The following is a 144,179-nucleotide window of genomic DNA, read 5'->3' as shown; positions in this document are numbered from 1 at the left end:
TATTCTTTAGGTTCTGTTAACTCTAAATCATATTGCGACAAAGTAGTTTCATCGACAAAGTCACTCGTGTCCGGATAATATCGGTCATTGAAAAACACTGTCTCTTCTATTGTGTCATGCATTGTTCGAACAGGTGCTCTGTAAACATCAGGTTCTGTGACACGTGGCGCACGGGCAATGTACGACTCGGCACTTTTTAGAATTCTGTCAGATATTTTAGCACGTGGACTTTTCTTATAAACTTCATCTAAATCAACAAAAGTTTGCTTTGATTGACCATCTGGTACACCGTAAAAATCTTGAGGTTTTGCTAAATTTTCAAATCGCGAATCTTTATCCATTTTAAGCGTGAATTTTTATTATGTTTATTGAAACAGGCTTTAACAAAACAGCTGACTGAAAAATACGTGGGCGTGAAATACACAAGTGGTTTTACCAACAACCCAAAAATCACTCAAAAAGCCAAATACAGCGGGCTCAAATCCTGGTCACGGCACCATTTTTGTAATAGGACGGGTTGGGTCAGAATCACACTCTGAAATATGTTTACCGTTTCCTATGTATTATAATTTATTTCCCAGGTTCTTTATGATTTGAGATTCTGCTTGGTCTTAATTTTAAGTTAAAGAATATATATTTTTCACCTTTTGACACCGTTCAACACACTGTAATGAAAAACACCAGCTTCAACAAACAACAATATTTATTTACGACTTTATAGAAAATACCAAAAACAAAATAATTATAACAATGGTAAATTCCTGCCGAGTATAAACCAAAAAAATGTTACTATCAAAAATTCCTATCAAAAATCCCTATGAACACCACCATCAAAATCATCAACAAAAATCACCCCCCATCCTAGCGTACGGGAACGCTAGCCCACCTAGCCGGGGGAACGGCCTAGGTTTAATACAAAAATCCCTTTTAATAAGAACCTAACACTTAACTTTTAGTTTAAGGGCCAAAAATAATTCAACAGGAGCAAATGACGACGACAAAATGATCAAATTATTCTCCTAACGAGTGCAACCTGTTAAATACCTAATAAACCATGTTAGAGAAGTGAGAAACTTACAGCAAATCAATGCTTAACAAGTCCCCAAGAAACTACGAATTTCGGGGCTTTATATAGCAACCACGACAATAGAAAAATATAACGTTAAATCTAGTGAATAGACTGTAAGGGTATGACCTTTGACTGTATTTAGCACCACCCGAAAAAGGTTACTTCCGGTATATTAACCAATCGAAAAGTATAAACAAAACTGGACATTTCCTATGATGATCGAACACGTGTGAAGGATTATTATCGATCTATATGGCAAAACAAACCTATTTATAGTAACCACGGAAGTAAGTATATTAACTAAAAACTTCCAACTATTATTAGAAACAAAAGTAGGGGCAAATAGGGAATACATAACGTGACTTGAACCCATTCCTGCTACATATATATTCATTCTGCTCTTATGTTACACAGGTATATGAAATATCACGTTCTAATAAACATATTTTATTTATCTGATCTTTGCTGTATGTAGGTCGTAATTTTTGTGATCGGCTTTGGCCGATCACAGTTGTGTCCATATGAGGCATCAGGCAAATTTTACTATCTGCGCACGTTATGTTTCGAACGTCCGGCAGACTGGGACAAGTACTTTTCAGCCTCATTGTTTGCGTACGGTGATGCTCCGCAAGAGAGTCTGGGATTCTCACCGTTCGAGTTGGTCTATGGGCATGAAGTGAGAAGACCTATGAAGATATTACGGGAGTTATGGACTAAAGAGGTTGAAGATCCCGAGGCAAGAACTACATGTATGTGGATCCAACATCTTTGACACGTCCATTTCGATCTGTTCACAGCTTCTCTTGTACTTTCTTACACTTTTCTCGGACCTATGACCAGTGCTTCGCATGGTGTTTTGTTCAGATACTCCATTCATGTGCAACAGAATAGCGCACGTGCATTTTCCCACTATGCTTACTGAAGTTTCCTTTTAATCTACTCAGATATGGTTTTTATAAACGACTTCATTTTATTTACTGGGACAACCACCTGCTGTCCGAAACGAATCTGCTCTTTAACTGTAAGAGGTAATGAGACAAAGTTACAACTCAGATGAGCACAATTCAAACTTTTTTCTCAACAAAAGGTTGTAGAGAGGACACCAATGAACCTCTTCATATTTTTTTTTCCAGATTTTTAAATCTTCAAAATAAGTTTGTAGCTGCGCAGTTCGACAGTTGTTTTAAGTTGTATAAATGGCATTGTCCTGTTCTTGTATGCACACTTTTCAAACAAAATGACATGTAGGACTTTATTTTTATTGCTTTTATATCTTTTGGAAACAGTTTTGGTCAGTTTCGGACAGATACAAGCCAGTTCAAGACATGTTTACATTCTTATCCTCAAATGTAGAAGATGGCCGCACATCCCCTTAAGGGCGCTGGGTAGTTGAAATATTGCCCATCAAATCTGCTTTAAACTTGTGAATATGATATATCATCTGTGCTCCCATTACTCCAATCTAATTAAAATTAGGCTTGTAATTCCGCTTGTCTACGATACGCTATACATAGCGTATCGTAGAAGAGCGGAATTACAAGTCTAATTTTAATTAGATGGCCATTACTCTGACTGATGCACAAAAGGGACCGCTAATAAGTAGTATCCCATCCATGTTTTAATGATGTTCTCGGCGCCATGCACTGCTTTTGCAGATAGTTGGTCTGCTCGAGCATCTTTTTTAAGCTTTCAAATTTGTCAAACTCATTGTGTTAATAGGTTTTTATATACAAATAAGGTATCCTACGTGCAAGAAAGTTCAATAACGGTTCCTTTTTTGTAAACGAGGCTGTGAAGAACTGTGATATTATTTGTTTTAGATAACAACTTCTTCTTGATTTCTAAAATCCTTAATAGACGTGTTTTAACTGTTGTATATATAAAATTGTCTTCACTGTTAATTATTGGATTTTTTAAAAACACATAGCCGATTAAAAAACTATTCAACTTATTAAACTTTGCAGCCTTTAGGTCACAGATGCAAACATTATCTTACTGTTTTCATGAATTTCCCGATAAAGATAATACAAATTTGATTTTTTATCACGGCCTTGTCCGTGACAATTACAAACCAGCTGTATTACCTTGTGCTGCCTATGTAACATAGGATAATAGGTCAGATTTCATTTGAAATTAAGTAGTTATATAAAAAGTAAGTGGGATCTTTATCAACTCTATCTTCAAACACATTCGTATCAATATTCTTCTTACTTTTTTTTTTTTTTTTTTTATATTTTTCCATTTATCTCCAGAAAACTACATGTAGATATTTACATTTATAAAGAGTGTACTCGCTCAACTAAAAAGCCGAATGTTAAGGAAATACACATACAACAATGTCAATATCAACTATTCAGGAGGTAATAACAGGCCTGTAATAATTAACAAAATTATTAAGTTTTAAGTTGTAGTTCTGTAGTTGACCAAGGATAAAAAATACATTCGGTTTTTTTACATTGATTCTTTTTAATTTAGTTGATTCATGAACTTATTTAACAGGGCCTATTCGCAACTTTGCAGTCATACTGTAATGTATAACACTGCATCCTGGTTCTTTTTTAATTAATGCATACACTAGATTTTTAAGTTACATGTATTTATGAGGCTGTAATATAAATGCTATGTTGTTTAATGAATTCTGTAATTAGTTCTTTTTTTTCAAATTTCTGACGACTTGTAGTTACCGGTTCCAATTTCTTCATAGATGTTGCTTTCTGTATGATATATGCCCTTTTTAAAGCGCTAAGCATAGCTCAGCGCTTTATTGTCGTTAGACTTCTATTTCCGGTGCAAGGAATAACTGCCCTCTATGAGCAGAAATATACATCATTTAAACTGGTAAGAGGTATAGGGAACCAGTTATCTGGGTGACGGAAATGGCCGAGTAGATACGATTGGTTTGCGGGGCTTACGTACATCAGCACGGGATGCTACGCAGTGATGAAAAATATAGTGCGTATTCAGAAGCTAAAATATAGAAAAATAAAATCGATTCTTTGCAAGAAAATGTCAAAAACTGTGATAAATTACTGTTCAAAAGATATAATTCGTGATTTTAACATATCTTTTTTCAGGCAAGTATCCATATACAAATTGTGTTCAGCTTTAATTCACATCATCTTAAGAATGTAACTTATATTTAAAGAAATATTTAAAGAAATCTGGCCTTCGATACTTTAAATTGATATTCATTAAACATAAACCAAAATAAGGCTCATTTCCGTCTACGCTTGCACACAGTAAATTTTCTTAGAACTAAGCTAGGTTAGCGCTTTTCAGTACTTTCAGTACTTTGATTATGTTATGTAGAACTGTCAGTTATAACGGTATATTGAATGACAAACATTTGTTGCATAAAACAACTAGACAACAACTGTTGAACTTCACTTGCGTTTTCAAATTTTTAATTGGTCACGTAATAAAATTGGTGCTCAGTAGATGTGATTACATAACAATCAACATCATACTCAAATTTAAAACTTACATTTGTATTTTAGACATTTTGAAATAGAAATTGGATTAACAACAACAAAAGAAATTTAACAATAGAAAGCAAAAGTCAAGCTTAACACGGGTATGTAGTCAACTGAATATTTTAATACAAGTTAGCATACCACTCCGTATAATAATTTATGAATTATATAAGGAACTATTTGACTTTGGTGAACGATACCAAAAATAATTCAAATGAAATCACACAGTTCAAATGCAAAAGTAAAATCGATCATAAGGAAAGTAAATTGGCAAAAGAAGAGTTAATTGCTTTGTTAAGAGGAAATGTATACGTCATTGCATTTTGTTTATTGTAAAAATTGGGCAACAGCACAGTTGTATGGACTGGGATTTTTCCATCTGTGACATTGCTTTTCCAAAAAAAAAAAAATCAGCTGTTTTTGGTCAATTATCATTGCTTTTGTCATCTCAAGCGATTGATGATTTAACTTAAAATACCCAAGAAAGCTGAATCATTCTTTAAATACAGTTTAACACAACTTCAGTATATCAAAATATTTTATTTCTTGTTAATTTTTTCTTGTAAAACAGACACAATAGCATTTTACATTACTATTTCATGAAAATAGCCATTTACAATAATAGCCAGTCTTTAATATCGAGCCATGACTCAAGAACATTGTCAAAAATGTCATAGTAAAGGAATATTCAAATAATTAACTAAACAATCCTTGCTTTTTCTAATTTAAACGATAAGCAATAAATATTAAGTTAAAAAAACGTTGGAAAACCGTATTGATTACATGCATAATTGTTAATGTTTGATGGTAAGACCATTAAATAAAAAAAAATGTCTCTCATTGTTACTGGGCCACATCCCCTACATGAGTAGTTTATCCCAACTTTCGCCAATTTTATCACATGTAAAAGAATTAATTATGAACTCACGTTGGAACTAAAACCTAGCTTTCAGGTGATGGGTTGTTGTTAAATAAGAATGTAGAAAAGACAAAAGTTTGTGTTATTATTAAACAGGACTCCTAACTCTGGGAATCTCCACTGGACTAACAGGTTCAGACACCGACACACTGAAAATTTTGGGGAAAGACAACTCATTAACGTTAACGTTTATTTCAGGCGGAAATTCAAGTTGCGCTCTTTTACGGTCGCCCTTTTTTACTCTCTGAAGCAAATCTCTAAAATGGACGCTCTCTCCTTTTAGGCCCTCTTGTTGAAGCTTTTCACAGAACAGTCGCGATTTCTGTGTGCTTTCGGAACGTTTCTTTTCTAATTCCATCGATTCTGATAAGAGCATTTTCACAGCCTCAAATGGCTGAGATATGGCCAATTCTGCAGCAGTTGCTTGCTGTTGTATTTCTTGAATCAGACGTTCACGAGCACTGTGGACAATCTGCAGAAGAGTTTTCTCTTTGTTTGTCACCTCCTGAAATCTCTTAGCCATCTGCATATCGGGTTCGATATCACATTCTTCTATAACTTCGTACATTTCAAGTGCATTAGACAAATTGTCCTGTACCTCTTCAACAACATCTTCCAGAGGTATAAATGTATGTTTTTTGTGGTCGGAATGTTCGCATTCAGAACATACAGGTGTGTCGCACTTTGAACAAAATTTTCGTAATTTTTCATCGTGAGAAATGCATTTTGACTCACATAGTTTTCGGAGCTCTGGCCTGTGTTGGGGGTCTACTCTTACATCGTCAAGCGTCACCACCTTGTGACGCTTGGTGACGGTGGTGCCGCAGTGACGCCTGGCACACGCCAGACACAGCCAATCACCGCAGGTCAAACACCGAGATGACGCCTCTTCCCAGTCACCCTGGTCTTCACAGAAAGTACAATAAAAACTGCAGTTGGAGTTGGTGATCTCCTCCACTCTTCCTATGTTCATTACAAAGATGTTGGTCGTCAGGGAGTCAATAGAATCATTGGACAAACATGTGTGAGTTCCGCAAAGTTCGCAAATAACGACATCTTTTTTTGTAGCTTGTTCCTGTTTAATAACAAGACATTCTTTACAGAAAGAGTGCAGGCAGTCTAAAATACGCGGATCCGTCAACCTTCCTCCGCATATCCCACAATTCAATAGAAATTCTCGCTCCGTTCTGTTTAACGCCTCCGCCATGTTCTGAAAAAGTGATGAGAGTATATGAAGTAAAATTTATATTGAATGCAAATTCGAATTTCCATGAGTAGTCTTTTTTATTATACCCACATTTCCAATAATATGTACGTTTGCACTCTTTCACTGCCAAATACATTTCATAAAAATACGATAATTTAAATTTCCGTTTATTTCAATAAAGTTAATTAAATATGCAGCGAAAATAAACAGGTCAATGGATGCCCAGGCTAAACATTAACTTAAATGAAAAAAAATCAAAGATATTTGATGGATAAAAAGGATTTTCTATCTCGGTTTAAGATATTGCTAAAAATAAAAATTTTCAATGCAAAATTAAAAGTTATAAGAGTATCAGGAAAATAATGAAATTATGCAAGGTGTTTGTGTCATAATTAAAATCTTTATAAGCAACCTATTTTGATCTTTATCAAATATTCGAGGTAAAAGGGGGGTACCTGAGTGAATGAAATTAAACGACCCCCGATCCTAAGCAATGTTCGATAACTCTAAATCATCCGGATTTTTTTTATTCGTCCCATAAATCTGCCTTTTATATCTAGACAAATTTAATTTGACTTGAAGTGTCAATATTACGCAAATCCATGCAACAAACTGTTTGGCTTAGTGGGTCCCATGGCTCTATTAGTGACCTACTACCTAGAGGTAAAGGGGTTCGAGCCATCGATGCACCGGTACGATCTTTTTTTTCGAATTTGATATCAAGTTGTATACGTCATTTATTCCATTATATTCATCGTGGCCAAAAAATTGCAACAACTTTGTAAAATGCATGGATACCATCCAAAAATTTCTTTTTATTTTAATTCATTTAGCATGAAGGATAAATAAAATTTTCAGGATGAAAAAAATACGTTGGTGCTGAGGATCGGAGAACCTAAAAAGCTTATCTCTGATAGGTACTATGTGTATATACATTTCTGTTTAAAATCGCCACAAGTGAAGTAAAAGTGAAACTAGGATCAGTGTATGAAAGTTTCAGTTTAAAAATTTTTCTGTACACACTTTTGAGGATATTTGTCGTCAAATGAGTTTTTAATATGACTTTATGTAAACAAAGTTTTTATTATGTGGTTCATGGGGACGCTATAGCATTAAGCAAGCATTATGGGGAAAGTTATCTTCTTGGCTGAATAAAATAGAACAAAAACATAGTCTCGTTCGCCTATTAAACAAAATTGTGAGCTCTGTACTTTGCATGTTATTTAAACTTTGGTTGACAATTATTTTAACATTTTAAACATTTAAAATGTAAATAATATGAAATTAAAAACAAGTGAAAAGCTGTCAATGTGACAGCAAACCGGGTTTTCTTTTGAACTGTATCCATAAACCATGTCAACCCGTATCCAGTGAAATGGAGTACCCTATATGCAACATTTTGCCAAAAAATGACTAAGTTCAAAAGCTAGTATTTTTTAAAATAAATTATCGGAAATCAAAATCCTAGCAATATGCACATCTCTGATATATGTTCAATTGATCTGCAAAAGAACAACTTCCTATCTTGAGAACTGTAGGAGGAGTTATCCGTACAATGACGGTACCCTATATGCAATATTTTGCCAAAAAATGACTAAGTTCAAAAGCTAGTATTTTTTTCATCAATAATCAGAAATCAAAATTCTAGCAATATGCACACCTCTAATATATCTACAATTAATCTGCAAAAGAACAACTTCCTATCTTGAGAACTGTAGGAGGAGTTATCCGTACAATTAGGGTACCCAATATGCAACATTTTGCCAAAAAATGACTAAGTTCAAAAGCAAGTATTTTTTCGATAAATTATCGGAAATCAAAATCTTAGCAATATGCACACCTCTGATATATGTACAATTGATCTGCAAAAGAAGGAGGAGGAATTATCCGTACAATGAGGGTAACCTTTTGGCAGCCGCCCGCCCGCCCGCCATTTTAATAACCGGATTTTTCCGTTGGAAAATCCGGTTAAAAAAAAAAAAACTTTCAGCCCAACGTGACGTATTAGATCGAATTTACAGACATTAAGACAACGTACACGTTTGTATGGAACGCCGGGACTGTCTTATATGGGGATTTAACATTATGCGCAGTGTTCTCCTCATTATATTTGGTACATATAGTATATTCATTATATGAGGTCTTTTTTACATTTTATCGTGTGCATTTTCCATTATATATAGTACTTCTTTCATTATATGATGTAGTTATTTCACTATATTATGTAAATCTATCATTATATGAGGTGCTTCCAACATTATATGAGGTGCTTCCAACATTATATGAGGTGCTTCCAACATTATATGAGGTGCTTCTAACATTATATGCGGTCGTTCTAACATTATATGCGGTGAACACAACATTATATTATGTACTTCTCACATTACATACAGTATATTCATTATTATATGTAGTATTTCTGTTATTATGATGATGATGAACATTAAATATTATGTCCGGTCCTGTCAGCATTCCGTGCGGTAGATTTTGCATTTCGTTGTGATGTAGACTCAGTATTATTATCATGATGATCTTTCGGAAGCTTATTTTCGGAATCTCTCTGGAATATAAACGCAGAGTTTTTAGTATGACGAATCATTTGATAAAGTCGGTTTAGGTACGACTCGGTTTGGGTACGACTTCACTGTAAATCTATCATTGGAGATCATTCAGGTTTATGATTAAATTTCATATTGACAATTTACAATTTGGCACAATTCAGTGGCGTCGGAAGCAAATTGAAAGTGGGGGGGGGGGGGGGGGGGGGGCTAGATAAATCATCAGAAATCTTGACAATAATTCCCAAGATCAATAAAATCTGGCTCCAATTTTCGATATCACTATTAATATCTTAATCTTTTTAAGGTAAATTTAGGAACAATTTTACTTGATGCGAAAAAAAGTTGGGGGGGGGGGGGGGGGGGCTGAACCTTCCATGATGCTATATTCCTAATGGTTAGGTCTAACTTTGCAAAAAAAAAAATTGGGGCTAGCCCCCCCCCCCACCCCACCCCCGGTTCCGACGCCTATGCAATTGAAGTAACAATAGTTCCACTTATTTATTGAAACGACAGCAGGATACAATATGCCGGGGGAGAGGGGGCATCTCGTGTGAAAACAGAAATTTATGTACATTTATATTCTATTTTCATCACAGGGGAGTTGTACTTTTTTGGTTTACTTAAAAAATAAAATTAAATGCAAGTAGAGGTGTGAAGCTGAACTCTCGTACTTGTGTGCATGAGCTCTAAACCGGACACGTGGACATAAAATCCATCAAAAATAGTTTTACTAAATATAAATTATCAAAATAAAAAAATGTAATAGCGGGAACCGATGATTTTTCAAGCTTGAATGGCGTGCATTGAGAGAAGAATGGAAGGGAGAGGGGTGTCTTAAAATTTCAGAAACTGTTCATTCATCTTCATTAAATGCATATGTAAAGTTTACTATCTGGGATAAATATAATCTAAATTACAAATTTTAAGTAAACGATATTTATTAATTTTGCGGTACTTCAAGAAAAGATTTGTCACAAGGAATACATCTGTGAAATATGAAAGCAATTGCCCCACCAACTCAAAAGTTAAGGCCAAGATCTATATTTTTGCGGACAAACAGGGCAAAAACTATATACTTCCGAATCTTCGATTTGGACAGGGGCATAAAAAAGCTTAAACTTAAAAAAATTTAAAATGTCTCTGTGCTAACTAACCGTACGAATCGTGTACCTTTGGCAAGCGAACATGTATATCACGGGAAAGCCCAACAATGAATATTGTATTAAGTATTCAGGAACAGATCGAATATTTATTTCCACCCACCTCTTTTCAAAAACCAAGAAATACGAATTCCTTTAACGCTAAATCGGTATTTCTAAGAGAATAATTTAAAATTTTGGCAAGGTCCTAGAAATATGGATAAAAAACTTAACTTTAAATTATGAATTGTGATTTGTGTAGTATTGAAATTATTTTTTTAAAACTTATCAGGTGAAAAACTTAAATAGACAATGTGAAGATCTATTTTCACGCCTTATAATTTGGAAAGATATACTGTAATCCTCATCAAGTATTTAAGAATGTTTAAGCAGGGCTAGACAAATAGCATTGCCCGGCAATGGGTACATCCATCTATAAATTGAGCCATTTTAAGGTCCCGTAAAATATCATTCATTTTTTTTTCATAGCACGACTTCCGAAAAAAAGCTTCCGAAAGATCATCATCATTAAGATGAAAGCACAGCATATAATACTGTGTCTACATCACAACGAAATGCATAAACTACCGCACGGAATGCCAACACTCTTCATCATCATAATAACAGAAATACTACATATAATAATGAATATACTGTATGTAATGTGAAAAGTACATAATATAATGTTGTGTTCACCGCATATAATGTTAGAACGACCGCATATAATGTTAGAAGCACCTCATATAATGTTGGAAGCACCTCATATAATGTTGGAAGCACCTCATATAATGATGGATATACATAATATAGTGAAATAACTACATCATATAATGAAAGAAGTACTATATGTAATGGAAAATGCACACGATATAATGTAAAAAAGACCTCACATAATGAATATACTACCAAATATAATGAGATCACCGCGCATAATGTTAAATCCCCATATAAGACAGTCCCGGCGTTCCATACGTTTATGTAATGCAAAATACTTGTATAACAATAGGGTGGTTACAAATACAACTTACGCATTTCTAAATACTTTGTACACTGCTTACAAAGTACATGTACAGTGTACTTAATTTTTATCCAATATTGATTATGAGGTTTTATGTTGTAAGGAACAGTAATGTCCAGCCTCAATTAATGCAAAGGTAATAATTATATATCAACAGATTTGTAGGACTTGGACCAGATTTTTCCGTAGAGCTACTCTTTTAATTTTGGTTATGGCATATATCACGCACCGTACTTATGATTCCTCACGTCATCAAATTATTTTGTTATAAGTTTTTTAAAGAAAGTATTTGTATTTTCAATACAATTTGCAATTTATGATGATAAATATTTAGGTCATACGACTCTCTCTCTCTCTCTCTCGCTCTCTGATAGTGATACACAAACACATACGAGATATATCAGATTTAGAGAGGTTACATCCCATATTACCTTAAATTCTTGCCAAGCAAACAAAAGTAATCAATTATATATTAAAACAAAAATTGATTAATTGAGTCGCATAACAATAAATAAACTTATTGACTGAAAGACAACAAAACAAATTTAAGCTATTAGGCCTACATTATGTACAATTACATTCTTTGATTATCGTCCGCACTCCATGTATGACTCCCTGTGAATATGTAATATACTTACAGTTAGAAAGTTTTACATACAATCAATCTCAAGTTGTTTGTTTGCCATTCCCCTTGTTTCCGAGTAAAATTAGATGTTTTACTTTCGTTTTAATCAAATTGAAGTATGGAAGCCTCTTAAAGACTTTTATTTTTTCCACTCGATATCGCATCAAACCACTGCCGGTGTAACGAAGAATATTGACCCGGGATTTTAAATTGAACGGGGTCATTTTTCAACGTTGAATTTTTATCCGGGGGTGGTTGTTCAACGAAAATTATGAAATACTGGTGTAAAGTGATAAAAACAGAAAATCGTATGAATTATACCTTGTCCAGCTTCTAGCATAAATTGGGCGAGGGATATAAAAACTGAACTGTATTATGTATGAGTTTAATTTTGTTCTTCAATGCCCATAATATACTAATGAAGAAACTTTGCATTGTAAAATTTAGTATAATTTTTCCATATCTTTTATTGTATTTATAAAATTTAAACAATCGATAATGGTAATGTTTTTGACAATATCGGATGCACGGACTTTTTCATGTTTAGTGAGCACCTGTTGTTTATTGAAGAATTTGTACGCACGAGTTTTACGTACGGGCCAATACTGGTTGGTATTTAAACTTTTTTTGTTAAGGAAATCACTTTAGTTTCAACAAAATTTACCCATATGTCATGCCACGACTCAACGAAAACCAACGTAAACGTGCTGTTGGGATGCTGCAAGCTGGAATGTCACAAAATACTGTAGCAAGACACTTTGGAGGTCATCGGAACACCATCCAGTCATTATGGAGACGTTTTCAACAATCTGGCAACACTCAGGATCGACCGCGCTCTGGGCGACCTCGTGTGACGTCACGTCAACAGGACAACCACATTAGACTTGTGCATCTGAGAAATCGCTTCCAGTCAGCAAGTTTGACTGCCCGTAGCATTCCAGGGCTTCGACCAATTAGTCCAAGAACTGTGCGTAATCGTCTGCGCGAGCAAAACATCAGACCAAGACGTCCAGCGGTGCGCCCAGTACTGCTTCAACGTCATAGTATCGCCAGACTAGCGTGATGCACACGACATCTTCGATTCAAAAAACAGAACTGGGCCAATATTCTGTTCACTGATGAATCCAGATTTCATTTGGATATCAGTGACAGCCGTTGTAGGGTGTATCGTCGCGTTGGGGAGCGTTACCAGGACGCTTGTGTTGTGCAACGTCGACAATTTGGTGGAGATAGCCTTATGATGTGGGGTGGAATATCAGCACGTGGCAGGACCCCTCTACAAATTGTCGATGGAAATCTCACCGGCGTACGCTATCGAGATGAAATTATTCAGCGTCATGTGAAACCCTTCATACAGAGACATCAAAATCACATCACTCTGCAGCAAGACAACGCAAGGCCACACGTTGCACGTGTAGTCAGGGACTTGTTTGTTCAACAGAATGTCGATGTTTTGTCTTGTCCAGCTGTTTCCCCCGATTTGTCGCCGATCGAGCACGTCTGGGATGAAATGGAAAGACGTTTACGCCGTTTACCAAATCAGCCAGTGACATTGGCTGATTTAGGCCAGGCTTTAACCAACATCTGGAACAACATCCCTCAAGCATTTCTGAACACTTTAGTGGCATCAATGAGGCGTCGCTGTCAAGCATGCGTGAACGCAAATGGTGGTCACACGCGTTATTAATTTTGTTAATTCAATTTCAAATAACAGTGACTTTCGATTGTGCTGAACTTGACGTTATTTGACGTTGATATTAATGTGTTATGAGATGTTGTTACGAATACATGCGTTAACAGTATTACAAAAAATAAAATTTGTTCATTGTAATTTTTAAATGTTTTTTTCATATATTAAATATTTTTTTCCGCTAGTATATATTAATCAAAGGAAAAATACACAAGCGAATACTATTTCAAATCACTAATTTAAGTACATGTACATTTCAATAAATCCAGATGTAAATCTACTCTGCTTGTTCTCGGTATACATATATTCATTCTGCTCTTATGTTACACAGGTATAGCAATGAAATATCACATTGATCTAATAAACATATTTTACTTATCTGATCTCTGCTGTATGTATGTCGTAATTTTTGTGATCGGCTTCGGCCGATCACAGTTGTGTCCATATGAGGCATCAAGCAAATTTTACTATCTGCACACGTTGTGTTCCGAACGTCCGGCAGACTGGGACAAGTACCTTTCAGCCTCATTGTTTGCGTACCGTGATGCTCCACAAGAGAGTCTGGGATTCTCACCGTTCGAGTTGGTCTATGGGCATGAAGTGAGAGGACCTATGAAGATATTACGGGAGTTATGGACTAAAGAGGTTGAAGATCCCGAGGCAAGAACTACATGTAGGTGGATCAAACATCTATGACACGTCCATTTCGATCTGTTCACTGCTTCCCTTGTACTTTCTTACACTTTTCTCGGACCTATGACCAGTGCTTTGCAAGGTTTTTTGTTCAGATACTCCATTCATGTGCAACAGAATAGCGCACGTACATTTTCCCACTATGATTACGGAAGTTTCCTTTTTATCTACTCGGATATGGTTTTTATAAACGACTTCAGTTTATTTACTGGGACAACCACCTGCTGTCCGAAACGAATCTGCTCCTTAACTGTAGGAGGTAATGAGACAAAGTTACAACTTAGATGAGCACAATTCAAACTTTTTTCTCAACAAATGGCTGTAGAGACACCAATGAACCCTTTTCATATTTTTTTCCAGATTTTTAAATCTTCAAAATAAGTCTGTAGCTGCGCAGTTCGACAGCTGTTTTAAGTGATTAAAATGGCATTATCCTGTTCTTGTATGCACACTTTTCAAACAAATTGACATTTAGGACTTCATTTTTATTGCTTTTATATCTTTTGGCAACTTGTTTGGCCAGTTTCGAGCAGATACAAGCCAGTTCAAGACATGTTTACATTCTTATCCTCAAATGTACAAGATGGCCGCACATCCCCTTAAGGGCGCTAGGTAGTTAAAATATTGTCCATCAAATCTGCTGTAAACTTGTGAATATGATATATCATCTGTGCTCCCATTACTCCAATCTAATTAAAATAAGACTTGTAATTCGTGTCCGCTCCTCTACGATACGCTATACATAGCGGAATTACAAGTCTAATTTTAATAAGATTGCCATTACTCCGACTGATGCACAAAAAGGGACCGCTTATTAGTTGTATCCCATCCATGTTTTAATGATGTTCTCGGTGCCATGCACTGCTTTTGCAGATAGTTGGTCTGCTCGAGCATCTTTTTTAAGCATTCAAATTTGTCAGACACATTGTGTTAATAGGTTTTTATATATTAATAATGTATTCTATGTACAAGAAAGTTCAATAACGGTTCCTTTTTTGTAGACGAGGCTGTGAAGAACTGTGATATTACTTTGTTTTAGATAACAACTTCTTCTTGCTTTTTAAAATCCTTAATAGACGTTTTTATATAAAATTGTCTTCACTGTTAATTATTGGATTTTTTAAAAACACATAGCCGATTAAAAAACTATTCATCTTATTAAACTTTGCAGCCTTTAGGTCACAGATGCAAACATTATCCTACTGTTTTCATGAATTTCCCGATAAAGATAATACAAATTCGATTTTTTATCACGGCCTTGCCCGCGACAATTACAAACCAGCCGTATTACTTTGTGGTGCCTATGTAACATAGGATAATAGGTCAGATTTCATTTGGAATTAAGTAATTAGTTAAAAAGTAAGTCGGATCTTTATCAACTCTATCTTCAGACACATTCGTATCAATTTTCTTCTTACTTTTTTATATTTTCCCATTTATCTCCAGAAAACTACATGTAGATTATAAATTTACATTCATAAAGAGTGTGCTCGCTCAACTAAAAAACCGAATGTTAAGGAAATACACATAGATCAATGTCAATATCAACTATTCAGGAAGTAATAACATGCCTGTAATGATGAAAATAATTATTAAGTTTTAAGCTGTAGTTCTGTAGTTGACCAAGGATAAGAAATACATTCGGTTTTTTACATTGATTCTTTTTGATTTAGTTGATTCATGAACTTATTTAACAGGGCCTATTCGCAACTTTGCAGGCATACTGTAATGTATAACACTGCATCCTGGTTCTTTTTAATTAATGCATACACTAGATTTTTAAGTTACATGTATTTATGATGCTGCAATTTAAATGCTATGATGTTTAATGAATTCTGTAATTAGTTCTTTTTTTCAAATTTCTGACGACTTGTAGTTACCGGTTTCAATTTCTTCATATATGTTGCTTTCTGTATGATATATGCCTTTTCTATGTTATGTGAACTGTCAGTTTTAACGGTACATTTGCATAAAACAAATAGACAACAACTGTTGAACTTCACTTGCGTTTTCAAATTTTTAATTGGTCACGTAATCAAATTGGTGCTCAGTAGATGTGATTACATAACAATCAACATCATACTCAAGTTTAAAATTTACATTTGTATTTTAGACATTTTGAAATAGAAATTGGATTAACAACAACAAAAGAAATATAACAATAGAAAGCAAAAGTCAAGCTCAACACGGGTATGTAGTCAACTGAATATTTTAATACAAGTTAGCATACCACTCCGTATAATAGTTTATGAATTATATTTGGAACTATTTGACTTTGGTGAACGATACCAAAAATGCCTCAAATGAAATCAAACAGTTGAAATGCAATAGTAAAATCTATCATAAGGAAAGAAAATTGGCTTAAAAAGAGTTAATTGCTTTGCTGAGAGGAAATGTATACGCCATTGCATTATCTTTATTGTAAAAATTGGGTTACAGCACAGTTGTATGGACTTGGATTTTTCCATGTGTGACATTGCTTTAAAAAAATCAGTTATTGTTGGTCAATTATTATTGCTTTTGTCATCTCAAGCGACTGATGATTTGACTTAAAATACTCAAGAAAGCTGAGTCATTTTTTAAATACAGTTTAACACAACTTCAATATATTAAGATATTTTATTTCGAAATTTTTTCTTGTAAAACAGACACAAATAACATTTTACATTACTATTTCATGAAGATAACCAATTACAATGATAGCCAGTCTTCAATATCGAGCCATGACTCAAGAACCAGAAAATGTTAGAGTAATGGAATACTAAAATGATAATTAACAAAACAATTCTTGCTCATTATAAATTAAAACGATAAGCAATTAATATTCAGTAAAAAAGTAAGTTTAAAAAACTGCATTGATTTCAGGCATAGTTGTTTATGTTTGATGGTGAGACCATTAAATGAAAACAATAAAGTGTATCTCATTGTTACTGGGCCACATCGCCCACATGAGAAGTTTCTTCCAACTTTAGCTGATTTTATCACATGTAAAAGAATTAATTATGAACTCACGTTGGAACTAAAACCTATCTTTCAGGTGATGCGTTGTGGTTAAATAAGAATGTAGAAAAGACAACAGTTTGTGTTATTAATAAAATATAACATAAAATACCAACTACAATGATGCACAACATATAAGTCGATGATATAGATTACGAATTTCTCAAATTGAAAGCTTTTGCATATACATTTTTCTCACTACTGCTGTAGACATATCAGGTTTACCTTTTGACCATGTTGTTAAACATTTTAATATGTCCCGATAGGTGACATTTTACCTCGATAACTTTTCAAAGCTTTGTTACAACTATAAGTTTCAGATAAAATAATGGAAAAATGACAATTCAGGTTTTACGTATCAATGTTGAATTCGAAGAGTATGATAATAAAAGTAGGTCACGGAGACCTGCATTTGAGTTAAACTGTCTTGAAGTTGTAAGAAGCACAAACAAGATTTGATGGCCCATAACCTAAAAGATATAAAATATATAAAATCTAAAATATATGAATAAGCAAAGTGACCAAAAGTTGGTCCTGGACAAGCGTCCTGAAAATCAAACTAAAACCTTGGATCCCCCCCCCCCCCCTTGTTTTTGGATTCGCACATAACTGTTTGTGATAGGACTGTGTTTTAATGCATGCCGTTAAACTGGTTATCATTTTTTAATCACTTGAGAGCTTATATTTGGTGTTGATACCGATTTTGCATGATGTACAATGTTAAAAACGGTAAATATTGTTGCAAAATATTCTTGCTATAATTTCATAATATATCTTTATCGAAGTTCGAACACTCGATATCATGTTTGTTTAATGTACATTTCAATTGTATATTTCGGAGGTTCTCTATCGATTGTTTGAAACATCAATTACCAAACAGTCAACATCAACAATATACGTTATCAAAAAACTTAATTAAAATTGGCATGAAATTGCACTCGCTTTCCGCAATGGAAGTAGAATGCATTAATCCTCTATCAATTATGTATATTGTGTATATATATATATATATATATATAAATACACATGTTGTTTTTAAATCTACTGAAGAGCCCGGTAGGGCGAAAGCGCTATAGATAAAAGTTGTTTGAGCATTGGACTTATTTTTTGTGTTCATATATATATATATATATATATATATATATATATATATATATATATATATATATATATATATATATATATATATATAAAGCACACACACACAAATCAAATATCATATACATATAGTATTTTTAAAACACTATGATTAAAAAATTGCTTGTGAACACGTTAGAATACAAATTATAAAAGCTCACGTTAATTGCACCGCCTTGCGAACAAATGTCTTAAAACTAATTTGTTCGTGATTCGGTTTAGTCAGTATCTGTAAGAACATTATTGGATATACGGTTACGATAATTATTTTCAAAAGGGTTCAAAAGAAGTAGAAATTGGGCTTAAAAAATCCATGTATCACCGTATTGAATCAATTGACCAATTTTTTGGTCCGTTGTCAATTAAACATGTACGTATAGCCAATACTTTGACGTCACTGGTATTTCAAGTCGTTTCTGAACGAATTTTGTGTACTTCCACACATCTAAAGACTAGGAACAATGTAGAGGGGTGTTATTAACATTAAAATGGTCAAACAAATTGACCAAGTTCGTTATCCTTCAACTTTTGAGACTGTTTTAAAATAGTGCACCGTATGGATTAACTGTTTAAAAATTGTTTGTGTTATTAACTTACAAATTGTCAAAAATTTTGTTCATTTTAATAATACTTGTACTTTTAAAGATACTTTGGAAATAGTACACTATGTAAGATTTTATATATTATATTTTTGGCCATACCCTATAAATTCGTGAAGAAATATAATATCTTAAAGTTTTGTACATTATCTTATATCTTTATACAGAGTTTTTTGTATCAAGAAGATTGACAACCACGACTATCCAGTCCTCCTAATCCTCTGGAGCTGTTTGTGCACCACTGACGTGATTTTATCTTATCTACACACAAAAGAACTGTCGCGTGTGAAAACATATGATATCGTCTACTCCGGGAGAGGGACACCAGTCACTCTGGGGGTCGTTTTGGACCCCTATACAGCCCGAGTCTTCATATGGCTGATCCGGACACCACAATGTAGATGGGAACAAGGTCCCGTCATCCATCTCATAAGTTTTGGTTCCAGTGCGCCGGGAGTATACGTGAATGTATTCTAAAACGGACAAAACTACCTATAATCAAAGTACTGAAGTACTGACGGGAGTTGATTTTATCGATTATTATTTATTTTAAAATCAGCGATATATGATTTTGCATGGCAAGTAGTATCAGTATTCGAAATATTTCTGAGAAATTGTATGGATCCAGGCAAGATTGAACTCTAGTTTTGCTAAACCAAACGCTCGACTGTCTCCGTTTATCTCCGACAAACAAGAGAGACTCACTGTTTTGTCAGATATTAACGGAGACAGCCGAGCGTCTGGTTGAACGAGATTAGTACATTGAAGTCTAGCATATGAATACATGCATACGACTTAAACAATCATCTTAACTGTTTGTACCATTTAAAATCTTACTATTTTAATGGTATTAATAAATAGGTTTTCTTGAAAAACAATGCTTCAGAATACATTGCATCGAATTTATCGATTATTTTCAGGAACTAAGTGTTGTCAGCGGTATTGATTTGTGCTTAGGTCCAAACACTGTTTCACTTTCGGTTTGTCCGAGCAAGTACATTAATACTAATAGCATTTTTTAAAAGTTTAAAATTATATATTGAACATGCTTTTTTTTAACTTACGAGTATCCAAAAGATCCATTAGGTCCAAGACTTGTGAAAAGTTATTGATGCCTAACATGACTTTCCCTGCTGATTCGCATAGACGTTTTGCCTCTTCGTAAGGAGAAGCGTGGGTCGGAATCCAAATGCAAGTCTGATACTCGGGGAACCATTCGTCTCGCCCGGTCACACAATCTGAAGACCGTCATCATACACAAACATTACACACATGAAAGTACTGAACAATATGTTTGCATTACTATGCAAAACTAGATTTATAAAATATAACCATACATCACGCATTACAGTATGGAAAATCAAAACTTTAAAAAGTCTTACATTCTGGCATCTTCTGATAAAACTGGTTTCGGTGAACGTAGGAGGTTCTTTTGAATCTTCTTCCGTCATACAAGTCACACTCTGATGTGTCTGAGTTATAACGGAAAAGTTGACATGGCGGTCTCATCTGGCATTCCAATGCGCACAGAGATATAGTACTTCCGTTGTAGGACCTCGAGGGTATTTCCGCTGTCCCTCCATCTAGAAGCCGGGGCACGATTTTCCAGACTTCAGACCCCAAGCACTCTGCAAAAGGATTTCTTTAGGTTATTTTTGATTGTCAGTGTTTTCTTTATATGTTGGGTTCATGTTCTGGGGTGTACTTAAACTATAAACTGCTTTCTTTAGTGAATTATGCGAATTGGCAGAAAAAATAATCGTTAGCTGATAGATGCATAAGAATAGGCACCAATTCAAATCCACGCTTACTTGTTGAAAATTGATTTTCCGTTAAATATCGTACACCTAATTATAAAAAATTATGTTTACAGTATTTCAAGCAGTCAGTGATATTTTTAGGTTTCGGCCAACTGATAAGCAAGTTAGAACTGAATCGTGTAGATTTCAGCCCTGTCAGTTTCTATAGTGCTACGAATCACAATCAACTTTCTTCAGGAATAAAATAAAAATTACTCGGTAGATGTAGATTTATAGATATAACTGGTAAATTTGCACTAAAAGTTCTCAGTTAGTTTCATTTAAAGGGTCAATATTTACAGAATTTGACCACATTCTAAAACCATTTCAGAATTTTCTTGAAGGTTTTTTTTTGTTAATTAGTCAGAAATTTTTCTACATCATGGGAACTACTTGGATATTCGTGGTATATAGATTTGCGCTTGTAGTTCTCATCGATGTTTACAGAGAAACCAGTTTTTTGTATTTTTGTCTCTCTTTTTTTCAATTTTTACTTGTCTAGTATGACATTTGAAACCATCCAATAAGTAGAAATTAATTGACAGGTAAATAGTAATGACATCAAAGAAAATAAATATTCGTACATATTAAACAATAAGCAATTAAATCTGGCTTCCGTAAATCATGACTCAAGAGGCATTTGAACTAAAATGCCGACTTAAGGCTATCCTGAGCTAAGATAATTGTTTCAGCTAATGATATACATGTATATTTTTATTACAATTTAACACATTCAATGGCATTGACATATATCAATACTTTAACTTTGATCATTGTCATCAGAATTTTGTTTCTAACAAGCAATGGATTTTGCTATATGCCTTTTAAAGATGAATATACGAGGGATATGCTAAGAATAATTTCTTTTTAATTTCTCGCTATTTAGATAAAACGTTGGACACTGATAATTACAAACATGTGAGTGCATTGTGAATGAAAAAGAATAAATTTTAACAAGTAAACTGGGAGAATAATAATGTTATTTAACTCATCCAGTAGTTACTATGACGCATCTATTATGCGATTTTAGTATACTCCTATCCATATTAAACCTTAAGAAAAATTATATTGACTAATTATCGTTAAATTACCCATATTTCCGGGGGCACCTGGCCTGCGGCAAGCACATAACAAGGGAGGACAAGTTATGATTAACGTAATCGAAAAAGTAATAGCTTTCCCTATTAAACAAAATTATTAAATGGAAGCATGCGTGTATCAATAAGAACATGTACATATATATCACTCGAATTTCAATTATTTTATTTATTCAGTTTTTTAGGAATGTACACATATTATATAAGTGCATGTACGCTTGAAAGCTGGGGATTAAATAGTCATTTTTAGCCGGGCTCTGCTGAAAGCAGAGTCTTGGCTGTAGGCAAGCAAATCGCCAATGTCACTATAAATAGCACAACTTCAAAAGTAAACAAAAAACCAAGAGCGTCAAAGTAAAAGCTTCCTCTATACCAAATAGTTACACAAAGAGCCACGTTTTGTCAAAAGTGTTGGCATTTTGTTTCTTTTTTTTTAATTTGGAGAGAATTGTCTATCTTTTTTAGTTTTCTTATCAATAACGTGTTTTAAAAACAAGACTATGCATTTTGGGCACATACAATGTACATGAATTTCCATGAACTACTTTGCTGCGCGCTGAAGAAATGGGGATTGAATATATAAAGCTTGTTGCAAAATTTAAGGAAGCAACTGATGAACTTTTTCTGCTAGACAGACATAATTTTGTTTATAGGCACTTACAGCATTTGGTCGCTCTCTGACGCTTTGCCGATATTAAAAGCACGAGAGAGAGAGAGAGAGAGAGAGAGAGAGAGATTTCAGTCTTTACTACACAAAATGCATAAAAACACACCAAAAGAGCACGGCTTTCAGTACTTCAGTTTTAAAATTGTATTCGTTATATTAGGATGCAAATTCAACTGATAGGAAATTTTAAAAATGTCCAACCATATGAAATATGAAATGGTACACAAACACGTATTGTTTTTGAATGTGTGTGGAGAAGCTTCATCAATATCATCTTGACAAGCAATTAATGAAGGGCGAATTCTCAAATTCATGAAAAAAAACACCCTGTAACTTCAATTTAATTAAAATTCCTTATTTGCAGTTTCATTTATTACATGCTCCTACGAAAGTGGAGTGGGGAATCCGTGATATTTCCCCCGATGCTACGTGCCTGTGATGTAAACACACGGTGTGCTATGGGGCATTGGCATGATCCCAACGGTCTCGTCCACTAATTGGCGCGCAAAAACTATGAATGAGACATTATGGCGCTAAGTTCTGCTTTACCATTCAAACAACGGCTGAGATGTTTGAATGACCTCGTCCATTGGCAGATATCTATGGGGAGGGGGTCAGATGAATTTTTTGACATTTGTTTTGTAACAGCTACATACATATATATTATAAATTGGATTGGATGTTTTGGAAGAAATCCATCGAATTAACAAACACACTGCTCTACACTCTATGACATATATAAATAATACTGTATTATTTATACATGTCATAGAGTGTAGAGCGGATACGATGCCCCTCTGATTAGTAATTGTTAAATGTAGTCATGACGTCAAGCAATAAGTACCATATATACCTCCTTAGATTTAGTTCACCTGAGGCATTGCTATTTTCCAATCACTTGATGTACATCGCCCGTCCATTCGTCTCTCTGTTAAGTTTTCACATTTTTGACTTTTTCTCTAGAACCACTGGTCCAAATTTAACTGAACTCTGTATTGAACATTCTTATAGGAAGTAGCTCATTATTTAAATAATTGGTTAAACAATTTCGAAAAGTAAGACTAACATAAAACAGTGGGAAAAAGGTATCCGTCTTTAAAATTCTTCTCTACAAGAAACACAGCAACCAGAAATGCCAATATTTACATCAAACTTCTATAGATCGCAAATTTCTGAATTTTTTAATAAACCAAATTCCCTGGACAGAGAGGGCCCTAAATAGGGTCCAAAGATCAACAGAGATATATATGACTAAAACAATGTTTTAATTATCTTTGAGAACTTCAATGCTACAACTTGTGCTATAATTATACAAACATCCGCACAATATGTAGGTTTAAATTGTTATAACCATGACCTCCTGAACATCACTGATGACCCGGTAGATGTATAAAAGTCAACAGTGAAATGTTTAAAGAAAAACATTTAAAAATCTGTTCCTCAAATGAAACAATGCTACAAGTTCCTTCCTAATTTGTTTTTGATATTTTAGAAGAGTTTCATTTCTAAAATTCTGGAAAGATAAAAGAGCTGTTTGTCAAGAGAGCAATGTGGATCATAGGCATTTTAAATTCAAATTTAATTCCTCCTTTCCGAGATATGTGAAACAAGACATCATCAAAACCATCTCAAAGACCCGCTTTATAAAGAACATCAGGACAAACAAAACATTGTACAAAAATTTGCTCTGACCTTAAACTGTGACCTTTGATCAATGAAACCCTTTAATTATCAAGGGCGTTTGGGTATAGTCAGGTGCGTTAATTAGAAAAACCTATGATTCAGAGTCTGACAAGACCTTGATATTTGACACGGAAACTTTAAATACGATCAATGAACACCTTTTACCTAAAGGCGATGTTTTCGAAAGTATACGTAAGCTGGATAAAGAAAGAAACTATCACACTATACAAAGCTGGTTATCAACAGGTTTAGATCTAGAGTGACCTGTAGATAGTTTATATTTTAAAAGACTTGGATAAAAACAGTGTTAGAAACTTATTCTAAAACTTTTTTTAATGCTTTATTTCCGATGCTGGGAACCTGAACTTAAGTGTGTCAGTATGATGAGCGGCAATAAAGGAAATGCGACACTTTTTTCATTGGTATTCATTAAGAACTAAGGTTCTTTAATGTAACTGAAAATGGATTCTTAATGCACAATTATAAAGTACTTTTGTTTTGTTGGATTTGCGTATTGCCTAAAAAGATATTCGCTATAAGGAGCATATTTTTGTTTTAAAAACGTATGAAAATACTTTATTGAGAGTAAATTCAGAACCTTTCCAAATAACATGTACAAATGAATAAAAGTTAACACTATTAATAAATATATGGACCTCCATTTTCACAACTAGGCAGAGATTAAATACAATATAACGTCAGTATTACATCTTTGATACCGATAGGTCTTTCAGCTCAAAATGATCTCAGTTCTCACTGTGTGTCCAATTAGGTCAGATCATTACAAATACGGCGACCTCGTTAAGGTCCTCGACATCATGTTTTTGAAATGAAAAAGCTTCTGACAACTGATGATGATAAATTAAACACATAGTACGTGACAAAAGTTTAGAAAAATATTTCAAAATTATACTCAATACTTTTAAATGCGTTTAAAATAAGCTTATGATTTGCAGAAAGTTTAAAACTTATCTACCTTGGTCTGTAAAAACCGCAAACATTTCTTTTTAAAAAATAATTATTAAATGTGGTATATTTAACTTTAAGATCATAATTATAAATATGTGCACACTATTATGAACTCTGAGAAATAAAGTATAAAAACAAATCTCACCTTGAAACAATAGCGACAACAGCAGAATCCATGCAAACAATTCCATGCTTGATCACGAAATATGTAGTGAGTAAATGCTGTGTCACGACGTTATAAGCTACTTATATGGATCCCGGATTTAAAGCAGGAGTTCGATTTTTAAGCAGAATATCTTTCATTCCCACTAACATGTTCTCCAATACAATTACATTACCATATCGATCATCATATCTCATCATCGAGGTTTTCGTCTCTTGTTTTTCCATTATATGTTAATATACTTTAATTAATGAATTGGAATTGCATAAATCTTATCGAGTAATAGATTTTTAGACCAATGTTCTTGAGACAATAGTTTTTGATTCGTACACATCAAATAGTTTTTATAAACCAATATAATCTGTATTTGTTGAGATTTTGCATGTTTAATCTTTTGACTAGTCTACATTTGATACAAGTAGAGATTCTTTTTATAAAGTGAAATTAGATTTTGGTAATTCTGCATGATTATGATATCAATTGTATAAAAATCATAATGTTCTCATATTTAAGTTTACATAGTCAATAGACTTTATTAAGATAGAAACCAACTGCAGACATTTCGGTAGGTTAATCGGTAGGAAAATTTTGTCATGAGTTGAATGCTTATTAAAAGTTTGGGGACCTTTAGTCAGACTGTAGGCTACTGCCCCGGCGGATGATCGTACTGTGCACAGTCTTTACAGAGAATATCGTCCAATATAGACGTCGGTTGTACTCATGATGTCGTCCACTGCACACATGAAGTCGTCCACTGTACACGTGATGTCTTCCATTGTACACAGGAAGTCGTACATTATACAGATGATGTCGGCTATTGTACAAATGCTGTCGTATACTTTCCACAAGATGTCGTCCACTGTACACGGGTAGTCGTCCTCTGTACAATTGAAGTAATGCACTGTACACGGGATGTCGTCAAATGTACAAAGGATGGTGTCCACAGTACAAAGTTAGTCGTCTACTGAACACGGGTAGTCGTCCCCTGTACAATTGATGTCATGCACTGCACACGGGATTTCGTCAACTGTACACGAGACGTCGTCCACTGTACACAGGAAGTCGTCCAATGTACACGGGATGTCTTCTACTGAGCATGGGATCTGATTCACTGAGCACAGGTATCGTCTAATGTACACGGGATGTTGTCCACGGTACACGGGATGTAGTCCACTGTACACAGAATCTCGTTCAATGTACACAGGATGTCGTTTACTGTTCACGGCTAGTTGTCAACTGTACACGTGATGTCCTCCACTGTACACAGGAAGTCGTCCAATGTACACATGATGTCGTCCACTGTAAACGGAATGTGGTATAATACAATACATGCGTTGAAAGGGAAAAAATAAAAAAATAAAATACATTTAGTAGAATTGACAATTAACATAGAGGGCATACAATATCAATTGTCAATAGATGTAAATTTCCCAAAGCAACTTAAAAGTGTTATTGGTCTACAGTTTGAAGGGTCAATATCACTACCTGTATTTTTATAAATTTGAATAATGTTTTCAAGTAATATGTCAAAAGGCTTGCATTTAAGTTAAACTATATGTAATAACATTTGAGTTTTGTGAATAATTTGAATGTTTTTCTTTGCAAAATTGGAACACCCCCCCCCCCCCCATGTGGCCTAACCTTACTCATGAAGATACACTATCTGAACTGACTTAAGTTTCAACTTTTCAAGGTAAATTGACTCTTAGAAGATGATTTTAAAGACCTTTTTCTCTACATTCCAATGTAAAAAAATTGCCCCTCCCCCAACTGTGGTCCCACCCTACCCTCGCGGATCATGCATAAATCAAACTTAAATCTACCCTAACTGAGGATGCTGTCACACCAGTTTAAGCTTTTCTGGCCGATCAGTTTCTGTAAAAAAAAAGAAGACTTTTAACATTTGTTCCCTAATACATGTAGAGTCCTATGTAAAAAATCGACCCCCAATTACGTCTCAGCATACCCCCGGGGGTCATGATTTTCAAATATTTAATGTACACACCTTAGGGTGCTTTCATATAAGTGTCACGACACCCTTTAGCTTGATCAGTAAAACGCAATATTTTTTTAAGTTTATATAAAATCAAATATGTTTATATATATAAAAAAATTTAAATGGTAGAGAGATCACGCTGACCAGGTCCCGGTATCGTTATCTTCCGTGGAATCCGCCTTCCAGCCACGGTTATTCCTGATATCCTCAGCGGCCAATAAGTGCATCCAAGTGCGTCCGCAGTGTACTGTACACTGTTGCCCCGACTATTGTACTGCCCCTATTTCAAAACGTCTATGGATACCCGGTCCTCAAAGCACCGTGCTTCAGACGTCACATCGACTCTGCCAAAGCCTAGGTTTCGGGAAGTCCTCTATGACCGTCGACAATACTCTATTGCTACATAGAGCTACACTGGGAAACCCCGGGGAAAAAACCTATCGTACAAAGTACAAAACTTAAAAAATTTAAAAAAATTAACTTTACAATTCGAACATGCTGACACTAGTTTAAACATTTTAGCTAAATATTATTTCCAGCATGGCATGATAAAATTGAATAAGATAAACTTACCCTGACTGTAGATTCAGTTACTACAAACTTAAAAACGGCATTTCAGGCTGAGCTAAATCTGGTACCTGGAAAACGCGCGCTACCCGAGCCAAACTCATCATTCCTTATAAAGCAACAGTGGTTGTATTCCCAGAACAATGGGGCTCTTTTTGCACGATAATGTATACAACTCTACCTGTACAACATCAAGGCTCAAAACGTGATAAAACATCAAACAAATTCAACATTGATTGTGATAATAAGTTTCAGCTTTCTTGGCCAAATCAGGCACGTAGCATCGTTTTTAAAAGGGGGGGGGGGCAGACTCATCCAAGAAATCTTGACAAGCCAAATAAAAAAAACCGAGAGAAATTTAAAGTTTCCCAAATCCTTATCCATGCGGGGGGGGGGGGGGGGGGCGTAGTATATAACTTCAATTTCACTCCTCATTTCTTATTTTCATATCAATTTTTTACATACTCCCAAAAAAAGTATGGGGGGGGGCAACTCCATGATAATTCAATTTTTTATATCTAAATTAAAAAAAAAATGTTGCTGCAAGAAAAAGTGGGGTGGCCAGGCCCCCCTGCGCCCCCCCCCCCGATGCTACGTTCCCACAAATGTTTCTTGATAAGATTATTTTTGAAAATTTCTCAATAATTTGTCGTAGTCATTAGTTTCCACAACTTGGTATCCCCTTTGCCTAAGGGTGCTTTGTGAATGCTTGCTTAAGGTTTGCTCATCGGTTCTGGAATAGATGTTGAAAATTTGAAAAGTTTACAGACAGACAGACCAATGACAGACAAAATATGATCAGAAAAGCTAACTTGAGCTTTCAGCTCAGGTGAGCTAAAAACGGAAAAATAAACCAAAATTGTGACCATGTTCTTTTAAATTGTAAAACATTTTTACCAAGTTCATAATTTTTGTATTCTTTTGTGATAGCCACTATATAAACTAATTATTTTCAAAAACTGTTTTATCTAGTTAGGGTATTGTGGATGTTTTAGTTACGATTTGATGTACATAAAATATTTGCAATAGCACTAAACGGGGTGTCACAAGAACCCCTGTACAAAATGCTAGCCAATTAATTTTGCAACACAGCACAAGGGAAACAGAGTACGTGGTCTAATTTCAAATATCTTTTAAAAAGTTACAACGCAAAAGATGAAGTAAGTACAAAGATAAGAAAGTTTTCTCAATTACAAAGCCCAATAACAATGTAAAAGTACAGTCATTGTTCCAAGCAACATACACACCAGATAACTCAGTCTCTAACGGGGGAAGTTGTTCTACAGTCTGTGATTGTATAGTCTGAATGTTTTAGGATTGCTGGAGAGTATGCTCTTTCTCACTGATAGTGGTTTGAGGACTGATCTTTTCTGATCAAGTCCGGGGAATAATATATATATATATACGTCCGAGGAAATGTCGTATCGTAGTTGACAGGTGAATGTCCCAGGATGGAAGGACATTCAATCATTACTCTGATAGTCCTATTATAGAGTTCCACGAAATCGATGACCATATCGGTACTGATAATGTTTATTGTCCAGTTATGATCTCCTTGGCATGACCTAAATGTCTTTGGTTATTATCAGTTGTTGGTATGTTATCATCAGGTTTGGGTACATTATCATCAGCTGTTAATTAATGTCCATACAGACAAGAGTAAAATAGATAAGCAAGGATAATAATACATTATATGTAACACAATCTGTTATTGCTAATTGTGTTACAATATTATCGTTTATTAAAATCTTTTTGCAACGGATGCCTTCCTGACATCTTACTTGTTTACGGCGAACGATTTTTAACATTCTTATTTAATCCATCTGCTGTAATGATGGCATCTTGTAACAGGCTACTTTAATTTAAACAAGCATTCCTTTTGAAGGAATGATCGTCATGTAATATCATTGGTCACCTCTGTTTAAGTAATACGAGAGCATTACGCTGCACGCAATAAACTATATACACCCTCGTTTTGTTTATTTTCGAAATATCAAGGCATGAATAAGCTTTACTTTTAGCATGCAATTTATACTTCCGATATACATTCTTACGCATATGTGAAGAAAAACGTGATTTGAATCATTATGTATGTAACTGTATAAATGTTTTAGTTTCAAAAATATGTAGAGTTCTGTCATTTTCCAAGAATACCGGTATTCAATTCTGTGGAGTTTATGCCAGTACATCAATGAGGTGAGTTTCTCCTTGTCTACACACACTGTCAGAAGAACTGTCGCGTGTGAGAACATATGATATCGTCAAGTCCGGGAGAGGAAGACCAGTTACTCTGGGGGTCGTTTTGGACCCCTAAACAGTCCGAGTCTTCCCTTGTCTGTCCCGGACACAAAAATGTGGATGGGATCAATGTTCTGTCGTCCATCTCATAAGTTTTGGTTCCAGTGCGACGAGAGTATACGTGAATGTATTCTAAAAAAGACAAAACCACTTATAAAAATTACTAATAGAATTTTTTTAACGTATAAAAATAGACACTGAACGTGTATTTTTTAAAACTTACTAGCATTCAAAAGATCCATCAGGTCCAAGACATGTGACAAGTTCTTGGTACCTAACATGATTTTCCCTGCTGATTCGCATAGACTTTTTGCCTCTTCGTAGGGAAAAACTTGGGATGGAATCCAAATGCAAGTCTGATATTCGCGGAACCATTCGTCGCGCCCTGTCACACAATCTGAGGACAAACACAAACATTACACACTCTAAAGGATTAAACAAAATATTTTCGCATTACTATGCATAACGATATATATATATATATATATATATATATATATATATATATATATATATATATATATATATATATATATATATATATATATATAACCGAATGTTATCACATAGGTGTAAACGAAACCGTCTGACGTGTCACATAATGGCAAACGGGATCTTATGGCAAAAAACGGTTTGCCACTATGTCCGATTCAGTTTTTTAAATCGCTCTAACTCGGCGAATCGCGAACTGACACCAGGTAAACTTTAGTCATGGTAAGAGAGTTCTTTCAGACGTTTAATTTAAGTTTTAAAATAATTATTTGATGCATAATAACTTAAAAACTGTAAAGTGTTTGAGGGAACCCATTCTGGGACTATATATATCCGGCCGAGCGATTCCGTCTGAGATGTCATTTACGGGCAAACGTCGGTTTTTTGAAGATTTCTTTTTAAAATTTGATACATATGTCAACAAAAAACTCAGAGCAACTTGCTTATATAATGGCTAATTTTTTTGCAGTATTGTGCTATGGATATGTATCTAATTTTAAAAAGATATCGCTGTTGATAGAAATTTCAGTGCTCATTTTCAGCTGTTTTGTTTTTGTATATAATTTTGAGCTTCTACGCATGCTTGACCCATTAAAGTTAACGAGATGGAAGAAGAAATGGCGATCGAAATGTTCGACTGAATATGGTTTTACTGATCTATACACGATTACGGCATGTTATAAGGATGTGTAAAGAAAATGAATACAAGTGAGTTGTGTTTTAGATCAACGGATTTGTGTTTCTGGAGATTTAGATTCGGTATCTGTGTATTAGAATACTAAACGGAACAAATAATTGTGTCGTTGAAGTAAGTAAACATGGTCATTGTTTGTTAAAATGAGAGAGGGGTATTGAAACGTTTCTAGAAAAAAGATATGGAAGCTTTCAATATGTTAATTGTACTCGCAGAAACTGGACTTTTCGAATCAAGCGGGATTCATATCATAGAGAGAAGTTAAAAGTGCCACTTTTTTATAGCTTTTTTATTTTTGTTTAATTCTCTAAAATGTTTTATCTCATCCCATGTACATTCTTAAATCCGAGACATATATACAATTAAACCAAAATCGTTCTTGTCCTATCACGTCTTTATTCTTTTAAATAATGTTCGTAAACATATTTGTAATTAGGTTCATTAAAACATCTTGTGCTCTTGAACGACATGATTTATCGAGATACACAGCTTTTATACAACCCATTTTTTTTCATGTAACTAGTATCAGTACAGATGTATTCAGTGTTTGATTTCTTGGCCGATTTCTTAAGCGAGAGCTTTGTTTACATTCTACGGATATGGGAAAGTTATCTTCTCTTTGTGAGTGTGTTGAAAATAAACATGTGGGGAACACATGCAATCAGGCAGGATTGATATTATCTTCGGTTTTGTTTACGATTGAGATCTAACGCACGAAAAGCATGGTAAATGAAACGTTAACTTGTGGTAGACAGTGTCTCAATTTGTCCTAAATTCTTCTGATGACCAAGTTCTTTTCATTTTAAATCCAGATAGCTTAATGTAAAGCAACCATAATTTTTTATGGGCTATCTAGGTTCAAATCCTAGTCTGGATTGTATGAATGAGAGACTTAACATCATTCGGCTTTTTGTTAAATCTTGATCTTGTTTTCATCACTCATAATCTCGCACAACTTTACTGCCTATTTCATTGGTTTGGGATTAAAGGCTCATTGATTTGTTCAAATCAATACTGGTAATGTTATATTTTTAAAAATTATATTAGTTCAGTGTTGAGATAAGTTTTGTTCATGATCAGTAGTAAAAATTAAATTCATTTAATCATTTTTTTATCTCTTACAATTACTGCAATCAGTAATTCATTACATAATTCGGCATGTCCATTGATTAAATATCTCTCTCATTCTCTCTCTCTCTCTCTCTCTCATTCTCTCTCTCTCTCTCTCTCTCTCTCTCTCTCTCTCTCTCTCTCTCTCTCTCTCTCTTTTGTTTACATATTCTACGCGACCTCAATGAGTTACCTTCTCTTTGACCTACGGAGAGAAAATAGGTCAGGTGTAGTGAAATGAGACAAAAAGGAACAAATTCTAATCATAATCTAATTATAATTTATAGATAATAAATAGAAATAAAACATCCCAATTCAAAATACTTAGATACTTCGAGGAATGCCTAAAATATATTTTTTTAAACAATGAAGTATGCAGAAGATGTTATTGCTTTTGTTGATGAATATAAATATTTAAGTGTTGTCCTAAAAAAATAATGGTAAATTGAAATATGCATATAAGAATTTAGCAGGTAGAGCAAGGAAAGAATATTTTATAATCATTATTTACAAAATTACTATTCTTTAGAGAAACTTATGTTGGAAAATAGATTTTACCAAAACAAAAGGGTCAAGATGGGCATGCCTAATATGTACATGTAGTAAGACCTTATCATGTATAATTTTTATATTTACTTTCCCAACGTGTGTGTGAGTGGTGTGGTGTGAGTGGATGGTATAGATGTATTTGTTTTGAAAATGAATAAACAAAAAAATTTATAATTATTTATGAATCATGGCATTATGCAAATTTTGACTTATGCCTCAAAAATTGGGATAAGTGATTTTAAAAAATATAACAAAAGATTTTGACATAACTCCAATTGAAAAAAAAAATCTAACTTTTACCTTGAATGACATTAAAGGGGTTCATAATAAAGCTTCTAATTTAGCAGTTAGAATAGAGCTTGGTGCACTCTCCATTATTTCCAGAGTATATATCATACATATATTATTTAAAATTTAAAATATTGTTTAAGATCAAGAGAACTTAAACTTGCTTTTATAACATGCATATTGCATTTCAAATTCTTTTATGACAATATATAATTGTAATAATTCCCTGACAGCTTGAACTCACTGAAACAAATTCTCAAAAAATAATTCTCTCATTCTCTTTCACTCTCTTTCGTCGGCTCTCTCTCTCTCTCCTCTCTCTCTCTCTCTCTCTCTCTCTCTCTCTCTCTCTCTCTCTCTCTCTCTCTCTCTCTCTCTTCTTTGTTTACATTCCACCGTCTGTACTACGTGACCCCAATGAGTTACCTCCTCTTTGACCATTTAGTATTTATTATAGTACATTTACATATTTTAGTGCACTTAAAATTGATTTTTTTTAGTGTACAGTCCAATAAATTCAAATGACATGCTGTTAAGGTGTAAATGGGGTTTGCATATCTAAAAGAAATGAAAATAATATAGATATGTCAATATTCTAACATTAACTGCTGAAATATAAGTAATGAGGAATCATTCTTTGAGTTTTAAAAAATCATAATTTTGGTCAGAGCGTGATCAAATCTATCATTAAGCTTTCGGTCTAATCGGATTTGACCATGCTCCTACCAAAGTATCACCAGTGACCTCATATAATACTCCAAGAATGATTCCTTATTCCTTAAAACATAAACAAATTCCAAACTTGGTAATTATGTAATATCTTTATTCAAAATACTTGCATATGTTAAATAATAACTTTAAAAAATATTAAAATATTCTTATTTTTATTGTTATCATTTTCTATAAAAAACGTTTAATTTTCCATATATAAAAAGTGTTCCGCTATACTACCAGTATGTCCACCTCTGCACTCTGCACTCTTATCAAAGAGTGTCACCGTGGCAGTGAAAGACCCCTTCCTATGTCGGTGAAGGAAGAATATGGCCCGGGTTGAAAATTGACCCGGGGTCATATTTCTGCGTTGAATGTTGATCCGGGGTGCTTTTTTTAAATGTTGAAATTGAGAACAAAAGTCGTTGAATTCATACCCGGGGTCATTTTTCAACAGTTTTATTTTTCTTTCTAACCTCTTGATCCGTTAATTCGTGGCCAAAGTCACATATAGTATTTAAACTGTCTGAAATGGCTCAGTAGTTATAGCACCTGTCATAAATTAACCTTATATATCTAGGGGTTAATTTTATGTTATGGGTTCGATACCACCAAAATTTAAGGCAGTATTTTATTCTTATCGTTTGTTAAATACTAGTATTTTAAAACTGAATATAGTTAGAAATTGTGCTTTTGCAAACTTGTATCATAATATATTTTAATAGATTTAATTAAAAAAAAAATAAATTCAAAATGGTATTTCATGACTCCGAATGGGCATTTGCGCTACCTTATCCCCCATCTTCTTTACTAGATATTATACCGTTAATTGTGAATTTACACCCACCAAGAAGATTTACAACTTGGCAATTTAAATTTACTGGGTAAGTTTCATATATTGCATGTGTAACCATGTTCACCAATAAACAAACTCGTTCTTATTAAAGAAACTATTTTATATGTGAAATTCACAAAACATAGCTAGTACATGTAATATACGCTAAAAGTTCACTAGGCCTGTATTTAATATAGTTACATGTACATACTAGTATGTGAAGAGTTAATCTGATAATTCGAGACCTAATTATTAAATGTTGGGGGGTTTTTTTTGGAAGATTTTTTCATATTTTTTAAACTAAAGATGTTTAAAATACATTATTAATCTAGAGAACAAATACAGGCACGGAGCATCAGGGTTAATCCCCCCCCCCCTTCACTTTTTGTCGCAGCAAATAAGATTTTTCTTAAGTTTACATACAAATATTGAATTACATTGTAACAAGGACTTGGCCCCCATTCTTTTGAGACCTTGTGAAAAATTAAAGAAAAAAGCTGAAATAGAAATTATAGGTGTACTACGCTACCCTCCTACCCTCCTACCCCCTGTCCCCTCATTCACGGATTTGGCTTTTCATGGTCTAGGGAAGCTGCCTTTGTTATTGCTTTTCATGATTACATACAAATATTGAATTACATTGTATCAAGGACTTGGCCCCCATTCTTTTGAGACCTTGTGAAAAATTAAAGAAAAAAGCTGAAATAGAAATTATAGGTGTACTACGCTACCCTCCTACCCTCCCCCCTGTCCCCTCATTCACGGATTTGGCTTTTCATGGTCTAGGGAAGCTGCCTTTGTTATTGCTTTTCATGATTTTTTGGATAAGTCTGTTCCCACTTTAAAAACGATGCTACATGCTTGAAATATATAAATTAATTTTTCGATGTTGTGTAAATATATTCACAGATAACACAGCACATTGATATTGACAAAAGATATTGGAAATGTAATCTAGAAGAATATTGTCACGTGGAATAATTAAAGGCTCACATCGTGAAAATTTGATCATATCATGAAACCGATTTTAAACTCAACCGCTAATAAACACAAATTAATTAATTATATCCTCAATAAAAAAAATTGCGAACTATGCATATGCAGAAAATTGTCTGTTGCTTCATAAAAAGTTCATCTGTCAAGTTTAAAACACTATTATTAAGTCGAATAAATCAAAATTAGATAAAAAAAAAATATGACAACTGTCCATTTATTATGCTGTCAGGCATTGTCGAAAAAGCACGGCCAGTCTCGCATACGCTTACTCAGTAGGGTTTATATAATTATACAATATTATAGGGAAACACCTTACATTTTCGCGCATAGTGTTTTCAGCTACACTATGCATAAATTTTAATTAATCATTTCTGTAGGGAAAATGTTACAAATATAAAATCTCTGAACAAGCATCTAATAAATGCAGAAACTGGCGATTACATCTTAATTCGCAAAATTCTAAAGTTGTTCACTTCAGGAAAAATAGATCGAAAAAAAGCAACTTGAACTTTCATTTAGGTGGAAATAATCTGGACTACGAGGCGTCTTACAAATATCTAGGAGTGACGTGGTTTTTAAGTGAACGCTGAAAACCTAGCCATGTCCGGAGGACGTGCCCTGGGATCCGTCATCTCAAATATCAACGCAATCAATTCAGTTGGATTCCGAACCTACGAAAAATTACATGTATTTAATAATTGTGTAGCCCCAGTCCTTGATTACAGCAGTGGGGTATGGGGTACAAGAAGCATCACTGCATTAAAATGGATTGTACAAAATCGAGTCCAATTTCCAATATTTTCTCGGTGTTCATCAGTTTACTCCGTTGCTAGCATCCAAGGGGAAAGCGGGTGGTTAAGCTGTAATTGCCGCCACAAAATGAACCTGTTGCGTCTTCGGAATCGTCTTATTTACATGGAAAATGATTGACCACCAATCGTGTGTTTCTCTGGGACCGTGAGCAAAACAATAGCTCCAACTGGAGCTCTCAAGTTAAAAATACCATGGAATCGTTAAACATAGAAAATACTTACACCAATTTTACTCCTTGTAACTTACATTATGCAGAGGAAAAGTTACGTACAAATTTTGAAACCGAATGGCACAGCGTATTGTAACAAAACTTCGTACATATATCCTTTTTAAATCCAGCTACACAGTCGAAGTTTAGATGTGGTGCACTCCCCGTAAGGATTGGAACAGAGGAGAACTGGTGTAGGACAGAATATGTAACTTTGGTGATCTTAACGAAATCGAAACTGAACAACATTTTTTATTACAAAATTCATTTTCTTGCTCCTAAAACATGTAAAAGGACTATATATGGTATGGGCCTAAAATGGCCCCCTAAAAGGAATATCATTATTTTACTCACTGTAATTCTTTGTTTTCTTTGTACAGATATATACGTGATGTTTAAACTTAATGTTCATTTTGATTCAAGTGCCCACAATTTTTTTTTTGGAAATATGGCATTGTAAAGACAACCTTTTCCCGCCATTTTTGCATTTCATATATAGTTCTTTATTCACATTGTAACAGTTCAAGAGTGACTTATAGGTCAGTTTAGCCGAGTGTATTGATGTTATATTTGCAATTATGTTATATACACATGTCACTATAATAAATTATTCACTACTGACTACGAATAAAAATAATCTTTAAGATGACTAATTGAATCTTTGAATTTGGTCCAAATTCTTAACCGTAGATGTGTGTGACCTTTTTAACCTGCAAAATAATTTTTTAAAAGTTAAAATTATTTACACAGCATTTTATCCGGTTACATCTTGAACTATATGCGTATGTGATGTGTTTGCAAAACTTGGTTGCTACTGTACATATTACCTGACGATTTTGAATGCTGGAGGTCATAAATGATTTTGACGACATGAATTGAAACTTGAATAGGTGTCCTACAATGACATAATTTAGAATATGTACCATACACTGTACATTGTTCAAACAAACGATGCATATTCTAAAATTTTAAATGCGTCGCATGTGTGACCGCTTAATCTGCGTGATAGCCCAGGGAAACAAGGAAGAGTCAACAATCTTAGAATGTGTTTCATTTCAGTACCTTATGGCTTCAGTCTATTAAATGTTGGTGAAACTATTAATATGAAGTGCAAGGAATGTTTCAAATCTCGAATATGGTGTGCTTGGAAAGGATAAAGTTTAAAACAGGACAGGGTCTCGCAGCTGAATACATACTGAATACTGAATACGACTGGTATTTACTAATCTATGTCTGCTTTATAAAGTAACTGTGGATATGAATAGCAGTTGTTTGGTGTTTTACCCGATTGTCCTTTCCGATAAATTCCATTTTATTTCATAAAATATACAACATGACTACTCAAAGTATGAAAATTATCAGGGCATCAATTACTTTTGATTTAATTACGTTTCTTTAACACATCTTTACGCACTTATATAATAAAATAATTATGTTAACATTAAGTACAACTTTGCTTCGGTTCTTATATCGCCATCATGTAAGTGAAAATATACCGTTAGATATCTTAATTTCAACATAGTCAAGTAATTTAAAAACAATCATGCCCCCAATCCATATCTATCAATTAAATTCGCCGTCCCAAAATGAAATACGTTTTGATGCCCCTGTTTAAACATACATATGTATCTATGTCCAGCCTCAACTACGTCGCATGAAATTGACAACGAGCCAATCTCAAAAAATCACCCCAAAACTGAAAAATGTTTTTTAACATTAGGAAATCCATGGTTACGGGTGCTGGTATTTGCTTGTGGCTCCATTTACAAGATTCTTTTACAAACTTGAACAATGCGCAAAATGTAATTAAAATCTATTTTATTAATTTAAAATAGCGCCGACTTTAAAATTCTACATTTTAGAAAACATTGACCAAGAGTTCCACGTACTTTGAAACAAATAAAAACAATGTTAGAACATATCAACATTACTATTTAGTGAAGGTCACAATAGAAATAGATTCAAAGTTGTTTTAGCGTCTATTTCGTGGATTTTTTAGACGGTACGTTTGAATTATGTTAGAATTTCTGCAACAATACATGTCCACGGTTTTTGCAAGAGTTTCTACTACATCACTTGAAATGATAGTGGTCAGTTCTGTTTCTGCATCGAAAGTTCTTTGGTGTACAATGCCATATATTTTAAGCGCAGTGAGTATAAAAGCCCCGGGAGTCCGTTTCAGAAAGATTTCGTAAGATGTTTCCTATAAGAAAGAACTTAAGATATGAGTAAGTTATAACTTAGGAAGTTCCTCTGATTGCAAAGCTGTTTCACAAAACTTTCTTAGCGGAACGCAGATAACTTATATTAAGATACATTGTAGGTCACTTGAAATCATAATCATACCGAACAAGTAAATTCTTTTCATTATGATACGAATGTAAACTTTTTAAGTGAATGTATTAGTTCATTGTTCACATAGAAATATCTTAGAAAAGTTAAATGTGTAAATAGAATGTAAATAGTGTAGCGTTTATGTAAATGAACTGAAATTTTGTATTATTCACATGCATACACGAGTCGATAAAAAACCGTACTAAACCCGTATAATCCTTGAAAACGATATTTTTTAAATTTTGATTATTCCTAAAAATAAAATAAACTCGTTAGTTGAAAAATCCAAATTTTATGATTTTACGATATTATACGGTATATTCCAAATGGAATACAATAGTTGCATACAGTGACAAGTAAGATTTGAAATAAAGAGATGTGGGATTTTTACGAAGTTGTGACCGCGTAGATTTTACGGTGCTAGGGAATTCTTCTGGATCTGCATCGGTCGTGTGCAGTACGAACGGGGTGGGGGAATGTTGGCGTAAAGGGTATAAGGTAAAAGGTTGAGGCGCGCTGTGGGCCGTAAGGTAAAAACGAATGGTAGGTTTGCCGTATTCCCAAGGGTCCACCAATATGCAATTCCAGAGAAGTAAAACCAAGTGATGAAGGATTCCGTATTTATTATCAATCGAATTTAAAAGATGAACAATAAAAAAACAAATAAGCGACACAGACGGAAGTGGCCGGTAATGCGTCAGGCCTCCGAACTGAAGATTGACAAATACAATTCAGTATATATAAGAATCTAAACAATGATTAAAAGTGACAATTTGATGACATCAAATGAATTGAGTGAAAGATTCACAGGTATTAGGTAATATGATTAACTCAATGAGTCTTTGATGGCCAGGCCATGAAAGGCATATAATTACGCAATGTTGTTTCAAGAGATTAGCAGTTCTTGGGAGAAACATCTGTCTGATTTGTAATAACAATTAAATAAAGAGTCTGCCAAGTGTCAATGGCTGATTCACTTTGTAAACATTAAATTCTAAGAATATATGACAAAATAAATGTTGTATTTGAAAAGTGAAGTCCGAAATAAAGATAATTATAGAACAGTCAATTTTGCACTGTGATAATATCCCCCCGCTCCGGTAAAACACGTCCTCGTGTTTGGAAAGAACTGTCAGCGGTAGAAATGTCCGTTCCGGTAGTGTCCGTTGTAACCGTTGCTATGGTTGGGGTATAACTGGTTTCGCAAGTCACAGATTTCTTTGCGATGTTGAGATATGACTTGTTTTAAATCAAAATTTGTTTGATGTAAATCTTCGATTTCTTCCATTTGATGTTGAATAGTTTGATCTTGGCGATAAATATCATCACGAAGGTCATCTATGATATGTTGTTGCTCGGATAAAGAATATTCTAAATCGGTATTTCGAATGTTCAAGTCAGAGATGTCTTCTTCTTGGTCCTGAGAAATATGAAGTTGGTGATGATTTTTCTGGATTAGCGCTTGAATTTCTTCGGATGCCATTTTGTTTATTTCTTTGGATGCGTCCAGTTTTGTCTGTAGCTGTCTTATTTCTTCTCGGGAATTCTCTTGAATCGCGTGCATTCTGAGTCTGGTCGAATTTAACTCCTTTTGCATTTTATTGAACTGGGTAATCAATCCTAAAAAGTTGTCCTGTGAATCTTTAAGAGATTGTTTTGTTTGGGCAAGTTCGTGTTTAAGAACAGCCGAATAGTCCATCAAATTACGAAGGGCCGAATTTCTGACGTTGTAGAACGGAAGTTCCTTCAGATGTTGTTTTTGTTGGGAATACTCTTGGATCCTGTATTTACCACGTACCTGGTTCGATGTTGATTTCTTTGCTCTGTGAAAGGTGCAGGTTCTGGCGAAGTGTCCAGGCATGCGACATCTGAAGCAAGAGTTGTTGAACCAGGGTCTATGTTGTTTGGAATTTTGGTGAAAGGTCCAAGACATCCAAGCTGGCCGAAATCGATAAGTGTCCATCGTAGTAGGGGAACTCGCTTGCTGGTTAGGTACGGGATCTAGCTACTGCAAGGTATATGCAGCAGCCCCGGGCGTTGTTATTACCCTTAGGATTCATCCACCAATTGTGACCGGGTAGTTTTACGGTGGTAGGGAAATTCTTCTGAATCTGCATCGGTCGTGTGCAGTACGAACCGGGTGAGGGAATGTTGGCGTAAAAGGAACAAATTATAAGGCTGAGGCGCGCTGTGGGCCGTAAGTTAAAAACGAAGGTTATGTCTGCCGTATTCCCAAGGGTCCACCAATATGCAATTCCAGAGAAGTAAAACCAAGTGATGAAGGATTCCGTATTTATTATCAATCGAATTTAAAAGATGAACAATAAAAAAACAAATAAGCGACACAGACGGAAGTGGCCGGTAATGCGTCAGGCCTCCGAACTGAAGATTGACAAATACAATTCAGTATATATAAGAATCTAAACAATGATTAAAAGTGACAATTTGATGACATCAAATGAATTGAGTGAAAGATTCACAGGTATTAGGTAATATGATTAACTCAATGAGTCTTTGATGGCCAGGCCATGAAAGGCATATAATTACGCAATGTTGTTTCAAGAGATTAGCAGTTCTTGGGAGAAACATCTGTCTGATTTGTAATAACAATTAAATAAAGAGTCTGCCAAGTGTCAATGGCTGATTCACTTTGTAAACATTAAATTCTAAGAATATATGACAAAATAAATGTTGTATTTGAAAAGTGAAGTCCGAAATAAAGATAATTATAGAACAGTCAATTTTGCACTGTGATAAAGTAATGGTTGACACAAGGGTGATGGTGTTTTTTTTTTTTTAAGAAGTAAATATACCTCGGCTGTTAAAAGAGTTCTACTGAACAACACCCCTGCCCCCACCACACACACACACACACACACACACACACACACACACACACACACAGAAAACACCTAAAAAATTTCACGAAAAAGAAAATCTTATTCCGTGGAGAGAAAGGAAAAAATATCCAGTCATTCAGTAATTAAGTATATTAAGTACGTATAAGTAATACGCCAGCATGTATAATTTAATTATCATTGGTGCTCTATACATATAGCTATACAATCTATTCATCTGCGCGTGCAACTATATAATCTAAAAAAATCTAAAAATTAATTGTTACTTTGCAAATTGTAATAACCAATTAATGTAAATATCTGAAGCCAAATAATTGAGTTTACAAATATATTAATGGAAACATATATATATTTGAGGTTTCAATGAAGAAGTAAAATGACAAAGGTCTTGTTGATACGTGTAGTCTTACTAGAATTTTTGTTTAATTTTATATCTAAGACATCGATTTACCTGTCTTAAAGTTAAGACATAACTTAAGAATTTCAAAAGATACGAAAGTAATAATGAAACAGATGAGTGATGATCTATGTAATGAGTAATGAACTATATAAAAAGTTCTTTCCTAAGGTTTCCAAAGAGTCCATAGTATGCTTTGTTAAACGGGGCCTAGGGTCAAACTGTCAAGATTTGGAGCTACGAGTTGTGGCCAGTTATATCTCGCCACAACTCTTCAAGTATCGTGTAGGACTCAAACAAAAATCTGTGCATGTCCGGAATAAATATCTCTTTATGTCGCCAGTGCTCGCCAAGCAGCGGCGAGAATTTTAAACGGTTTTGAATTCTTGTGCAGATTTTAGTCTCGGACAAATGTTGAAGACATTTTGAACTGATGTCGTCCCATCTTGTGTGCACGTCGACGATAATTCGTATTACCGGTATGTCGGCGCTTTTCGCCTTGTGAAAAAGTAGTTCGATCGATGGTTGCGTTGCGAGTTCGAGGACATTTATACGATCTCTGCTTTATGCCCCAATCACACATTCACGGATTTAATGCCGGATTAGCTAGGGAAGCGATCCGGAATCATTCGTGGCGATATGTATTGACCCGTGGCTTTTCCGTCTGTTATCGTATCCAAACGTAGCTGCGACAATTTTTGAACATGTTCAAAATTCCACTACGGGTGAAACCACCGTAGTACTTCCTTAGAAAAACTTACTAAACCGTTTTAGAACGTAGAAGTCCGTTTTAACTCCGTATAAATCCGTAGTAATTCGTATGTATCAATTTGTATCCATTCCGTAGTGCATCCGTACTAACTCCGTATCATTAGATTTTCCGGAGTTAACCGTAAATAAAATACCGTAGTGGAACCTAGGAGTTGATCTGTGAATGTGTGACTCGGGCATTAACGATTATTTGATTTTCCGGTGTCAACCGTGGAAAATAGTCCGTAGTAGAACCGTGGGGTTGATCCGTGAATGTGTGACTGGGGCATAACAGGGGTATATATACCGCCCATTTCCGACACTCTTCAGTAGACATAGTTGAAAGCGAGGGAACATACCGCCCAAGAAGAAAAAGAGGTGCAGCAGTATTTATCATTGTACCTCAATTTTATTAATTTATTATATCTGATTGGTCTAGAAAGTCACGTGACAGGGCGATTTCATAAGAATGAAAAAGCCGATATGAGCATATGATGCAAATATGATAAAATCAAAATTATTTAATCATTATGATTCTCCTTAAATTTATATCACAAAACCAACTTAACTATCTATGATTCGAAATTATGAAAGAAAAGTGAGACAGTAACATAGGAAATGAATCAATCACGACGTTATTGCTATTGGAAATTAAAGAATTAAAGTCAAACAATTTTTAGAAATCAATGTACTTTGTATAATCATATCTTGTTCGATAAAATAAAACGTTTATTGCATTAATGTTTAGGGAATTTCCCTCACCGCCATGCAATAAATGTATTTTGTTGAATTGTAGTCTGAAACAGTGATGCTTATACAGGGTATATTTACTAGTGGCAAAGATGGCATATTGAGGCTGATAAGTCGTGCAATGATAGGAAAACGTTGCAAAATTATATGAGACATGTTAAGCAACAGTCTCATGGTCGCAAAACGCACCCATATGCAGCAGCGATTCATCTTACGACCTTTAAAAATCGTGCATCACTCTTGCGAGTACACAAAACTTTGTAAAACGTTCGTATTAATGTTTGTGCGATGCACTGCGATGATTTGGATCGAATTCGGTCGCGTCTGAATAGTGTGCATGTCCACTATTTTGAGAAGACTTGATTCGAGCACTAAAACGCATGCAACGTATGTGAGAGCTCGTGAAACGTATGAAAGAGCTCGTGCGAATCTAAAAAATTCCGATCGCAAAATGTTATAAAGTGCTCGTGCGCCAATTGTGAAAGGGGCTTTAAGAAGATGTCAAAGGCAGTTGTCAAGGGAATTAACATTTTCGTCACATCAAAGTATTTCGAGTTTTTATATCCTGTTGTACAATCAAATATTGTTTTAATTAACTTTAATTCTTAACTTTTATTATAATACATTCATTTGACCTATTACAACAATTTTTTGGGATCTTTATCATTTGGAGTACCTAAATTTTAACTTTTATCATAACAGGACATTGTTAAAATTGAAGTGAAGGTTTCATTCAATACATCTTCAAATCAAACATTGTACTTCCACATCGTATATATTACGAAGTATTTTTTTAATCGGTAAACATTACTCTATTGTGATCGGCTTCGACCGATCACAGTTGTGTCCATACGAGGCATCCGGCAAATTTAACTATTTGCGCACGCATTGCGCCTTGCACTATTTTATTTGCTTTGCAATGACAAATTTATTTAAATTTTTAATTAGACGTATATTACTAAAACGGTAATCTTATCCGTTTACCCTGAAAATAAAACATTTATGAGTTACATACAAAATGATTCAAATCACGTTTTTTTTTTACATATGCGTAAGAATATTAGTATAATTCGCCTACTAAAAGTAAAGCTCATTCATGCCTTGCCATTTCTGAAATCAATAAAACGGTGCTATATATAGTTTACTGCATGTAGCGTAAATTATATAAACAGAACTGACCAATGATATTTCATGCCGATCATTCCTTTAAAAGGAATACTTGTTTAATCTATTAGATTTAGACTAACGTTGTTATGCAATTAAATCGTTTTAGTAATGATAAGAAAAAATTCTAATAGGATCATAATAACTATCTCTCATGTATCCTTCTATCCATCTGATAAATATATGCAAGTTTCATGTTCTTCTAGCACGGTGTGCTGATAAGACGCATGACCTCAAGGTACACTCAGTGAATCTCAGGGATATATCTCAATAAACGATACTAGTACTTAATCCTTCTGATCTTTTTTTTTTTTTTGTCTTTTTTAATCGATGGAGATGAATAAAGTGCACAACATGAATGAAATGCACAAAAATAAAAATCAGAGTTTATGGTTTCTGCTTTTTTGAATTTTCTTTTTTTTTAATTACTGTACTTTGTATATGGGGAATGTTTACATAGGCTATGTCTGACACCCAATTCATTTGAACTTTAAATCGATATGTTTTAATCAATAAATTACCTTCATAATACTGATCATATTTTTCCCTATCAATTAAAAGCAATGTTAATATCTAATAATACACGCAGTTTAATACTCTTATAAAAAAATTTGTTTCAATGAAAAAATGACAATAACAAACCGTCAACCATCTCAAAAATCCATTAAACGAAATACAAATTCAAAGCAGAGCAACACGGATCTCCAAAAAGATAGAGGTATGATCAGGTGCCTAGGAAGAGTATTAAGTTATGTGGAGGATAAGAACTTTCAATTTACCTATTGATTGTCAATTAGATTTATTTGATAAAGTTATTGTACCAGTTTTATTGTATGCATGTGAAGTTTGGGGTTATGAAAATATTGAGATAATTGAACGTGTCCATTAAAAAAATTTGGAACATATACTTAATCTGAAAAGTTGTACACCTAGTTACATGGTATATGATGAAACTAGACGATTTCCTCTGTATATAACCATTTTTTACTAGAATGATTTCACTCTGGGCCAATATTATCAGTAGCCGTGAAAACAAGTTAAGCAAAATCACATATATGTATGTACGTATACTATTTAATAAGGGACAAATATTAAATCCGTGGCTATGCTCTTTTGTTTTAGATAAATGCGGACATTCAAGTGAATAGAGTGATCATGAATCATACCATTATAACTCCAGTTGGGTTAAGACAACTATTAACCAATCAATCTCAATTTTTACAAAAATGGCATAACGATATTCGGGAATCGATTAAGGGTGTTATATATAGAATTTTTAAAACAAATTTTGAATGTGAACTCTACTTACTCTTGTTACCCAGTAAATTAAGAAAAATATTAGTTAAGTATAGAACTACAAATCATCATCTTACTGTTAAAATCGGAAGGTGGGATACTGTTGAAAGAAGTAAACGTTATTGTAATTTGTGTAATTGTAACAAAATTGGTGATGAATTTTATGTTATATTAGAATGCAAGGCATTAAATAAATTACGAAGTCAGTTTTTAGATACATAATACTGTTCTTTTCCTAACACTAAAAAGTTCTATGAAATCATGTCTTCAGTTGATTATATTACATTAAGAAAATTGGGTTTCTTTATTTCAAAAATTAATCGTACTGTTCGTTCACCCCACTTTCTTCCTTGATCTTTACAACTTTATTGTTTGTATATGTAAATATGTTTGTTCTTCTTATGTACCTCTTGTGTTGAGTGAAAAAATAATCTGAAACTGAAGCTGACCGGTCACACATTTTTACTTAACGAAAACATTTCTGGTACAATCAATAGATTTAAAGGTTTGTATACGATAACTGATTTGTCCAGCGATGCTGTTTACGTCTAAATCAATACTAATTCACAAGAACGGGTACTTTGTAATATGTTTACAATGCATAATCAAAATGAACTGCACAGCTTATGAGGATATGATTGCGATTTAAGTTGTCACACTATATGTGTGATACTATAATTTTGAACAATGCAAGTAATTAATAATTATATCATGACTTATAACTATATACTTTGCTCATTAAGATTAAAAATTAAGAAACGATATAGAAGAAGAATTAATTGTTGTCTAATTTACTGCTACAGTTAGGATTAGATTTGTATGGAACAGGGGAGAAATTTTCAGATGATATATATGGATTAGTTTCATAACATTTGCAAAATAAATTGCTTCGACACAGAAGTCGAACTATCCCAGTTTTGTCGATTCTGTCTTATTTAGCTGCAACAGTTTACAAGAATCTGAAGGAACTCCCTTTAAATTTTTTGTCAAGACTAGCCAGAATTTTAATGACGAATCCTGTGTATCAGGAGAAGAGGGTCTTAGGGGGTATCAAGGGGGGTTGTTTTTTATATTAAGCGAAATCTTATTTATATATTAATTTCCCTCGATAGTTAATTATTGAAAAACTTCGATATTTACACAGTTGCAAGGATACTATAATACGATATATATTTTCAGATTGTTAAAATTAATTTTTTTAGTTACCCCGTAAAAGTCAGCTTCCAGAATGCACATGCGCATTTTTTTTTTCTAGATGACTCCTTTCTGATTCAGGAAAAAAGCACACAAGGACGCCATTTTAACAAAGGATCTTTCTGAGAGATTTTTATAACCCCTATTTCGCATAATAATATCTAGAAAAGCTTTTTATATATATTTTTGCAACCATATACCTTTTATTTAGCTTTGTATTGCAAGTTTATAGTTCAGCTTCAACTGTATGCTCTTTTATTTTTATATTCTGTTTGCTTGTTTTTGTGAAAGTGATTGTAGGAGGGATTTTGTTTTCTTTCATTGGATATTTCAGTGTTACATTCACTCCAGGACTTCCAAAAGGTAATACGTTCAATCGATAAATCAATCTATCAATCGATAATTCTTCTATCTGTCTATCGATCGATCGATCGATCGATCGATCGATCGATCGATCTATCTATCTATCTATCTATCTATCTATCTATCTATCTATCTATCTATCTATCTATCATTCTATCTATCTATCCTCTCTTATGTTTCAGATGGCAATAAGCAGAAAGAGAGCTCAACAAGATGTAAGTTTAAAATTGATCTGATTTTCTTTATCATAATATCGAAGATGTTATTCCTAAATGATTATTCAGATGACACATTCTCTTCAATTTTTTATTGGTTGAATTAGATGATTCCATTTGCTACTGCAAAAGAAGAGGCGATGGAATTCATTCACCGGGGAGAGGACAAACCAGGGTGTGCCGAAAAAGACGTCGACTCAATAATTGGTGAGTGTGTGTGTATTTGTGTATATGTGTGTGAGAGAGAAAGAGAGAAAAAGAGAGAGAGAGAGAGAGAGAGAGAATATGTTTAATTAAGGTCATTGTTATCAGTTATCAGTTTTAATACAAAATGTTTGCATAGCAATGTTTGTGATAATTAGGTTTTGTTTGTATATATAAGCAAATATTCTATATTGAATGTTTTATATTTGAATAAGGATGCATATAAAGCGTATAGCCTCGTTTAATTAAATGAATGAAATTGCAACTCTATGAACAAGTACTTGTATTGATGTCAATTTCTGATCAAATGAATCATTAGAATGCAGTTAATAATTTTTTTTTTCAACAATGTGCAAATTATTTATGTTACTGGTTAATTTGACTAAAATGTAACTCTACATGTTGCTTTCTGGAGGCTGGAACAAAATTCTAAGATTTTATATATTTCTCAAATAAACCAGTATTGATTCGTCTAATTATTTAATTTTATCACAGGGGAATTTTTGAATGAGCAATTATTTTAGGCAAATTCATAGAAATTTGTTAAGACTTTTAACAGGTTTTTAATTTGTGGTGAAACTTTGTTATTTTGTTTTAAAATGTGTTGTTTTACCATGCTGCAAGAAATTTGCAAGTCTAACCTGAATTAGATCAGATAACCCGAACATTTGGCTCTACACTATGTGTCACATAAATTTGAAAAACTATTTACTAATGAATCAGTCGTGGGTTTATTTTCCGTGCAAGCAGATAATAAAACGCATCTGTTTTTAACCAAAACCTATTCTTGATTTTGAGGAACATGACACACTTTTTGAAGGGGTGGTGTAAGCGCATGTCTTAATTGGTATGAAGTCTCATAAGCACTACTGAGAGCACATGTAGAATTTTCACTCATTTTGATTACGCGCCAAGCTCTGTCCCAACCTCTGACATATCTTTTTTTTGGTCATGGTCAGCCACTATTAGAAATATTTCACTCAACGTCAGAATTTCCTTCGAGGTTGTTTTGAGTATCACATGTTGCACTTCGCTTGAAGTTAGTTTTCAATTATGCAAAAAGTCTTGAACTTGTAAATAATAAATATCACAGTGCATAAAAAAACTCAGTCCAATATATCACGTAAATATGAATAGAAAAGCAGCTTGTATATTAACATGAATCCTAACCGGTGAGGGAAACAAGCGAGCTAACGGGTTTTAATTTCTTGTTCCAAAGAAATAATGATTGTTGAATTCCCTGACATCTGTACTATCTGAAAAATCTAAAAAGCCAAAAGTACACGCTGTCAATTACAGTTCTGCTTCAAATGTAATTTGATCATTGTAAAAAAACAATAAACGTCTTTGCCTATTGAGGTTACAAAAAAACCCCAAACAACTTAATTGAGTTTTAATTTTGTATATTGCGATGCTGACTGTTTCATTTCTATCATTTTTATTATAATTTAATATGCAAGCGGGTTTTACAGATTTCCCTTGCATTAAATTTAAAGTTTTTCGATACCTCTATTTTTTTTTCTTCATTTTTGAGATTTTAGTTTGACTGTAGTTCCCGATCAAGACTGTATCAATTTTCTTAAGTATTTTTTTTCCTCAACAGAACTTGTTTCCATTTTGCTTATGTGAATCTTGAACCTTTTTTCTGAGTTTGATGTCTTTCAATTTCCTTGAATATGTTATTGTTTAACCTCACCTTCTCTCTCTCTCTCTCTCTCTCTCTCTCTCTCTCTCTCTCTCTCTCTCTCTCTCTCTCTCCGCTTAGAGAACGATATCTCAATGCTCAGGTTTGCAAGGTTTTAACACTTCCCAAATGTGCTCTAATTAATTTATTTTGTGCATCTCAGCATCTCTGGCGTAGTATATAATAACTTCAATTTCAATCCCAATTTCCTTATTTTCATATCAATTGTTTTCATACTCCCAAAAAAGTGCGGGGGGGGATCCATGATAATTCAAATTTTTATATGTAAATTTTAAAAACTTTGTTGTTCCGAGAAAAAGTCCCTGCCCCCCCCCCCCTCTTATGCTACGTGCCTGCGTTTTACCTGAAATCTTTGATTTGACTGTGGATCTATACATTATAGAGGTATATCTTTAGTATGGTTTAAAAACAAGAAAAAAGTTACTAGATAAAATAAATTGATTTGTATGGCTCTTTTTGGAGATGGGGATTTCTTGCCGCAGATCTCACTCCGGGCGAAGAACTGTTCTATATTTAGATACACGCGACTACCTCAGTAATCACTGTAATGTGCTGGTGGGATATAGCCTATACGCTGTGAAAATGCAGAGTGGTAACAGGTCGGCGAATTCTACTTGTCAATAATCAACGTCTCGTTTTCTCAACAGGTCAGTTTAAATTCTTGTCGTAATACGGTGAAGTCGCCAACATTCCGGGTTGGTTCATGTCATATAATCGTTTACAGTGATTGGGATAAGCAATTGGCTAAATTGTGACAATGTCACGTTCCAAGACAGTGTTAATCATTAACTTAATGTGACATTTCCAAAATCAATGCGCCAAATGGAAATTTCATGGGACATTGTAAAATGACAAGTTAAAATTTGACGAGTTTATAAAAGACTTCATTGCAATTGTTAAATTACTGAATGACACATTGAACAAAAAGCTACCAAAAATATTTTTAATTTAGCAATGAAGACCATAATCTAGTTTCAATTCTTTGTTTTTATTCTTCATTTCATCCAATTTGAGTTGAATTTTAGTTTGGTTGCACCAGGCAATCTTACCGTCAGCATCTCCATTCGCTATTTCAGCCACCTGTTCTGCTTTATCTGTTCCTTTATTTTCATCTGATTTTTTTATTAAGGTAAATGAAAATATCAGAAAAGTTTGTTCTTTTTCGGGATGGGGAATTTTTTTCAGTGGTATGATGCTTACATAAAGACCGCATGTTAAATATTAAATTGACAGTATTAACCAATCAAAAACACTTTACACTAACCAAAACAAAGTCATGATCACGCTTCGCTGTACAACATTTGACTTCTATTTTTTAAGTGTAAAATAACAGCGATCATTAAAGAATTGTAGCGAAAAAGATTCCAAGCATTTATAGGGGAAAGCTCAAAGTTGAAAAGTATTTACTGTAATAGTATAACTATAATATAATTTGCACCAGCAGGGCGCAACATATTAAAATTGATGTGCCATTATTTTATTTAATGCGACTATGGCACAGGGCGCGTGCTTATCCCAATCACTCGTTTAAATCAATCGCGAATATATATACATATATAGTCAAACCCTTATTGCAAGTCACTTGGCATGTAGTGAGACATATATTTACAAGAGAGAGAGAGAGAGAGAGAGTCCTGCTCAGGTGTCCTTTTATTGCTTTTAATTTTCTTTGTGAATATTTCATTACTGTCATTTATCAGTTTGTATAATTTAAAAATTATATGATTATCAAGTGGTTTAACATGCGAGTAACGTTACCTACATGTATTATTGCTGAAAAATACGGAAGTTTTCTCTATTACTCTCTTCATGTAAGCTGTTATGTAAACATTTCGATGCAGATATCTGCACTGTTTATTTATTTAATTTGAGTAAATTTTTTTTTTTTAAATTCTCATCAGTTTTGACTAACTTCTGACTAAAAGTAAATCCCTGTTCATTAATTTACAGGAAGTCGCCAGGAGTACCCATTATTGCTACTCATATCTTTACGTCATTTTTCAGTAACTAATCGGTGAAAAGGTCAAAATTTTAAAAGAATCTATCAATATAAGATAAAATGTAAGAATATAACATTATATAGATAGTGTCTGTTTGGGAGGGTAACTGTTGAAATTGACACCCCGAGACTACCATTGTCAACCGACGCGAAGCAGAGGTTGACAATGGTTTTCGAGGGGTGTCAATTTCAACAGTTACCCTCCCAAACAGACACTATTTATTTTATTATACTGGATGTCTTAATTAAAAAAAAAATTACTGCTTTTATATAGAAATGAAGTGAATTCTACTGGAACCATACGCGCATAATTTACGTGCATGTAGCAATTCGTTGTGTTACCTGTTGCCAAGTGTTTTGCTAACGCTGAGGGTAATAGAACGGATTACCAACTGCGTCTAAACCAATCAGATTTCAGTATTTAACATGAAAGTATAATAATTAAAATTGTATCATTAACGCAATTCAATCATATTATAAGCAATATTTTTCCCTGTGGCCACATGTACACAAACAGAGAAACATGTGCTTCGCATGTCTCGAAACAAATGATTAACAAAATAAAGAAATGCATTGTTAATTTATTAAACAAAAATTTGAAATAAGTTTTAGTATGTCCAGTTAAAGAAATAATGTATGTGAAAGTTAAAAGCAACGCGTCTAAGTTACACAGCAGGTGCGCGGGGATAAGTCTTTGATCCGCCTGAGGTTGCAGACAAAATGGCGTCTTACAATCAAGCAGACGCTCGGTTTTCTTCCTTAAATATTTTGTAGTAGAAATGGTATCTTGCTTATTCTTCTTAAATATAATAACACGGAGGTAAATATTCATTGAATTTGGACCTAAACACAAAAAATGCCCTGTTATCAAAGTGGATTACAAGTCAATCATTTAGTGGCATATGATACAAATGATATACGTTTTCCAAGGCTTTACCTTTGTTTAGGTGAGTTCCGAGATGTTTGAAGTAAATTTTCTTTGTTCCCAACTCTTGTAGCATCTGAAAGATTGCGTTATTTATTTATTTTGGTCTGTAGCTAAAAACAAGGAATATATAGCGGAAATCTGGTTGATTTTATAATAATCGACATTAATGGGTACTCGCACGTTATGTAAATATGTTTCCTGGTCTGTGGTTTTTGTTCCAGTGCGGCAAATTATAAAATATCCTGTTCATTTGTGTGTTTAAACCTTTTACACATTTTTCTGCAAATTTCTACTAATTTGAAAATGACTGGGGCTCTCTCCTCCATACCATAAACTAATACTCTTAGTTCCACTATCGAACACCTAAGCAGTCAACCCTTGTGCGTTTACCAATGTTTTGAACATGTCTTGATAAATTTTGCTGGCTAAGCAAGAGAGACTAATTAATTAGTTTAATTAGTTTTCTCATTCCCTCCTCAAATTATCAATTTCTTTTCAACATTGTAGTCTTGTGCCTTGGGTAGGGCCTATATGAATTAGTTCCTCGTATCTTATGGTGCCCTTGCCTTCGATGATGTGTTATTTTGGAGTCTGAGAACATTTATCATGTGTCATGTTTCAAAACAAAAATTGAACTTATATAATGCTAAACAAATTTTTGTATAGTACATCTTGGGGCAGAAATCAGTACATACACATACAAGCGATCATCAGAGATAACTGTGTTTAGGGAAGTCATCCGTATTTATATTCCACCAACATCCTTCTATAGAATTGGATTCTGTAATATCACATTGTTTGCCAAAAGATGTTCTCCTGTTCTGTATGTTAGTACATGTATATGGCATTTGAGGTTAAAAAATTTTAGTCCTTGATTTAGTCCGGACTAAGTTCACACCTGAACGTAGGCCTTTTTTGCAAGTCTTCAGAACATTTTACAGTTGTAGATTATGCGTGCTACATTTAGAAGCGGCACGTCTTTTAACCCCAAGGAACCCCAAGGAAACCCCAAGGAACCCCAAGGAAACCCCAAGGAACCCCAAGGAACCCCAATGCTGTAATTCTGACCATAGTTTGAAGGAAACTTAAGAAATATTGGAATAAAGTCGGGGCAATTATTATAGCAAATTTTATATGGATTAGAAATATTTAATGACTTCAATTCAAGTACATGTATAGAAATAAAAACTTAAGATGCTTTGTAAAATTATCGACAGCTCGCTAAATTAACAAAAATATGTCGGATTAAAGTCAAACAGTTCTTTTAATCTTTCTTAATGATTACAATTATCTAAAATTAAATACTAATAATAAACTAATCAAAATAAAAATTACCCCCGCTTCCCGTTTGTCACCGAGTACACGTTTCACAAAACGTATCAAAAACAGGGGAACGGATGAAAGTTCTGATTTTAAATAGATTGAAATACATTTGTAAAATATCATATAAATAAACAAAAAAATTTATTATCATATGTCATAATTACCACCTTGCTAAAGTAGATCAGGCAAAAACTAAACAAAATTCTATCGAGAAAAATCAAAGCTTCAGGCCACGCCTACCTCATTAATAAAGTGCGCAAACCGTTCACAAAGTGTGCAGCTATTTTTAGCAAAGCGTACCGTGCAAGAAGCGAACCACTCCGTTCACAAAGCGTACCGTACTATTCACAAAGCATACCGTACTGTTCACAAAACGAACCGTACCATTTACAAAGCGAACCGTACCGTTCAAAAAGTGTAACGAACCGAACCGTGCAACTGGTGTAGTAGCACGTTTCAGGGTCTGTAAGTCACATACCTCTTAATAGTTAAAAGTATTTCGCTGAAGATGTCTCACTTGTGTGGATGCACATCTTGCCTGGCCGTGTTAATCGGTCACGAAAAATTATCAAATTAAGAGCACTTTTTAAAGCCAGGAAAGTACTAACATCAAATAAACTGATCAATGCATTATTTAGTACTTCAGCTTAAATTTTTATTTTGAATGTCCTGTTCATCTTCAGAATACATGTAGTCTGTAATATATGTAACCATCATTTTGAAAATAAGGTATATGAACCACATTGCTTTCTTCTGAGAATTGTGATACCTGATATGAATATCCCATGAAAATACACAAGGTTAGTTTACCTTATTTAAGGTTCACAACTACCTTGGAGAATTATGCAGTTACCAAAAAAAAATGAAAATGAAAATCTTAATATTATAGTCCTCTTTCATGATTGTTTCAAGGATTTTTGAGTTGTTGTAGGAATCATTTAATCTCGAACAGATAATTCTTAACCAGTGAATTTTTATTTATTTAATTGAGGTCCTTCATTTAAATTTTTAAAAGAAATGCATGTGTGCTTACTGTATGTTTGCCGATGAAAATGACTTGACTATCTGTGAGTGTGTAATTTTGATACACAAGTGGCAGGGCTTACAGGCAGTAAGGAACATGCAGGTTTGCTAATCTTACTTCAGTGCATTAAGTGGAACTTAAAAGCTGACCAAGAGCAAACCCAAAGCAAATTGATATGATGCATCTTTGGGGTAAGGGGAGCATAAATTGCAAATTTCATGACTCTTGCCCCATAGGAACTCTAGGGGCAAGGCAAAAATCTTCTCTACTCCAACACATCAGTAAAAAATTATGTAGACCAGGAAGCCCTCTCTTCATTGTCTCTGTACACTATATCTTCCTATCTTGGTAACCGCTATGTCCCATGGCCTGTTTCTGGACTTTGTTGGGACTGACTTGATAGTTTCCCTCGCAGGTCTGTAGAGCTGTAGTTTGTTGTCATCAAAACTCATCCAGATACGCGGGTCGTCTTTACTCTGAAATGACAGACAAGACACATTGTGTAACTCATTTGTGTCTCCATATTCTGTGTCTAACTATGAAGATGCGTTGTTCATCAATTAGCAGTCTGTTGGAAAGATCCTGTAGTTACATTTAAATGATGACAGCGAACCAGTCTGTTCAAAAAGCTCCTCTGTGTTGATCTCATGATGATGGGTAAATCTTGATAGAGAAATGTTGAGCATAGGAGGAAAATTTTTGAATTCTGAATTTTTGGATTTGTATGTAGAGATCAGTCTTACATCACTGGAGTTTTCTTCATATTATCATCAATGCTCTTGTGATTCCTGAAATGGCCTTGTTGATTCTCCTTCCCAGTCTATTTAAGACATGCACCCAAAATTTTGGCATCCATCTCATAAATACAAATGTTGGATAGTTTTCTCTGCTTTTATCAATACTAATTTTCAATTTCTGCATTTTTTAAAATAATGTGACATATACTTAATATTATATGATATACTTAATATTATGTGTTATAGAAAAATGTCAGATTGATGCCTTTGTGGCCGTTCTAGATCTGGCCTTTGATTTATATTTAGCACAGGATCCCTTCTTTTTCTGCTTTATAAACAGCCCACTTTGTAATTTTTTTTAGCTTACCTGAGATGAAAGCTCAAGTGAGCTATTTGTCAGGTGTTGTATATGACTCCATAAAGCTGATTTCATTTTGGCTATTGTTGCTCAGGTGAGCAATGTAGCTCATGTGCCTCTTGTTTTTTTTTTAATATACAAGTTACTGTAGTTGGGGTAGGTATGTGTGTCTTCAGAACTCTGTAACTAGAATTTCCTCAGCTCCCACTCAGCACAAATACCTTTAACGAGGCCGAGTATAGTTCGAGTGCGCATGACTTTGCGCATCAATTTTACAAATATATCGGTGGGCGTGACTTTATCCGAAACTGTCCCTTGCTACCATAAGATTTTGAGCAGATGCCTATTGCCATATCTATATCTAAGTTATTACTTGTCCTGTCTTCACCTTAATTTCATGGCTGCTGCATCTTATGACTGGTAGATTCTTCGTCTTCATCAAATGATCTTTTTTGTTGTATATGGGTATAGTTGCCATGATTTGTACATGATTGTTCATAAAAAATATACAATTAACTTTAAGCATTTCTGTAAACTGTTTTCGTTATTTTATCCGTCCATAATTTTTTTATGTGCTTCTTGACAGTTCCTTAGTTTTTCATATTATATGTTTAATAACTGAACATCCTGGAAAGGCAAATATTATCTTTACACAAAATAATAAATAAGTAAATGAATAAACAAATTAATAAAATACATATAGAGTAATTGATTTTAATATGCTTATTAATTTGATGATGTCTGTCCACCAATTATTAAGCAGACTAGGGTTGAGGGCAACATTGATTATGCAACTTTCGACAAAGTTATTAATGGCTCTTGGACATAGACAAATTCCAGTTATTTGCAGTTTACGTTCATTTTCTTTGTGGATGTTTCCAAGGGAGGGGGGCATAAGTGTTTCACATCTTTGATTTAAATAAAAATGGATTTTGTACAAGTCTTCAGTTGATACGATGTTTTGTTACATTTTCATACAAACATGAAAAATTCTCCAGTTTATCCTCTAACCTGCACAAAAAGGAACTTCTGTCCAAATTCTTGAAGAGTAGAGCAACTTGAAGACTTCTCCACCCAGCAAGTTGATTCTTGGCTACCCGTACTTCTGTTTGATGACTTTATTTCCAAAACTTTGAAACATAATACGTGGGTTCTTTCACTTTCAAGAACTTCTGACACCGCTTGCCCCACAGTATGTGTGGGACAACACTGCTTCAAGGTCTTAAACGACAGTTTAATGTCAATTTTGCAAATGACAGATATATGTGAAAGTATGCCATTTAAATGATAAAACACAGACTTCCGTTAGACAACATGGCACGTGTGTGATAAAGAAGTCCGTATTCCAAACCGGATCAATTTTATAACTGAAAGTGTAAAAGTTAAGGTATTTTTCACGAATGAAACCAATTTATGTGGTTTTTATTAATATTTTTCACAAGTCATTTTATTTTATTTTTTGTATTTCTTTTAATTTATGTTGGTGAGTAAAAAAAAGTTTCGAAAAGTGCATTTTATTTTTTTTCTAAAAGTCAAAAAAATTCGGTCTGCGGATCCGTTATCCAGCTAATAAAAAAACGTTCGCCTAATTCTTAAGACTTTGGCCCCAGGACAATTCTTCAGCCTCACAAGAAGGTTAAGAGTTTGATGTAGGTTTATATCCCATACATAAACAATTGTTAAGGATCTTTTAGAGAACTGCAACATTCAACATGTGGTATTACTATAAAATCATCAGATTAGAAAAGGGACTCATGATTATAAACGTAAGAATATCCAGGGGGAAAAATGGATTTTATTAATACAGGATCAACATGTATTATTATACATTGTCCAGATAGTTTGTTATACCCCCGCTCCGAAGGAGAGGGGGTATACTGTTTTACCCTTGTGTGTCTGTCTGTCCGTCCGTAACAAAAATTTCTGATGCATTTATCTCAGCAACTGTTTATCGCAGATGCTTGAAATTTTTACACAGTGTTTGTTAAGGCATGCCATATTGGTGGATATTTGTACCAATCGGACGTCAACTTCCTGTTAAATGACGACTTTGCTGATTTTTTAACCAACATTTTCAAACAAATTTTCGTCAAAGATTTCTCAGCAACTATTTACCGCAGATGCTTGAAATTTTTACACAATATTTGTACAGGCATGCCATATCGTGGGATATATTTTTGTACCAATCAGACGTTAACTTCCTGTTAAATGACGACTTTGTTTATTTTTAGCCATAATTTTCAAACAAATTTTCGTCAAAGATTTCTCAGCAACTGTTTATCGCAGATGCTTGAAATTTTTACACAGTATTTGTATAGGCATGCCATATTGTGGGATATATTTTTGTACCAATCAGACTTCAACTTCCTGTAAAATGACAACTTTATTTGTAGCAAAAACTTTCAAACTAATTTTCGTCAAAGATTTCTCAGCAACTATTTACCGCAAATGCTTGAAATTTTTACACAATATTTGTATAGGCATGCCATATCGTGGGATATATTTTTGTACCAATCAGACGTTAACTTCCTGTTAAATGACGACTTTGTTTATTTTTAGCCATAATTTTCAAACAAATTTTCGTCAAAGATTTCTCAGCAACTGTTTATCGCAGATGCTTGAAATTTTTACACAGTATTTGTATAGGCATGCCATATTGTAGGATATATTTTTGTACCAATCAGACTTCAACTTCCTGTAAAATGACAACTTTATTTGTAGCAAAAACTTTCAAACTAATTTTCGTCAAAGATTTCTCAGCAACTATATACCGCAAATGCTTGAAATTTTTACACAATATTTGTATAGGCATGCCATATCGTGGGATATATTTTTGTACCAATCAGACGTTAACTTCCTGTTAAATGACGACTTTGTTTATTTTTAGCCATAATTTTCAAACAAATTTTCGTCAAAGATTTCTCAGCAACTGTTTATCGCAGATGCTTGAAATTTTTACACAGTATTTGTATAGGCATGCCATATTGTGGGATATATTTTTGTACCAATCAGACTTCAACTTCCTGTAAAATGACAACTTTATTTGTAGCAAAAACTTTCAAACAAATTTTCTTCAAAGATTTCTCAGCAACTATTTACCGCAAATGCTTGAAATTTTTACACAATATTTGTATAGGCATGCCATATCGTGGGATATATTTTTGTACCAATCAGACTTCAACTTCCTGAAAATTGACAACTTTATTTGTAGCAAAAATTTTCAAACAAATTTTTGCAAAGAATTCTCAGCAACTGTTTATCGCAAATGCTTGAAATTTTTACACAATATTTGTATAGGCATGCCATATCGTGGGGTATATTTTTGTACCAATCAGACGTTAACTTCCTGTTAAATGACGACTTTGTTTATTTTTAGCCATAATTTTCAAACAAATTTTCGTCAAAGATTTCTCAGCAACTGTTTATCGCAGATGCTTGAAATTTTTACACAGTATTTGTATAGGCATGCCATATCGTGGGATATATTTTTGTACCAATCAGACTTCAACTTCCTGAAAATTGACAACTTTATTTGTAGCAAAAATTTTCAAACAAATTTTTGCAAAGAATTCTCAGCAACTGTTTATCGCAGATGCTTGAAATTTTTACACAGTACAGAGGGTTCCGCTTAAACTGATAGTCTGTTTGTCAGGCAAAAATTATCAGATTAACCGATTATCAGATAAACCAATTTAGCGTTTTTGTGGTATTTAATTTTGGTATAGAATAAGATACAACTTGTTTCAATACATAATTTATCAACAAAAAGATATAATCTGTTTTTCAATAGTTTATAATGAAATAATTTACCTTGCATTAGCAATGAAATAGCATTTTAGTCGTTATTTTGTTTTTAAATGCTCAAAACAAAATGTTTCCCTTCTTCACTGTTCATTACGATGGTTTCAGAGTGGCGGCCATTTAAACAGGAAGTAGATAAGGGCTAATTGTCTGAACATTCCCTCTTTTCACCTGGACAATTTATTTTAATTCTTTTTCTGGTATAGTAGAATGCTCTTAAATAATCAATTATGCATGATGAAAAATTATTTGAATTTTATTCATTAAGTTTTCTACCCCGATGTAAAATTGAGAGTAATCAGAATTTCCTCAATGTCACATGTTCCCAAGCACTTTTGATTCAGAAATTACATGTTTAAATAATTCTTAATGGTGCAAGCCTAGCATGAAATTAACACAGGCAATTGGTAAATGAAAAAAACAGTAAAATGTGTACACAGGTAAGGTCAGTCCTGTGTGCGGTCATCCGGAACAACTATCGATGTCGGTAGCTTTCATCTTCTGAAGAAGTGAGACACCCGTGTGTGTTGAAGTGAAACTAATCCCCTGTAAAGAGTTACTGTGTACACAAAAGGGGTGTCAACTAATTAAACAAAGGAATATAGAGGTGTTAGAGGGTGGGCTGAACTATCGATGTCGGTATCTTTCATCTATCGACCAGCTGACCATCTGTGTGCGTTGAGCTGTGACTAATTCCCTGAAGCACCGTTATTTGCAAGTTTTAGGCACGTGCCAAGCTGTTTACACAGTGGAGGTTATACACGAGGTGTGGACATGGTGGAAAAGGTGTTAAAACGTTAACTGATATTTGATCGGCCGACAGAAATCGTATTAGATTAACCGAAAATGGCATTTTTTAAAATCAGATTATCAGTAGAAATTACAAAGGCTTTTATAGCAAATGGATCGGTGTTTTGATTTTATATCAGATTAACCGAATTATCACATTAACCGCGATCAGATTAAGTGGAACCCTCTGTATTTGTATAGGCATGATATATCGTGGGATTTTTTTTGTACCAATCGGACGTCAACTTCCTGTTTAATGAGTACTTTGTTTATTTTAAGCCAAAATTTTCAAACAAATTTTCGTCAAAGATTTCTCAGCAGCTTTTTATTGCAGATGCTAGAAATTTTTACACAGTGTTTGTTAAGGCATGCCATATCGTGGGATATATTTTTGTACCAATCGAATGTCAATTTCCTGTTAAATGAGTACTTTGTTTATTTTAGCCAAAATTTTCAAACAAATTTTCCTCAAAGATTTCTCAGCAGCTATTTATGGAAGATGCTTGAAATTTTAACACACTATTTGTTTAGGCATGCCATATTGTGGGATATATTTCTGTACCAATGGGATGCCAGCTTTCTGTTAAATGTCGACTTATTTTGCATATTCACATCTGAGCGGGGGTATCACTAGTGAGCATTGGCTCACAGATATCTTGTATTATTATAGCTGCAATAATGTAGCCCTCTCCCGATTTTTTTTTTTTGGGGGGGGGGGGGGGAGAGGGCTATAATTCCATCGGATCTCCGTAACGGTGCAAGTGCGGGAGTGATTCACTCCCGCAACGATTTCGTCTCAAATCATATAAAAATGACAATAACATTTGCATTTCTTACCTGAATTTAAACATTGTATATGTCTATGGCATAAATTAATCCAAAAATATCAAGTATAGTCCATATATCAGTTATTTTTCGTGTATCATCTGTATGTCAACAACACAAGTAGAATTTGTCCGCCATGTTAACTGACCTTGACCGGTTTTATTTTTGGACAGCCAATGAGAATTCAGGAGCGGATCTTGAACTGAATATAGAAATTCCCCCATTTTAAACATAATTAACGCGGTAAATATGAAATTTCCATTATATACCATTTCCTTTAATGACGTTTTAGTGATAGAAAGAGGTGAGATGGATTATCTACACTGACATTCACGTTATCAAGCCCATCAAAACTCCAAGCGTAAATCCCATAAAATCATGCGAGAACTGTCATGGCTGCTGATAAAGACTGGTAATCATGCTGATGTGTTTTATCTGGTTTTGATTTACAGTTAAATATCGATATCTCGAAGTTCGGGGGACCATGGAAAAACTTCGAGATATCCGGGTGTTCGAGATATCCGAAGTCGAAATTCTTCGACTCCATTAGCGTTTTTGTTTTTGTCCTGACATGTTAACACAGGAAGTCATTATATGCACTATAATTTGAGAACCGGTATGAACGGAAAAAAAGACGGAATATTGAAACGATGTTTTATTTATAGACATTTATAGACATTGCACATATACACTTAAATAAGAATTTATATGAAACGTTACAATTATTTTAAATAACAGTTAATCAAACATACAAGCATAATGTACATGTATACAACATGTATACAACTTTTCAGAGTATAAATAAATCACGTTGTTGAGACATGTTGTTGAATGATGTACAGAATTCTGTACCATCTTTTATAGCCAAAGACAAGGTGTGTGTTATTAAATATATTTTTGGTATATTATTCATTAAGTAGAAGTTCACTTTGATCATGCATCGATATCGATTATACGATGATTTACGCTGCGCTATTTGGTAATTGAGTGACCGTGAACTTGTTTGCTTTATAAGTAGCGTGCATCATTATTCATATTATCGGTAATGTTAGGGGTGCTTACTTTTGGGAGCTGTGAACTTGTTTGTTTTATCAATCACCAGAGTATATACCCAAGCTGTTATAACAATTACCGTGTCATCGAAAACCGTCACTGGCTAAGCGTGGAGTTAATAGACTATCAGTCTTGAGAAAAGGTGTGAATTGCCGCGGGCGAGAATAACGAGGACACGACATGCGGGGTGCAATTAGCACACCGGAAAATTGACTTCACTTCGAGATAACCCAGGTAAAATTTGTTATTGGGACCGTAAACATACTTTGACATAAGAGGGGTATTCGAGATAACCGTATTCGAGATATCAGTAGTTTTTTAAATCATATATATAGGGAAAACGGCCGGGACCGGCGGCCGACTTCGACATAACCGGGGTATTCGAGATATCCCATGTTCGAGATACCGATATTTACCTGTATATACGGTTAGTTTGTTCAACCTGAATTAAAAAATCATTTTATCTAAAGAAAGTCAAATATAAAATCAATCTTTTCAGACCGAGTTCAGTTGCATTCAAAAAACTAATTTTGCACCATTACGGAGATCCTGTGGAATTGTAGCCCTCTCCAGTAAACATCAGATATAAAAAAATCGGAGAGGGCTCCATTATTGCAGCTAATATTATTACTCCATTAAGCTGAATTTATCATACCTATTGTTCCTCAGGTGAGTGATGTGGCCCATAGGCCTCTTGTTTCTGTTTGTGGAAAAATTTCAACAAATGATGAAAGCCATGAGTAGTTCCTGGCTTCCCCTCAAGTTTATAAGCAGTGACTGGTTACAGTCAATTATTAGTATTTTTTAGGAGGCATTTATTAATAAAATATTTCACGGTTTATTTCCAATGTTGCAAATGGCCTTGTTCAAGACCACGCGTAAATAAGGGGAAACATTTTGGTTAGGATAATTGTTTTAATGCACTATTTTTCTCTGAAATGCAACTATGGCATGTGGCAAAGGTACTTCCCGATTAGTGCTTTGGTTAAAGCATCCACTGTTTGTGTTGATTTAAGATTATAAAAATCTTGATCTTCTGGGCTAGGGTGGGAACACATTTGTTGGAGGGGGATCCAATTTTTACATAGGGAAATAAAAATAAATTATTCTCAATATTAAAGTGTTATAATACATGGTATGTCTAGTACTTATATGCATGTATCTTGACATATTGAATTTGTTGACTCTCAGTTGCTTACATGTAGACTGTGGCCCTTGGATTATTTGAATAATTTTTCAGCCACACAACTCACTGGGGATCAGAATTTGATGTAGGTTTATAGATATATTAACAATTGTTTAAGATCTTCTCGAGAACTGCAATACTCGATGTGATATGACTGTGCACAGGGACCAAGCCCGTTTTAACATTAATTTCAATGTAACCATAAATAGAGAAAGGGGTAGAACTCTGACCCAGATAAAAAACTACCAGCTCACTTCAAAAGCGTAATAAATCAATTAATTTTTAAAAAGTCGAGTAAGATTTTAAAAGATTAGTGCGAATGTTTCTTGACTTGTTGCAATACTTCTGTTGTCATAGGCAAAATCCCATTGTGAGCCCTGGACCGGTAAATGTCCGAGTAAAAATAAACTGGCGACTTCGAGAGAATAATGACGTATATCTCCGCTATTTTAAGACCCATCAACTTGAAATTCGGCATGAGTGTATCGCAGACATTACTTTTATGAAAAATATATGCATATAATATATGCTTGGCCCCTGTGTGACTGTAAAGTCACCCTGTTACAAAAGGGGCTCAAAGTTTGAAATGAGAATATCAGGAGAAAAATTACTTTTTTTTTTGCTTGAACTTTTCTGTTTCATTGTCCAGATATTTTGTATATGAACCCATAAATCTGTTTTCATTATGGCTATTGTTGCTCAGGTGAGCAATATGGCCCATAGGCCTGTTCTTTGGGTGTTACTTCTTTTTTTGCTGTTTGCTTGTTTCACAGGACTTGCTGCACTGCAATGAAGAATAGAGCCATATCTATTTTTTTTTTAGTAAAATGGCAGCAATGCAATGCAAAAACTGGCTCTCATTTGGTTTTAAGTGTCTGAAAAGCTTTAAAAAATAAATATTAATGATATAGATTTATATTTAAAAAAAATCAAAATTGATGTGTGATGGCTGATATTGATAGTGAATTGATATAATTTTTGCTTCCTTGGTAAGTGTAGCCTTTGCCGATGCTGGTGACTTCATCATTCTCTTAATTAATAAATTTTAATAATAAAAATTAAATAATACTTGATAATAATATTATAATGCATGTATTAAATGATAAAATAGATAATAATATAAATAATCTCTTTTCATACATGAAAAAAAGCAAATAAGGCCAGCTTTTTTTTTATTTTTAGGTTTACGAACATCAAAATGATAAAGTTCCGTAGGAGGAGGAAATAAAAAATAAAATAAAAATTCACGTTTGACCAACAGTTTTTTTAGGTTTCGAACCAAAAAAACAAAAAAACTGTAAAGGAGGGAAAATTGGGGTGGGGGGGGGGGGTGACATCATCTTTATTCTAATATTGAAATACCACTTCATGATAGTGGTGTTTAACTGCGTTAAGTGGAGCATGAAGTGTAGCATGTGAAAAGTATGAATAATCTGTGAAACAGTACAATAGAATATTAGACAAACAACTTTGATATTAAATGTAGCAATGTTCATTTGCCATTTTATAGGGATCCGGTCATTTATTATTTAAAAATCCTTAGTTACAGTTGTATCATATAAACTTTTTAGCTAGTTACAAATAGTTTTCCACTTTATTTGTGAAGGGTAATCTTCTCTAAAACAAATGGAACAAATTTTCATATAAAATAGTTGACATAAGGAATGCTATATTTAAACGTATAATCAGAGGTGCTAAGCATGGACATCATCATTAGACAATATTGCTTTAGAATTTGTGGTATTAGAACTTTATTTTATTCTGCGTTTTGGGTGCTCGAGTGACCGGTTTTTTTCCACTTGCAACACATCGACATGCATTAATTACATATCGGTCTGACAAGATAATATGATCTTATAAAGTTGTTGATCTAGGCATTTTCTACCCCCACAAACAAATTTTAGAATAACCACGCCAAAATAAACGTAAACATCACTTAGAGTGAAGATTTTCTCGCGCCATCTTAGACAGGAAGTCGTTGCCTTACAATATGAAATCTCGATCCCAAACCCAAAAAAATCTTGATCCGGTCAAAAAATTTGCTGTCAGGGAAAAAAAGACCTCTTTTTTATTATTTTTATTTTTTCTCTAAAAACTCAGAAAACCAAGCGGCGGGTTTGTAAACCTAAATATAAAAAAATGCTGGCTGAAATAGATAAATAAAATGAATGAAAGTGAATGGAGAGTTCATTGAAGTACTCATAAATAAAAAAAATTGGTAAAAAGATGAATAGATAAATTTAAGATAAAAAAAAAATATTAGAATCCATCCCTAACTTAATAAGAACAATGAATACCAAATCTTTCTCAAGAAAAGTGTGTGTAGCATGTTCTGCCTTTCTGATGAAAGAAAAACAAAATTTTCAGTCTTCAAATCTTCTGTTTCAGACTTCGAAAGTTTTAGTATTTCCTCTTAGAATCTGACCTATTCCTTTGGGGTCAGAGGGTGGGCATGTTTAGGTTATTTCTACTCTGGACTCTGTCATATATTCAGATACATAACGTGCAAAACTGTAATGTACCGAACAAACAACAAATTGTGAAATTTGAAGGACCAATTGCAAACAGCTGTGCACATTAAATTAAACTATGGTCAGAAATACTTTCTTCATGTTCCTACCAACCTAAGAAGTAACTTTTTGGCTTCCCTCTTCATCTGAGCTTACTAGTTGACTTGATCTTGATTTCTTTACTTCTTATTTATTATTATTTTCTCATCACTGAAACACAGACATCCATACAGCAAATGGAATAAAAATAAAAAAGCTATAACACTAAATATATCACTTCAGTTAAACAAATCTACTAAAAAATAGAATTAAATCTTGAAATACAACTTAGTAATAAAATGGAGCTTACCTGTTCTCTTTTTAATAAGTCTTTCCAGAGACTGTCCTCTTTAGGTTGGCTTTCTTCATTGCTACAGTCTCCATGTTTGGCTGCATGATTAGTAAGCTTCAATTTGAGACTTGGGACTCTACCACAAAAAGGGGTAGTGTTAACTCTACTTAGTGCTAGACAGCACATATTAAAAGAACAAACTCTGTGATGATTTAAGATTCCATATAATTTCTAAAAAAAAAAAGGCAGATAAAGTGAGAAGGAACAATAAATCAAGCAAAAAATGTGGTCTTGCATGTTGTGGAAGAAATTTATACTATTATTTTTAATTGAAATCAGCAGATATAGCGGCATAAAGGGTGCATCCATTGCTCTAACAGTTGAATATATTCTTTGTCTATTTTTGTGATGATGCGCTGTTCTCTATTAGTGGTCTGTACTGGAAAGATCCAGTAGCTACATTCAAATGCCAACAGTGAATCAAACTGTTCAAAAAGTTGCTCTTTGTTAATCTGATGATGGGTGAATCTTGTTGAGCATGGGAGGAACATTTTTGAATTCTGAATTTTTAAGAACAGTCTTAGATCACTGGAGTTATCAATTTTCTTCATATCATCAATGTTCTTTGTGCTTCCTGAAATGGCCATGCTGATTCTCTTTCTCTGCCTATTTAAAGTACCAAATGTTTGGCATCCATCTCATTAAGACTAAACTCCAGCTCCACAAATGGTGGATAACTCTCTATGCAAGATTTCTCTGCTTTTATAAATATTTATTTTTAATTTAAGCTATTTTAATATTAATAATGTGATAAATGATTACCATTATCTGATATACTGTAAATTCCTAATTGAACGCGAGGAATTAATATCCGCATAAAATCGCGAGAAGCCCGTCTCACGAATTCTAAAATCTCGCTTTTAATTTTAGGAGACATGTGAACTACATGAAACTATGATGAAATTTCGCCATTCGTGATTTTATGTTCTCGCGATTTGATGGCAAATCGTTGAATCGTGGAATTAAGTACTCGGGTAAAATAAGGAATCTACAGTACTTATTATAATATTATAAGATATAGAAAAATTGCTGATTCACGCCTTAATGGCTGTTCTAGATCTTGCTTTTGATTTATATTTAGCAAGTGATTATGTAGTATATGCACCTTCTGATCCTTAAACACCTCATTAGTATTGTTATTACAATTGTGAAAACATGTTGCTGTTGTCTTGCGCCTGAATATGCTTTGGTATGTATTTTTGTTTGCCGGGGTGTCATTTCTTTGGCTGAGGTCTTAATTCATTGGGAAGAAGCGTGCGTTGTTGACATTGTTTAGTGGAAATTTCAGCCCTCGGAAGGCAAATTTTGCAATAGCAAGGAGTCGTAGCTTTAATTTAATAACGATCTTTCGAGGATTACGGCCGGCCCCCATGTCAAAGTGGAAGGCAGTTTTTAAGCAGTTCCTTAGCAGTACCAGTTTTGTTATCTTAGCAGTTTTTAGCAGTTCCTTAGCCTTCCATACTTTCCTTATAGCAGTTGGATTCCCCTATATGTCTCATAATGAATATAAGCAGTTCCAGGCAGTAATTTTAAGCCTTCCAGTTATCTAGCAGTAATTTAAATGAGTTGATGTAAACTGGTAAAAACTGTTTGAAACTGCCAGAAACTGCTTGCTCATTTCCTAATATGGTTTTCATAAATGAATATGCATGAAGTATAATCATGATGAAAACTGCTAGGAACTGCTGAAATCATCTATGGGTTATATGAATAAGTTTTAACATTTTCAAGAATCAATTATTACATAAAGACATACATGTACAATATTGTACCATTTAAGCCAACCTGTATCTACACTGCATGTGGATACTGCATTTAGCTAGCTTTTAGCATAGTAAATATAAATATATATTATTGTAAGACTTCAAATTACAATCATGACCTTATAAGCTTCTCCCCAATTAAGTTGTTCTTGAGAAGTTGTTATTAAAATGTGTCCATATTAGATACTCTCAGACCTTTGATTGACCATTGTAGTCTCATGTAGCCTAAGAGGTCAATTCCAATGCATATACACTCAGCTGTATCTGATCTTATATACCGGTAAATTAAGTGATCTAACCAGACCGTTATTAAAAACTGTTCAATGAAAACTTATTTGAAATATTTTATTTACCTTAAGTTAAGAGAAATATATGTAATATATGTAATATCCTTAGAACATATTAAAATCCATAAATTTATTTGAGTTTGCCCATACACAACATTTTCTGTGGTGAATATCACATGCCCCTCATGGCACTGATACATTCAAAATTTTCAACCAAACTTCCTGTTATCTCTGATCTTGATTCTGAGTGGTCAGCTTTATCTGGCAGCAGCCAGTGACCCAGATTTGTAACTGGTTGGAAAGGATGCAAGTCCCCTGTGAGGTGTGTATTAACCTATAACTGCTTATACAGCAAAGACTGCTAAGAAAACTGCTTAGAATAACTGCTTAGAATAACTGCTTCTGCTTTTACCTAGACAGTTTTGACCTGCCACTAAAACCCTTACTGCTTGGAACTGCTTGAAAACTGCCAAATAATTTGAAAACTGCTTAAGAACTGTCTAACTACTGCTAAAATAGGCAGTTCATTTTGCCATGGGGGATTATTATAATTTGACAGAAAAATACAGATTTAAGCGCGAAAATACGAACACATGCACAGATGGTTAGTCGATGCCTGCATGAGGCATCAAAAAGTGACTAACCCCCTCAGATACCCTCAAATACAATAGCATAATAGCAGAAACACATCAATAGCAAATTACCAAAGAAATAACAACTAAGACTGAAAAAGAATGATAAAAATATGAAATTAAAGCTTGAACTAATGAAAAAACCCCTAAATTTACCATTATGTAATTCAATTATTATATGAAAGTATATTTTTTACCCAATCACATAGTTACTCAGACAGCATATACTACAGTAAAAACAAAGTTAGTGATATGAGGCAGGTACTGTGCCTGATTTCAGAATTTCCTTGAATTCCAGGATTTATAACTATTACAAGATCAAATAATTCCTTGTTTTTCTATAACACCTATCAGTATTTTTTGCTGTTCTTGACAAAAAAGGAGATATAACTCCCTCTCCTGGCCAGGTTACAGACATTTCACATGGGAGTCCTTCTTTGAGACTGTTGAGGTCCCCAGCATATTCCACAATATTTACATTCATTGTATATTTCCCCTTATGTTTGCATTGGAAATCTGTGACATTCAATTTTCTATGAATACAGTATGCTTATTCATGCGCCATGAGCACAAATATAAACGCCTTCACGTGTTTTAAGTATATCTATTTTTGTAAAAATAAATGAAACTTTCAATCTTACATAACAAATTTGATATGCTTTATTAAATAATATCTACTCCTTAAATTAATAAAAAAGATTTTTCTCTGCAAAGTTTTGAGCACTATAATTTTAGTCATGGTTCATACCCCTGACTGAGAGTGTATATTTTGGCTTTACAGCGACAATACACATATATTTCATACAAATAGACATCTGTATGAATATAGATATAAGCATAAAAAGTTTATTTTTAGATGTCGTTGGTCCTGTAACACACCAAGCAGTGCAGACAAATTATCATACAGCGCTAATGCTTAAATAAACTCTCCTTTCTGATAAGCTTTTTCAGCAAACAATCCCTTTCCTAAAAAAACTCTCAATGATTTTACTTTTCCTGCTTTTTAAGCAACCTCACTTTATGGTTTTTAGCCTACCTGAGATGAAAACTCAAGTGAGCTATTCTGATCACTTTTTGTCCGGAGTTGTTATTTATGAAAGCTGATCTTATTTTGGCTATAGTTTTTCAGGTGAGCAAGGCCTCTTTATTTTTTATAAGTCACTGCAGTTGGGTTATATGTGTCTTCAGAACTCTGTAACTAGAATTTCCTCAGCTCCCCTTTAGCACATTGAACACCTTTAACAAGGCAGAGTACAGTTTTAGTGTGCATGACTTTATGCATCAATTGTACAAAAATATTGATGGGCACTTAATCAGAAACTGTCCCTTGCTACCTATTGTTTTTTAGCAGATGCCTATTGAAGTTATTACTGCCAGTTTAATCTTCACCTTTCATGGCTGCTACATCTTATCATTGGTAGTTTCTTCGTCTTCATGAAACGAGTGGTCTGTTCTCTCTGCTGAATGTGGGTGTAGTTGCCATGGTTTGGACATTATTGTTCGATCATTATACAACTTTAAGCGTTTCTGGAAACTGTTTTCTTTACTTTTTCTGTGCTTCTTGACAGTTCCTTAGTTTTTCATATTTTATGTTAAATAACTGAACATCCTGAAAAGGCAAATATTATTTTTACACGAAAAAATGAATACTAGTAAATAAATAAACAAATAAATAAAATACGAGTACATTAACTCATTTTAAAGTGCTGATTAATTTGATTGGTGTCTGTCTACCAGTTATTAAGCAGACTAGCTAGGGTTGGGGGCAACATTGATTACGCAACGGATGGCAATAATTTTGTCCCAAGGGGGCCTAATTACATAATTTTTGTTGCCCCAAAACATAACCAACAGTTCTTTGTCAGCAGATGGAAAACTGCATGGTCTATTATGATCTTGTTGGCATTATATTCTGTTGGTTTGCAGGTTTTTTTGTTTACTGACTTCTCATTGGCATTTTTTCTGATGATAGCAAAATGCATATATGAAGTAATTTTAATCTTACAATGTCTTCTTTATTTCAAATATTGTATATTGGTCCTCTGGTGTTAGATGTGTCGCTATGTTTTTTAGAGTCCTATTGTATAGGCTGATCAATAGTAAGTGATGTCCAATATCTCAGCCATTTTGATTTGTTTAGACATATAATATATTTATTCAAAAACAGCCTTGAGGGTAGCCCAGCATGGTAGAGTGTTAGGGATATGGCCTATGCATCATAAGGAGGCATTTTGGGGCAGACCTTGGGTAATTGTAATGTGACTGTATATAATGGTGATGCATTGTAATCATTGAATTTTTTTTAAGTAATGGGATGTAATTTGTAACAAGTAACTGTAATGTAATGCATTACTACCTTAAAAATGCCAGTATTTTATTACCATTACTTTCAATTACAATTGAATTTTGCCTATTTTCTAATTTTATGAAATTATGTGAAACTGCTTTTTAATTAGCCCCTCTTTGTGGTTTTTAGCTTATCTGAGCTGAAAGCTCATGTCAACTATTCTGATCACTTTTTGTCCACTGTCGTCATAAAACTGATCTCATTTTGGTTATTGTTTCTCATGTGAGCAATTTGGCTCAAAGGGGCCTCTTGGTTTTTTTTATACAAGTCACTGCAGTAGTTGGGGTACATGTCCCTTGCAAACTATTGTTTTTGAGCAGATGCCTTTGAAGTTATTACTGCTGTTCCAATCTTCACCTAAATTTCATAGCTGCTGCATCTTTCTTTGTCTTCATGAAACGATTGGTCTGATCTCTTTGTTGAATATGCGTGTAGTTCCCATGGTTTGGACATTTTTGTTCATTATACAACAAGCGTTTCTGGAAACTGTTTTTTTTCTTTATCAGACCATTTTTTATATGCTTCTTGACAGTTCCTGAGTTTTTCATATTTCATGTTTAATAACTGAACATTATAAGGCAAATATTATCTTTACACAAAAAAGCAAGTATATAGACAAATAAAAAAAAATTAGTTATTTATTTTAATATGCTTATTAATTTGATGGTGTCTGAGCAGACTAGCTATAGGGTTGGGGGCAACATCGATTATGTTAATGGAGGGCAATAATTTTGTCCCAAGGGGGCCTAATTACGTAATCTTTGTTGCCCCAAAACATAACCAATAGTTCTTTGTTAGCAGATGGAAAAAATGCATAGTCTATTATGATCTGTTGATGTGCAGGGTTTTTTTTTGTTACCCAGACTTCTCATTGGTATTTGTTCTGATGTTAGTAATATACATATATGAAGTAATTTTAATAAAGTTAAAATAATAGGCTTTTTTTCAAATATTGCATATTGGTCCTCTGGTGTTAAGTTTACAATATTCTTGAGAGTTCTCATGAATGGGATGATTGATGATAAGTGATGTCCAATATCTCAAACATTTTGATTTGATTAGACCAATTCAAAAACAGTTTCTTAGTAGCCCAGAGAAGATTGTTAAGGATATGGCCTTCATCAATGCATCAAAAGGAGACAGACCTGGGGTAATTGTAATGTGTAATGGTGATGCATTGTGATAATTACATTTTTCAAAATAACTTGGTGTAACGTGTACTGCACAAGTAATTGTAATGCATTACCACCTTAAAAATGCCCGTATTTTAAGACCATTACATTTAATTACAATTGAATTTTGCCTATTTCCTAATTTTATGAAATTACATGAAACTATTTTCAATGAATAATACATTGAAATTAAGATTATTAAATACTGGGGGCAATTTATTTGAAATATGTACTTCATTGATTACAATTGCAGTTAAAATAATACTTTGCAATTTCCATTAAATTACTTGTGGGCTATTATAAGCGGCAGAAAAACGAACTCAAAATTATCAAATATGTGTCCATGACAACTCCCTCTTTAAATTTTTATTCAGTACTAACACCACCTTTCAATTGAATAGCGTAAAGTTTACACAAATTCACACCACTTGCTTTTAAAAACAGATAACAGTCTTCTATAGAAGGTATTTATATTGCCACCAACTAGGCAAATACAATGATACCTAGACTTTGCACAATTCATACTTCAGTGCATTATGGAGGCTGTGTGGTCAACAAATTACCCATCAGATTGACCTTAAATTTTAAGATATGCTTTGTTTAGGATTATTTAGTAATTCAAATAAAAAGAATTCTTTTTTAAAGCTCTATATATACATGTATAATGGTATGTTATACATAATTAGTGTAACTTAAAGGTGAAGGAAACTAAAAATATGTTGTACAAAAAATCAACTATCATTATCAATTTTGTTCAGTTGGATACTTGAGTAACAGACAGGCATGAACCAGCATTTTATTCAGAGCTTTCTGTACATTGTATATTTTTAAACCAAACCAAAGTAAATGGGGTGATGTCAAAATAATTAATGTTTTTGGTTTTTATTATTAATATAAACAAAATTTTAAATCAATGTCAGCCTTGAGTAAATACGATTTCTTAAATTATGTATTCTATTTTCAAAACAGCATGACTACATGTAATGATTTAATCCACTTTATAATATAAACAAAATATGTTTTTGACTTTCCTTCCCCTTTAATATGACTCCTCTTTTTTTCACTTTTTTAATTGGCATGTTTTACACCAAAGGAGTTTTTTTTTTCAATCTGGTTTGCAAGAGCAATTGTTATGGATTGTGTTCATGAAAATTCGAGCAATTATTTTTCTCTGGACACAAACAATTTTCTAAAAAGGATAAAATCATAATCATGCAGACTTGTGTAACATCATCTGCAGGCTTTGACATTAAGAAATTTTAAAAAATGGAACACTTGCAAGAGACATCACTAGTGGAGTACTGTTATCAACAAAGAAGCTGTGAAAAAACCCAAACAAATTGAGTTGGAGGGACCCCCGAAACAACTTTAATCCTTGGATTCCAAAAGCAAACATTTTGATCATTTTAGATGCAAAAAGAGGTTGTTGAGTGGCAATTGCTACTCTAATGCAATACAAAATTTGATCAACTGAACTGAGTCCCTTGACTGTGTGCTAAAATGCAAAACACACCCAGTTCTACAATAAGGACTGCCATACAAAATATGAACCATCAGCTGTAAAGAATTTCGAGAAAAGCAACATACTTAAGTTAAACATTGGTCTATATACACCTATATTTCAAATCCTATGGACAAAATGAAGTGAAATTGGTGTCCTTCCAATTTTTAGTACTTTTACCAACCTAAGATTTGTCGGATATCTCAGAGCTTTATTTGGTTTCATGGAGTTTGAGACAGTGAAGTTTGGAGTGTAGTAGTGTAAATTATGAGGGAAAGTTAAAGAGCAAACATGTTGCTTTTACATTCAGCGATACCTACCAGTGTCATGTGTCACTATACATTAGGAAGAGGATACTCTCTGGACCACAGGAGCAAAGCTCCACACATTTCCACATATTTGCCTGTTGTTTGAACGTGTAACAGTCTTACCATCGATATGATATTACAACCTGGAACCCATATGCAGTAAAACACACTTATAACAAAAGGGCAATTTGCTTCGTTATAAGTGTAAATCATTATATCCGTCAAGTTAAGAACATGTACTTAAGTCACTTGGAATGAAAATCACTTTGCTGTAAGAGTCTAGTATTTATTATGATAAACATAATTGCTATAAATATGTTATACTGTAATAACAAATATAATGCTTTTTCAACCATGAAACCAAAGATTTTAAAATGTGGAAACTTTATTTTGTTACAGCCTTAAAACCATATATAATATGACAACCCAGTAATTATTTAATATGTAACCTTGAAACCATATGATATCATAGTATGAAAACCAAATGACTTCACAGCTGCCTGGAATATATTTGATATTTTATTCTGAAAACCAATGATTTTACAACATTAAACCATGTGAGTTAACAACCTGAAAACCATGTTATTTTACATAGTTACTAAAATGTAAAACAAAAGAGAGATCTTGAATTTTACAAACCAGAAACCAATTCATTCAACAAACTGGAAACTATATAATTTTTTAGTCTGAAAACCACTCGATGTTTACCGTTTTACAACATTGAAACCATGTTTAACAACCTGGAAATTGAATAATTTTATAACCTGGAAACGATATTATATGACGACATTAAATGATTTTGATTTTACAACCTGGAAACAATTTGATAGTAATTTGCAACATTAAAACCATGTGAAATGACAACTTGGATATCATATATGACAACCTTGAAACCATTTATTAATCTTACAACCTAGAAACAAATGATATGACAACCTGGACATAATTCTGTTTTACCTGGAAGCATATGTTATTGCTACTGAAAACCAATTTAAAGTACAACCTCGAACTTACCACTTCAAAACCAATTGATTTAAAGCAGTGAAACTATATGATTTCATAACAGTTAAACAATGATTTTACAATGTTGATTTACAATTTAGAAGCCATATAGTGTTTTAATCAGGAAACCATATAATTTTACAACCTCGAAACCAATCAATGCTACAACCCCAAAGCCAAATGATTTTACAACCAAGAAACCATTTGATGCTACCGCCTGGAAATCATATGTGACAACCTGTAAACTGTGTGATATGTCAACCTCGAAACCATTTATTATGATAAGTTTGAAACCATTTAATATAACAATCTGAAATCCATACGTCTTGACTATACTTAAAAAAAACCGATATGACAACCCGAAAACCATATGTATCCTTTATATATTAATTATATGATTTGATTACCTGGAAACCACTGGCATGATTATCTAATACATTTGTCAATCAGTGCATCTGTTGTAATAAGCTGTAACATACATGTAATTTACATTTGTTTAACTGCTTTTATTACATGTACATAAAAACTGTGATTGTATTAATGATGTATTATAATTGTTGCAATGAATGTAAAAATTTGTGATGTTCAAAATAAATAACTTATTTTATCAATACCTCTCAGTGATCTTGGCATCATAAATTGCACTTGCTCGGTTGTCATTTTTCCATGATTTGCTGATGCATATCATGATATTTGTCACAGAGCATTTGCACTTTATAATGCCAAGATCACTGAGAGGTGTTAAATTTTTTTTTTTAAGGAAAGGGATTGTTTGCTGAAAAAGCCTATCGGAGAGGAGAGTTTATAGTGGAATATGCTGGCGACCTCATCAGTCGCAAAGAAGGACTCCGACGAGAAAAGTCTTACCCTGCCAGGAGAGGAAGTTGTATCTTTTTTTTTGTCTGGAACAGCAAAAAGTACTGGTAAGTTTTATAGTAAGATTTTCCTGTATATTATAGAAGTTTTATCTGTTAAAAAATTAAGAATTTTGATAGTAATCCATTGATAGATATTAAAGATAAAATATTTACAAAAAGTTCAATTATAAAAATAATACTAGACTCTTGTTGATATTCACCAAACTTGCATGGTTGATGCATCTAGACCTACTTATGGACTTGAAAGACTTGGATGCTTAATCTGGGCCATAAATTTCAGATGCTGGGGGAGATCATGGTTTTTTTGGAGCAGGTTAAAGTTTTTAAGCAGGTGCCCTTTATACCCATTTCCTAGTTACCGTATTTTTCGGGGCATACGCCGGTATTTTTTTCCACCGATGCGCGAGATTCGGCCTATCCCCCATATCGGCTTATCGTACTCCCAAAGTTAAAAAATCAGACAGTAAAATCCCAAATCCACTGCTTTTATTCATCATTTATTATGAAAGGTTGTTTTTTTTTTTCATCCATTTAAACTATTGTTTGATAGTTGTCTCGTTGATAATTTTCGTTAATATGTAACATAATAAATAATAAAATATACGCGATATTTTCATTATGATTCAATAAAATATACGCTATATTTTCTTTACAATCCAAAATCAAAAGAATGTCTTTTTTCCATATCCATGTTTCATTATATAAACTAATCCGAAATCGCTCGTGTATGAAACGAGGAAACTATTGTTGCATACTAAAAAAAGAAAACGAAACCGTGTAGAAAGTAATATTACGGAAGACTGTGATATAACGAATATTGCAATACCCGGTATTATGAATGTGTGCAGTTTTGTTTTAAAGTGAAAAAGTGAAATTAAGAATAGATATTTAAGAATGACATCAAAAGATTGGACACCGTAAATCATAATTCAAATCAACCGGCAATAAGTTGAAGCTGAAATCAGTGCATTCAGTACTATGAACAATAAACAATAATTACCGGTATGTAATGATCTAATCATAAATTGTTTAAAAATTGCTCTTGTACTTATAGTTGGAGCAGATAGTAATATCTATTTTATATAATTGAAATTCTTGATATCAAATAGTTAAGAAGACAGGTACATATAAATGTTTAATTGTACATGTTTATGATTTACCGTAGTCTTAAGGTAACTCTGTACCTATAAAATCATGGGTTCAAAGTTAAAACTTTAACTTTTATTTAACTTATTGGACTTGAATTTCATCAAAAAATAAATAAAATATATGTGTATCCATACTAATTAAGATGTAAGGTAATAAAAACCAAAGGCTGAAATTATCATTTGAAAATCACACTTTTTTTGGTTTAAAAATTAAATATAAGTGGATGGATACTTGTTTGTCCATTTAAATTTTATTGCTTACTATGCCAGAAAACTAAAATTAATAAAAAAAAAAAAAAGGAAAAAATTGTTTACATTAGAAAAATAATAGCACTTAGATATACCACTTAGAGAAAAGTAGAAAAGAGTTATTTCCCTTTGTCAATTTTGAATTATGTCGAATATAAGGATGAAAAACGCTTATTAAATATCTCCAAGTAAACAATGATTTGAGTTTTTGATGTGCACCTATGATAACATAGAAATTACAAATCTATTTGCAAGAATTGTAATGAATTCATGGTTTATGTAAAATGTATGACGTCACAGGAGGGTGGATTTACTTTAAAACGTTTTTTTCTCCAGCTATTGGTATTAAACAATGAACAAAATGAAAGTCCAATTAAATTATCGTTTATAAAACAAACAATCAATCAAATACAATTTTACATGTTTTTGTTTTAACCAATCAGCAAGGGGGATAAAAAAACAAAGGAATCAATCATTAGTCGTTTTACATCTCCGGTGTTTTGACAGTGGGGACAGTGGAGGAAATTTCAATCCGCAGAATCGTTAAAAAAGGGGGGCACACTGCCATCGGGGTATCACAGTCACCATGCCCCCAGTACAGTCAAGAAGATCTTACACCGCTGGATTCAAGCTGCAAGTTAAAGAGTATGCAGAAGAAAACGGAGGGAACCTGGCAGCCCAAAGAAAATTTGGCGTTCACAAGAAGAACATCCGATCCTGGAGGAAACAGAAAGATGCCCTACGACAGACAAAGAAGTCCCAGAAAGCCTTCCGCAGACACGCACCACACTGGCCAGATCTAGAAGACAAGCTTGAAACGTTCGTCATGGAGCAGAGAGCAGCCTGCCGAGCCCTGAACACCGTTCAACTACGACTGAAAGCGGTAGCGATGGCAGAAGAGATGAACATTACAAATTTCCAAGGCACAGTCTCCTGGTGTTTCCGGTTTATGAAGAGAAAGAATCTCGCCATCAGACAACGCACCACCCTGTCCCAGGCCCTTCCAGAGGATCACAAAGAAAAGATTGCCGCATTTCAAGCCTTTGTCGCAGAGCAGACTAAGAAGTTCAACTTAGGCAGCGACCACATCATCAACATGGACGAAGTTCCTTTAACATTTGACATCCCCATGAACAGAACAATCAACGCCCAAGGAGCCAGCAGCGTCACCATTCGTACAACTGGTCATGAGAAAGCCAGCTTTACCATTGTACTGGGTTGCACAGCCAGCGGTAAAAAACTACCCCCCATGGTCATCTTCAAGAGGAAGACGGCGATAAAAGAGAAGTTCCCACTCGGCATAGTTGTCCACCAGAACGAGAAAGGCAGGATGGACAATGACGTGATGGACTTGTGGCTGTCCAGATGTTTCGTGAAGCGTCCTGGTGGATTCTTCCGGCAGTCGAAGAGCCTCCTGGTGCTAGACTCGATGAGGGCGCACATCAGTGACGTCACAAAACATCGCATCCGTGCTACTGGCAGTGTCCCGGCAGTTATCCCTGGCGGTCTTACCAAGTTACTACAGCCCCTTGATATATCTGTCAACCGATGCTTCAAGGCGGAACTGCGAGTTATCTGGGAAAACTGGATGACGACGGGGGAAAAGCTTTACTGCAACAGGCAGGATGAGACGGGCATCTTACAGCACTGTCTGCCAGTGGGTACTACAAGCTTGGAACGCCGTCCCCGACACAGCCATCATCAACGGCTTCATCAAAGCTAATATCGTCGACGCCCCGCTACCTGACGAGGTTCCACCGCCAGCCCCTGCCAAGTCAGCTGATGACCTCCCCCTGGCGCTCGCAGCCCTCTTCCACAGCGACAGCGAAGAATCCGACTTCGAGGGATTTTCAGCCGATGAGGATTGAAGAACGTGTAAAGTGACTGTGAATTCTGTGAACTAGTGCTGTACAAGCAATTAGAACGTTGTGCTGTTGAACTTTTTTTTATAAAATGTTATGATGTGAACATGTAGTGCTTTTAGAATGTTTTTATGCTCGTTGATTCATCGTAATAAATTGCATCATCTTGATTTTTGTGATTCTTTCATGGCAGCGTTTGTAGGAATCAGTGGTCTTGGGTGTAGAATAAATCAAATACTTTATTCGATACAATTAATCTCCTGTTAGTTAAAATAACGGTATTCTGGTGTCGTGTGTATACAAAGGTGTGAAACCCGTGTCTTAGACACAGCCTGCGGGCACAATAAATGATAGCGTAGTGTATACCTCAGACCAACCGTTACACTTTGTTGCATTAACTGTGTTTGTTAGGAATACAACTTTCTTGCAAAACGACAAGTCACTTCTTAAGTAATTTAAAGAAAAAAACATAATTTAAATATTTTTCAGGGTATTTCCATTTCTCATTATTAACGATTACGGGAGATAACTCTATTTGAAAATGAAACCACGTGTTTGAGATAATGGACGCCATACCCAGTATTTTACGTATAGCTTTCAAAGTATAACTTGATCAAATGAAAATTAAATGTAGCTGTTATCAATGAAATACAAAATGTTTAGAAACATAGTATACATAGTATATTAAACAAGTTCATGGGGGTAGGTGTTGCAATAAAATTATATTATGTGAACTATACCGACAAATACGGAAGAGATCAATCATCCACAAAACACAGACGTGATTGAGCCAGATTGTTCTATTTTTTAAAATTGCTAAAAATATATTCGTTTAAGCTAATTAAATAATTATAATTACTCTTTTAACTTTCTATATTGATATTCCTGAGAGTGTTTATACCGGCAATTTTCTTAATCAGCGGTCATACTTTCACTATAGTAATCTTCGATTGAAATTCGGCCAATCCCCCAAATCGGCCAGTCTAAGGATTTTTTCTGAATTTTGTCTAAAAATGAGCAATTCGGCTTATGCCCCACATCGGCGTATGCCCCGAAAAATACGGTACTTCTGGTCCTAACTTCACCAAACTTGCATGGATGGTGTGTCTTATAATACTAATGCACCTGACAGGCTTGAATGCTGAATCTGAGCCATAGGTTTCCAATGCTAGAGGAGGTTAAGGTTTTTAGAGCTGGTTAAAGTTTTTGATGAGTGTTACGATACTGATGCACCTGACAGGCTTGAATGCTGAATCTGAGCCATAGGTTTTGGATGCTTGATGACGTTCAGTTTTTTTTTAGAACAGGTCACATGTTTAATAGATACTAGTGCTATTACAATCTTGCATAGTTGATTTAACTATAATATAGGGATGTCAAAGAATACTCGAGTACTCGACTATCGCTCAGTCATACCGATCATTGACTAAAATTTTCTTAAACGATGTCTCGTAAAAAAGTGAATAGAATTGAATTTTTTTTTTGTTTTTTTGTTACGAATGTAAAAAAACCCCCAAATCAAAGCAGTTTTCTTTTAAGGACATGTTTGATCCATAAGTTGAACTCTTTTCCATCGGTGCCCCTGGTGTATTTTTAAAGTGGCTACCAATTCATCTCTTTTGATTTACATGGGCAGACACGTATTTAAGAACAATTTGTGATTCCACTAATCAGTTATTTTTTGGATTAGATGTTATCATAATCAAAAATTTAATCATCAAGGATTTTGTCAAGGCGTTTGTTTTTATAATCATTAATCTTTGATTATTGATTAGACATGGACAATTATTAGATAAACATAAAACAGGTCATATTTGATTTGCCTTTTAAGATGATATGGAGGTCAATTATGTGTAAGCGTCACAAGAAAAAAATCAAAGTACTGAGAGTACTGAAAGATGGGGTCCTGAAAGTTTGAATTTGTAATTGTCCTTGATTTCCTTGAATATGCTTCCCAAATTATGAGTTTGAATTAGTTGTTTCAATCTATGTTAATTCGGCTTTTTTGCAATTGTCTGATTCTTTGCCTAAATTTTACTCGATCCTGGCCTTCATAATTGTAGAAAATTGACACAACGGTATTTTATGTAAAATAAGACCCCAACGAAAATTTTTAAAAATTACTACTAACCGAGAAAATCAAAACAACTATATCAAGGTAGATAATTTAAATCATTAGATTTATTCAATTTTGTGATCCAAGGGAAAATCCATAAGTCGGACGGTATCCGTTGTACAAGGTTTATGAAATCCCCGAAAACTCTCAAACTGCTGAATTAACAAAGTGAACATTTGTATACCGATGACAAACACAGGCACCTGACGCTAGAAATATTTCTTTTTACAATAAGATTCCAAGTACTCTGACAATAGAAAAGGTTTGTCACGGTCGCCATTTTGATTTTTTATACCGACTTATCTGACACGATTTTCTTGCAGTGATTCATGCAAAATTAATAGGTAAAAATAAATCCGTTCGCCACTTACTACTTTTTTGTGTAAACTCGTGCGTCACATACACGAATTACGATACAACCGTTCCTTTCATTAAAATCATACTCCTAAAATCAGAGACATAAATAACAGGGATTGGCATGAACTCCGCCATTAGGTGTAAATGTTAATTAAGGGACCAACCTTACTTTGAGAACTACAAGTGCAACAGCAATCTTGTATAAGTCATTAAATTTGAACCTGATAGACCATAAACCTATAAATATGTTTAAGCATGTTTTATTTATGAAACATTTACACAAACTTTTTATTTAGCTTTTAAATTACTTTTCTAAAAACTTAATATTGACTTTTCACAAAGTAATGGTAATGGTACTGCATTACTTAACTCATGTAATGGTAATGTAATGCATAACATTAAGAAAATTAAGTAATGGTAACAATAATTTAATGCCCTTATTCATGAAGTAATTGAAATGTAATGCTATACTTTACAATGTAATTCACACACAGCCTGATTCCAACTAAGCCGGAACACATGAACATAACATTTAACTTGGTTCTTCAATCGATAAGATTATATATATTATTTGATCTATTGGTCACCCAAAATGTTTAATCTATATAGATTTTGCTGACAATGCATTGTTCAAAATTAAATTCAGTTTAATTAACTAAAGAGCCAACGAACAAGAAGGCAAATGCAGACTTGTTTGTATTTTCTATGTACAAAATTCCTTTAGAGACCAACAGCAGTCATACCGCAAGTAGACTGCAAGCCAATGAAACACCTATTTGATATGTAAGACATCTGTGTATAATCCGTCCTGATTTTAACTTAATTGGCTTGCGCATGAAGATTGGTACTATTGAGGTGAAAGATTGTCTAAATAAAATTCATGACTTTTCAAAAATGGCACATTGCATTTGGGAACTTTACTTTTGATTCAACCTTCAACCTCTTCTATTGATTAATGAGCTCGGACACCAACTGAATCACCAACGGCGTTGTGCATTCAGTTACGTAACTTATTCCACATTTGAACCTGAGCAAGAATATTTTGATCAATAAATTAAGTGTTTTATTGTGCACTATGAATTACGATAACATAAATGACAATATACATGTGTGTATATATACAACAACTTTCATCAACTTCGATATCTCGAACCCTGGGATATCTCGAAATTTTTACTCAGTCCCGCCAAGTTCGAGATACCTAAGTTTAACTGTATAAATAAATCACAGAGTTAACTTCAGAAGTAAATATATGATAATCAAACTGTTTTAGCATATTATATATGATATTGTGTTAAAACAGTGTCCATGAATATCCAAGATCATTAACTAGGGTTTTCATATAATATGATAAAGGTGCACGATCTCATAAAGGTGATGCTTTGTAAAGGTGATGCCTCATCTTGGTGAGATTTGTAATCTGTGATAACCTATGTTTGTGTTATCCTGCTCATATTTATATTTATATTATACAAATATTGACTGGGGTAGATGGTAACATTGATTATATTAGCGCCCGAGGGACGAAATATTGCCTGACGCGAAGCTGTCAACATTTGTTTTGTTATATGAAGAAACAAACCAAAATTTAAGAAAGTAATTGAAAACAGATCGCCGTAATTTTCTCAGCTCAACAAAGAATTCACGAATTCAATTTTGTGCAAAGTTCATTTCCAAAATATTCTCAGCATCAAACGATCACTGGTGATATTCCGCCAACCGAAAGAATTAACACACAGAGGTTCTACTTTATTTTACTTCACAGTAATTCGCAAATCCTTATATCCTTTATGATAGCAAACCGTCGAATTGCGCGTCCGTTGTTTACTTGCCTTGACTGACTGTCTATTATGACGTCACCTTGTTTTGGAGTCGCGAAGAGTTATTCACGTCATGGTTTACAAAGCAACAAATCAGGAAATACAGGGAATGTTCTCTAGATATTATTCCTAGCCGGTCAATATCAAGAAAATATTGACCGGTCAATAGTTTTCGGTCGAACTAATATTACAATTATTGACTATTCATCTAAATTGAGTTATATAGTGAGAATACCGTATACTACTGAATATAACAATAATGTTTATTTGTGTATAATTGCTTAAAAATCATTTTAGGCTGGGAAAGAAACATAAAACAGCCATATTATTAGTCATTTACCAATTTCTCCGGAAGTGACTATAGCTTTCCTCTGTGTCTGTCTGTCCATCCATCCATTAGACTAAGTCTGTCTATCTATCTGTCTTGTCCGATCTGTCTGTCCCACTTCAGCTTTTCACACTTTTATTTAGCTCACCTGAGCTGAAAGCTCCAGTGAGCTTTTCTGATCACATTTTGTATGTCATCTGTAAATTTTTAACATTTTCAACATCTTCTCTAGAACAACTGGGCCAAATTAAAACGAACTTGGCACAAAGCATCCATAGGCAAAGGGGATTCAAAGTTGTGAAAATAAAGGCCCATGCTTTTTTTTCAAACCATTTTGGCCTGGAAAGCTGAAACTTATGTGGAAGCATCTTCAAGTAGTGTAGATTCAAAGTTATGAAATTATGCCCCCTGGGTTAGGGTGGGGCCACAATGGGGGTTGGATTTGTACATAAGAATATATATAGAAAAATCTTTAAAAATCTTCTTTTCTTCCAACTGGCCAAAAAGTTGAACTTGTGTAAAAGCATCCTCATGTAGAGAGTAGGTTCAAGCTTGTTCAATCATGGTCCCAAGGGTAGGGTGGGGTCACAACGTGGAAGGGGGAGCAAAAATTTACATAGGAATGTATAGACAGATATCTATAAAAATCTTTTTTCAAAAAAGCCATTTCCCTAGAAAAGCTGTAACTTTAGTGAAAGCAGCCTTAGATAATGTAGGTTCAAATTTGCTCAAATCAAAATCTTGAGGAGTGGGGTGGGGCCATATTGGTAATTCAATTTTACAACGAAAAATATTTAATAAGCTCACAAACTGAAATGTTATAATATATGATTTTACTTATATAGAGCATTTTGACATATTGCTGATTCTCTAAAATTGTTTAAACTTTGGCCCTTGGAAGGATTTTTGGCCTCACAAGGGGTTCAGAGTTTGATAAAGGTTTATATCCCATATACCATATACATACATACCGGTGAGTGGTAACTTCAGTCTGTCTGAAAAAGGGCAGAATTTAAACTTGTTAAATAATAGGTTTGGTTGGTAAGGAATTTTTTGCGACTTTAGGTAATTTCCAAGTCATCTTATTATCCCCTTGCGCAACTTGTTGCGAAGGGGATATAGCATTGCTGCTGTGTGTGTATGTGTATGATTGTGTTCAGCTTGGAAGCAAGTTTAAAAGAAAAGCCTTGCATTGATATTTATCAAACTTTGTACACTTATTTGGCATAGGACAAACCCTGTAAATAATTTCAAGTCAATTAATTGTCCAATGAGTACTTTCTAATATATCGTAAAAATAACACAATTTTAAACAGAAATTTTATGTACGACTTGACAATAACTACTTCTGCTTCATTTCTGTGAAACCTAAGGGAAAGTAAGCAGTTCAAATCAACAAATAACTTGATTCAGATCTAGTACAGGTAAAGAAAAAGTAGTTTTTGTTGTAATGGAGGGTTAGGAGAATGTTGTCTCCTCATTTACATTTCCATATATTCCTAAATAATGCATCCCCCACACAATAACTCATGTCGCGATGGGATGCTCTACTTAGGCCAAACAAAAAAATATGTTTGTTTACTGTTACATGCTGAAAAAAAATAGGGTCGGTAGGTAGGATTTTTTTTTATTTTTTTTTTTATTTTTTTTACACAACTTCAGAAACGTCACATGCATGAAATTATTGAGACAACTCGAATATATCCCTTATCCCTTTCTAAGTGACAAATTTTGACGAAAATTGGCATAAACATTGAAGAATCCAAAACAAATAATTAAACAAAGTAATATTGAAAGTTAATTAAATATTTTGTTTACAACGGTAGGTAAACAAGTCAGTGGTCGGGGTACCTGGCGCAGGCATAATCTCGGAGATTAAAAAACATGAACATCCCATTTCAAAGTGTCCGTAGAATTACAGTTAATGATAAAAGAAATCAAATTGAATATGTTCATTTTGCTATATTTTGCAACTAACGTTTGATTACGTTTTCACTAATTTTCGAGCTGAAATACAAATATGGTACAAATATATTTACCAAGCTATAGAAATATGACAACGACATTGCATTGAATTTTGACCTTAAGACGGCACAGCGAATATACATCAAACTGGTGGAAATCTCAGAAGAAGACCTTTAAGGCCACGCAATTTCTTAAACCAAAATTATACGATAACCAGGGATACAGAGCTTCAGTTCATCATATTATTTTCACTGATTGTTTAACTAGAATTAAGACAAATAGACTTAATATCAAGTACTGTTTACCACTAACTGTTGTCAACAGTTCTAAAATAAAAACAAGCAGGAGACATTCACAGTAATTTGATTTTAGGGTAAACAGAACTCAAAATAAAAATCAAGAATGAGAGAAAAAGTAAATGATGACATCTTGAAATCAAAACAAAAGATGAGAAATAAAAAATAATTCTTATTTCCGATCGTTTGTAAGGTGTTTAAACACAGGAGCAATGAGAAGCGTTAAAATGACGTTGCGAAAATTTTGCGGTTGCGCTGGGTCACTGGACGCAGGCACGTTGATCCACTTACCAATAATGATCTATTCATGCCATGGAAAAGAAACTTTTTACATTGATAAACTCTATTCTGATTTACATTTTGGTGAAATTTCAAGGGTTTATCTCTTTTCCTAAAAGAATAAGAGAAAATGTCTCAATAATTTCCGAACAACCCTCGAAAACTGATAATACAAAATTGTTTTGCCATTATGTCATGCATACTTTTGTTTGCCATATGCACCCCTGCGAATGTTATTGTCATTTAAATTTTGGACCATGTGGTTTTATTTAACCTGAGTGTTCAGTTTCGCAGTAAAAATCGTGCCTCGTATTTATAGTCTATTTTATAGAATCTAGGTACTTTTATCTTCATTAATTGGTGGATAAAATGTGTTCTAGAAATAAATAAGACAATACAAAAAAATATTTTATGTCTGCTGTTGCAACAATTAACATGCTTAGTAGAGATCTCCCCTGAGGATTAATTTTCGATTTGCGCCTGACCTAGTAATAGTATCAATAGTGCAACAGACTATATATTTTTTTGCAGAATGTTCCTTGAAAATGGCTCGATGTGCTAAGTTTTTCTACAAAACAGACACCCATTATTTTTTAAAAAACATGATATTGCACACCACAAGCATCAAACATGGCCATGATCGAGATGTGCAAAAATGGATTTAAAATGATTTTGGAAGATAATTTTAGGGAAATAAATGCAAGAAATTGATAAGATAACACCACGGATGTCTGGTGTTTAATATCGGTTGGAAAGCGAAATAAAGAAAATCTAGAAAACTCATTGCCATCCTGTCGCTTTGCTCGCTACGCTCACGAAGCTCACTGATAGGATTTTGGTTGTTTCTCATTTTTTTTTCAAGAAATTGATAAAATCGCCGACTCCTGTGGTCAAAACTATCTTGCCTCCATTTTGTTTGCCTCGTACTTCAAAATCGGGAACCTTTTCATTTCCCCCATGTTATCGATCGAACATCTGGATAAATGTCATATTATTCGGCAATACCAATATCAACTGCATTTGCTTAATGTGTGCGCATTCTTCAAACTGCAGAGAACATGTGGACGTAGATATTGACGCCATGTTTTTTTTTCACTTTCGATTTCGATTTCAAACGCTTGACAGATTAAGATGAATATAAAAGTTCAACGAACCCACGTGTGACTTCCGGATTTCTAACGATGGATAAAAACAATTAGGGTCGGCAATTAAATAGAGGGTCGGTCGGGAAACCGTAAACAAACATATTTTTTTGTTAGGCCTTAGCTAAATCAGCTAAATGGAAAATAAGTTGTTTTTATCTGCTAATGTTTGGAGTTATAGCTAGAACATGAATGTGACAAAACCTTTGTGATCCATAGAAATTGAATCATATCTTAACTTCCTCTGATTTAATATTTAGTTTGTAATTAGTGTGATGCCTGTATTACTGGATGCAAATCTTTGGGCAACACAAAATAGATATAATATAGCTACTTTAGTCATATTACTAATTACAATGTTTTATTAATTAACAGCTTGGATGCAACAGAATCATCCAGAAAAGGCAGATTTGCCAATGATGCAGCACCTGGTGATGTCCAATGCAATGCTTCAGTTAAGTGTTTACCCAGCAAAGGAAAACCATATCTGGCTCTGTTTGCCAATAGAAAAATAGGAATTGGGGAAGAAATAAGATATGACTATGGGGTTCCAGATCTTCCATGGAGAAAGCACTGCCAGGTACTTTGAACACAAGGGCTCAAATTTTCTTTGTAAATTTAACCTAACCAAGGTGGTATATTGAACACCTTCCCACACCTTGGGTCACTAAATGCTTCATATCATAATCAATAATAAAATCAAGTATAATTTCATTGAGAATGAATCCTCAAAACGTCCAAAATCGGCCCTTCTCTCCCCCCCCCCCCCCCCCCAATAATTACCAGGTAGTAAAGGAGTTGAATTGCATTATCCTTTTCTTTAAACACTGAAGTTTTTAAACATCAATTTCTTGTTTTAATAAAGTATTACATGCATATTAAAACTTATAACAGCTATAAAAATTTGGAAGAAGAAAATAGATGATATTAAAGCGATTGAAATTTTTTTAAAACTTTCACTTGATACATTTGCTCTTAAAATATTTGAATATAATTATATGTTCTTTCTTTTTATTTGGTTCCTTTTTTCTTAGGGTAAAAGATGTAAAATAGGAAAAAAAGAAACTGCTTGTGTCCAAAAAGATTTGCAAGTAAGTATACTTATATAATGTCTTTAATAAAGATTTTTTTCAAATATCACAACCATTATTTTATAATGTACTGAAGAAAATGTTGATTATTTAAGTTAACGCATTATTCAATGATAAATGTGTCAATGGTTTTGAAAACAGTGATTTTTAATAAAGCAGCCGCAAATTAAATTTTGCGAAATTTTCCAAGATTCCTTTAAATCTTATTTTGGTACTAATACACCTGCTAGTGTGTAATCTGTTGCATTACTAAATATTTTAGCTAAAAGAGTGCAGAGTACTTGTCAAGAAACTACCAGTGGATATTAGTAAAGTGGTGTTTCTGTCTGGTGAGTAAAGAATTAAAATAATTAATAAATTTTAGCTTTTTGCAAAGCAACAAGTGGGTGTTCATAAGTGTAATTGATCTGGTTGAAGATTTCAAAGCTTAGACATAAGTAAAATCATGAACAAATCTAAACATTTGTGATTGTCTTATGGCCACACCAATTTTCAGCTGACTCAAAAGAATACTTTAAACTTCTTAAAAATTAAAGTACCCGCAACATTATTTTTTACAATCATATCCTATCGTATCATGTATCAATCATATCATATCATGTGTGTACTGGTCTATCATGCGTTAATCCTATCCTAGCGTGCGTAAATCCGATCAGGTTTATCATTCAATTTTAGCAGTTTTTCTGTTTATCCTATCGTGTTAATCGTATAATTCCTTTTAATAACAAGTTAATTTATTTCAAAGTAACAAGTCGTTCGATGTGCCATATACGATAATCTGTAGAACAAAAATTGTAAAATTCTATTCAGCATTCTATCATGATACTCTGTAATTTATGTTATTCTGTTGATCAAAATTAAACAATATTACATGTAAATCATATCTGTAAGCAGTGAAAATTAAAAATTAATGTTAACTATTAAAGTTCCTCTGAACAAGGTAACATATTACCTTACCTGTATATCAAATGTATTAATTTGTACGCAGAGTGTAAACATTAATTTGTATGTACAAGGTTTGTTAGAAAAGTTCGGGGACAAAGTGATTGACGGCAATATTGCTGTGTATTTTGTAGGATGACGTATGATTTATTAAATGACTACCAATTGAAAATAAGTACGCAAAAATTCATATGATTTTGAAGTTGTTTTCAAAAGATACAGCGATTTTCATTTTGCATGAATTGGATTTATGGAGCACCATTTAATATTTTCACAACGTCAGATGACGTCAAACTACTGAAAGGCAATTGAGACCTGTCACTCTTTTTCAAAGTAGACACCTTTTAGTTCACACACTTTTCATGCCACTAACCAATTTCTAAAGTGCATGTTCACACCATTATTTGTCAAATTTTTGTATAATGTCTTTTGTGTCATATCGTAGATCATTTAGGTCCAAAAATCTCTGTCCACGCAGTTTCGACTACAGATAAAGAAATAAAGCGAAATCCATAGGTGCAAGATCAGGCCCCGAGGTTATAAAACTTTTTCCGTACTCATACTCCAACTCGTACCCGTACTCCGAGTATGTGCTCCACTGAGTACGACTCAAAAAACCGAGGATATAAAAGTTTTGCAGTACGTTCTCCGCTGAGTACTATTTGGAGTATGCTCCAAAAGCCGATCGATGAAATTTTACGTCTCCGGAGAAAGACAGAGAATGGTAATTCATGTAAATAGTCCTGGCATGTAGGCAAACTGTACATGTATTCAGGTTAATTATTTATCAACAAAATGTAACACATTATTTACATGTACATATTACCTTCTTCATCTGCAAGCATAGAGATGTGTCTGCATCTATAACTTATGAATTTTTGAGCAACAAAGACGATAAATCCAGTGTAATTGGTAAAGTTATCAACAAATTGTGTTTATGTCAAATCACATGAGACTCAGATAGTGATTCATGAATGTGATGATTAAGTATAATTATGTTGTAAGGAACGATATGAATATAAAAGAAAGAAGTAAGAATTTACACGGATATGAAGAGAGTATTTCAACATAGAATTTAGTTCGATATATCTTAACGAGGCCGAGTACAGAATGAGTACGCACACTTTCAGGCAGTGTTTCATTTGTATTGTGACGTCATCTTTTTGCGTTGTTGAAAATAGCTCGTTTGATGCGTAAAATTGATTTTATATTGTGAAATAAACATAAATGTCTCGAAGTTTAAGCTATATTTGGGCTCGGGTCGAAAACATGAAGAGGGTTCAGCAAGCCTAGCCCTCTCATGTTTTCTTAACCTGCCTAAATATAGCCTAATTCATATATTTTAAGACAGAAACCATGTATTTTATATTAATGACCCTTAATATGTGATGTTATATATTTATTTATTACTTAAATATTTCTGAATGTTTTAATAATACTATAAAGATCACCATTTCCGTTTTTGTCAAATAAAAAATAGCCATTATCTGACAAACTGGGAAATTAGGTATACAAAAAAAACAACTTTGATAAGATCCCTGGAACAAACCAGGTGGTAAAAGGTTTTTTTTATTTGACCATTGGATGCCTTTTAGCAATAGCTTTAATATGTAGAACAGGAAAAGAAATCCCTAGGGCAGAAGTTTAAAAAAATGTAAAAAATGTGCAAAATTGATACATTTCAAGCAAAATCCCATAGGGTCCTATGTTAAAAATTAACAAACTTTGAGAAGACCCCTTAAACAAACGGTGTGGTAAATGTCTTATTTTTTTTTCTTAAAATAATAATTATATCAGTAGAAATTCATGTAAAAAATTCATTCAAAAATCTAGGGCAGAAAAAATTAGACCCGGCATCGTTAAGTTTTCCTGGCTTTTTAACGATTTTGATATTTTACATGCCAGGAAAAGGTCAGAAACGACGCCAATACAAAACTGGAAAGTCAAGTGGATATCTCTTAAGATATTTAGTGAGCAGTTCCTGAATTAGGAAAAACAGGGAAGAGTTTAATTAAAAAATACAAACATATACTTGGGAAAATCACAAAAATACTGATAAGATCCGTTTATTTTCACACTCAGAAAGTATACACTAAGGAAATTATATGGGTATTCCAATTTAATTGCAACATACTATATTTGCCTTAATTCTTGTGAGAAAAAAACCATCTAATATCTTGAAGGGGTGAGGTGGGGGTTGGGTTTGGAATTGCATCAATGAACACATGCCAAAAGCCAAGGACACACATAAAGTTTCTCATTTCAATATTTTTGGAAATGTGCACAAGAGTTTAAGAAAATTCACTAATTGAAATATTTTTGAAATTTCCAATATGAGGACCACGTTAAACCGAAACAATGTGTTCAAGGAAACTGTGTACTAAAGTTGCTGTAACCCTTTTTGTGGGGTTTTATTGATGGTTCAAGTTTTTCTCACTTAGTCAAGGCTTGAAAATGTGTGTTTAGAATTTATACATGCATGAACTGTGTCATTTTTAATCTTCAAAGTAACGTCATTTGAAATTTTTGAGCAAGCATTTTCCGATTTATCAATACATGTGTTAATTTTGATGCATTGACATAAATATTTGGTTAGTTTATCTAAATAGTTACTTGCTAATGAAATAAAACAATTTAAGAGATGAATATTCCCACAGCTAAGCTATATATTAGAGAAAAATCTCTCACATGAAGCGGATTATAAAAAAGCGTAAATTGCTTCAACCCAGGTTATACGAGTATTACTTGGGTAGATATTGAGTTCATTCCTTATAATTTAATTTTCTGTAATTTGCTGTACAAATTGAGTTTTACTTTTAAAAATGATATTAATCTGTTCAAAATTCAAACGTAACGTCAAGCGGATTAGTACGTTTTTGACGTTGGTGCATTGTGACGTGCCTTTTGACGTGCAAACCAGGTTATACAAATTTAACTAAATTTTTCTATCCAATCAAATGCCGCGTTACAACCAGAATTAAATTATAACCAATTACCTAAAGGTGGGTATATGGGTGACTGGTCATATTTGAACACAAGGACAGCGTAACCAAAATGTTTTTTTTCTGGGGTTTTTTAGTTACACCATTGAACACGCGCATTTTCTTCATATTGCACCATTGAAATCAGTGTAATGTAGAGAAATTCCCCAAGTTAAAAAAACAAAGAAGATAATTAAGACTCGCAAGTTGTACATTTTCTTTGCCAGAAGGAGTATGATTTAACTTTATTTGGAAATTTTTTTTAGGGGGGGGGGGCGCCGGGTGCGACCTCCTTTACTCCGCCACTGATTTACCACTTATTCTATAAAATGTTTCCCTTTCCAAGTTTTGTGGCATGCAACATAAATGATAATTGATTAATAAGTAAGTAATAGAAAGTGTTAGACTTTTATGCATCCCCCATCCTTTGTAATGTTTAGAACTAACCTACATCTTCACTATAATCAAAAAGGGACCCAGCAAGTACATCTGATTGAAATTGATTAATAACGATACATGTACATTGATTTCTTTGTTAGCTCACCTGAGCTGAAAGCTGAAAGCTCAAGTGAGCTATTCTGATCACATTTTGTCTGTCGTCCGTCTGTCCGTAAACTTTTTACATTTTCAACATCTTCTCAAGAACTACTGGGCCAATTTCAACCAAACTTGGCACAAATTATCCTTAGGCAAAGGGGATTCAAAGTTGTGAAAATTAAGGGTCAAACTCGTTTTCAAGGGGAGATAATTAGAAATTAATGAAAAATTTCGAGAAATTTTCAAAAATCTTCTTCTCAAGAACCAGTAAGCCAGGAAAGCTGAAACTTGTGTGGAAACATCCTCAGGTAGTGTAGATTCAAAGTTGTGAAAATCATGACCCCCGGGGGTAGGGTGGGGCCACAATGGGGTGGTCGAAGTTTTACATAGGAATATATAGAGTAAATCTTTAACAATCTTCTTCTCAGAAACTAATCAGCCAGGAAAGCTGAAACTTGTGTGGAAGCATCCTCAGGTAGTGTAGATTCAAAGTTGTGAAAATCATGACCCCCGGGGGTAGGGTGGGGCCACAATGGGGGTTCGTTTTCTTGCATTGTTTTATCGATATATGAACATTTTTTTCTGTTGTTTTATTTCCGCATCAACCCTGGATGACTTATTATACTGTTGTTTGAGTTTAATCCGTATTTTATCGAATAAAAATGCCGAATTTGGACAATTGTTTGCTTCATGAATTTTGTCAAATGTGTAACACATTTTACATATAAATGCACACCATATGTAGCAAAATGACAATTAATCAAAGCATCATTGTTATAAGAAACATATTTTGTTAATATTGTCATTCTTTCGATTGATTTCTCAGTGACATTATTAACTGATTAATAATATTGATAATACATAATGATATTTCGTAAAAGGTAATTCGGGGTCTATTTCTCGTATAAGGCATAAAATTACAAATGATGTCGCCCGATTGACATTGGACCAATAACAATCAAAATAGTATGCATTCTTTAACAAACAAACACGGGATTATAAACGGATCAAGGCGAAAGTCCAAGATGGCTGCATGATTAAGTCTGTCTCGTATTCTTTTAAAAATACGATAATGGAATTTAATTTTACATTTATTTACATCCTTTGTCAAAATGTTCCAGTTTATTTAGATTTCATAATGATTCCAATTTAAGCTATACGGAGTTATAAAGCGTTTAATTGCTGACCATAGCGCTCGAAAGAAAGTTGCACTTTATTAAATAAGAAATTATAAATCTGAAATAATTACTTATTCACATAAAAAAGGTCTCAATTGCTGAATTGTAAATTTGGTCATTATTTAAGTGATTAGATAAGTAACAAAAAATGCATTTACTTCGAACATTAGTTTTACTATTTAATAGTATCATGCATGATTCTTTAATCACTGATTGACGGACATGTTTTAGCTGACGAATGCTTGATTTTACACAGTCTAATTTATTTTTCTGTTTTATCTTTTAACAATTGAGTAGTTAATTATACACAAATCAATTTACCAGTCTAGAGGTGTGAAACCATCTCTTTGTTCACCAGACTCTTGTACCTTGTGTATACAAACCCAGATACACGTGTGTCTGGAGCAGTGGCTTCGTTAGTTTACCTGTTTACCTGTGTCATTATCTCGGATCATTCATGCGTGAAAGGATATTATGTAATCAAAAAATGAATAATGAACATAAATTTGCCCATGTAAGCGTTTTAAGATATCGTATTCATCGGTAAAAAGGCAACGAGAATAACAAATTTTAAAATCCTTTAAAAAGAAATCTGATTGTAATAAAATAATAACGGATACAAATTTCTAGATCTACAATACTTAAAATAACAAGATACGTCAAAACATCAGACCTATATCAATCATTTTGGCTGAAAAATCAAATTTAATTTGTATAGCTTTGTAAGGAAATTTCCCTCGTGTTGACCTCGTGACGTCACTTCCGCTGAAGCCTCGTTATCGCCTAATTCTGTTTTCTCTTGATTAGATTTCCCAAAGCAGGTAAAAATAGCCACTTTGAAGAGGCGTAACTCCTTTATTTTTGCACCGATTTCGATGCGGTTTTTTGCATTAAATTTTGGTAAATAAACTCTTTAACATATGTTTCACATCGGCTGGGCTGCAGGTACCTTTTAAATTCACCTCCATTATATCTAGATATGTCATTAATAAAATGGTAAAAACTTTCCATTTTAATTCATATACATGTATATATGATTAAATCATAGAATGTAATACAGCAACGTTGCAATATTAACAATATTATATGTTTGCACTGCATTTTATTTAGATTAAATGTCTTGAGTACGACTTTGAGAAAGCTTCAAAGCTTACTCAGAAAATCGCCGTTTTGTACTCAGCTGGAGTACGATTATGTGTATGAAAAAGTTTTATAACCTCGATACCTTGAGTACGAGTATGATTTGGAGCAAGGAGTACGATTTGTAGTACGAGATCGTACTCAAGAAAGTTTTATAACCTCGGGGCCTGGGCTTTAGGGGGGAGGGGTGCTTAAATTAAGAGCTCAAGATATCAGTATTTCCATTTTCAAACCTTCAATTCCATTTGTGGTTCCAATTGTAAAGCTTTGACCTATAGAAATAGAACCTTTTGGAGATTTTTCTGCATGCACAAAAAATTTAATGACGGCCTGGTGCTCCAAAGTGTCCATTTACGTTAACGTTTTTGACTCATTTTTCTAAAGTTGGTTGTCCATATTTGGCTATAAAACTGCCAAAAAAATTTCAATTAAATTGAAACTTTCACAAAATGACCTTCATTACTTATTGTGATCTCATATGAAAATTGTTTATTTTTATGCACTTAAACTGTACATTTTCTTAATAAGGAAAAATGCGTATAAAACAATTAAAAACTGACATGCTCCGTGAATCCTATCATATCAAAATAATTAATCTGTATATTTTTAAGGGTGCATTTAGAATAAATAAATCTTTACATAATTCTCAGAAAATTTGTCAAGATTAAATATGAAAAGTTTCAGTGGTATCATGCGAATAGTCTGCTGACAATTGAACTTGTCTGCGAACTTTTCTAAGAACCCTTGTACAGTAAAACTTGTTAAATCCGGATGTTGTGCAAACCGGCAAAATTGTTCAGTCCCTTGATATTTATGCACCCCTTCGAGGAAGGGAGGGCATATTGCTTTGCTGCTGTCTGTTGGTCGATCTGACGGTCTGTCTGTCGGTCGGTCCACCAATAAGTTTCCGTTCATTTTCTTTGCAGAGGATAAACATATCGAAATGAAATTTGGTATACATGTTAATCATGATAATATCTAGGTCAAGTTTGATATAGGGTACGATCAAGCAATTTTCGACAGAGTTATGCCCCTTGGACGTAGAAAAATTCTAGTTTTTTGCAGTTTCCGCTCATTTTCTTCGCAGAGGATGAACATATTGAAATGAAATTTGGTATACAGGTTTATCATGATAATATCTAGGTCAAGTTTGATTTTGGGTATGATAGAGCAATTTTCGACAGAGTTATGGCCATTGGACTTAGAAAAATTCCAGTTTTTAGCTCACCTGAGCCAAAGGCTCAAGTGAGCTTTTCTGATCACAATTTGTCCGTTGTCTGTCGTAGTCGTTGTTGTCGTCGTCGTTGTTAACTTTTCACATTTTCATCTTCTTCTCAAGAACCACTGGGCAGATTTCAACCAAATTTGGCACAAAGCACCACTAGGTGAAGGGGATTTAAATGAAGGGCCACGCCCTCTTTAAAGGGGAGATAATTGAGAATTATTGAAAATGTGTTGGTATTTTTCAAAAATCTTCTTCTCAAAAACTATTTGGCCTGAAAAGCTAAAACTTGTGTGGAAGCATCCTCAGGTAGTGTAGATTCAAGTTTGTTCAAATCATGGTCCCCGGAGGTAGGGAGGGGCCACAAGAGGGGGATCAAGTTTTACATAGGAATATATAGAGAAAATCTTTAAAAATCTTGTTCTCAAAAACTATCAGGCCAGAAAAGCTCAAATTAAAATGGGAGCATCCTCAGGTAGTGTAGATTCAAGTTTGTTCAAATCATAGTCCCGGGGGGTAGGGTGGGGCCACAATGGGGGATCAAGTTTTACATAGGAATATATAGAGACAATCTTTAAAAATCTTCTTCTCAAAAACTATTAGGCCAGAAAAGCTCAAATTAAAATGGAAGCATCCTCAGGTAGTGTAGATTCAAGTTTGTTCAAATCATGGTCTCCAGGGGTAGGGTGGGGCCACAATGGGGGATTAAGTTTTACATAGGAATATATAGAGACAATCTTTAAAAATCTTCTTCTCAAAAACTATTAGGCCAGGAAAGCTCAAATTAAAATGGAAGCAATCTCAGATAGTGTAGATTCAAGTTTGTTCAAATCATGGCTCCGGGGGTAGGGTGGGGCCGCAAGAGGGGGATCAAGTTTTACATAGGAATTTATAGAGAAAAATCTTCTTTTTAAAGACTATTTGGCCAGAAAAAGCTTAAACTTGTGTAGAGGCATCCTCGGGTAGTGTAGATTCAAGTTTGCAAAATCACAGTCCCTAGAGATAGGCCATGATGGCTGTTTGAATTTTTACATAGTAATATATAGTAATATATAGAGAAAATCTTTAAAAATATTCTGGGAAAGTTTTCGGTCCAAAACTCAGTACTTAGTGTGAAAGCACAGGTTATGCAGATTTAAGTTTGATGAAATCATGATTTCAATTTTATTTTAGCAAGATCTATTGTACTTAGTTGTCAAGATATTTTGAAACTGTAGTGCTAATTTGATCAGAATTAAGGCAATTGTTGCTCAGGTGAGAGATGTGGCCCCTGGGCCTCTTGTTTTAAGTTTACGTTCATTTTCTTTGTGGATGTTTCCAAGGGGGGGATAAGTGTTTCACAAGCATCTCTTGTTTCCTATAATTTTACATTAAAAAAATTTTGTGCAGTTTGGATCGTGTCTACTCTGTTATCGATCAATTTCCCTGTTGTTGCTATTGACTTAAACCACTATGAATATAAATCCAAATTAGCATTGATAAATAAAGGCACATTTTTTCAGCCAAAATTAGATAAAAAGTGGGAGTTATTAGTCCCCTACTGGTTTTCACAGGAGGGGACTATAGCTTTCCTCTGCATCCGTGAGTCCGTCTGTCCGTCCGTCTGTCTGTCCCACTTCAGTTTTCCACACTTTTTTTCTTTTTACGTTTGAGGAATAATATGAAATTTGCTGAACAGCTTCAAAATGTCAAACTACAGATCAAGTTTACACGTTTGTAGCGTCTGGTTGACATATTTTCAAGAAAATTAGTTTTTTATATTCCAATTTTTTAATGTTCGGGTTCGATATTCTGCATAACAGTGCATTGTTTTCACAATTTCCACAAACCGGTAGGGGACGTGTATTGCTTATGCAATACTCTCAGAATGCTTGTTTATTATACTTCACCCCATTTTGTCAGGACGTGATTCTGGATACCGTGGGAGTAAGACTGCAATATCATTTGTAATGCGTGTTCATTACACTTACAATTACAGTTACATTTTATTCTGTCAAAATGCTCCATTTTTATTACATTCCCTTTATTTGAATGTTATCCATTGTTCTCTGCATCAAAACAGTTCTCGCCATAACGTTATCGGCCACCTGTTGACTCGTTGTGTGGTCAATGTTTGTTTAACAATTTCCGTTGAATCATACACTTGTCTCGTGTCGGACTTCTTAGGTTAATCTGATGTTTGAAAATTTATCAATTACAACGATTTGATTGGAAAAGTAATTCTATTGTATGTATTCCGTTTTGCAAAAATTGTTTTCCAAATAAAAATTGAAAATGAAAAACTAAAATCATGATCAAGGAGGTGTAATATATTTCAGGAGAACCAGGAAAATATTGCAAAAGTAAACAGGTTATGACCTGCTGCATTCATACTAAAATTAATTTGCATTGATGTCCTCCAAACCGGATGTTGCCTAATCTGGCCAAATTTGTCAGAACCACACTCTGCTGGATTATACAAGTTTGACTGTAATACATACTGTATATCTTGATTCGTGTTCTTTCTCAAATTCTGACATCATCAGGTTTATCATAAATATCGTTTAAAACGATTTTACATTTATCATGCATGTCCTTTATCATTTCCTATCGTGTATCAATCATATTGTATCGTGCGTAAATACTTCATAAATACTGTTCTATCATGCGTAAATCCTATCATATCGTGCATGAATCCTATCCTATCGTTTATTTTGTAAGAAAAATTCTGACATCATCAGGTTTATCATAAATATCGTTTAAAACGATTTTACATTTATCATGCATGTCCTTTATCATTTCCTATCGTGTATCAATCATATTGTATCGTGCGTAAATACTTCATAAATACTGTTCTATCATGCGTAAATCCTATCATATCGTGCATGAATCCTATCCTATCGTTTATTTTGTAAGAAATAATCCTATCATATCGTGCATGAATCCTATCCTATCGTTTATTTTGTAAGAAATAACGTTACAGATACTGTACATGGCCATTCCTTTTTAAGAAGGTAGATTTTTTTTTGGGGGGGGGTGGGGGGAATGGCGCTAGGTGTTACATAAAACCAGGAATACCAAAACTCTTTATTTCTTTTTATTAAGCATTCATTAAAGCTTAATCAACTACATTGACTTTCATGCAAGAAATGTTTCATGTAAACTGTTTAGCATTTTATGTAAACCAATTAGTGTTTCATATGAACCTTGAAGCGTTTTGTATAAATCATTAGTTGATTCAGGCAAAGCCTGCGGCATTAAATGTAGTCTAAGCGTGCATAGTGTGGAGTAGAGTAGGTCTCTGAATAGGAACAAGTTTTTAGGTTAAGGATCAAAGTCATATCGGATCATGCAGAAATTCTTTTTTCAGAGCATATATACTCTCCACTTAGCCCTATATTACTAATACTTTATATAACAAGGCTTTTAAATAATGGGTTTGCAATGACCTTAAACCAAGTTTCAAGGTCAGATATGAAGGTCATAGCAGAATTATATGTAAAATCTTTGTCTGGAGCATAGCTTTCCTCCCTTTGATCCAATCTTGCTCATACTTCACCCACAAGGTGCCCTTGATCAAAAGGTATGCAGTAACCTTAAATGATGTTTGTAGGTCAAATGTCAAGGTCATAGTTAATCACACAAAATCTTTTTAAGCATATATATACCCTTCATGTAGCTATATTTGGGTCATACTTCACATAAACAGAGCTTTTGAGTTAATGGTGTGCAGTGACTTTGAACCTAGTGAATGTGAAGGTTATATCAGATCTCTTTATAATCAGTTTTAGACTGTTGTAGATTATTTCCTTATTTGCCTAATTTTGCTCAGGTTGAACCAATATTTCTGTAAGCTGTAATGAGATGTAATTAAAAGTTCATCGCCAGATGGAAAATTTCTAAGTTATAGGTCAAGGTCAAATCAATTTATTCTCTAAAGTGCTTTTTATCCTATTGTGCATTATTTAAGCTTGAAGCCCTATGAGATAGTCACCATCTCAATGTTGTCTAGTGCATTGGTGTTTGCAAAATAATAAAAATATGGATACTTGTAAGAGATGTTTCGGGTTTAGACTAAAAATTTAAGCTTAAAATGGAAACATGAGACTCCCTGATGTTGTTGGTATTCAGGTTACTGTCAAAGCCCTAAGGGCCTCTTCTTCAATATAATAACTTCAAGGTAAATTATGATTTGGTCATTTAATCAAATATACATTCTATTTTGAGGCCCTTTCAACATATTGGCACTGGAGCAATTTACAACATGTTTTAGCTTCACTTGAGCTCTCACATACGTTGTACAATGTCTCGCATTTGTTGCATATGTGTTAATGTTGGCATCAAGTTTCCTCAAAATACTGGACTAGCACACTATTCAAATGTGATCCAAATTAATGCAATGCAGGAACAATAGTATGAAAGTCTCACCATGTTTTCTTGCAAAAGGGATACATGTTATTTAAAGGCCTTGAGATAAATTGCAGCTGTCTAAGCATGTGTTTTCCTATCATAAGATGTGTCTCCTGTTATCTTGTAACGTTTTACTATCAGTTATCAGCTTCAATTTGCTATGCTTTGCCATTACCCTGTAATAATATCTCTGTTTCAGACCACAATTGACCATGGATGCTAATACTGCACCTAGCTTTACCTCACCCCTTGAGCTTGAATATAGATAATCAGAAATTCCAATGATTCTTGCCCCCTTCCTTTTATGAATCAATCAGATATACATACACAAATAGCAGTATTTCGTTCAATATTACTTTTAAAATCAAAGTACTGAAGTACTGAAAGCCGGGCTCTTTTGGTGTGTCTTTATGCATATTGTGTAGTAAAGACTGAAAATCAATCTCTCTCTCTCTCTCTCTCTCTCTCTCTCTCTCTCTCTCTCTCTCTCTCTCATGCTTTTAATGTCGGCAAAGCATCAGAGAGCGACCAAATTTTGTAAGCGGCTATAAACAAAAAATAAGTCTGTCTAGTAGAAGTTAAAAAGTTCAACAGTTGCTGCCTTGAATTTTTCAACAAGCATTATATATTCAATCCCGTTTCTTCATCGTGCAGCAAAGTACTTCATGGAAATTCATGCGCATTGTATGTGTCCAAAATGCATAGTAATGTTTTAAAAACACGTTATTAATAAGAAAACTAAAAAAAGATAGACAATTCATTCGAAATTTAAAAAAAGAAACAAAATGCCAACACTTTTGACAAAACGTGGCTCTTTGTGTAACTATTTGGTATAGCGGAAGCTTTAACTTGATGCTGTTTGGTTTTTTGTTTATTTGTGCTATTTATAGTAACATTGGCGATTGGCCTGCCTATAGCCAGGACTCTGCTTTCAGCAGAGCCCGGCTAAAAATCAAATTTCATTATTAGAATATGTTTATTTATTTATTTATAATAAATGTATTTATTAAAGTATTTCTGTTATCTCCTGCCATTTTAAAAACAATTCTTTATATCAATAGAGCAATTCATGAGGACCCAATTAAAATGGAAGTCAATCAAGATAAAACGCTTCATGTTTTTTGCATTTTAGCAAACTATTTAGCATATCAGGCAAAGTGTATTAAGCATTTCATGTTAATCTTTAAAAAGCTTGCATCAAATGTGTTGTGAAGTAGTATGTTTCATGGTCTGTAATTTATCTTACAGTATTACCAATTGTAATCTGTAGTAATTTAAACCACTTTATGAGACAGTTCAAGTATTAAAATTTAACGACTTTCCTTCATTTTTAAGATTTGGTCCATCATGTAGAAGAAACACAAAAAGAAATGACTACACAAGGTTTGCCGGTAGAAGGTGTTCAAGAAGAGTCACAAGAGGGAGAGATTATACAAGGATTGCCGGAAGATGTTGTAGAAGAGTCACAAGAGGAAGAGATTACACAAGGATTGCTGAAAGAGGATGTTGAAGATGAGTCACAAGAAAAAGAGATTATACAAGGATTGCCGGAAGAAGATGTTGTAGAAGAGTCACAAGGGGAAGAGATGATACAAGGATTGTCAGAAGAAGATGTAAAAGAGTCACAAGGGGAAGAGATGATACAAGGATTGCCGGAAGAAGATGTAGAAGAGTCACAAGAAGAAGAGATGATACAAGGATTGTCAGAAGAAGATGTAAAAGAGTCACAAGGGGAAGAGATGATACAAGGATTGCCGGAAGAAGATGTTGTAGAAGAGTCACAAGAGGAAGAGATTATACAAAGACTGTCGGATGAAGATGTAGAAGAGTCACAAGAAGAAAAGATTACACAAGGATTGTCAGAAGAAGATGTAGAAGAGTCACAAGGGGAAGAGATTATACAAGGATTGTCGGAAGAAGATGTAGAAGAGTCACAAGAGGAAGAGATTATACAAAGATTGCCGAAAGAAGATGTTGTAGAAGAGTCACAAGAGGAAGAGATGATACAAGGATTGTCAGAAGAAGATGTAGAAGAGTCACAAGGGGAAGAGATGATACAAGGATTGCCGGAAGAAGATGTTGTAGAAGAGTCACAAGAAGAAGAGATTATACAAGGATTGCCGGATGAAGATGTTGTAGAAAAGTCACAAGAGGAAGAGAATATACAAGGATTGCCGGAAGAAGATGTTGTAGAAGAGTCACAAGAAGAAGAGATTATAAAAGAAACCCAGGATATTGTTTCAAAAGAGTTCAAGAAAAAAGATAGTTCTCTAGATGTTAATACAGATAGTACATTTGCTGAAGGTAATAAGTTAGTAAGGGCTACAATATGTTATACAAGATGTGAACTTTTTTCACATTTGTTGGATGAGTGTTTTTTTTTTTAACTTTTGAATTTTTTTCAAGGAAAACATGATCTTTTGAGATGTGGAAGATGCAAAGGCATTTATAGTGATGTAGCCTTGTTTGTTAAGCACAGAACAACTTGTCATGCAAAGAAATTGAGCACCAACGTAAGTCACATTATGATTTACATTTATAGTTCTTTTCAACCACAGGCTAAATACTTCAGGTTGAATAAAATGTTGTAATAGAAATGATTAAAAAATTGCTTTTCTGAGAAATATAAAGGCTTTAATTTGTGAAGGTAATGTAAAAGCATTGTAGCAAACTACTGTAAACGTACTACATTTGGCTGTGTATTCTATTTAGCGCTTTTGGCGGAATGCGGCCCTCCGCAATACAAGTACATCGCTAAATGCCATATGATACATCTATGTATAGGAATAGTCACATTCAGAAATACGCTAATTCAAATCCATGCCAACTTGTTCGAAAACTAGTTTCTGCCAAATATTGTACACGCCAAATACAATACATTTACTGTAAGTTTAAGCCTGTCATTAACAATATTGGTCAAAGATGAAAGGAGGAGGGGGGAGAAGGTTATCTCCAACTTTTAAGAGAGAGAGAGAGAGAGATGAGAATGGTTATCTAAAATACGGAGAACAGAAGTCTTTTGAGGAAAAACTAAGGCATTGATTTTAACTCAATGAGACAAGGGAGGGGGAAGTATGCTTTATCATCGATGTTCAGACCTGGTTAAAGATTTAGAGCAGATGCCCTTTGGTTGCCACATCTAAGTTATTACTACTCCTACCTTAAAACTTGCATGGATGGTGCATCTTGTGATATTTATTTGGGATGCTTAGTATACACAAGTGCGTACATGACTTTATTGTAATAAAGTTCAATTGTCTCTCTGCTTACAAGATCGATAAAAAGACTTTAAGTTGCATGCATAGACTGAAGCTTGTATTACTTTACTATAATCATGATAATTAATTTTTACAATAAAGCTAGGTTCTCCGACCCTGAGCTGCAAAATTTTCAAAAGGTTTTACCTGTGCATCAGTGACTTGAACCCCTTTACCTTATATGTATGTAGTAGCTAGATCTCCATGGAGCCACTAAGCCAAGCATTTCATTGAATACCTGATCGTAACATTAACACAGAAAGAATAATTAGATTTGTCTATATGAAAGGCAGATTTATGGTACAAATAAATAAATCTGGATAATTTAGAATTATGGCTGAGGCTCATTGACAAGTACAAAGCATCAACTTAACTCTTAATGCATGAAGACATTTATATCCTTATGATAACAAACATGACTGGAACCAAACGATTATCCACATGTTTAGGCAGCCATTAAAATGTTTTCAGCCCCGAGTCTTGTTTTGTTCTAATATATGCCCGCTAAGGGATCAACGCGGGTAGGTTAAGGCAACTCCGAGTTAAATGACCGTCAAAATTATGATCAATTTAAAAACTGTTTATTTTTATGAAAACAGTGCTGAATATTAATACCAAGTGAATGTGTTCACCAAGATATCATTTTTCTACTTCGGAATCAACTCGATCTTTGAAGCTGCCGTACCATGGTATCACGTGACAGTTAAAAATAGATCACTTTTTTACCTTAACAAAAAATCAAAAAGTGTAACACTACCCCAAAGTTCATTTGTATGTTTGCTACAATAATTCGATCGGCAATTAGTTCTTGTTAATTGGTATTACTGCTAGAATCCTATTGTTAATCGCATAAAATAAATATTGTAAATATTTATCGGAAACCCTCTCAACTTCTATAATTTCATTGAAAATACTATGTATTTTTCGTTTAAAACAACAAGCACAGGATTCTAGCAGCACTTTTTAAGTAGTTTAGGTCATATACCGTTGATATTTACCAAAGTCATCTTTCATAATATCCGGGGTAGTGTTACACTTTTGCCTTTTTTGTACACACTGGCAGAGGAAAGGCTGGTCAAGCCATATAAATGTCGATCTGCTTACCTTATAAAACTCGCTGATTAAACAAAATATCCATGCCTGTATTATCCTGATAATATCCTAACTGACACTCATCTAAATCTTATGTATCTGTATTGAATAAGTCTTATTTTGGCATTGTTTACACTGCATTCCGATGATTTGTCTCCCGACATGATCTCCTCTATTAAACATGCTTATGATGTCATCAATGATAATTATACGTAATAGAGAGAAATCGAAGATATATTCAGTTAGAAGAGTTTCTTGTTATATTTTATGCCTGTAGTTTTTATAATTTAAACCAGAGATAAAGTTAAAATCGAAAAGTTTCTGAGTAAAATATGACATCATGCTGCTTATTGTGACGTCATATTGATCAGAGGAATTTGATCGCTGAGAGTTGCCTTATCATACCCGCGAACCCCGGGTCATGCTTCCCTCTAATTTATGCTCGCTGGGATCAGCCCCGAGCACAATCTGTTCTAGTCTTGATGTCTGCTGGAGATCAGCCCCAGGCATGGGTCTTGTGTCGTTTTCATGCTAACAGCCCAGGCTGTTACTGGTAGGGAAGCATTGAGAAGCCCCCAAGCGCCAAACTATTTACACATGTATTTTGGGTGTTTACAAATATATGTTTATTATTGTTTTATGTATGATTGTATTTCGGTTGGGTATAAGACCCAATAAATTTTTTGCTTCCTCTTAACTCTTGTTAATTGTTTATAAACTGGAATATGTTTGGATTACTTCACACAAAATTTTAAAAGCTCAAATTATCTCAAACCCTTTTTATACCTGATTTAAAAATTACAATTGCAGGTAGATCTTGGCAGAAATTCATCTTGCCTAAGCAGTGATGAGTCTCAGAATCTTGCAGTTGAGGATGAACAAACAGCAGATCATCAAAATCCAACAGGTATGTAATGTTTTCAGAGACCAGTTTGATTGATTTTTTTGTGTGTAAAAACTACAATATCAAAACTCTAGTAAATATTACCATCTGGTTTTTAAAGGGGTCCATCTCAAATATTAGAAAGCCCCAAATTTTGCGATTTATTTGGAGTATTACAGATGTTGATTAGTACTATGGATTCATTCAAAAAAATTTAAAAAGTTATTGAGTACCCATACCTTTCAAACCTGCTATGTGGGAGAATCTTCCGCTAACCAACTTGGCTAAGAGGTAGATTTTGCTTAAACGACATTTTGTTTTTGAATTAAGATGAAAATAATAGGTTTGCCGTAGTAAAATAGAGTGATATGCCTGTCAAAACATTGATTATTAGAGCTCTTTACCGTTTCTCATGACAACACTTCTTATTGGAGTGTATTCATCGATCAAGTGAGTAAGGTTATAAAACGTCACACGAGTTCACACCAAGTAAACAACAGTCATTTATAATGAGGAAGACCAATTTAATTTTTGAATATTTTTAATTTGAGGAATTGAGCACATTGAGGTACAATTTCCTTCATTCACATGTAGGATTTTTTAAATAAAATGAAATACATTAACTATTTTCATATATTTTTTAAAAAAATACAATAACTAGTAAGTAGTTGAGGAAGAAAATGTACATATATGCTCTCATATATTTTTAACGCTTTATAAAGTAGGGGAAGGGGGGTGGGGCAGAACAAAAATAAGAGAATTAGATGTTTATTAACAGTGTACCTCTGCCAAAAGTTTAATTTTATATCTTTCATAGGGTCTTATTTTCGGTTAAAATCGTTTTCCATAAAGGTACAATGTCAAAGATTTAGTGTATGCAAAAATAAGTGTAAAATTCTGATACTTTACAGTATTTATTTTTTGTTATTCCACCACAGAGGGGCAATATGGCACAATATCCTTTGAATGCCCATGTAAAGTCATTGTTGCTCAGGTGAGCGATGTGGCCCAATGGGTCTCTTGTTTCACAATTGTAATGCATTTGCAATCATTTTACATTTTATTATTTCTATGACTGCCAGTTTGCAATTACAACTTGTGTTACAGTGTTAAAAATATTAACTTTTACTAGATGATACTGTAAATTCCTAATTAAACATGAGGAATTTATATCCGCGTAAAATTGCGAGAAGCATCCCTCGCAATTCTTTTCTGAAAATTGATAGCTAGGATGTATGGATAAATGTTCTGCGTTCGCAATTTTATATTCTCGTGATTTGATACAAAATAGAGGGGTCACAGAATTAAGTACTCGCTTAATATAAGGAATTTACAGTACCTGGTGCAAGTGCGGGAATTAACACTTTACACAATGAGTCAATCCGCATTCTTGGTTACCCTGTTCGCGAAAGTTCTATTCCATTTTTTTCATGAACTTTTTGTATAAATTGAAGTCCGATTCAAGGTATCTGCCCTCGATGTATAATGAACTCGTCTTACACTTTTTCTTTGATTAGTCAATCCGCATTCTTGGTTACCCCGTTCTGGAAAGTTCTATCCCATTCTCTCACCAGAGAATGAGTATCAAAACTAAAATTGCGCACTAAAAAAATGAATTGACTTATTTTAATTATTTAACATTTGTCAAATCTTAACTTTTATATATTCTCTAAATAGACTCTTTACGTAATCATTCAATATTATTTCATTGCAAGTATGTATTTTGATCGAGACTATTCCTGACTTGGATCTGCCAAAGCGTGTCCACCACCTTACTCTTTTTTGCTATTTCGGGCTTGTTTATCGAAAATGAAAGTAGGTTTTTTATTAATTTCACAGTAATAACTTATCAGTTAAAATTCAATTATACCTTACGGACATTATCTCACATGTGTTGAAATACCAAAGGTGTAAGCAAGTACTTTGGTGCAGGCATTTAATTTGTAGTTTATTTGCAAAATGCCTTAATTTATAAGTATGGATTTAGTTTGCATTGTACAATACAAGGAGCAAATGGTATCACAATTTATATGAAGTGGTACAATGGTTCAGTTTTGAACCATCACTGCATGCTGATGCCTTAAGGGTAAACACAGAAAACTTCTGTTGCTTATTTTTTCACTAATTGGCAGTGAAACCCTGTTTATAAAATACAAGTTTAATAATGTTTACTACATAAAATTTTTTGCCTTATGTTTAGGATAGTATTTTAATACAGTAAAACTCGTTAAATACGAACACGGATATAGGAAATTTTTGGATATAGTGAATTTTTTTGAGTCCCCTGGCAAATTCTTAACAAATCTTTGCAAAATTTTACTGTTATAATGAGTTCTGATAAAACAAATTTACAGATATAGCGAACTGATTTTGAGTCCCGTAGAGGTGAATAATAACAAAAATTAACACTTTTATAACGAATTTCTTTACAGTTAAAAAAGTTTGCAATACCATTTTTATAATAGTTTAGATAAATTTCTTTCTATATAATTTTTTGGATTCACAATCCGAAATAAAAAGTATCAAAGTAATGTATTTTTATTTTAAACCTAACTTAGTAAAAAATTATAGACTGGTGAAATAAATCATGTATAGAATGAATTCACTATAGTTATTATTACGAATTCGTTATACGGATATAACGAAGTAAATCCATTGGTCCCTAGGACTCCGCTATAACCGGGTTTTTCTGTACACAAAACAACATGTATTTCTCCAGTATCATTTTAGAATGGTTTCTGTAATAACAGCTATAGCATCCTCCATTATTCATAATATTATTAAATTAAAAAATTCTATTATATGCTTTTACACTCTTTCCACGTGCTACACTTGTATAAACATAATAGGTATGAGTACCACAAGGATTGCATAATGCTTTCTATAAAATTTCCAAGGTGTTCACTTCATACTTTTTATTAATGTAATAATGTACCAATGTATAACTTAGCTTCATTCATTACATATGATTCTCAAGGAAGTTTTTACAACATTCTTTATATAATATGAATTAATTTTTCTAGCCAATCAGATTGCAATTTATAACCAAAAATTAAATTATTTATTTATTTATTTTAATATATAAATTTAAAGGTAATCAAACCAAATCTAAAACATCCAGACCAAGAAGACCATGTCCATTTTGTGGTACAATGGCCTCTCGGCTCACTGACCACATGAAGAGAAAACACAAGATGGAAGAAAGTGTTAAAGCAGCATTGGCATTGCCAAAGGAGTTAAGAGACAGAGAATTTCAGAAGATAAAAAAAGAAGGAATTTTTTTAGCAAATAAAAATCTTCTTAAGGAAAAAAATCCAGACTACAGCAAGATTTTAGCAGAGCGAAATCAAGGGAAGGACGCATTGGCTATGTGTTCCCTTTGTAAAGGATTCTATCACAGAAAGATAATTAACAGACATAAGAAAAGGTGTGCTTCTGCAGAAGGTACCACGGACTACCCTGCAACATATAACATCAAACTGGTGAGTCAGCCAAACTTCTCACACTCTTATGTTGAAGAGATTTTAAATCGTTTTCAAGAAAGTGAGATTTCATCTGTCATTCGATCTGATGATTGGATCCAAAGATATGGATATCTATGCTTCCAAAACTTTGAGGGCACTGAGAAGAGAACAGAGAAAAGGTCATCTCTTATGTCTAATCTAAGACGCCTAGCTCGCCTATTTTTGGAGTTTAAACAAATTATTGCAAAGGAAAACCCATCTATAGAATTGAATTCTTGCAGCCAAATGTTTGATAGAGATTTCATTCTCTATATTCAAGAGGCCATTTGCTCTATTACCACAGACAAAGATACAAATGCAGTGAAAAATGGCCTGAAAGTTTCTCTGCGTTATCTCATAAGTGATGTTTGCAAGGTTATGAGAGCAAATTATCTATTAATGAAACAGGATGAAAAAGCAGAAGAAATGGCTAAATTCATCTCTGTTTTACAGCTGATTTGGCCTTCCTTTTTTGCCAGTGCTGAAGAATCAGTAGTAAAAAAGAGACAGTCTGATTTAAGAAGACCAGTAAGACTGCCAAGTGAAAAGGAAATAGAGAAATTAAGAGACTGCACAAAGGAAATTATTGACAGTCTCTCAATAGATATGTATGAGACTTTTGACTATTCAAAATACAGTCAGCTACGAGATGCTGTTGTTTGCAGATTAACCCTGTTTAATGCCAGAAGAGGGGGCGAGCCAAGCAGAATGACAGTCAAAGATTGGGAAGATGCCCTCCAAGGTGTATGGATAGATCAAACAAAGGTAGAACATGTTGAAGATGATATAGAAAAAAAGCTGTTGTGCGAAAACAAAATTGCTTACATACATGCTTCAAAGGTAACCAAGCTAGTGCCACTTCTCATACCAAAAGACTGTTGGCAAGCAATGAAAATTTTAACAGATTATGAAGTACGCAGAGGAGCAGAAATTAATGAGGACAATACATATGCATTTCCAAACATAAAGCATTCAAAAAATCATGCCTCAGGGTGGGTTGCTGTTAACAATTTATGCAAAAAAGCAGGACTGGAGCGCAATATAAGTGCAACAGATATGAGGCACTATGTTGCAACATCATATGCTCTCTTAGATGTACCACCAAATGAGAGAGAAATGTTTTATAAACATCTTGGACATTCAAAACAAATGAATGAAAATGTTTACCAGTGCCCTCCGGCAATGAAAACAATAACACAAGTTGGAAAATTTCTAAATCAGTTGGAAGGCAACTTTTGTACATGTAAGTTTGTTATTCATAGATTTTATAAAATTAAAATCCACTATCTCTATTTACAGTTAAACAGCAATTATTTATTTTGATAAAATTTGATAAAATCATGTAAATGCAATTATATCATGAACTTAGTGACGGTTTTCATGCTAATGTTTTTAATTGTAATGATGATATTGATTAAATTTCAATGACATATTTTACAGCCATTTCAAGCTCTAAGAGTTCAGGTGCCAGGGAGGTTGAAGTCGAAGTTCTTTCAGGTATGATTGATTTATTGATGAATTAATTTCAAAAAATTTAAAAAAATATAGAAGCATGGAACATTAAAAATATAATTTTCTCTCATTTCTCCCTCCTGTAGATTTTTAGGTCACCTGAATGACTCAGATGACCAATTGCAATTGTTGTCGTGCTTCATGCGGTGTGTGGGGTTGATATCACTTTTTAGCTCGCCTGAGATGAAAGCTCAAGTGAGCTTTTCTGATCACTTTTTTGGAACAAAGCATCAATTTCAAACAAACTTGAAACAAAGCATCATTGCATTAAGGGGATTCAAGGTTGCGAAAATTAAGGGTCACACTTTCTTTCAAGGGGAGATAATTAGGATTTATTGAAAACTTGCTGATATTTTTCAAAAATCTTCTTCTCAAAAACCATTTGGCCAGAAAAGCTAAAACTTGTGTGAAAGCATCCTCAGATAGTGTAGATTCAAGTTTGTTCAAATCATGGTCTCTGTGGGTAAGGTGGGGGCCACTATGGGGGGTCAAAGTTTTACATAGAATGTATAAAGTAAATCTTTAAAATATTTCTTCTCAGAAACCAATCAACCAGAAAAGCTGAAACTTGTGTGGAAACATCGTCATGTAGTGTAAATTTTCAGTTGTGAAAATCATGACCCCCAGGGGTAGGGTGGGGCCACAATGGCAGGTTGACCTTTTAAATAGGAATAAATAGTGTAAATCTTTTAAAATCTTCTTCTAAAAACCATTTGGCCAGAAAAGCTGAAACTTGTGTGGAAGCATCCTCAGATTGTGTAGATTCAAGTTTGTTCAAATAATGGTCCCCATGGTAAGGTGGGGCCACATTTGGGGGTTAAAGTTTTACAAAGAGTTAATCTTTAAAATCTTAATCAGCCAGGAAAGCTGAAACTTGTTAGGAAGCAATCTTATATATATAATAAAGATACAAATTTGTGAAAATCATGACCTTGGGGGTAGGGTGGGGCCACAATGGGTAGTTGAAATTTCACATAGGAATATACAGTGTAAATCTTTAAAAATCATCTTCTTAAAAAAGTAATAAGCCAGGAAAGCTGAAACTTGTGTAGAAGCATCCTCAGGTAGGGTAAATTCAAGTTTGTTCAAATCACAAACCCCAGCAGTGGATCACAATATGGGTGTGGCAAAAATATGCATAGAAATGTAGATAAATTTTTTTTTAAATATCTCTTCTAAAAACCACTTGCCTTGAAAAGCTGTAACTTTACTGAAAGCAACCTCAGATAATATAGATTTAAATTCTTTCAAATTAAAATCTTGAGGAGTAGGGTGGGGCCACATTGGGATTCCAATTTTCCAAAGGAAAATATTTTGATTACTCACAAAAAATGAAATGTTATTATGTATGGTTTTACTTATATGCAAGCATTTTGACATATATTGCAGATTCTTTCAAATTGTTTAGACTTGACCCCTGGACAAATCTTGGGCCTCACAAGGGGTTCAGAGTTTGATGTAGGTTTATATCCCATACATAAACAATTGTTTAGGATCTTTTTGAGAACTGCAATGCTCAAAAGGTGATATAGCTATAAAATCATCCTATTAGAGAAGGGACTTGATTGTAAACATAAGAATATCCAAGGTAAAAAAAATGGACTTTAATTTACACAGGACCTTCAAATAAACTACATTGTCCAGATAGTTTCCAAATGACTCTGTTAAGCTGATTTTATCATTATGATACCTATTGTTGCTCAGGTGAGCGATGTGGCCCATGGGCCTCTTGTTTGTGTCTGAGGTTGATATCACTTGACATAGGTCCACATAACCACATATCAATAGTGCAATGAGATCCATAATAGTTGCTTTATATAATCACTTGCAGCACATTTAGGCCTAGGTCAAGAAATTTGTATGTAAATACAAAAAAGTTAATGAATTATACATCATGACATTAAAATAATCAACAGTCCTTTAAAATACTTAATGCATCAATTACGAATGCAAGCTATCCCTATTTTAATAATTGATGCCAACATATGACATTTGATATATAATAACACCGTCTTCGATCCACACATTGAAAAAAATGAGAGGCAGATCTCAGTGAACAGCTTACTATGAGGTGATCTGTCTCTTGATAATGCACAAAGTGAACAGATAGTAGGCTTTCAATAACAGTGTACAACAAAAATTAAAGATTACTGTAGATAAACCAATTATGATTGAAGAACATTTCGCACATTATTATCTCTAATATTCCATATTTAATGATGACCATTGGTAGTTTGTCTTTACAATACTTATTTTTGTTGATACTGCCGATTCACAATCTGCGGATGCGCTATTGCATTGATATCGTAAAAGAACGAATGTCAGGTGGTGTACTTTCAGCCAATGAAAATTATTGTCTTATATGTCACAGCCGCTATTTGATGTTAACACAAATCGTTGTTGTTGATGAATAAACAACTCAGCTGTTTGGGTTTGTGTAATTTATATTTTTCAATATATAGAATTGATGGTGACCTGTAACAATTATTACATAAATAAATATAATAATATACACACTCACACAACTAAGATTCACGCATTAAATATATTTTAAGATGTTTTAATATTATTAATTTATGTTTTAAATAATTAATTATTTTAACAGATAAATTAGGCAACTGCGGTAAATGAACTTATCGAAATGACAGATATTTTATATTACTATTATGAAATAGATAATATAATCTTGGAGAAGGAGATAAACTCTCTGGGAGTGAAGTGTGTTAGATTAAGGAATTGGCGCCAAGCATGCACACTTAAATGTAAAACTTGTAAAACCACTCATTCACTATTTCTTAAATATCAACCAATCATACAACTCTTACATGACCCATTAACACCTTTGACCTTTCACACTCCAAACTCAACCAATGAACGTAAAACACCATGAATATGAATAAAATGTGGAAATGTAGTAAATTCCAGTGATCTGTAATTCACTATGTTTAGAGATGAAGATTAAAATGATATATGAATATTGTTGCAATATAAATAAATTTATTAAAATAAATATTAAATCAATGAATAATTCACACTGTGACATAATTATATATTTTTTATTTTTATTCCTTTAAAGCTATTTTTACCTTTGTTTTGGGGGAGGAGGGGGTATACTGTTTTACTCGTGTGTGTGTTTGTCTGCAAATTTTTGTCGAAGATTTCACAGCATCAATCAGGCATCATCTTCCTGTTATATGAAGACCTTATTTATTTTTAGGCTAAATATTCAAATCAATTTTTTTCATGACTTCTCAGCAATTAGCTTCACATGAAAATTGAAACCTTTGCACGCCGCGCGCAATGCTACCATTTTTGAGTTCAAAATCTACCTATTTTTCATCACTGGAGGTTAACATGTATGTTAAAATGGAAAGCCACTTCAGATTTCTTGAATCTTAAAGTTTTGTGGAAGTTCCCCTAAATTCCCTGGCAAGGTTTACCCGTGGATTAAGATGTTATGCTCAACTCAACTCACAAGCAGTATATTCTATCCCGTTGATGTCTGATTAAAATGATCTCCATTATGCATGCGTATTATAGTTTTAACCAGACTGATCCCTTGAAGGACCCTTCTATCCATGCTGGGGAAAGGTCATTATCACACCCACCCACCCACCCACACACACCCTTTAAGAACAACCTGCCTAAAGAGAAAGTTACACAAATGACAACGGTTACCATCTTTTAAATGTTTTTATTGAATTTTACAGAATTTATTGAATTAATGGCACCAGGTATTTCATTGCCGGACGTTCTAAACTTTTACACCAAAATTGATGAGGAACATGTGACTGTTGACCCAGAGGAGTTAGAGGAGAGAAGACATCTAGTTTTAAATAAAGATGTTCAATGCCAAGCAAAACAATTTTTTACAGAGGATGCCTGGCTAGGCATTATGAATACACTCAAAATGCTAGCTGCAGATACTGGTAAGCTTTTTTTGGTGAATTTTAAGTTAAATTCTATATATTAATTTACAGATACTTTTAGTTGACTGTCAAAAAATTATGTTATTAAAGATTAAGATATACATGTATTGTGTCTGAAAAAGTGATAAATTGTCAGGTGCTCAAGAAATGCCATGTTGATATACATTTTTTTCTTTCCTCTGTTTTTTTAAGAGAACAAAATTCAAAAGCAAAGCAAAACATCCTCATCAGGTAATTTTTTCTTTATAATATGTTTTACGGTGCTATCGTTCTGGCGAGCGCAGCAAGAATTACACATACCTTGCATCATTGTCAACTTATATAACGAACGTCAAAGAATTTTTGAGAGAGTATTGCTCTACAATAAGTATGCCAAAGGTACTAATTTTAATGGTTATGATACATACAGCGCAACCCCCTTCCCAGAGAGAGAGAGAGAGAGAGAGAGAGAGAGAGAGAGAGAGAGAGAGAGAGAGAGAGAGAGATGGAGCCTGGTACCTGTTTGTAAGTGTGTAATTTCCCACTTTTAAATTTAATGGTCTGACTATATGCAATATCTACATAATTTTTTAAACTGCTTATTTTTTCATTTTATTCCTTTTTATCTAGTTCAAAATGTCCTATTGTTTATTTAAATCCTCCCTACTTATGCATGCACAATTAGCTTAAAAATGGATCCATATGACAGTAAAGTATGACTCTTGCTAATATATATACATAAAATCTCTATATTAAAAAAAATTAATAATAATCATATGTCAATGAGGCAGGTATCGCAGTCTATACTGAAATAGCTAGTACACGCATTACAGATGTTTGATCCACCTCTAAATTTATCGCGGGAAATATAGCGTGAGTGGACTGTGACGTCATCCGTGACTTTGTTCGTCTTTGTTTACGTTTCTTGACTCGATATGGAGGTATGGAAGCATGTAACAAATCTTTTGAGTCTCGCCAAAGCATATGCGGTACTCAAAACGTGTCTTCAAACTTTAAGTCACTGTAAATTACGAGTTAAAAGTCGGCCATTTTTGGCATAGCACCACGGGTGAAAACATTAGAGAGCATTATGGGACGTAGACAAAAAATTTTGTTTGATGAACTGTAGGTTTAGCTCGTTCTTTTTCCCGCGCACACTGGTTCTTAGAGCTCGCTCCACTCGCTATAAAAATTGTGACACCTGGACCAATACTAAGGCTGCAAGAGGGGTTCAAAGTTTAAAATAGAAATATATAGGGAAAATCTTTAAAAAGCTTTTTCTCAAGAACTACAATCCTCCAATTTTCCTAAAATTATAGCTTTCATTGGGGATGTCCTTTAATAAAGATTTAAAGTGGGGAGGTGATCGTCATTACAATATTATGATTTTTCTACCCCAGAATGAAACTTAATTAAATGCATATATGAGGCTCCTCAACAAGTTTGTGAAAGAGTAAAAATTATGCTTACTCAGGTGACCGTTAAGGCCTTTTGGCCTCTTATTTTATACAGGATCTATAATATGATATTATTCAGATTTTTTGTATATGACTCTATAAAACTGATTTTATTATGTCTGTTGTTGCTCAAGTGAGTGATGTGGCTCATGGGTTTCTTGTTATCCCCATCACGCAACTTGTTGCGAAGGGGATGTAGCATCGCTACCGTGCGTGTGTGTGTTCGTATGTATGTATGTATGTATGTATGTATGTATGTATGTATTATGCATGTATGTGTGAGTGTGTACTACATCTCAATTTTTCTATTAAATTAAAAAAAAACTTCCAATGGAATTTCCTTAACCTTTGCACAAGTATGCCTCATTGTAAAAGATTAAAACAAATGCAATGTCATATCAATTGATGCAAAAACTTAGATAAAATTACACCATTGTAAAGGAGGGGGGCATACATTATGACAAAATTTGTTCAAAACTAAATATATTTACCATAGATTGCACACTTCCGTAAAATAAAAAATAAAAAATGCATGTGCCTTTCAAAACCATTAATACTATTACAAATTATTATTTCATTAAATCAATGTCATAACCAACTTTGTATACGAGTTATCAATCGAACTTTCTGAGTAAGAGTTATCAATCTTAAATTCCGCTTCATTTCTTTGAAACCAAAGTGAAAGTAAGCAGTTCAAATCAACAGCTTGATATTTTTTGGATATAGATCGAGTACAGGTAAAGAAAATGTAGTTTTTGCAGTAATGAAGGGATAGTAGAATGTGGTCTTATCATTAACATAACTATATATTCCTAAATAATACATCCCTACACACAATAACTCATGTCGCGAGGGGATGCTCCGCTTAGCGGTGCCCTTGTTTAGTAAGTTTTCTTGTTATGTCACAAATAAGGTAATGTTATTCCTATGCCCTAAAAAATGCCTAATCACTCTGGAAATAGTTATGACTGCCCCACTCCCCATCGCCCAAAACTGATACATGTCAAAGGAAATAGTTATTTTGCCATCCCGTAAATGTTACTGTACATTCCTTATTTTATGCAAGAACTTAATTCTGCAATTCCATTGTTTTGTATTAAATCGCGAGGACCATTTTTTGGTTATATAATAGTTTAATAGTATTACCGCTGACACCGTGCGAATGGGGGTGTTAATTTCCTATTGACTCTGGCTTTGGTAACTGTGACTTGGTCAGTGTTTATGAAACGATTTCCAGTGAAGCAGGCATAACACTGTTCTATAGATCTCAAAAATGTGTACGAATATGTACAAATGATGATTGATAATTAATTAAAGTCTTTCTTAACTTCTTCTGACAATAAATCAACTAATGTGTTTAATTTAAGTTTGACTGACTTAAACCGTAGATATTATTATACCCCCCGCAAACAAAGTTTAGGGGGGTATATAGGAATCACCTTGTCCGTCCGTCCGTCCGTCCGTCTGTCTGTGCAATCGTGTCCGGTCCATATCTTTCTTACGGAGAAATATTGTAAGTTCTTACTTCACACAAAGATTGCTTATGACCTAAGGGTGTGTCATGACCTTGACCCAAGGTCATTCGGGCAAGGTCAAGGTCACTGGCAGAAAAAGTGCAAAATTCGTGTCTGGTCAATATCTTTCTTATGGGGAAACATTGGAAGTTCTTACTTCACACAAAGATTGTTTATGACCTAAGGGTGTGTCATGACCTTGACCGAAGGTCATTCTGGCAAGGTCAAGGTCACTGGCAGAAAAAATGCAAAATTCGTGTCCGGTCCATATCTTTCTTATAGGGAAACATTGGAAGTTCTTACTTCACACAAAGATTGCTTATGATTAAAGGGTGTGTCATGACCTTGACCCAAGGTCAATTGAGAAATTTCAAGGTCATTGTTTTAAAAAATCTAAATTCTGTCTGTGTCATGTCTTGTATTAATGGAAATATTAGAAGCTAGAAATTAACAGTTTTCAAAAATAAAGCAGTTGTTATTTATAGAAAATGGACAGTGAAATAGATTCATCCAATATTTTCTATAATAGCAAAAATACACGTGTTATGATTTTTTTCTTCGCGGGGGGTATCAATTGTGAGCTTGCTCACAGTACCTCTAGTTTATTATAATTTGATTGATCATTATTGAAGATACTTGATTGATGCCTTATTTAAGAATAATCCTCTAGTGAAGCTATTACCATTTAAGACTGTTATAATTTATTTTGAATGTGATTTGCAAATGAATTTCATACAAGTGCTTGGAATACATTATCTGACATGCAGAACGATGCGTGTAACCTGAAAAATAAATCCAATATATAATAATTTTGTCACCATATAATTGACGTGTAGTTTTGGAAATATAGCTAGGATAAAAGTCCTTTAATATGTATAACTCCATAAAGCTGACTTTATTAAGGCCCTGCTCTGCAGGCGCCTCATAATGATCAATCTGTCCATCCATCTTTCTGTCTGTCTGTCCGTCCGAGATTGCTTTTCTGGAGCATACAATACCGATCAGACCCAACCTAACACCAAGGTAATTAAACCTCAGCTAAACCTCGGATTTACTTTTGGGGTTTACTTTGGGTTTACTTTTTGAAAAGTTTATGTCCACTCGGGGTATACTTTTGGTCTACTTGGAAATAGCTTTTGAGGTCAGCTGTACGCACTGAAGTGTGAAGCAGACCCGTCTTTTATCTTACCATCCTCAGGGTTGTCACTAAAAATTAAAGTAGAAGGAAGAAAAAAGTAAATAGAAGTTCTGATGGTCTAGCTTATAGCTAGATTGTGTTTGAAATGCAATAATAGCTGGGTAATTATGTCATTATAGGCGGAGAACCAACATGATGCCTTTGTTCAAAGGATATGCAGTGACCTTAAATGATGTTTGAAGGTCAGGTGTCAAGGTCATATCAGACCATGCTAAAATTCATTTTTAAGAGCATGCATACTCTCCACTTACCGCTATTTAGCTAATACTTCACCTAAACAGAGCTGTTTATTCAATGATGTGCAGTGACCTTGAACCAAGCCAAAGTGAAGGTCATAGTGGATCTCTTTATAATCAGTTTTAGACTGTAGATTTTTTCCCATATGCTTAATCTTCGTTATATTGAACAAAAATGCCTGTATGTAAGGGGTAATGAGATTAAATAGAAAGTTCTATGCCAGCTGGAAAGTTCAAGATCGAGGTCAAAGCAAAATTCACTGAAAAACTTTTCATCCTATTGTCCATTATTTGAGCCATGCTATTTGAGATGGTCACCATCTCAATGTTGTCTAGTTATTGCTATTGTTACACAAGATATGGCACATAGGGCCCTTGTTCGAACTGGTTTTTAAGTCCCAACTAATTTTCTTCATATCTAATAAACCACTTATAATTTGTTGGGGTGTTTTTGTATTCTGTTACATCATGTTTTCATTAAAAGATTTAATTGTAAATTGTGCTATTGAAGTAATTTTATGCATATGATTATTGAATGTCTTTAAAGCAGTCGGTTGATAAAGTTTAATTAATATAAAAATGATTTGTTGTTATAGGGTTAAAGAGAACCATAATTGACGATGACCTTTCAGAAAGTGAGGTATATATCAAACCAAAAGGATTTTACATTAGTGATTCAAATATGTAATACATGTAGTACAATTACCAGTACTTGTATGTATCATTATTTTTATTATGTAATTTTTCTCACACTAACTATGTCACATTTGTTAGAAAGACTGATTAAAATGCAAAGTATTTTTGACTATTTTCTCTTAGGTTCCTGGCCCAAGTCGAATGAAAAGATCAAAGAAAAATAAATTTGATAGTGTTTCTTACATTTGTGAGGATAATTCATCAGAAGAAGAATCATCAAACAACGATAACATATCCAAAGAAGGTAATTATAAGAAATTTTGGAATCCATGTACATTCAGACATGCAGGAACAAACAATTTTTATTTAATATAAACATTAATCATTCAATATGTTAGGACTTGAATTCATTCTGAGCGTATTTGCTAAAGTGGTGTTTTACTGTCACATTGTCACTATTTTACAATGAAAACATATTCTATAGTTGATCTATGAAAAGCATGTATTAAGTACAAAGTGATATTCAATTACTGAAAAGCATTTCACCAGGTAGGAGTGTTTGACATAAATCGATCACCATTAAGGGAAAAAGGGGGAAAAAAACCCATGAAATGAATTTTTAACCGGGATTTCCAAAGAAAAATCCGGTTGTTGAAATGGTGAAAATGGCGGGCGAGCGGCTGCCAAAAGAGAACCCTTATTCAACAGATAACTCCTTCTACAGTCTTTAAGATAGAATGTTGTTCTGGACATATATAAAAGGTGTGCTTATTGCTCGGATTTTGAATTTGGATAACTTATGAAAAAAATTCCAGCTGTTGAACTTAGTCATTTTAAGCTCACTGAGTCGGGTGGAGCTTATGCTATACCCCTGGCTTCGGCGTCTGGACTTCTTTAAAGTTTTTGTTGCAGGTCCTGTATCTAAGTTATTACTTGTCCTATCTTCACCAAACTTGCATAGATGATGTATTTGGACCTACTTATGGACTTGAAAGACTTGGATGCTGAATCTGGTCCATGAATTTCAGATGCTGGAGGAGGTTAAGGTTTTTGGAGCACAGGGGTGTGCAATTACAAAATTTGGCTACTAGCCTAGGGGCTACTGGCAGTAGCAAAGTTACCAGCCCAAAGTTAAAACTTACTAGCCCAACATTTTCTTCATATCAGTTGAATTAAAACATGTCAAATAGATAATAATGCAAACAATATTTATATAGTTTTATCAACATTACGATCAGTAGTATCCAACTGCTGATTATTGTTGTCATCAAGGCGATCAAACGAACGTTTACGCTTACTTATCGTCAGGTACTTCTCCATGTTTGAAAACAAAGCGTCATTGTCATGCGGACCAGCGATTAGTACGCACAATGCACAAACATTAAAGGGAATGAGAGATTGTACATAAAATCAGTCGAAGTTATAATGACACTTATGGAAGTCTGATTTCGTTTATCATCGTTATTATTTACTAGCCCGACGGGCTACCACAGTGAGGATTTCTGCTAACCCGACCTCTAAAATCGGTAGCCCCGGGCGTCGGCGATTGTAATTGCTCACCCCTGGAGCAGGTTAAAGTTTTTGGTGCAGGTGCGATTTGATAGCAATTTCAAAGTTACTACTGGTCCTAACTCCTAACGTTACCAAACTTGCATGGATAGTGCGTCTTATGATACTGAGGCACCTGACAGGCTTGAATGCTGAATCTGAGCGATAGATTTCGGATGCTGGAAGAGGTTAAGGTTTTAAGAGCTGGTTGAAGTTTTTGGAGCAGGTGCCCTCTGATTATATTTTAGTTATTACTGGTCCTAACTTCACCAAACTTCCATGGATGATGCATCTTATGACACTGATGCACCTGACAGGCTTGAAATCAATGTTGAATCTGAGCCATAGGATTCGGATACTGGATTGCTGGATGAGGTTTAGTTATTTTGGAACATGTCACATGTTTGATAGATAATAGTACTATTTCAAACTTGCACAGTTGATTAAACTATATTATAAATGAATTGCACAGGTTGCTTCAGATGCAAAGCCTAGTCTCCATTATCAAGGATGCAAAAAAATCTCCTCACTCATCCCTACTTGATAGATGTGTTTGTTGTTTAATTATATAACATGATTCCTATGATATAGTACACATATAGTTTGTAAGTATCATAGGATGCATTAACATTTTTTATATTATTGTATTGATAAACAATGTATCTTATAATACTGTATGAAATAAAGATATAATTATAACAATTTTAAACATATGATATAAGATATTGTGTCGAAGCAGTAACCATGAATCATTAACTATGATTTTCATACAATATGATAAAGGTGGTCACTTAGATGTGATGCCTCATAAAGGTGATGCCTCATCTTGGTGAGCTTTGTAATCTGTGATTAACTTTATTTTGACAAAGTATTGCATATAGAGTACCCCATTTCTCGGGATAGGTACATGTACATGTAGTGTTCATCAATTCTGGGTTGACAAATAGTGATAGATACTGTTCACACAAAAGAAAACCCGGTTTGTTGTCACATTGACAGCTTTTCTATTGTATTTGTGTTAATAGAAGAGAAGAGTCCAGTTGTCAAGGGCCAGAGACATACCTGGTTACCAGAGGAGAATGCTGCGATTGAGCGTTTCTTCAACAGTCACATTGACGATACATCTAAACCTGGAAACAAAGGAAAACTGCATGGTAAAGTATACATGTAATATATAATATAAATTAAAGAGGAAGGAAACTTAAATATATGTTCTACAAATTAATTATCAACATTATAATTGTAAATTGTATATATTTTTCTTAAACTCCTGGAATAATGAATAAATCAAGAAATGTCAAATGCTTAATTTAGATTCGTCATGAGAGCCGGCTTCCATTTAACTCTAATCTTTGACGTTGCACCATATATTCTGGTTTTTTTTCCTATTTAAGGAATGTCATATAGGTTGGATTCATTTTTTAACCAATTGATGTCAACTTACTGTTGTATGCATATGTTGTTGTACTACTTTGTTCATTAAATTATATAACCATACTGCTTCACCCTTCCCCTTTCTTAAATTCTTGTGTAGCCATCAAGGAAATGTAGGATAGAATGCTACCCTCTCATTCTCGTTTGCTAGACACTATAAAACTTATCACCTGTGGTTGACACATGACACGTGACCTTCCGATACTTAAGTAGACATAGTGTACACAAACCATATTACAGTTTTTCATCCAAATTTCATTTTTATTACGGCTCTTATGCAGTTTTGTGGTGTTCGAATTAATTGTCACACGCAAGTGTTAAACATGTTGATCAAGTGGTAAATACTGGTAATTAAACATTGAGAATGAAAGACATAGGGATAATTTTTGGGACAATTTCTCCTTTTGTCAATTTCAGAGCTAACAGATGGATGATGGTTTAGTGATTTCTGTGATAAAATGCACCAACTTGTAACGCGGAAATGAAACATTTTATAAATAAATATTAGAGAGGCCTGGAGTAGAAAATCTGTTTTTCTAGAAATCAAATATGAATTAGATATAAATTTCTAACTAACTGTCCCTATCTTTTCTTGAGGACAAAAACAATGTAAGGGAAGAATATAAATATAATAATTTGGATTAAATTCAAAGATACAGGAATGATACCACTCTCCCCATTTGTATAGTCGACGATAAATCCTTGCAAACTTTTATTGTTGAACTCAATAATAACAAATTTAACGATATATAGATTCTATTACTTGTTACTCTTATTTTGATATTTTATATTTATAAAATTTTATTAATCTTTGTTTTTATGATTTTTCACAGTTGCCAGTGACATACGTAACTTCATACTGAGCTATCCAGAAATACTGAAAGATTTTCCGAAGCAGAAAAAAATCCATTTGATTCGAACAAAAATATTAAATCTGAGAAGAAAAAAGAGAGAAAATGCCTTTGAAAGAATAGAAAAATTCAGGACATAATTCTAGCAGTGTCAGAGAGCTGAGCACATAGTTCAAGCTATGAAATTTCTTTTGAGAGGTAGGAATTTGATTTACCTTATAAATTTCCACTTGATTACAGGATCTTGACACATTTCATTTTAAGTTTATGAAGATTTGCTGTATTGAAGAAATACACATTCAAGTAATGGTTAAATAAATGCATCTAGACCCATTTGATGGATATACCTTAATGATAGTAGAACTGAATGTGATTGAAATAAGAAATGTGCTGTATTTTTGCTATTGGGAACCTGTAAAATTGTGCTTGTCCAACTGTCACTACTGTAAAAGTGGTTATTTATGCGGAAAGGGGGATATACACTGGTTACGCAGTAATATCGTTATAACGTTATCAATATCATTTTTTGGTAGAATTTAGGAAATTTGTTTTAAACGAGATTTTATATTGTAAAATGTATGTTTAATTTTTCTTTTTAACCCATGAAATGATATGCTGCTGATTTTCGGGTTCATTCAATATTTGTGACCAGGTTTTGTTCGACTGCATTTGAATGGAATCTCCTTTGCAGCAGGGTGTGGATCTTTTACAAACACACAATTTGGAGGCTTTCAGATCATTGAAGGACACACTATCTCTCACTGTAAGAGTTAAATGATTGTATAAACTATTATATTAAAATAACTTAATTATTAAGTATATATGTGTTTGTGGGTTCTTTAATCCAATGAGATGATAAACGATAAGTTTTTGTCTGTGTTATAATTATCACCAGTGAAATGACATCCATTTCACTTTTGATAACTTTTAGCATATATTTTCATAGTCTACTTTATTTTACTTTATTCTTATTTTATATGTTCCCATACTTAGCAATTCCTTATTGACATCTAAAGCATTCCTTATTATTTATTTCTAAAGGTTGTCAAAGCTGTTGTTTATTTCTTAATCCCCTAGAATATTTAGTGATTTCACAGTAATTAAGGTCTTCCGTTTCCAACGGAAGACCTTCTTGTTATTGCTTTGTTTCTGTTTCCCCTATTATTATTCTTTTTTTTTCTTACGCATTTTTGTGCACGCGAGTTCTCGGGAACGGCTTGGCTGATTTTAATGAAACTTTCAGAACTAACAGATATTGATCTGAACCTTATTGGAAATTTTTTACATTGATGACGTCATTTCCGTTTTAGAGATATTGACGTTTTTATGATTTTTAGAGGGTCGGCTTGTCCGGTGTTTTTCTCCTAAACTAAAACAGATATTTGATTCAAATTTTCAGGGTTTGTAGACCTATGTTTGTGGATATGACAGAAGCATTTTCATTGTTCTGTGACGAAAAACACCGAAGCTCGTCTGCGCTTAAAAATTGAGATAAAAAGCGTCATGATTTTTTTGTGCTTTTCTTTGAATATCTTTTTTCTCAAAAGTATTTTGTTAAGACTTATAGAACAAAAAAACTTTAAAAAGTCAAGATCTTCCATTTGACATTAGGGAAAAGGGGCTGGCCCTTTAAATTAAGGGCCGAAAGGGCTCTAAAGTATTATAATTATATCTTTTTAATGTGAAATATTTTGTTATACTTTATAGAAGCAATTATGTTCATCGTAACGTTATGTACCTATACATGACAGTTGTTTACTCCTTTGTTACGTATTTAGGGATTTTAAGGGGCCAGCAGTCCGAAATTTTGATCTTATATATCTGAAAATGGAGAGAAATTTTGAAAAGCAATGTTGAACAAAAGATGCTCCAAATAATGTCGTTAACAATTTGCAACCATAATTTTTTGTGATCCGGTCCCGAAAAGGAGTTATAGGGTCGGCCCTTAAAACGATCTCTTCCAGACATCTCGAGAACGGTACATAATTCTACATACTTGTTGAACAAAATGTGTTTAAAATGACAAGAGCTTTCTTTTTATATCACGAAAAAGGGGCTGGCTATTCAAATTAGGAGCCGATAGAGTTCTAAAGTCTTTTAATCATAACCTTTAATTGTGAAATATTTTGTAATACATTACGGAAGCAATTATGTTAATCGAAATGTTATGTACCTATACATGAAAATTGTTTACTCCTATGTTATGTAATAAGGGATTTTAAGGGGTCAAAAGTCCGAACTTATCATCAACGTCCCAAAATTAAAAAAAAGCAATTTTAAGGAGCAATATTGAACAAAATACGCTAAAAAATGTGATTAACAATTTGCAACCAAAACTTGTTTGTTATCAGTTCCCACGATCTCTTCCAGATAAATCAAGAACGGTTACAAATAACTTTTTACACAAAATGTATCGAAATCAAAAGACCTCTTATTTGATATGAAATAAAATGTGGCTGGTCCCTAAATTGGGGATCCAACGGGGTGTATAATCCTTCATCCATTGCTCTTTTAGATCACATCTGCATTTCCTGATATGTTTCGTTGATGAACATAAAAGGCAAAGTCATTTCCTCTTCTAAAAATCGGACGGAAGACCTCCTCGTTGCTCGCAACGAGATCGTGTCTAGTTGTTAATCCTTATTGTCAGTGACACTGCTCATGGCACTGGGCACTCATAGGTGTTAGTTAGGATAAGCAAAACCACTTTGACTTCTTCACATCAAAGGGATGACACTGATAACTTAATTATTTGATTAGCCCTAAGTGACAACTTGACCTTAGGCAATTCATAGAGAAATGATTTCTTGTACATTAGTTCTTTTAGAGAGAGTTAGCTTTGAGACTTCGGACTGAAAGGATGTAGGGCGAAGCTAGGAAATCATGTAGAGTGTTAGGAGACAAATTTCTAATTCATCTGTTTAGGCCCTTTTCTCTAAATTACAGTTAGGAACAAGACTTGCTCATTAATGTTGTTACCTGCGTGTGTAGATTGGATTATTTAACATTCAATCTTTAATAAACATTTCTCATATCCTGCCATTTGGACTTGTGCATTCTTGATTTACTAATTCCCCTTGAGCTTAATTCCCCAAATGAACGTGCACCATCGCCTAGTAATGTACCAGACATCCGGGCGTGGTCACATAATTGCTAGCTGAAATAAAGCGTCAACAATTTCATTAAATAAAATTCGATGTTTTTATTTTCAGACCATTGAAGTAAAACATTGCTCTTGGCTATGGCATATAGCATGGTTACCTATCAAAGTTCCAATCATATTGTTTGTGCTCTTATCTGTCTGATTCAGAAGATTGGTACTCCCTCTGACATCCATCTGACATGATTTTATTAAGTAAGTGTTACTTCACGTGCTTGTATTTAACATAAGGATTAATATACATGTAGTTGTTCAGTTTTAACTCTAAGTCAATTATATTGAATTGGGTTGCTTGTCCATATATACTTGTCATCTGTCAACGGATGTGTTTTGCACAAAAAACATTTTTAGCAAAATGTTAATAATAGTCAGCTAGCTAGTGTGGATTAGTTTTAAATGTTGTATGTACTACTTAGGTATCAAATAGGTATACCAGCTTTGAATGAGCAAGGCATTCTAACATACCAATATATAATAAAAACGTGCAGCTGCCAAAAGGGTACCCTAATTGTTTGGATAAGTCTCTTCCTACAGTTTTCAAAATAGGAAGTTGTTCTTTTGCAGATCAATTATAAATATATCAGATGTATGCATATTGCTAGGATTTTGATTTCTGATAATTTATGAAAAAATACCAGCTTTTGAACTTAGTCATTTTTTGGCAAAATATTGTATGTAAGTTACTCCATTTCACTGGATACGGTAGGTAGTGTTTATCAATTCAGGGTCGACATGGATTATGGATACAGTTCACATAAAAGAAAACCCGGTTTGCTCTCACATTGACAGCTTTTTACTTGTTAAGGTCTTCCGTTTCCAAATTTTTAGGAGTAATAGGGAATGATAAAATCTAGGGAGGATTTTTATATTTTTTCAAAATTCATTTCCGGTCGTCCGTTTCCTGTCCCGCAACGAAAAAGCTTGTCACCTCGAGATTTCGAAAATGGTAAAGACTTGAACAACCAAACTTTGTACGGTAATAGACCTGAGTATGTAGATGTGTTTAAACTATTTTGTTATGTTCGTCATAACTTCCGGTCGTCACCGGAAGCACTTCAAAAATGGTTATTTTACGCATTAAATTCATTTTCCATAAACTAAATATAAAGGTATAAATCTATACATAAGTTATCTGTGCGATGTTAAATCAACAAAAAAATTCTACTTCCGGTGAGATATCTCAATCATCTCAGGTAGCTTTTTTAAAACACACTTTGTACCCGCGAGATCTCAGAAACTATAAGTGATCAAGACACGAAACTTTTATGGATGATAGACATTGGATTGAAGATGTGTTTATTTGGTTTCATATTTTCTGCTGTCACTTCCGGTCCACACAGGAAGAGTTCAAACAAATCGAACTGTGTATCAGTTAAACTGTTTTCCGTTGATATTTTTAGTTAGATAAATGAAAAATAATGTACAAAATGCAAGTATACAAGAACTATTTAATACAATTTACATTGAACACTTCCGTTTGTCCGTTTCCGGTCCCGAGACCAAAAACCTTATTTCGATGAGATCTCAAAAACGGTAACGACTTGAACAACCAAACTTTGCAAGATGATAGACCTATGTATGTACATGTGTTAACATTATTTTGTTTTATCCGGCGTAACTTCCGGTCGTCACAGGAAATACACCCAATTTTGATTTTTAAAAAATATTTTGGTTATTTAGCATTATAGTAACATTTTAGCTATAGAAATACAAAAACTCATCTACACATTGTAAAAAAAAGTTCTACTTCCGGTGAGACATCACTCAAATATCTCAGGTAGCCTTCTTTTTAAAAAACAAAGTACCCACAACATCTCAGAAACTGTTATAGATCAAGACACAAAACGATAATGGACATTGATTGAACATGTGTTTAACGGGTTTCATTTGGTCCTACGTCACTTCCGGTTATTTGGTTATAACTCGAAGCGTTTAAGCAATTCTTTTAAACTTTTAACTTTTTTATAAACATTTTACTCAATGTGATGACCAGTAACGTACCGTAGGTAAATGTACTAAAATATTTACATTCCATTTCTTAAATCACTTCCGTTTGTTCGTTTCTGGTCCCGAGACAAAAACCTTTTTTCAACGAGATATTATAACTAACAAAAACTTGAACATCCAAACTTTGAAGAAAGACAAAATGTATATATTATATCCATTTTCTGTTTACAAGATAACTGGATTTTTTGTGCAGATTTATACATGAGGAACGGAAGACCTTTTTGTTGCTATAGCAACAAGAGTCTAGTGTTTCTTCGTATCATTAAGGTCTTCCGTTTCCAACGGAAGACCTTATAGTGATTGTAATGTTTCTTCTTATTATTTTTCCCCCTTTTTTTGTCCACAAGATTTCTCAGAGATGGCTGGATAGATTTTTGTGAAATTTTCTAGAATGAAAGATAATGACAATATCTCGAGGCGTGTTTTTCATTTTGTCAAAAATCATTTCCGGTCGTCCGTTTCCTGTCCCGTGTTGAAAAAGCTTGTACATTCGAGATCTCAAAAACGGTAAAGACATGAACATCCAAACTTTGTGGGATGATAGCCCTATAGTTGTAGATGTGTTTAAACTATTTTGTTTTGTTCGTCGTAACTTCCGGTCGTCACCGGAAGTACTTCAAAATTAACTACTTTTACGCATTTAATTCCTTTTCAATAGAATAAATATTTAAGCATAAATCTACACAAACGTAATCTTTGCGATGTTATATCAACAACAAAATTCTACTTCCGGTGAGATATCTCAAATATCTCAGGTAGCTTTTTTGAAACACATTTTGTACAAACAAGATATCAGAGACTATATGTGATCAAAGCACAAGACTTTCATGATTGATAGACATTTGATTGAGGATGTGTTTAACCGGTTTCATTTTGTCTTCCGTCACTTCCGGTCCACACAGGAAGAGTTTAAACAAATCGAGCTGTTTATCAGTTTAACATTTTGTCTTTGATATCTGTAGTGTGCTCGATGAACAATAGAATACAAAGGGCAATTATACAAAAAATATTTAATAAAATTTACATTAAGCACTTCCGTTTGTCCGTTTCCTGTCCCGAGACAAAAAACCTTATTTCGATGAGATCTCAAAAACGGTGACGAGTTGAACAATAAAACGTTGTGGGATGATAGACCTATGTATGTACATGTGTTTACACTATTCTGTTTTGTTAAGCGTAACTTCCGGTCGTCACCGGAAGCACTTAAAAAATAACTACTTTTACGCATTGAATTCTTTTGCCATAGAATAGATATATAGGTATAAATATATACATCAATTATCAATGCAATGTTATATAAACAAAAAAAAAATTCTACTTCCGGTGAGATATCTCAAATATCTCAGGTAGCTTTTTTAAAACACATTTTGTACAAACGAGTTCTCAGAAACTATAAGAGATCAAAGCACAAAACGTTCATGGATGATAGACATTTTATTGAAGATATGTTTTACCGGTTTCATTTTGTCTTCCGTCACTTCCGGTCCACACAAGAAGAGTTCAAACAAATCGAACTTTTTATCAGTTTAACAGTTTTCCTTTGATATTTGTAGTGAGCTCGATGAACAATAATGTACAAAAGGCAAGTATACAAAAAATATTTAATACAATTTACATTGAGCATTTCCATTTGTCCGTTTCCTGTACCGAGACAAAAAGCCTTATTTCGACGAGATCTCATAAACGGTGTCGACTTGAACAATCAAACTTTGTGGGATGATAGACCTATATATGTACATGTTTTTAAACTATTTTATTTTGTTCGGCGTAACTTCCGGTTGTCACCAGAAGCACTACAAAAATTATGTTTTTTTTTATTTATTTCTTTTTCAAGGAATGAATATATCAGTATACAATCTTAGAAGTGTCATCTTTATAATGTGAAATTTTCAAATAACTGTTACTTCCAGTGAGATATCTTAAATATCTCTATGTAGCTTTCCTTTTTACAAAGTTGATGCCCGCAAGATTTTTGTCACTGTAAGTGATTGAGACACAAAGCTTTCATTAATGATAGACATTTGATTGATGATATGTTTACCGGGTTTAATTTTGTTAACTGTCACTTCCGGTTTTCACCGGAAGGGTTCAGACAAATCATGTTTTAAACAAGTTTAACTGACTTTCGTGGGTGTTTCATCTAGCCTGATAAACAGTGATGTACGTTAAGCAAATGTACGAGAAAAACCATCTTTTGTTTTCATTAATAACTTCCGTTCGTCCGTTTCCGGTTCCGAGACAAAAAATATTGTTTCAAAGAGATCAGAGATGTGAACAACCAAAGTTTGAGGAAAGATTGACTTATGATAGTACAAATGGTTAACTGTGATGATTTTTGTTTAGTTCGGCGTTACTTCCGGTCGTCACAAAAATTACTTCAAAAATTGATTTCTTTTTCATTCCTGTTGTTTTTATTAGAAGTAACGTCTGGATATATCATTCACAATAATTATCATATCCACTTTTTTTTCTATGTGAGAGAAGCAATGTTTTACAGTTGAATTGATACATGTATATCAAAACGGAAGACCTTTTTGTTGCTTTTGCAACAAGAGTCTAGTTTATATTTAATAATTGTAATCAGTTGTATTTTAATTCCAGCACACCTTGAGAAAGATGTCTCGAAGAAGCCATGCAGGCCTTAGTCTATGGAAATTTAATCTAATGTGGTGGTTTGGAGAAGTACTGCATAAGTATTTTTTTTGATATTTTTGCATGATAATGCTTTTAGATTATAATATTTTCATATTGTGACTGTACACAGAGTAAATGAATGAGAGTACTATGTCCATAATTGCATTTCAAACTCGTTTTATTGTTGAAGTTTAAATTAAAAGAAGAAAAATGTTCTTGATTCAATTGTAAAATGAATAAGTCTTAATTCATAGATTTACACTTGTACAGTACTGACTCTGGTGTACAGTACATGATTACACGCTCAAGTTTATTGTTGTTTCATGTAGTTGGTATATTTTGGTCTACATGGGCACTCTGAAATGAGCTACAATGAGTCCAGTGGCGCTGGATGATACCCCTGCCTTTGAGCAGATAATACGGTTGATGGGAACATGAACTGAATGCCTTAACTTAATGTGTCAAGTAATTTTTATTTTTGAGTGATGGCTAGTATGGGTAAAATTTTAAAATTATAATTTGATATAAACAAAACTCCATAAAATATGTCTACTTTTTGACTGTTTTCTTTCAGAACTGTAAAGTATGACTAATATCTTTAAAGGGCCAATTTTGCTAAAATTCTATTTTTCTGTTTTTATTATCTACAATGCTATAAAAATGCATTTCTAATGATTAAATAAAATTTAAGAGTCAGTTGCAGAGTTTTAAGCAAGATAGAGGGTTCTCAATTCTTTGTCTTCTAAATTTTTAAAAACGGCCCGTGCCCTGTTTTGGTTTACACAGGTTCAATATATATACCACTAAAATAAACTTTTTTCAAGCTGATTTGTCTATCTTCAAACTTATTTTACAATAATACATATTTTGTTATCTTTTTACACCCTGGGTTAAAATGAAACTGAATAAAAAATTATTTTTTTTATAATTCTGAATTTGCCTATGTTGAAAATATTTCACTCGTTAGATTAATTTTCTATTGTCAGTTTGGGAGGTCAAGGTCCAGTATGAGAAATTTAAAAGAAATATACATGCAATTTTTATGTTCCCTGACATGCACAGATTAAAAGTCCAAACGGTGTTATATTCATGTTCTCTTCCACTGGGGGACTCATGGCCAAGAGTTACCATACCTAATTAGAAATTAAATACATACACCATGTATGTTGCATATTTTTATCATGTTTTATACCTCTGCTCTAGAGGAAAGAGGGGTATACTTTTACCTTTGTGTGGTATGTGTGTGTTTAACAAATTTTTGACACAGTTTTCTCAACAACTATTAATTGCAAATACATGTACTTTAAATTTTTACACACTCTTTGTTTAGGTAATTTACGCCATATGATGGGATTTATTTTCGTACCAATCAGACGCCAACTTCCTGTCAAATGACAACTTGTTTTTTTTATGCCTAAATTTTAGGAAAATTTTTGTCAAAGATTTCCCAGCAGCTAGTTATATACATGATAATCATACAGATGCTTGAAATTTTATAAACACACTCTTTGTTTAAGCATGTCATATGGTGGGATTCATTTTTGAACAAATTTCGATGTCAACTTCTTGTTAAATGTCTACAATGCTTATTGTGTCCATATGAGGCATCTGTCAGATTTTACTGTTTGCACACGCATTGCGCCTTGAAATACTTTATTTACTATTCAATGACAGCTTCATGTAAATCTTTATTAATAATTACATGTATATTACTAAAAATATTATTCTAATGCGTTTGCCTTAAAAGTAAAACATTTATGCAGTTACATACATAATCTTTACGTGCATAAGAATATTAATCAGAAAACAATTTGCCTACTAAAAGTAAAGTTTATTCATGCCTTGCTATTTCGGAAATCAAGAAAACAGTGTGATTTATTGTCCCCCGCCGCAACGCGGTGCGGGGACATAGAAATGCCGGGCGTCCGTCCGTGTGTCCGTGTGTCCGTGCGTCCGTGCGTCTGTGTGTCCGTGCGTCTGTCCGTCACACTTTTTTGTAAGCGCTCTCATGCCTACAAATTTTGACGGATTTTCATTAAATTTATACCAAATGTTTATACCACTAATATCTTGGTCAAGTTCGAAAATCAGCATTGGTCGATACTTTTTGTTGGAGTTATGGGACTTTGACCACAATAATGACTCCGTTTTATCAAAAAATTGACCTTGTAAGCGCTCTCATGCCTACAAATTTTGACGGATTTTCATTAAATTTATACCAAATGTTTATACCACTAATACCTTGGTCAAGTTCGAAAATCAGCATTGGTCGATACTTTTTGTTGGAGTTATGGGACTATGACCACAATAATGACTCCGTTTTATCAAAAAATTGACCTTGTAAGCGCTCTCATGCCTACAAATTTTGACGGATTTTCATTAAATTTATACCAAATGTTTATACCACTAATACCTTGGTCAAGTTCGAAAATCAGCATTGGTCGATACTTTTTGTTGGAGTTATGGGACTTTGACTACAATAATGATTCCGTTTTATCAAAAAATTGTCCTTGTAAGCGCTCTCATGCCTACAAACTTTGATGGATTTTCATTAAATTTATATCAAATGTTTATACCACTAATACCTTGGTCAAGTTCGAAAATCAGCCTTGGTCGATAGACTCGATACTGGTATACTGCTTGACCGGCGGGGGACCCAGGAATTCTATTCTTGTTTTACTTGTAATCATCATGTTTATTTCATGTACCCTAATTTGCATTACATTTACAAAGCTGACCAATAATATTACATGGTAATCTTTCCTTTAAAAGGAATACTTGTTTTGTTCACTCGATTCAGAGCAGCAGTATCACTAATAAGCTTTAACTCAGAGATATCTTCAATATTTATTTTGGTGTGCAAGTCTGTCTGTCCATCTGACTGTCATATTGTGAATGTGTGATACCTTTTGTAAAACCTGCTTGCTAACAAAGTTTGGAAGGTATATAGAAATCACTTTTTTCCATCTGTCCCTCTGTCTGTGCAATATCTTTGTTATGGAGAAACACTGGAATTTCTTTCTTCACACAAAGATCGGTAATCACCTGAGGGTGTGTTATGATATTGAGCAAGTTCAAGGTCAATGAAAACAACAGTTCATAATTTATATCTAATCTATACTCTTCTATACTAAAGTTCTTAATTCAAACAAAGACTGTTTATGACCTGAGGGTGTGTCATGTTTTTTACTCAAGGTCATTTCGGCAAGTTCAAGGTCATTGAAAGAAAAACTTCATAATTTTGTCAGGTCTTATCCCTTCTTATAGAGAAACATTAGATGTTCCTTAAATCTTCACACAATGATTGCTTATAACTGAGGGTGTCATAAATTTGACCTAGGTTCAGTTGTGCAAGTTTAAGGTCATTGTTAAAAATGCATAATTCCTGTCTAGGCCATATCTTATAATTGAAAATGTTTGGAAGCTAAAATTCGAAACAAAGATTGCTTGTTTCTTGTAAATATGTCCCAATCAGGAACTTTTGCATATTCAAGGTCACTATTAGAAAATGAAAAAATATATATCTAATACCCGGTACAGTTTACAGATGTTATCTTAAAAATCCATCAATCATTAGCTGCAATACCGAGCCCTCTCCTCCCTATTTTTTTTTTTTTTGGAAACATCAGATATAAAAAGTGGGAGAGGGATGTACATTATTGCAGCTAATCAATCATATGCAAAGAACTTTTGCACAACATGTTGCGAACATTGGCCTAAACATACAGCACCAATTCATTTTAAGGTCCAAATGTCAATACAATGAGTGTATCCATCTTCTTTACCATTGATGTTGATAATTTTACCAAGTATATCTATTATCAATTAGATGAATGTTCCAGAATTACACATGCACCTTACTACCACATAGATCTGTGTGTAAAAATAAATGCAATATGCAGGTGGAGTGATACATCACATCAGTACGCTCGAGGAGGAGTAAGTACATTTCATTTCCGACCTTGTTGACCAGGCGATGTATATCTTGTGTATTTTCCTTGTGGATAATTGCCTGAGTTCTTCAGCTACATAATTGGCGTAGTTCTGATCTGCGACAGTGGTAGATTTGTCCACCTTTTTTACGATAATACTTGTCTCATTGCAGAGACTGGTCAAGGCAGCTCCATCTGTTTGAGACAAATGGTCTTTTGATTGTTGGAAGTAAATCTTACAAAGCTCCTGTGTGGTTGCAAAGAGAAAACTTTTCAAAGTTTTATTTAATATGCTGTCAGATGAGCGATGTGGCCTCTGGTCCTCTTGTTTACATAATTAAACAAAGCTCTAATCCAAATGAGGATCAAACTCATAGATAATTTGGTTTAAATACAAATTAAAACAGAAATCAAATTTATTATTACTGATATATTTTATATAAGAAGATGTCTATATTTTCTCTTTCAGTTCCACTATCCTTCCCCTTGAGCTTGTGGTGATCCTAAGATTGTTGGTCCATGTGAACGGACGAAGTCTTACAAATATTTTCAAGTTCTTGAAGGTGCTGAAAACAAGATTTAAAAGCTTCTTTAAAAACATGTTTAAATACTGTAAACATAGTACATTTGTCTGTGATTTTTTTTAGAATATTTCGTGCACAGCTGCTTCTGCTAATTCAAAAACATTGCAGTACATTCCTATATCACGTATATATAGTACCAGTAGACATATTTCTAACGCCCCGGCAAGTGTTTGTATAACACTATTCTTAGTTTTTTTTCTTGATTATTGCAATGATTATATATTAAGAATAGAAAATAACAATTTTACAAAGCATTTTTTAAAAACTCAATCAAAATTTGTTTAAGGGCTTTACAAAAGAATCAAGAGGGTACAGGTACCCTAGATATAAAAATCACAGTATTAATGCCTCGAGAGTTCTCTTTTTGCACTAACAACAACATGTCATAGAGATCCCCCATGTGAATAAAAAACCTTTGTGGAAAGAGTTACCAGTATGTGAAATTTGCATTCTGAGCATTGTCGGAAACCCACGGTTGATTACCCGTCGTTCCTCTCTTCAACAGTCGGGTTCCAACAATGCATGCTAAGGAACTGTCTCACTCTTGAATTTATCCCATCCCATACATTAATGTGTTCTAAAATGTGCTGTGGAGTTGCACATGCTTGGTAACTTTGTATTTGGTACTGGTAACCTTCAGCGCTATTTTGTAACAACATTCTGTTTGGTAACTATCCTTAATCCTGATTTAAAGGTTTTACAAACCAATTCTTATGTGACAACTATTTTTGTACTAGTTTGGGTTTTCACCAAATATCGTATACGCTAAAGACAATATGTTTATAGTAAGACCGGCTTAACCACAAACAAAACACACACTCAGACCAATGGGCCATGTGGCTCACATGAGTAACAATGTTCAACTTTAATTCAAGTAAATGATTCTTTTTTTGCAGAGAGTTACAGAGAAATTTTCATTCTGTACTAATTTTGTCCTATTTGCCCTCACTGGCATCATTTGGTGAAATGAAAACTGCAAGTTGCTTCTTTTTAACTGTATATTTACCAGTACTCATTAAAATGAGGGATCTTTTATATGAGGTTAAATTGTTGATTCTTAACTTATAAATTGAGATCCCTGGACAAACATCGGGCCCAAATAGAGTTTCAAAGTTTGATGTAGGGTTATGTAAAATTGTTTAAAATCTTCTCGAGAACTACATGCAATGCTGCAATTTGTGATTATTAACTATGTAAGCATCCTGATATATTGACATTTTAGCTCACCTGAACTGAGAACTAAAAAGAGCTATTTTGATCACTTTTTGTCCAGCGTTCTTCTGTCCATATGGGGTTAAATGTGATGATAAAAACTCAGTACACTTTTATATAAAGTTACCAGCATTGACTTTTCATTAATACTTACGCTATACGGATTTTGCGTCTATAACTTTTCTTAAGTGTCATCTGTAAGAAAAACATCATTCTTTTAAAAACTTTTTTAAGAATGATTTTGATAGTTCTAGTTCAAGCTGAAGGTAGCATCCACTATCTGCAGCCACTAAGTCCAGAGAAGATATAGCAGCCACTAAAAGCAGTCACTAAGCCCATAGAAGCTAGCAGCATCATATAAAGAAAATCATCAAAATACTGAGAGGATTCAAACATTAAATTATATTTTACTTTATTTTCAGCTTACTTTAATAATTCATGCATAAATCTTCTTGATATTAAATGTTACCTTGACTAAAACTTAACCAAGCTGAAGCTAGCAGCCACTAACAACAGCCACAAAGCCTGTATTAGCTGGCAGCCAATAAAGAAAATCATCAAAATTATGTAAGTAGCTTAAAAAGTTTTGAATTTACAACATGACATTTCTTTCAGCATTGCTCAGTGAGGTTTGACATTTTAATCAATTCCAGCTAAACCATAAATCCTAAAACTTGCTTGTTTCAATGATCAGAATATTTAAAAAAAATTCACTGGAGGTACCTTTTAACATCAAATTAATTGTTTCAATTTGATTTTATAATGGTTACCCCTAAAATAGTTTAGAATCTCTCATTTTTCTGTGTATTTCTGTGTAACCTATTTACAATTTAATCCTTTTAACGATTGTATGAAAATAAGTTAAATGAATCCAAAAGGAATTTAAACTCTACATTGCTTTGTATAAAACATTGAAAACTATATCAAGGATAATATGAGTTAAACTATTCTTATTGCATCAACTTAAGAAAACCGATTGTGATTTATAGCGCTATATATTAGATACTGACAGGGTTGAAATCTACACAACTCAGTTTATCGTTAGATGAAACCATCAGTAACCTTACAAAATTCACACAGGAATTAAAAATGTTACCTTTATCTCGATCTTTTCCCCCTTTTCCTTGCCTAATTGACACACGAGTTTCTGTAAAGGATCATATCTCTTTAAAAGTTTAGCACATTTTGGCAAAAATGTGATTTATACCAACTAGTCAAATCAAAAGAATCACTTTTAAGCAGGGTAAATAGAGTAAAAAGAACTAATGATAAGATGGTCGGAAGAAGTAATGTATACTTATACTTAATTCAAATATATCAAACAACAATTCAAAGTATTACTCATCACAAAGATATATTTCGGAATGCTTTTCTGCCATCTTTAAGATCAAGAAGTTTCAGACCAATTATTGCATGTATAAGATGAACGTTCAAAATTTAACCCTCTTACCTTTAGATATGCTGCTTTAGCTGAATGGTCATAGTAAACGTGGAAAAACCCTGACTCCAAATTACATACGCATGCGCTAGTAATGCTCTCATTCTCTCTCTCTCTCTCTCTCTCTCTCTCTCTCTCTCTCTCTCTCTCTCTCTCTCTTGATAATGTATGTCAGGTATAATAATCGAAAATGTACACAAGCTATATATCATTACTTCTTAATTGTAAACATGATCAATTAAGGTGACTGTGTATATCTGGTTTTCAATAATAATGTTGTCATTCTTTAAAATGTTCAACTTTGAAAAAAGGTCTACAACACAAATGGTACAAAATATGCGTGTATATGATTAAGGGGTGGGGATCTCAACCGTTTTCGAGATATCCGATATGCTTTATGATAGATTTGATCACGCCCCGACTGAAATTATCACCACATAATATTCAAAGAATGATTCCTTATTACTTATATTTATATAATTTTAAGCCAATGTGCGATTAAATAATTCAATATAAATAAGCAAACCCTGCTGGCGCCTCAATTTGGCGTCATTTGTATTATAGGTTATATAGTACAAAATCGATACTTAGTGTTATCACAGGCAAAGACACTGGAAATTGTAAATATAAACTGGTAAAAATGTTATTCTTAAAAGAAATCACATTACACCTGGCATAATTGACAAATGATCTATTGAGATATGATCATATTTCTACATTGGGATCAATAACTAATATTCATTGACAAGTTAAAATAAATAACAATAAATGATTCATATATAAATGTTTATACTTCAAATCCACACTCCCCCCCCCCCCCCCCCCCCATCAAAACTGGTTCTAAAGATTCGGTCTTCTTACATTCTTACATGTGTACAGGAGCAAATTTTAAATAATATCTTGATTGCTTTTGATCTCCTAATGCCCATTAACATTTTTGAAATTGTTTAAAATTTAATTTTTGAGATTTATAAACAAAATGTTATATGCATGTGTTACTGTGTATTCAACTATTTGGGGCAATTGTAACGTGTCCTAAACAAAGCAGTGTCATCATTAGGCTAGGAATTACCCACATGGATCAAACACTACATATGAATGAGATAAAATACTTTATTATTTCTAGTTCTAGAATGTCAGGGTGTCTCCAAGGGGGCATAGCCTATATACAATTTGATGCGCAATGACACAAAGAGCAAGAATAAATTATATGGTTTAGGGATGAAGATCTCAAAAGTTAACAAAATATACAGTGTATCATCATTTCCTATTTCATAAGGGGGGGGGGTGTTAAAAACAACACCTGGGGTCATGTACTATACACCATTTGATGCATCATATAATGACAAGAAGATATTATGTATTTTCCTGTTTCATGGGGTCAGAACAATCCCATAGGGTCATGGCCTACATTGTATATTTTGATGCATTATAATGCATTAGGAAAGAAAGACCCCTTCCTTCCTATTATAACTCAACATATAAAAATGACAAGTCTCTACACTTACTTATACATGTATTATACACAAATTTAATACGAAATTGTTACAGGGTCAATATGGGGTCAACTCAAAAGTGTAAGTCTGACAAATGAAAAAATAACTTTTGCAATTAAAATGACAGAAACTTTACAAATGCGATAGTATAGGTAACGATGATAAACTTAAATATGCGGTATGCTAGCATAGGGAGATCACTTATTTAGAAAGTGAAATTAATACTTAATATGTACATACAAGTGTCTCATAATACTGTGCTACTATACATGTATTATGATTACCTATATTGGTCAACATCATAACGATAATCCAATTAGAGCACAATATGAATCCCTTTAGCTGATCATCACAAAAGAAATGTTAGTGCACGTTAACTTATCCTTTTCTGCATATGGAAAACACATACTTATAGACCTAGGGGCTATAGATAGGGAGTTAAGCAAAACAGGTTGGCATGTACAGTGCTCGTATTCCTGTGATGCAGGGTATTGTAATGTTTAGTTAAGGAATATGTACTTCCAGATGAGGTAAATTTGTTTGTACATGTGTATTTTAATTAAGATTGATGAGCTTTTCTGTTTTTAGCTTTTGTTAGAATTTAACGATCCTCAGCAAAATTATCCGGAATTATTTTATTTTTACCATAAATCTGCCTTTTATTACACCGAACTGTTCAACGAACTGCTTGGCTTAGTGGCTCCATGGAGAGCTTTTATCTAGAAGTAAAAGGGTTTGAGCCACCGATGCAACGAACAACCTTTTTTTCTAATTTGATCTCAACTTGTATACATTATTTATTCCATTATATTCATCGTGGCCAAATTTGCAATATCTTGAAGTCGTAAAATGCATGGATACCATTAAAAAATTTCTATTTATTTAATTTAATTTATAAAGTTGAGGATCAGAGAACCTTAAGTCAACAGAATCAGGATGCGATTTATTAGTCATGTAATAGACTGAACATTGATCTGTAATTGCAAAGATATCTCTATTTTCAAAACAATATAATAAATCTTTACATCTTGTTATAAGTGTTTTATTTTATTAATTCCTGACCTCACAACCCAAATACTATGATGCCTTTGTGTATTTATACACTTGGGTTGTTAGTAAAGGAGTTCCACCTTTTAGATATGGAATCAATAAGGGTATTTTCAGTTTTCAAGAGATGTATAAAACTTAACGGATAAGCTTTGGTGATTCTTTTGAAGTTCCAGAATTTGAAACAGATCTTGATTTTGACCTAGTTAATGTAGTCTTATGTTCTAAAGAGTCCTGGGTGACAATCGATGGGGGATCTCCTTCACTGGCATACAAAAGCATTTGGATCACTTTATGGTATATGCTGCAAATTAAAACCCTCATCATCTAACAAGGATTCCACATCCACACAGAAAGTGAGGGGGTTTCCCCACCAATTGTCACCCTGGACTCTTTGGTACATACATGTGTGGATGCAGGACTGGTGTTAGATGGTGAGGGATTTGATTTGGAACAAATACCATTGGGTGATTCAAATGCTTTTGTAGCTGGTCAGCTTGCTAGAGCTAGATAAGCGTGGGAGAATATTATTTCACGATATGATATGGATGCTGAGATTTTATTATGTGTAACAGAATGGTTGTTTGAGGGAGTGAATGTTGAAAGATTTTTTGTACATTTCAAGGGAAACTACAGGGGTAAGGTATATGATTCCATGAATCCCCTGGAGGTTTTATTAAAAACTCCTCTGTATGTAAGAAGTATTGTAGATCTATATGTGGCACATACAGTATGAAATACGAAATACGAACACGCTAATAATGAATTGACGCTTACAGCGAAGTGAATTTCATTCCCCAAGTCTCTATTTCATGTTGTAAATTTGACGGATAATGAATTACGCTTATAACGAAGTTAAATTGGCCGTCCCTGGGACTTCGTTATAAGCGTGTTTGACTGTAATATACTAAGATTAAATCAGGGGCAATTCGTGTAATTGGTAAGGTGGCACTGAAGGACATTCATCGATTAGTCAATGAGGGGGCATATATGGTGACTACTGATGAGAAGCCTGGATAAAAACATGCGAGATTGTAACGGAGATATTTTGGTATTCAGGGGGTAATGAAATGGTATTAATATACAGTTTTAACTTTTGGGTTTAAGGCATCCTACATATACCAAACAATAGGCGTGGTCGTAATTTCTTATCTAAGGACTTTATCAGTGGTGACAGTGCAGTCATCAAGGGTAAATAGTGATGCAGAATCAGAATGTGATGGTTTCAAGGTTGTGTATGTTTTGTTGCAGGTATTAACAAGGTTGAGTTATACATTTTCGCTGGAAAAATGTTTATTGATTCCTTCAACATGAGTAAGGTTTCTTAGTTTCCTAGTGGATTCTGTGAGACAGGCATACATATTGTCAGATGATAAAAGGGAGAAGTTTGTCATCTCAAAAGAGATTCTTTGAAAATCTGAGTTGGTTGATGTTAAGACCATGCAGAGGTTTGCAAATGTATATCCATGCGTTAGCTGTCCCAGGGGCA

The 144,179-nt window shown here is 33.8% G+C and overlaps 3 protein-coding genes across 7 annotated transcripts; 1 reads left to right on the top strand and 2 right to left on the bottom strand.

Annotated features, from left to right (window-relative positions):
* Positions 1-5,062: 5,062 nt before the first annotated feature.
* LOC105322101 (E3 ubiquitin-protein ligase TRIM33) lies at positions 5,063-12,142 on the bottom strand. Of its 5 annotated transcripts, none has more exons than XM_066086335.1 (2): positions 12,025-12,142; positions 5,063-6,671 (listed from the first exon to the last, which is right to left on the bottom strand). In XM_066086335.1, the coding sequence occupies exon 2, from the start codon at positions 6,666-6,668 to the stop codon at positions 5,550-5,552; it is 1,119 nt and encodes a 372-aa protein (XP_065942407.1). In that variant the 5' UTR covers positions 6,669-6,671; positions 12,025-12,142; the 3' UTR covers positions 5,063-5,549. The 5 variants fall into 5 exon arrangements, with proteins under 5 accessions (XP_065942407.1, XP_065942410.1, XP_065942409.1 ...); XM_066086338.1 differs by having other exon boundaries at positions 12,045-12,123; XM_066086337.1 differs by having other exon boundaries at positions 11,959-12,064.
* Positions 12,143-18,603: 6,461 nt separating this feature from the next.
* Positions 18,604-25,614, bottom strand: LOC105318058 (uncharacterized). Its single transcript, XM_034446836.2, has 4 exons — positions 25,491-25,614; positions 20,513-20,758; positions 20,195-20,368; positions 18,604-19,603 (listed from the first exon to the last, which is right to left on the bottom strand). The coding sequence occupies exons 1-4, from the start codon at positions 25,534-25,536 to the stop codon at positions 19,392-19,394; spliced, it is 678 nt and encodes a 225-aa protein (XP_034302727.2). The 5' UTR covers positions 25,537-25,614; the 3' UTR covers positions 18,604-19,391.
* A 22,397-nt stretch (positions 25,615-48,011) lies between these two features.
* LOC136275918 (uncharacterized) lies at positions 48,012-125,374 on the top strand. Its single transcript, XM_066086333.1, has 18 exons — positions 48,012-48,171; positions 48,354-48,386; positions 48,494-48,593; positions 76,992-77,154; positions 89,047-89,251; positions 89,706-89,762; positions 90,025-90,091; positions 103,487-104,455; positions 104,558-104,664; positions 107,311-107,407; positions 110,477-112,129; positions 112,327-112,383; positions 116,109-116,327; positions 116,520-116,558; positions 121,308-121,351; positions 121,531-121,651; positions 123,921-124,049; positions 125,163-125,374. Exons 2-18 carry the CDS (start codon positions 48,354-48,356, stop codon positions 125,318-125,320), a joined length of 4,218 nt encoding a protein of 1,405 aa, XP_065942405.1. The 5' UTR covers positions 48,012-48,171; the 3' UTR covers positions 125,321-125,374.
* The last annotated feature ends 18,805 nt before the right edge of the window (positions 125,375-144,179 follow it).

This window comes from Magallana gigas, chromosome 5, assembly GCF_963853765.1.
Source record: "Magallana gigas chromosome 5, xbMagGiga1.1, whole genome shotgun sequence".
NCBI lineage: Eukaryota > Metazoa > Mollusca > Bivalvia > Ostreida > Ostreidae > Magallana > Magallana gigas.
This window is presented reverse-complemented; position numbering and strand designations above follow the sequence as displayed.

Bases quoted from the DNA above. Each gene is read 5' to 3' on its own strand.
- LOC136275918 (XM_066086333.1), top strand. From the start codon at position 48,354: ATGGCAATAAGCAGAAAGAGAGCTCAACAAGAT. The intron at 107,408-110,476 runs GTATGTAATGTT...ATAAATTTAAAG, and splicing joins AGATCATCAAAATCCAACAG to GTAATCAAACCAAATCTAAA. The intron at 121,652-123,920 runs GTAATTATAAGA...TTGTGTTAATAG, and splicing joins CGATAACATATCCAAAGAAG to AAGAGAAGAGTCCAGTTGTC.
- LOC105318058 (XM_034446836.2), bottom strand. From the start codon at position 25,536: ATGGAATTGTTTGCATGGATTCTGCTGTTGTCGCTATTGTTTCAAG. The intron at 20,759-25,490 runs GTGAGATTTGTT...ATCCTTTTGCAG, and splicing joins GTTGTCGCTATTGTTTCAAG to AGTGCTTGGGGTCTGAAGTC. The intron at 20,369-20,512 runs GTAAGACTTTTT...GACGGTCTTCAG, and splicing joins TTATCAGAAGATGCCAGAAT to ATTGTGTGACCGGGCGAGAC.
- LOC105322101 (XM_066086335.1), bottom strand. From the start codon at position 6,668: ATGGCGGAGGCGTTAAACAGAACGGAGCGAGAATTTCTATTGAATTGT.